This window comes from Chiloscyllium punctatum, chromosome 3, assembly GCF_047496795.1.
Source record: "Chiloscyllium punctatum isolate Juve2018m chromosome 3, sChiPun1.3, whole genome shotgun sequence".
Classification (NCBI taxonomy): domain Eukaryota; kingdom Metazoa; phylum Chordata; class Chondrichthyes; order Orectolobiformes; family Hemiscylliidae; genus Chiloscyllium; species Chiloscyllium punctatum.
In genome coordinates, this window is record NC_092741.1 from 148713949 (window position 1) to 148858127 (window position 144179).

The window sequence follows — 144179 nt, forward strand, 5'->3', positions numbered from 1 at the left end:
AAAAATTAACAACTTTATTTCTTAAAGTATAACAGTGAATAATTAACTAACAACTATTTACAACTCCTTCATTTAATCTATCTTTCACTTCCCCTTCTACAATATTAGCCCAATAAAACCCCCGATTAAGATTTACAAAACAAAACTTCTTATCACAAAACTTTCAATTTTCTCTGTATTCCTGTCTTCTCTTCTTCTTGGGAATTCTGCTTCACAGGTCACTGATCGATACAGGTACCTTTAAGAGAGCTATTTTTCTGGGCAGTGTGCAGATGTTGTTGGCTTGGCAGTTCTCCTCCCAACTGTTCAATTTTCCCCAGTCTTATACCCCCAAAGCATCAGATTGTGTCGTTGGCTTTTAAGATTGTCAATATACTCAATTTAAACTTGTTTGGAATTTGGTATTTTTGAGGTATAATTTAAACTGATTGGCCAAATTCGAATTTGCTTTTTTTTCCAGGCAACCAGCTACCCCAGTAACTGGAGCACATGTTACATTGTATCTTATTGAGAACACTTGGTGCTGTGACTGCTAGCTTTTAACTGTATTAAAGGTACAGTACACACACATCTTCATAACAATAAATAGTATCATTTTCTTTCATTTAGTTCTTTGTTACCTCTCACTCATAGGTGTACAACTCCCTCTAATTTGATCACTGCAAATGTATTTCACCAAGGGAAGTGGACTACAAGCCTCAACATTATATACATAAAGTATGCTCATGGGCTGAGTACCATGTGATCCTTTCAAGATAATAAACTTGCACTTCCTTTTCACTCATTAGGGATGCCCACGACATCGCCTGCTCATGCATTCTCAAAAAAATGTTCCTGCATCCATTTCTATTATATGCAAGCCATCTCTTTAACTCATTTCTGGAAACACTGGCCCACAATTGGGCCAAGAAGGCCAAGACCAGTGGGAAGATGCAGTGGACATCAGGAATAAATGGTCAAGCTGTCCACGAAAGACCGTAGCTGGTTTTGTGATGCTGATGAAACAGCTATAGGCCACTGACCCAATGAGCTATGTAGTACTCTGTTCTTCTTAAATGAGCACTACCACTTAATAGCCTTTCTTCACCTTCACAAACATAGGCATGAGCAGCACACAGAAGATCTCAGGTAGAACCCCTCATCATCAGAAGCCCCTCAGAGGACTCTTAGAGACCAGGCACCAACTCAGCCTCAGGTATAAGTCTTGCTGCTGCACCTAGCCATGTGATATGGTCAACCTACAGGAGAACATCAGGCAGATTAAATTGACACCTTCAGTATTATGGAATGAAAGATTGAGGGGCCTCTCCACAATCTCACAACGTTATGTGAAATACTTGGTTGCCTACAAGAAAAGGGTGGCAGCTGGTTCAGAGACCTAGATCCAACAGAATGCTCAATGGCTGTTGGATATGCACTCTGATCTCCAATCCATTTCTCTAGGCACAGGAGCTTTGACAAAGGGTCAGTTAGACTCGAAACGTCAGCTCTTTTCTCTCCTTACAGATGCTGCCAGACTTGCTGAGATTTTCCAGCATTTTCTCTTTTTTGGTCTCTAGGCGCACTTGTTCAGCATCAATGACAAAATGAAATGCAGACAAGGTGGGGGATCTCAGCCTCACTGCACCTTTTTCAGGTAGACAGGATGGTGCCAGGAGGTACCCACAATGTGGAGGAAAGGCTAACAAACACCCCAAAAATATCTTCTCAGAATGGTCCAAATGTGTGTGGTTCCTCCATCTCTTCCCTGCCTGTTTATTACAATTCATGCATTAGTTCATGTTGAGGGAGGTGAACATGCATCTAGACAGGAGACTCTCAGCAGGCCTGGCCCATTTAGGAGTCCCTTACCCTGCAAGTTCTCCACTCTCTTTTCCAGCTGAACAATAGAATCATAACTGGCTACTGTGGGTTGTCAGGATATGGCAGTTATAATGCGAGACACAAATCCTTAGTTTGTGTAACTTGGGTCTTGAGCTCTGAGTATCATTAACAGATCACAAGGTGGCAATCATTGGGGACAATGTAATCCTAATGAGTCATTATAAATGCATGTCTTAATTGGATTAGTGGAACAATATTGATTTACAGATTAACAGTGAATTGAAGGCATTTCGCAAGCAGTTTTATTCACTTGAATAATGATAAGTGAACAGTTCTTTAGGTGCAATGATAGTGTCCCTATTTCTGGGCCAAAGACCTGTGTTCAAATCCTATCTGTTCCAGAAATGTGTTCTAACATCTCTGAGCAGGTTGATTTAAACAAAAATATGAGTTATGTGGGCCCTTACATACTCCAGTGCTACATTCCAACCCCTTTGAAAAGAAACAGTATTTACAGCTCCCATTTTTTGCAAGTATTTCCTTCCAGTTTCAGATCAATGTGGTAAGGTTCCAAATTTGCACTTGCATGTGTGACTTACACACTTTGCTTGTGACCCACAATATCCCCCTATTCCTCTTGTCCCCGTTTCCAATGCCAAACATTTGACCCTTAACTCAGCCTCATTTTGTGATAAGTCATTTTGAGCTGCTTCCAGCCTCAATGACCCCATGGGCTGACCCCAGAAAAGTCCTGGATTATATGCTATCCACCCTGACTGACTGTGGCCTGGACTCGACTCTGAGGATCGAATTCAACATGTAGTGTTTAGTTCTCATGCTGAGTTTCGGCAGTCTCAAGTTTATCAACTGGGAAAAATGAATTAAGAAGCTGAAGTTAATAGGGTCAGTTGTGTAATTAATGAGATACAAAAATGCTAATCAGCTTCTCAGCACCTGAGAACAAGAATTTGCCTTTGGACAAATGAGCCATTTTCACAGCTAAATTGAATCAAAAATTGGCTCAGTAACAGGAAACAAAGGGCATGTTTCTTGCAAATGGTAAATTGTTTCCAGTCTAACTTAGCTTTGCTGTTTATATATAAATGATAAAGACTCAAATGATTGGGAAATCTGCAGAAACACAAAAATTGGCTGGATAGTTGAAAAAAAATGGTTGTTGACTATAAGGAGATATCAATGGTTGGTTGGAAACTAAAGGAAATTCATTTCAGAGAAGTAGTAAGCTATGCATTTGGGGAGGACAAACAATGCAGAAGAATACACAATAAACATGGGTGGCATTAGAACAAGAAAAGGAAATAAGACAAAATAAGAAATTGCTGGAAAAACTCAGCAGTCAGACAGTATCTGTGGAGAGAAACCAGAGTGAACATTTCAGGTCTGGTGACCCGTCTTTGCAACTGTTCTGCTCAGAACAACTCTTCAGCTGTTTTTGGTGCAAAGATGCTGCCTGAGCTGCTGAGTTCTTCCAGTAATTTCTGATTTCCAGTTTCTGCAGTTTTTTGTTTTGTTTTAATCTTGGAGTGCATGTCCACAGTCGATGAAAGTGACAGGACAGATAGATAATGTCAGAAAGAAGGCAGATAGATGCTTTCCTTCATTGGGAAAGATATTGAATACAATAATAGGGATATAATTATGTAACTACATAAAACATTAGTTAAGCCATAGATGGTGTTTTATGAATGGTAGATAGATTAGGGTGGACACTAGAAAAACCAAACATGTCTGAAATTTACTGCTTAGCTTGTAATTGAGATAGAAGCCGTCAACACATTTGAAAGGAACTTGGATCTGCATCTAAAGTGCCACAAGCTGAAAGATTTTAGACCAAGTGGGATTAGAACGGGCAGCTAGTTTGTTCAATTGGTGCAGAACAGAAGAGCTGAATGGCTTCTTTCTGTGTTGTAACTTTTGTCTGATTCAATGGAGTCGATGTGGTAAAGTGGCACTGGGTATACAATCAGCCATGGTCTAACTGGTTGGAGGAAGAAAGAAAATAGGAAAATAGGGAAAACAGGTGTGACTGGGGAAGCTATTGAGTGAAGTCCCAAAAGGCCAATGCTTGAGCCCATTCTATTTCAAATGTATATGCATAGCCTGGATATGAAACTAATGCTATTCTAGATTTGCAGATAACAAAACAGTGAAGACAAAAAGGGAACGAGTGTTATGCAATTCAGCAAGAGTAAAGGAGCTGAATATAATTCAAGTGGAGAAAGGCTGCAGAACAGAGATTTGGGAGTCCTCATCCACAAATCTCAAAAATCTATCATCCAAGTTCAGCAGATAATAGGGAAGATAAATTGAATGCTGGCCTTTATTTCAAAGGGTAATAAGAGCAGGGAGGTTTTGCTAAAACTTTGCAAAGCACTAGTCAGACCACAGCTGGGATGATGTGAGCAGTTTTGGGCCCTTAGCGATATGAAAGGTATACTGGCATTGAAGATACTCCAAACAGGATTCACTTGGCAGACACCAGGTACAGAGGAACTATCCTACGAGGAGAGGTTGAGAATGATAGGCAACTTTATTGAAACATCCGATTTGTTAAGGGACAGGTTAGACATGGATTCTAGGAGCAGAGAGCTTAATTCTCAGAATAAATAAAACAGAAATGAGGATTTTCTTTTCTTTCAGAGGTAGTGAATTAGTGCAATTCTTCGTGGCAGAGAGCTGTTAAGGCTGGGTTATTTCGTACATTAAAGACAGAGAGCGCGATTTTTAATCAGTAAGCGATTCAAGAGTTCTAGGGAATTGCAGGGAAGTGGACTTGAGAATGAATGGATCAGCCATGACCTCTTAAATGGCGCAGCCAACTCCATGGGCTGAATAACCTACTCTACTCCGAGGTCGTAGTATCCCAGTTAGATTTTTATTTAAAGTGTAGGTTAAACATTTACAAAATCATTACATCTGTAACAATCTTGACTAATTTAAGATTGGCCTCAAGTGATGTATTCATTACATAGTGCCTTAAACTCTGACATTGCACAAATAGTTGGTCTGATATAAGAGTAGGAAACTCTGATAGTCTTGGATTGATTGATTCAACTTTACACTGGGGCAATAAATGTGTGTGCTGTCTAACAAGTGATGGTACACCTGAACAGACTGATTTATTTTCACCACCACAGATTTACATTTCAGGCTGCATGTGTAGGAAGCAAATGCAAACCCATACCACTAAATGTAGATTAACTGATTTGTTATTTCATGGTTTATTGGCTCTTGTTAACTACTTTGTCAGCAAATCAAACCACCTTACCATGCTTAGAATAATCATGACAAAACTGGTAGTATATTCACCAAAAACAGTGACTGCAAACCAACTCAAAAGTTGAAATGCTTTTGAATGGCCTGACAACTATGATCGGATACTGTAAAAAGGAGAGTTCTTTCTCTGTATCTATCAATGAAGAATGTTTACCATATAGAGTCAAGATGACCTACCTATCAAGTAAGAGTAAATAAATAAAGATACTTTCTAATCTCATAGTTTAATTACAACTATGTTTAGAAATGGCTGTTAGTGTTTATAATTAATACCTTTACATAGCAGGCACAACAAATTTAATGGCTCTAATCATAAATAAGTAAACTAGAGTGTGACATAATAGGTGGGTTCACAGGCAGGTGGATGGAGCAACAGAGGTCAGGGGTAGTCAGGCCAGGATGCTATTCCAGGTAGTCAGGGTTAGTCAGTTGTGGTAGGGAATAGTTGGGGCGTGTGGTATTGGTTAGGGAATTGGTTTGAAAAGTGACTGGTGTTTTCAGTGGAGCAGTTTTGTGGTTGAAGCCTGTAGCCTGATGGCAGTCAGAACATCAGAATGATAAGTGGGAGATCAGTGTGAATTTAGGGTTACCAGTTTTGGAGTTACCAGGAGTTATTGGTTTTTTAAAAATAGAATTTCCTGAGTAACTATCCAGAAAAGTCCAACAGGCCTGTCCCAAATCCCTGACTTGGGCTCAGAGAATTTTGTGGAGGGTCAGAGAGTGCAAGGGACTTTCCCAACATGTTCTAACTTCCTGAGCAATTTGCACATAGGTCATCACATCAGTACTTCCAGAGGGCACTGACTTGTATCTCTGGTCCCATAACCAGTCTCCAAGAATCTGCAGACTAGAAAATTTGAGTTGATATTTTGGAGGATAATCTCAAATTGTTTGAAATGGTATTTGACATTCAATAGTTTGTGGTTTAGTACAGAGAACATTCTTTTGATATGTTAATAATGTTCTCTCTGACAATGAAATCCTTTGCAGTAATATGAATATTTCCATTGAGAACTTCAGAGTTGTTTGCATTGCAATTACAGGCTGTACAATTTTCGAGTTTTAACAATTATGAGGTAACAAAATTTTAAAAGTTGATTTGTATTGAATACATGTATTGAAAATGTCACCATAAATTATTAACTTAATCAAGTTGATCAAATAATTTTCTGCAGTAACAGTTAGCAACCTGCATTAGTTGAAGCATGGGATTCAAGCAACACTGATTCATCCACAAGGATTTCACAGTTTAATTGTCGAAAGAAAAGAATAGACTGTGCTAAGGACCCACAAGCAGTTTTAAAAAGCAACTCAGGATACCTCGCTCACTCAACCTTTCAACTAATCAACTCCTCTAGCTACCTCTGCAGACAAACTTCAAAACTGATCATAAGCTTAAAATCACAATATACTATGTCAAAAGTTTGTATCACCATGTGAAAGTAAACTGGCTTTAATATAATCTATTGTTCACGGACATAGTAAGATCACCAGCAACTTTTCTGCATCTGTTTTAATGAGTTCACCAAACAGTAGGGCTGCGTAAAATTAAAACCAAGTTACAAAGAGAGAAACAAAGTGTAAACAAAATAATTTAGCAGAAAATGCAAAACATAAAGATTTGGAAAGTAAGTCTCACTCTTAATGGTACATTTATTTCATTGTTTTGTGAATCAACTAATTAGAATAAAATTACAACAAAAATCTTCCCGTTTCTAAAACTGGAAAGTAAATAGTACATAATCAAATGATTTATAAAACCAAATGTCTACATGTTAAATATACAATTTCTGAAATATATTAAGCTTCTCAGAGGAAAAGAACCATCAAATAACCACTGATCACAGGCAACACTATCAGAACACAGGAACAGGCATTTTCAGTTATAACTATAAAATTTAAATTGAGTTTGTAAAAAAAAATAAAAAATTTCATCAGTAATTCAAACATTTTTCATTATTAATCTTCCAATCATAAAGAGTTTAAAAAACCAACAGAATACTTGAACAGTCAGTGATGACTCTAAAACAAATAAATTCGAGTTACATTGTATAAGGGATATGATTGCATAACAATATAGAGTACTGGAGTACCAACTGACATTGAAAAGCATACATGATGTTTCACACTACTAAGTGGTCAATCTAAGTACAGAAATCAGTACTTTTGGGATGTTAATTAAAATATCATGCTATGCAGCAACAGCTTGCATTGTTTCTGACAAGAATCACCATAACTTGCATAAGAGGGATATGAACTTGTGAATTGCAGATAATGAGTCAGTGTTAGCAAGGTTGTATTTTGAGAGATTGATGGGGATCTCACCCACCAGTGGGAGAAAAAATACAGTGGGAATCCCCTCTCAGTTCCATGATGGAAATCCAACAAAATCAATGGTCTTTTAGACAGTTAAGTGGCCACCTTTCGGCCCACCACAATTGAGGTACTTGATGGTAAATGTCTTGCCCACTGAGAGCTACTGGTCAATCAGAGGACAGGATACGGGTCACTGGCTGGAATTTTGGCAAGAGCAGGGGTTTAAATTTCATTGATGTATTCACACACCAAGGTAATAATTGGTACCACAACCAAGCAGAGAGCCTAAACACAAGCAATCTCTTAGGAGGGCAATCTCAACAATGTTAACACACGAAGATATGGATGCATAGATACATCTGAATAGGGATCCAAAAGATGACGGATGCACTAACTCAGTGGAATTTTTATCAAGTGTTGTGCAGGTTTCAAGAGGAAATTGTTTTCAAACATGAAGCCTGAAATTTCAGTTACATCAATATCAAGTGACTTTGGGCCACATTCTTGGATGTAAATAAATCTAATGAAGTGCATTATTTGACAAAAACCTAGAAAACATACACAAGTTAGGTTTTTTTGAGAGGTGGTAAAAGTAGGCAAATAAGTAGAGAACTTGGAATATCTTTGAAGTGGCAATCAATGAAGTATTGATGTTTCAATGTTAATGCACTGTAAATTTCCTCAAAACAACTGGTGCAATGTCATTCTTACTCCACAGTTATAGAAAGTTTTGTGCAATACAACAAACTAAAGGCAGATATACACCACACAATGATATTCCTATAACAAAACAGGTGCCTTTCTGCAGTGTGCAAAACTACATCGATCAAGTTTAGTTGGCTGCTTGTTCTGTACTCACACCAGAAGAAACTAGCGGTTTAAATGACCTTGGGTAATCCTGCTGAACTGGTCACTAGTTGTACTTGACCTGGAGCTAGATCTTACCTTTCCTTTTTTTTTCTACAAGCCCTATTAATATTTGATAACTTTCCTTTAGGAGTCGCTGTCTTAGGTCTCACTGTACAAGTGCAGCCTTTGTGCTTTTGTTGAACGCCAAATACATTGTTACACTTATTCTGGGAAGCTGCTCTCATTTCAGCCAGTTGTTCTTCTTTCTGGATTTCCCACTCTTCATCTGTGTCATCTAATACAATATCTGTCGTTTCAGCAACTCTCCTGTAATTGGAGCACTCTTGCTCAGCTCTGCAAATAAACAGAAATTAGTTTATGTGCTATAACACATTTCAGAATAACAAATGCTCTCAATTTTTCTAATTTTACAATTTATTTCAAAAATTGTTACTCTCAAGCTTAATTATGTTCACCATTTAAGTATTGTTTAAAAATCTTAGCCTCAAAATTTGACTTCCTTGTACTTTTTTTTAAGTCGAATCCCATCCTTGCCATCCCCACCCCAACCCCCACCTGTCTCGCTCCACTCCCAGTTACTACCAGTATAAATTCCAAGGTCCACGTTCATTCTAAATTTAGCTTATGTCATTAACGTGATTGGGAAATTTGATCACTGGATTCATATAGGTTAATCAAAATGTTTTATAAAATGTTTCCCAATCTTTCATCATTATCTATTTGAGTTCAAGAACGGTGTAATAACCATTATTACAGAAATAACAAACTATCGACAATATTTATATGCCACCACTTACACTTCAAGGAATTTAACGCAGTCTTTCTGCCCATATATATCTGCAATCCTTTTAGGGGTGTCCCCATAGAGATCTGCTTTGTCAATAGGAGCGTGTAGAGAATGCAGCATTCGAAGGACAGATAATTTTCCATATTCTGCAGCAAAATGAGCCGCAGTCCATCCAGTCTCAGTTCTTAAGCAAGATCGAGATCCATTTGTGATAAGAAGTTTAACCATGTCTGGTTTTCCTGTCCGTGAAACAAAATAAGATAGTCACATTAAAGGTTAAACATGATTTACATAAAACTTAGTTAAATTCTCCAGTTACATGCACAGCTCTGTTTGAAACTTTACAACTGAAAAAATAGCTCCATTTAATTGAATTGATCTAGGCAATTTAAGTTTTGACTATCCTTTCAGGTTCCTGGCAAAAATCATTCTTTGGAATATCAATAGATTTCTGCATTTTTTTTCCTTATTTAAAATGGCCATCTCTATTAAGTGCTTGCCCTTTTTTGCATAAACTGGGACAACTCTCCATGGGACTTATTCAAAATACTTTTAAATTAATAAGTTGGTCAGAATGACCAAAATGCTGGATTTTTGTGTGACCCTAAAAAATCATTTCAGGTACAGAAACAGTGTAGTATTACATGATGTGCAATTTGGCAAGTACACATGAATCAAAAGCAGAAGTGGAGAAACAAGGAAGGTGGTTAGAAAAAGATACAGAGATCAAAAAATACGTGACAAGAGGACAGTTTAGTGGCTAACTTTGTTACTACAATAATGTTATTTACATATTTTCTGATCAACCTGTTCAGAGATGTTATTACACCCCTCTGGAGCAGGTGGGACTTGAACAGGCTTCCTGACCTAGAGGTAAGAACACTACCATCGCACCACATATCTTAGCCTACAACAAATTTGTAACTTTAGTTGAAGTTGCAAGCAAGACATCTGACCCCTAAAAAAATTAAAGCCACACCATTAATAGCACATACTAATTTTGTTTCAGCTTTATCTTAAACAATAGCCTGGATGTTGGACTTTATTCAAAAGGAGTGAAGAGTTCATGTAGGAAAGCCATGCTACAACTTTACAGGGCACTGGTGAAGCCATATCCAGAGTATTGTGTTCAATGTAAGGAGTATACCTGCAGAGAGAAGGTTCACTAGGGGGATTCCTGGGCTGAGATTAGAAAAATGAATTTTTGAAACATAAGATTTTGAGGAGGCTTGAAGAATAAATGCAGAAAGGATGTTTCAACCTGTGGGGAAATATAGAATAGTTTAACCATAAAAGTTGAAGATAATGCCAATAACTAATCTTAGGAATTCTCTTGGAGAGCAATGGATGTTGGGTCATTGAATATATTCAAGATTGAGTTTGACATCACATCCTCCAACCTTGAAATTAGAAAAATATAGAGATAGAAAAATACATGTCTAGAGGATCAGCCGAGTGGCTAACTTTGCTAACACAATAATGGTATTTATATATTTTCTTTAACTTACAGGAAATCATGGGGTGGGGGCGGACTGACAGGAAAATGGAAGCACTTTCAAGAGAATTAAGGCCACAGTTAGATCCAACATAAAATTTATTAAATGGTGGAACAGTCTTGACAGACTGAATGGCCTACCCCTGCTCCTACTTTTTATGTCACCAGGTTATAGTCCAACAGGTTTATTTGAAATCACAAGCTTTTGGAGTGCTGCTCCTTCATTAGGTAAAGTGAAGAAAAACACAGAGGCACAGAATTTATAGACAGATTGATCAAAGGACTGTACAAATGGTGCGAGTGATGGGTCAACAAACTGACTAACAAGACTTTGCAGGTGATCAAAAGTGTCAGACAGTGTGAGTAACGTATCACCAGCTGAATAGCAAGTGATGTGATGACCGATGATCCAATTAATTGAAACAGAGAGGTAATTACAAAAAATAAAAAATGGTGCTAGAAACAAACTAAATGGCTGGAATAATATGATAGGTATGAGTTGCATGCCGAGGATCTAATCAAAGTAATAAACAATCAAAAACTGTACAAACTAATTAAGGTAGAGAGATCGTGACAAGTTACCAAGGTAATCATGTCAAAACAGGACAGGTAAGGAAGATTTTACAGATACAGAACAGTATGATGGGGTTACATGTAGTGTCACAACTCATAACATTTGTACATTAATTTGATTTCTTTGCCTGTGTGCTGTTCTTCACTTCACCTGAAATTTTCAAATAAACCTGTTGGACTATAACCTGGTATTTTGTGACTTCTGACCTTGTCCACCTTTCCAACACCAACACCTCCACATCGTGCCTTTTTTAAATGATTTTGGGATCTAATGAACTATCAGCATCCACTGTCATTACCCCTAATGTGAAAATTCAATATATTGGGTCTTCACAAATTAGAGTGGAGATCCTTGTACAATGTTAAAAAATTAAATTGAAATATCTCTCTGGACATTAATGTAATACTAAAGGGTTAAACTGCACTGAGTGAACATTCTGGAAGTGGGTGGAGATGCAGGAATGCGGATGACTCCTACCACATTTAGACAGTCATTTGTTACTATTCCCCCTACTATTATCAAATTAAATTATCATTCAATTTCTTCCATTCAGAAGTACTTTCACAGCCATCCTCCGAAGCTAGGTAAATCACACATACCATGTCTTGGGGAATCACTGAATCAGAAAACCGTCTGCATAATGATTCCCCAGAATTTGGGCAGTGACATTTACATTATCTCTGCGGATGACCTCATCCTGCCATTGTACCTGGGGCAACATGTGTTTGTGAGGGAGTGGCTGGGGGTTGTATTGAGTGGCGTGCGACTGAGAGAGAGTGCCCAGAGTATCTGTGAGGATGACCCACCAACCTGTATGAAGGGGATGGGCTTTCTTTGTCCAGGGCCTCACTTAGACTTGGCTTTGCCTGCCTGCCTGTGAAGAGGGTCACTTAGCTTTAATAAGCTTTAACTGTTTCCAGAAGTTGGTGTGTGCAAATTGCAACTCATGTATGAAACCTAGTGAAAAGAACCCAACACTTAAGTTGCAACTTTTCACTAAACGATCTAAATGATTGTGCTGTGACCACCCTCACCCTCATGATATCAGTGAGAACATCCATTTCTTCACCTTGTTCATTTCGGTGTATCTGGGTTTTTAATGGCAATGCAAAGTTTGATGAACTGAACTCAAACAAAAGTATAATTAATGTTTTTAATCATGGAGTGGGGGGGGGGGGGGAACAGGTGCAGGGTGAAGGGGTGAGAGAGATGTGAGGGGTGAGAGAGATGTGAGGTGCGGTCGGACCCCTGGCAGCCCCTCCCCCGCCCGGGCTGGGGCGCCCTGACCTTGCACCGCCGCCCAGTGCAGCGCCGTCCTCTGGCTCCAGTGAGGGTCCTTGCCGTTGGGGTCGCACGTGCCGCCGCGCAGAATCTCCTCCACCAGCTCCGTGTTCCCGGCCGCTGCCGCCGCGTGCAACTCGCTCATCGCCGCGTCTCCCCGGCAACCGGCCTGGTGCGCACGCGCGGCCCCATTCCCCCCCCCCGTCCGAGCCGGCGTACTGCGCACGCGCAGCCCCATGGCCCCCGTCCGAGCCGGCGCACTGCGCACGCGCGTCCCCATGCCCCCAACCGAGCCGGCGCACTGCGCACGCGCAGGGGCTGGAGCCGGCTTCGTGCGGTCCTGTAAGAGAGGTTCAGTGGCTCCAATGGAGTGTGTTTGAAGGCAAGTGCTTCCCCTCAATACCATCCCCTCCCCCTGTTCTGCACAAGTCACTTGGCCCGTTTATTCATATTAACTTTTCGACAGCTGTAAGTTAGCCTCTTGTCTGTAGTTCAATCTGTTTGGTCCTCCCTACACTGGGGAGACACAGCACAGACAGGGTTAAAAATCACACAACACCAGGTTATAGTCTAACAGGTTTATTTGGAAGCACTAACTTTCAGAGAGCTGCTCCTTTATCAGGTGGTTGTGGAGTATAAGATCGTAAGACATAGAATTTATAGCAAAAGTTTACAGTGTGATGTAACTGAAATTATATATTGAAAAAGACCTGGGTTGTTTGTTAAATCTCTCATCTTTTGGAATGACCATGTTGGTTTCAGTTCTTTCATATGTAAATCCCAGAACTTTTTTGAAGTTACATTTTCAAGTGAACTTTAACAATAGGTGCAATGTTGGCCCAGATAATGCGTCGAAGGTGTATGGTGCCATGTGTGAGGCTGTCTGTGCCCCAATGTTCAGACTGATTCTAATCTTAAAAAGGGATTTATAGAATCTCACATGGATTCGTGCAGTTTTTTGAGCAAACACAAATGTAATCCTGAAATTACAAATTCATCCCACAAATTTGTGTGTGTGTGTATGGGGGTGGGTGTGAGTGTCTGTGAGAGAATGTGTGTGAGTGTAAAGGGGTATACGTCTGTGAGAGGGTGCATGAGTGTGTGGGACTCATCACCTGCCAGTTCCGATGTGCCACAGCGAGAAATCGTAATGACCTCCTCAGGAGACAGACACGAGCGGCAACCAACCTTTGTTGTCCAGAACTTCAGAGGAACCGAAAAGCTATAGCATTTTCTTTGCAGCCTGCAACACATTGTTATGGGAAAAATCATCAGTCTCGGAGTCAGAGTTAGGGTTCAGAAACGGTTTATTGTACAAGGAAACACCGGAGCTCCAGGGAGAGAAAGACACCGACAGCACAGTGGTCAGCTGCAATTCTTCTCTCGACCCGGAGCACATGTCAAGATGCTTTTATACATCTTGTGATGCAATAGGTCAGTGATGAGATTATTGCCTTTGTAGCATGATTTATTTATAGTAATCATTGCAGAATCATTGATTGTTTCGATATAGTTCCAGCACAGCCTCTGTTAATTTCAGCATGGTGTTTTGTTAGTTTCAATGCAGACATTTGTCAGTTTCAATATCTACGTGGAAGTCCATTGGTGCAGTATTGGGCACTAATCACTCTTCCTGTGAAGGATAATTAGCAATTCGTATTGAGTCTGTATCAAGCTGTTAGCATTTCTATCAAAGGTGTTGGCTAAACCCAGACACTTCGGCGGACAGTGTAGGTTACTCATGTATTCTCTTACCCCACCCATCTTAAACTAATCAACCTAGTTGTGAGTGTATTGTGTTGGCATTCTGGTGGCCCAAGGCAATGTCTGTGTTTGCTCTGCTGTCTCTCTCCATATTGTGGTCTGGCAGCCATCTTATGTGTCAAGTGGCCAACTGATGGCTCAGCGGCCGTCTTATGTGTCCGTGTGCCTAGTGTCCCCCTGCCCAGTGCCATCTCCCACTTCACTCCCCCCTTTGTGGTCAAGGAGGTGACTTTGGAGATCTCCTGCAGACCATAGAGGTAGTCATCTCTAGGACTTCCTGCTCTTGAGGGGTATCATGGAGTGCCAGTTTCATTGGGGGGCTCTTCCTTGGTGACACTCACTGCTAGTACAGTTCTCGTCAGTAGCGCCTTACAGCAGAGTTTTAAACACCCAAGGCCCACACAGAATACCAGCATGAATGCAATGAGGAGAACTATCACGTGTGCCAAATAGTGTCTTTAAGATTTACCTATCAACCAATTTAACCAGCTGTCTGTAATTGTGGATCCCTGTTGAAAATTATCTTACTGGTCCCGGATATTCTCAATAGCTTCTGTAATGTTATAAGAGGCATCAATAACATGGGTGATACAATTGTCACCAATAATTGTACAAACTTCCCCCTTGCTGTGCTAATTGATAATCCACCGTGTAACATGTCTGCTGTGTGTAGAGTCTGAGTTCAGCCAGCTCTGTATTAATTGCCACCAGAGCTTTTGAGGTACTATTGCCTAAGATAGTCAGGCTACATACAAGATAATTTTGGTTTTTAGCGCTAACAACGTCTGCTGCGCACACACCCCAAAGATAGAGACCCCAGGAATCCATATCCCACTGATGACACCAAAGTGGTGGGGACCTGTCAGTCAGCACAGAACTCCTGACTAATGGAGCAGGTCACTATCCTTCTCTGAACATGTCTCCCACTGGGGCATGGTACAGTAAGGGGTGCAATTGTCCCAACTGCAAACAGGTTTGGGAGGTCTGGGGTGCCTGTCGTGTAAGTCCCCTTAAATAGGAAAACAAATCCCTTCGGTGCTCAGTAACATACATTGTCCTGTCCTTCTGTCTGTCTATCCACCCCTGTCGTCCCTGATCCCCTGGCTGGCCCTGTGAGCCTGTGAGTATCGAATGGGATGTCCATGTGGCAGAGCTGACATGGGTGCCATTGGCCATTGCACTGACCACATATGAGTTGTCTGCCCGTGGTCACATTCAAGCATGCTTGCTCACTGCAAGTGCAGGTAAACTGTCCCCTGGTGACTGTACAGCACTGATAAATGCATTGAGTCTGGACGCATGAGTCGTTATTGGCAACCAGAGTATAAATGCATCCCCATCCCTGTCCTGTGAAACAGAGTGGGTAATTACCGGGTTTTAGATGGGTCTTCCCTTCCCTAGGCTGGGGGGCCCAGCCCCATGGGCCGATGGTCCAATCAAGCTGTACCCATTTACCTGGAGCCCCCACTTGTATTTCCCTATCTGCTGTTTACACACTGCTCCTGAGGTGTCCACCATATACAGGTTGCGATGGGTCCACACCGGGGAGGCCACAAATAGGGATTTAACTGATCGCGCCAACGAGTAGCAGACAGTTCGGTTCCCATGTAAGCTTAGGTGGGTTTTATAGAAGAGGTTCTCCTCAAATCCTGACATGCTCCCGACAGACGTGACACCTAAACACAGTGAAATACATATAGATATATACATTTTGCAGTTAAAATAAAGTTGTCAGTCAAAGTCTTTGCTTGTGTCAGGAGGTGCAGTCATACTTCTATGTGGTTTGTTCTGTTGTGTTTTCAGTACTCCCCCCTGGATGACTGTCTTGTCCGGCATTCCTGTTTGCACCTGGGGAATGGTCAGTGACATTAGTTTGGTCACAGGAGTCTTTAAACAGTTTAAGTTGGGTCCAATGCTTCCATGTGCCTTTTCCTTTCATATCTATGCAGGCCCGGGTGTCCCCATTTATTACCACGTCGTATGGCCCATTCTATTTTGGGGCAAAGCCTGGTTTGTCAGGCAATGCTTGCACTAGGATGCAGCTTCCTGCTGCTGGGACCTCAGGAAAGGTTTTGAGTTCCCCTGCCTTGTCCTTTTTGTCTTGTTTATCAATTACAGATTTACGCATCCCTTTCAATTGGGCGCTTAATTCTATCACATACTGTTGAATTTTGTCTTTTAGTGGACCCACATCGGTGCCACCTGTGATTATTGTCTGTGGCAATTGCATTGCTCGCCCAGTCATTAATTCATTTGGTGTTGGCCCGGTTGCCTGATTTGTGGTGGCTCTTAATTTCATTAGTATGGCTGGCAGCACCTCAGCCCATGTTCAGCCTGAGGTTTGCATAGCCTTAGCTGAAGTATTTTTAAGTGTTCTGTTCATTCTCTCCACCATCCCTGAGTTCTGGGGATGATAGGGAATGAGAAATTTTTGTCTAATGTCGAGTAATTTGTAGACAGTCTTTGTGACTTTACCTGTAAAATGTGTCCCTTGGTTGGAGTTGATCTGGAGGGTATCCCCCACCTAGATATTACCTCCTCTGCTAATATTCTGGCCGCAGTGGTTGCAGTGCAGCTTTTGGCTGGGAATGCTTCTACCCACAGGGTGAATTGGTCTATGATGACCAGGCGATACGTTTTCCCACGGGAGGGTGGTAGTGGCCCTGCAAAATCCACCTGAAGGGTCCCCTAGATCTGGGCTGGTGTCCCATCATAACTCTTATGGGTCTCCCTGGGTTATGTTGTGCACAAACCATACATCAATGGCAGTACTTGGCCACGTCTCTTCCCATTCCCTTCCACCACCACTCTTTCTCTCTCTCTACCTGTATGGGAGAGCCTGTTCAAGTAGTTCAAGCAGTGTGTTCTGTATACATGCTGGTGCTACCACCTTGTCTATTTGCCTCAGACACCATCCTCCCCTTTGAATGCCTCCTGCAGTTTCCATTGTGCTCTTTCTTGCTGCGGGATGTCCTCCTGTAGCTGCTGAATTTGGATAGCGTCTTTTGCTCATTACAGTCTCATTAATGGCTTCTTGCTCTAGGGCTTTCTGAGCTGTTCGGTCTGCTACCTGGTTCCTTTGAATTTTAGCCAATTTGGGTTCTCTTTTGCTGGCTCCTTTTGATGGGCTTTTGCTTTTATTACAGCAGCCTCTTTTGGTTGTTCACTGGCTCGCAATAGTGCCTGAATGTTTAATTGGTGTCTGATAGGGGATCCACCCTCTTCTACTCCATGCCACCAGGTAGTCATGGACTGCAGCAAAGGCATATCCCTGTCTCACTAGTCCTTTCACTATCTCCACAACTGTTTTTCTTTTGCTTCGGGTTTTATTGGGTATTGCTGTTGGGGCTTATTCTCCGGTCCGGGAACCCTTATCGGGTCTATGTTAACTAAACCTGTATCTAACTTTGTTTCTGCCCATGCTCCGGGGACAGAGGCACAGATGGCTCTGAATCCCCCCTTTTCTAGGTTCCAGTCCCTACTGGGGACTGTAGCCACTTTAATAGTTTCAAGGTGACTTGTAAGTTTCCCAATCTCAGTCTTCCAACCATCCTGTCTGGGCTTAGATCAACTTCCCTTTTGTACAATTGATTAGAACATTATATTCTTTCATGAGATCATTACCTATTATGGTGCCCCCGTTAATTTGGTATACATAGAGTTTCATGGGGATATATATATATTGTTTATTTCTACGAGGGTAGTTTCGCTTAGGTAAGCTGGTGTTTTATCCCCTCCTGCCCCAGTTAAGTGAATCATTTTAATTGTGTGGGGTAAGTGTAAGTTTGTGATAGATACGGCCACTCCTGTGTCTACTAGCATTTCACATTTCCTCTCTCCTATTGCTGCGGGCACGGTGGCTCAATGGTTAGCACTGCTGCCTCACAGCACCAGGGTCCCAGGTTTGATTCCAGCCTCGGGCAACATTCTCCCCGTGTCTGCGTGGGTTTTCTCTGGGTGCTCCGGTTTCCTCCCACAATCCAAAGATGTGTAGGTTAAGTGAATTGGCTATACTAAATTGCCCATAATGCTAGGTGCTAGTCAGAAGGAAGTGGGTCTGGGTAGGTTACTCTTCGGAGGGTCGGTGTGGGCTGGTTGGGCCAAAGGGCTTGTTTCCGCACTGTAGGGAATCTAATCTAAATTCTCCCTCTCCCTTACCCTCACGAATGAGGGCAGCTGGTTGTCAGCTCTGCTAACCTTGGGACTCCTGTGATTCCATAGTGTTCTGGGTGGTATTTGAGGGTGTCTCATGCTTTTCCCAGCTTCTATGTGTCCTGTACTTTTGCAGTGGCTGCAGTATTTTACATTGTTCCCAGGTCCATCTCCTGCTCGTGGGAACCCTATATTCTCTAGCAAAGTGTCGCTGCCGGCCACAATTGTGGCAGGATTGTTTCATTCTATTCTCACCTCCATTCCAGTCGGCTGCTTTGTTAGGTCTTGCCTTTATTGCAGGAGCTTTTCACTCAACTGGGCCATCATAATCCTGGGACGTTATTACTCCCATTTTCAGGACGGCTTGGAGGACACTAGAGAGCTCATCTTTAAAAGCTTGGATGAATGCCCAGTCCCCTCCCCCAATCTGGGTTTGCTTGCCCTGAGCATTCCTGATAGATCCCAAATAATCGCCCCCCCATATTCAGAGGCTCCTTCTCCTTTAACTTGTGTAGTGGTCATGATCTTGCTGCAGTTCTTGGGAGCATTTCCTAGCACCATCTGGATTTCTTCATTAAAGTTGGTGAAGAGAGCCTGCTGGGCATCGATATCAGCTGTGAGGGCAACGGCACGTGTCCACCTTCCTCCCCAAAAGTCTCGGGCTGTTGTGGCGTCAGGTCCACCAGCTACCTGCCTCCACTTGTCCGCGGGGCAAGCTGCGCAGACCAGCTGGTGTATGTCCCTCAGGTGTAGTTGGTGCCCTACACTATCTACCTCTTCCCAGAGCCAGGTGTTTGCACTCTGGGGCTATAATTTGCCCAGGGAGGCCATAATTTGCTGCCTCTCCCCTGGGGCGAAGGGTTTATAATTTGCTTTGGGTTGTGATTCTGTCCCTCTTCTGGTAACGGGCTCTAAGTTATATTCTTGCACAGTTCATCCAACAGAGGGAGCAGTTGGTCCCTGTTGGACGGTTTCGTAGGAGGAGAGTGTGTCAATTTCTCTCTCCTCTTCTATTCTTTCTAAAGTTAATTCTAGATCCTTTATCCTACTCTCCAGCACCTTAACTTGTTCCTGGTCCTTTCTCCACCTACTTGTGGTGGCACTCACTTGTTCAATTAGGCTGGCTAATTGATATACTAACGTTACCCCTATCTTTTTAGTTTTATTCCGTTTCTGTTTATCTATCCAAACCTTCTGTTGTGCTAATGTCTGGGATGGGTGCCAACCACTTTTCTTCATTTGCTCTGTCAACCCTTGTCTGTCTGCCTTGTATTTCTCAATAATGGAACCTGCAGTATCCCCTTTAAAACCTTGATCTGCTATTTAGCAGATTGTGTACCCCTGGATACCACCAACAGTAAAGTGTTCCTAACCAGTGGGGGTGTCTCTACTCCCTGGCCAATAATACTGTCCCAGCACCGTCTGTACAGCCGGAGCAGCCTCCTAGCAAGGTGTGCTCTGTACTGGTGGGACTTCTTTACCCTCCCAGCCACCACTACTAGTCGGTACCTACCGGTCGGCTGGGAATGCCGGCTCAGTAGGGTGTGCTCTTTACCAGTGGGACTTCTCTACCCTCCCAGCCACCTTTACTGACCCAACTCCTCCCAACAGGGCCAGAAACCTACCTCTAGCCCAGTGTGCTCTCTACTGGTGGGATTCTTTGCCCTCCCGGCCACCGCCACTATTTAAGCTCAGTCATTCTACCATGGACTGACAGGGTATCATGGTTACTCACAGTGTCCACGCTTCCCACCTTGGTAACGTGCGCTCCACTGAGGTTTGGCTCTTGGTCAGAGTGATCACGTCCTCTTCCTCACCACATTGGAAATTACAAGTACAAACAGCACCCAACGTTTAACTTGAACTCTAACTGGACTCTCCGTTGTTCGCCCCTACAGAGTCCAATGTTACCCGACTTTGCCACTTGTGCTTCATAGCTTCTAGTGCCCTTGGCACCTCAATTCCCACTTCAAATCCCAATCTTCATGTGGGGAGCTATCCCTCTTAACAACCAGTTTAGGGCAGGGTTTTTGAGACAGGCACTACCTTGTCCTCTGGCTATTTCAGCACAACCAGCAGGTTTTTACAATAGTTAGTACAATTAAATAATTATTCTCCACAGACATGCACTTAAAATTGTTAATTCAGTACTGTAGCAAATCCGACATTACAATCAGTATACCAGTCTGACTCTTCCCGTTTGCAGGTACAAATTGGTTCTTATCCCGTTCCCCCGATTGTGGCCTTCAACCAGGGCACCAGTAATAAGTGCCCTCCTCGCTGCATCAATTGTTATGGGGAAAATCACCAGTCTCGGAGTTAGAGTCGGGGTTCAGCAACAGAGTTTACCATACAAGAAAATACAGGAGATCCGGGAAGAGAAAGACACCAACAGCACCGTGGTCAGCTGCGATTTTTCTCCTGACCCAGAGCATGTGTCAAGATACTTTTATACATCTTGTGATACAATAGGTTAGTGATGTGATTATTGTCTTTGTAACATGATTTGTTTATAGTAATCACTGCAGAATTGATGATAGTTTTGATACACTCATTGTCAGTTCCAGTGCAGCCTTTGTTAATTTCAGCACGATTTGTTGTTAGTTTCAATGCAGACATTGTCAGTTTCAGTGTCTGTGTGGAAGTCCATTGTTGCAGTAATGGGCGCTAATCGCTCTTCCTGAGAAGGTCGATTACTGCAGCCCTGGCTTTTAGCACTTTATATTGAGTCCATATCAAGCTGTTAACTTTTTTTTTATTTCAAAAATATACTTTATTCATAAATGATTTGATGGTCTGTACATTGGATCATGCCATACATATGTCCATATTTACAAACACAGATTCGACTTTATCCTTGTCCTTTACAATCCTGTGCATTTTTCAATCTTGTATATATACATATATTTGGCTGAGGCATCAGCAGAGCCCAAAAAAAAACGTCTGTATGGGCCCCCTGTTCTTCTTTAGGCAGGCCGATCTTACACGGTGGTCTTTCCCCACCGCACCTTGGCGGCAGCTGCCCCAAGCTTCAGCGCGTCCCTCAACACGTAGTCTTGGACCTTGGAATGTGCCAGTCTGCAGCACTCGGTCGGGGTCAACTCCTTCAGCTGGAAGATCAACAGGTTTCGGACCGCCCAGAGAGCGTTCTTCACCGAGTTGATGATCCTCCAGGCGCAGTTAATGTTCGTCTCGGTGTGAGTCCCGGGGAACAGGCCGTAGAGCACGGAGTCCCGCGTCACGGCGCTGCTCGGGACGAACCTCGACAAGCACCACTGCATTCCTCTCCAGACTTCCTCTGCATAGGCACATTCCAGAAGGAGGTGTGTGACAGTCTCGTCCCCCCCGCAGCTACTTCGAGGGCAGCGTGCGGTGCGGCAGAGAGTCCGGGCGTGCATAAAGGATCTCACAGGCAGAGCCCTTCTCACCACCAGCCAAGCCATGTCTTGGTGCTTGTTGGAAAGTTCTGGCGATGAGGCATTCTGCCAAATGGCTTTGACAGTCTGCTCAGGGAACCGCTCGACAGGATCCGCCCTCTCCTTTTCCCGAAGGGTCTCAAGGACGCTACGTGCTGACCACTTCCTGATGGACTTGTGGTCAAAGGTGTTTTTCCTCATAAATTTCTCCACGAAGGACAGGTGATACGGAACGGTCCAACTACTCGGAGCGTTCCGCGGCAGCGAGGCCAGGCCCATCCTTCGCAACACCGGGGACAGGTAGAACCTCAGTACGTAGTGACACTTGGTGTTTGCGTACCGGGGATCCACGCACAGCTTGATGCAGCCACACACAAAGGTGGCCATCAGGGTGAGGGTGGCATTGGGCGTGTTTTTTCCCCCATTGCACCGGTCTTTGTACATAGAGTCTCTTCGGACCCGGTCCATCTTTGATCTCCAAATGAATTGGAAGATGGCTCGGGTGACTGCGGCGGCACAGGTCCTGGGGATAGGCCAGACCTGTGCCACATATAGCAATACTGAGAGTACCTCACACCTGATGACCAGGTTTTTTCCCGCGATGGAGAGCGACCGTTGCCCCCATCTGCCTAGTTTCTGTCTCATCTTCCTGATCCGCTCCTCCCAGGTCTTGGCGCACGCCCCAGCCCCCCCGAACCAAATACCCAGCACCTTCAGGTGGTCAGTCCTGACGGTGAAGGGGATAGAGGATTGGTCGGCCCAGTTCCCGAAGAGCATGGCCTCGCTCTTGCCTCGGTTTACCTTGGCCCCCGAGGCCCGTTCGAACTGGTCACAGATGCACACGAGTCTGTGCACGGACAGCGGATCCGAGCAGAAAACAGCGACGTCATCCATGTACAGGGAGGCCTTAACCTGCAGGCCCCCGCTGCCAGGAATAGTCACCCCTCTCAGGCTCGCATCCTTCCTGATGGATTCGGCAAATGGCTCTATGCAACACACAAACAAGGCGGGTGAGAGGGGGCATCCCTGCCTGACTCCAGATCTTACAGGGAAGCTATCTGATTCCCACCCATTGATTGAGACTGCACTGACAATGTTGGTGTAGAGCAGTCTGATCCAATTTCCGATTCCCTCCCCAAAGCCCATTTTGGAGAGGACATCCCTCATATATGTATGCGATATCCTGTCAAAGGCTTTCTCCTGGTCCAGGCTGATGAGGCAGGTGTCCATCCCCCTGTCCTGCACGTAGGCGATCGTATCCCTGAGGAGTGCGAGACTCTCAGAGATCTTCCTGCCCGGTACCGCACAGGTTTGGTCCGGGTGGATCACCGATCCCAGAGCAGACCTGACCCGGTTGGCGATGACCTTTGACAAGATTTTGTAGTCTGCATTTAACAGTGAGATCGGTCTCCAATTTCTAATTTCCTCCCTCTCCCCCTTCCGCTTGTAGACGAGGGTGATGATGCCTTTCCTCATGGATTCACTCATGGTACCTGCCCGGAGCATACTGACATACACCTCCAGCAGGTCCTGGCCGATCAAGTCCCAAAGAGCGGAATAAACCTCGACCGGTAAGCCGTTGCTTCCGGGAGTTTTATTCTTTTCGAAGGACTCGAGGGCCTTGGTCAGTTCATCCAGAGATAGCGGCTGGTCCAGCCTCTCTCATGTTCCGTCATCTAGGACCTCCGTGATAGAGGACAGGAACGACTGGGAGGCCGCGCTGTCGGTTGGCTTCGAGTCATACAGGCTGGCGTAGAAGGATTTGCTGATCCTCATGACGTCAGCCTGAGATGACGTTACCGAGCCATCTTCTTCCTTCAGGCTGCTGAGCACGGAGCTCTCTTTGTGCACCTTCTGGAAGAAGAAACGTGAGCACGTCTCGTCCTGCTCCACCGAGCGGACCCTAGACCGGAAGATTATCCTGGAGGCCTCTGAGGCAAAGAGCGAGGCTTGCTGGCCCTTCACCTCCTTGAGGTCCTCCGTGACATCGACCCCCATCATCTGCAGCAGGAGCAGGTTCTGCATACTTTCCTGGAGCTGGGACAGTTTTCCCCGCCTCTCTCTCGCCTCCTGGACACCTTTGAGGATAAAGAACCTCTTGATGTTCCCTTTTACCGTTTCCCACCAGTCCGCTGGAGACTCAAAGAGGGGCTTCACGGTTCTCCAACCTGCGTAATCCCTCTTGAGCTCTTCGATGTTTCCCGGGGTCAACAGCTTAGTGTTCAGTTTCCACGTTCCCTTGCCCGCCCGCTGTTCGTCCTGTAGGTGACAGTCGGCCAGCAGGAGGCAGTGGTCAGAGAAGAACACCGGCTTGACGTCGGTGGATCTGACCGAGAGCGTTCGGGACACAAACAGGTAATCTATCCTTGAGCGGATAGACCCGTCTGCCCGTGACCAGGTGTATCTACGCTGCGCTCCATCTGCAGGGGCGCTGAAGACGTCGTGCAGCTTGGCGTCTTTGACAGTTTCCATCAGGGCCCTGGACGTAGCGTCCGGTTTACTGTCCCCCCCGCCGGATCGTCCATCAGCATCAATGATGCAGTTGAAGTCTCCGGCCAGAATGACCGGCCTGGACGTAGCCAGCAGCAGTGGAAGCTGTTGCAGGACGGCCAACCGTTCACTCTTACCCACTGGGGCGTACACGTTGATTAGTCTCACGGGAGCGTTTCTGTATTTGACGTCCACGACGAGGAGGCGCCCGCCCACCACCTCCTTAACCTCAGAGATGGTGAAGTTGCCTCCCCGCAACAGGATACCCAGGCCGGAGGCGCGGCTATCGTTGCCCCCCGACCACACTGACGGCCCGTGGGCCCACAAGCTCGACCATCTCCTGTAACTGCTGAGGTGCGGTATCCCACACTCCTGCAGAAACAGGATATCGGCTTTGACGTTGGCCAGGAAGGCCAGCGTTGAAACACATCGCGTAGCCGCTTTAATGCTACGCACATTTATGCTGGCAATTTTAAACCCCATTTTAACAGTTTACGGGGTTACCAGTGTCCATTTTCTTCTGGTCTTGCTCCAGTGGGGTAGCTGCGTGCATCCCCGTGGTGACGGCAAACTGCTGGACCTTCCCAGGGCTGAGGTAGTTGTCCGGCTCCACGCTGGAGTCATTTCCCCGCTCTGGTGTCATCGTGTCAGACCCAGGGTCCGCATCGCCCCGTTCTCCATCTGACAGCAGGGCTGTCACTGGGACGCTGCTCCCAGTTCCCTGGAGCTGTGGGCCGGTGGGTACCCCTTGGTTCTCACCGGGTAGGGGGAGGCCTTCACCCACCCCCTCAGAGGGATCGTCTTTCCCTTCTTGGGCGGTGCTGCCCTCCTTTCTCCCCACGGCGCTCTGCCTCTTCCTCCGGAGGCGACCCTTCTTGCGCCCGTCCTCACCCTCGGAGGAGCTGCCTGTATCCTCCTCTTGGAGGTGTCTCTTCCCCCTTCGCTTGGTGGCTTTGGGGCCCTCGAGAGGTTTCCACTGCTCTGCCTCCTTTGATCCCTCCTCTTCCATTTCCTCCGTCTGTCTTGCAGGAGCTTGGGTCGGCTGCTGTATCTCCCCGCTGTCTGCCGCCTGCTCCCTTACAACTTTCCCTTCCTTCTGGGTGCCTCCAGGCACCGTTCCTTTGCTGATTCGCGGTGCCTCGTTGGACTTTGTCGGTCCGCGGCTCGTGTTGCCACCTCCGGCCATCTGTGCGTAGGTGGCGGCTCCTCGTCTTGGGCAGGCCTTGTACATGTGGCCCGCCTCCCCGCACAGGTTGCAGCTCTTTTCCTCCCGACAGTCCTTAGTCAAGTGACCCTCCTGTTTCCAGTTCCTGCAGATGGTCTCTTTGCAATCCACCGCCACGTGTCCCGACTTCCCGCAGGTTCGGCACACTTTCGGCTGCCCTGCATATGTCAGGTAGCCTCTGCTCCCTCCGATTGCGAAGCTCGAGGGTGGGTGGAGGATGTTCCCACTGTCATCGGCCCTCAGAGTTACCTTGACCTGCCTCTTACTGGTCCAGATCCCAAAGGGGTCGATCACATCAGTGGCTTCTCCCTCAACTTGGACGTACCTTCCCAGGAAGGTCAGGACATCAGCCGCTGGAACGTAGGGGTTGTACATATGGATTGTAACAACCCGATTCCTCTGTGCAGGAAGCACACACAATGGGTCGCCGACAAGATGGAAAACAGCAGCTCCCCTTCCTTCTCCTTGAAGACCTTCAGGAGCTGTTCGCACTGCTTCACGCTTCTGAAGGTCACATCGAAGTAGCCTGCCCCAGGGAAATCCTGCAGGCAGTACACGTCTGCGGCTGCAAGGCCGCAACACTCCAGCAGAACTTTCTTCACAAACACCGTCCGATCCACTGGTGTGTGCTCCTCCACCTTCTTCACAGTCACCCTGACTGTGTTCCGAATGCCCTGGCCCGGGCGGCAAGTGGCTGCTGAGGCCATAGCTCAGAGGTTGGCTGGTCCCTGAATTGGCGTTAGGCCGAAGCCAGCATGAAGATCCACCAAGAGCAGGTCAGCACAACCAAACGATCCTCCAAGGTCCAATCACGATCCAGCGATGGTCTCCAGCAGCTCCGACGACTCGCAACACGACCCCCGCAGTACTTCCCCCGCCAGCACGCTTCTGCTGCGTCGAACCTCCAACACTCGAGCAGAATCACTTCCTCTGGTCCTCAGAAACTACACATATTCCGAGCCAAAAGGCCGAGAAGCATATCAAGCTGTTAACATTTCTATCAAAGGTGTTGGCTGGCCCCAGACACTTTGGCGGGCAATGTAGGTTACTCACGTGTATTCTCTCCCCCACCCACCTTAAACTAATCAAGTAGGTTGTGAGTGCATTGCGCTAGCATTCTGGTGGCCCCAGGCAGTGTCAGTGTTTGCTCTGCTGTCTCTCTCCATATTGTGGTCTGGTGGCCATCTTATGTGTCAAGTGGCCAACTGATGGCTCAGCAGCCATCTAGTGTCACCCTGCACCGTGCCATCTCCTACTTCAACATTATCAATGAGGATTAGCTCCTCTCCAATACCTTCCCCACGCTTCCACTTCTTGCCTTTAAACCAACGCCAAACCTCAAACAGATCATTGTTCGCAACAAACTGCTCGGCTTTCAGGATAACACCATACAGGCTTGTCATGGTAGACACTGCAAGTCATATCAGAGCATTGACATGGATACCACCATTACATGTGGGGATGCCTCCCACCATGTACGTGGCAAGTACTCATGTAACTCGGCCAACATTGTCTATCTCATAAGCTGCAGCCAAGGATGCCCTGAGGCATGGTACTTTGGCGAGACAGCGTAGAGGCAACGGATGAATGGACACCGCACAACAATCACCAGACAAGTGTTCTCTGTTTTATTTCTCTCTCTCTCTCTCTCTCTCTCCCTCCTTTACACACACACACACACACACACACACACACACACACACACACACGCCCTCTCACGCATGCTCATATCGCCCTACCCCTCCCCCGAGATTACGTTATTTTGCTCAAGAGCTGCATGAATCCATGTAAGATTCTGTAAATCCTTTTTGTTGAAATAGAATCAGTCAGAACATTGGGGCACAGACAATCTCAGGCCTTCAATGCATTATTTGAGGTGACATGGTACCTATTGCTAAAGTTCACTTGAGAATGTAACTGTAAGAAAGTTCTGGGATTTACATGTGAAAGAACATAGTCGTTCTAAAAGATGACAGACTTCACAAACAATCCAGGTCTTTTTCAATATATAATTTCAGTTGCATCACACTGTAAACTTTTGCTATAAATTCTGTGTCTTACGATCTTATACTCCACAACCACCTGATGAAGGAGCAGCGTTCCGAAAGCTAGTGCTTCTAAATAAGCCTGTTGGACTATAACCTGGTATTGTGATTTTTGACTTTTTGTGACCCCTTTTAGCCCTTCTCATTCCTTATTTAAGTTCTTTCTTACTTTCCTTATTTACTTAAAGAGCTTCATCAGTTCCCATCCTCTTATACCTTATGTATGCTTCCTTTTTAGAACATAGAACATAGAAAAATACAGCGCAGTACAGGCCCTTCAGCCCTCGATGTTGCGCCGACTGAAGCCTACCTAACCTACACTAGCCCAATAACCTCCATATGCTTGTCCAATGCCCGCTTAAATGACCATAAAGAGGGAGGGTCCACCACTGCTACTGGCAGGGCATTCCATGAACTCTCAACCCGCTGAGTAAAAAATCTACCCCTAACATCTGTCCTATACCTACCACCCCTTAATTTAAAGCTGTGTCCCCAAGTAACAGCTGACTCCATACGCGGAAAAAGGTTCTCACTGTCAACCCTATCTAAACCCCTAATCATCTTGTACACCTCTATCAAATCTCCCCTAAACCTTCTTTTCTCCAATGAGAAAAGTCCCAAGTGCCTCAGCCTTTCCTCATACGATCTTCCTACCATGCCAGGCAACATCCTGGTAAACCTCCTCTGCACTCTGACCAACATCATAACATCCCTGATCATCCAAGGTTCATGTAACTTGCCATACCTATCCTTCATTCTCGCAGGAATGTGCTGCTCCTGAATGCTTATCAACTGCAGTTTGAAATACTCCCACATATCTGATGTAGATTTATCCTCAAATAGCTGCCTCCAAACAGCATTCTGCAGTTTCTGCCTAATATTGTTGTAGTTTGCTTTCCCCCAATTTAACACCTTCACCCGAGGACTGCTGTTATCTCTATCCATGAGTATCTTAACGGTATTATGGTCACTACTCCCCCACTGAAACTTCACTCACTTGACCAGGCTCATTTCCTAAAACCAGGTCCAGTATAACCCCTTCCCTGGCTGGACTGTTTACATATTCAAGAAACCTTCCTAAATGATCCTTACAAATTCGGCCCCCTCCAAGCCCCTATCACGTAGCGAGTCCCAGTCAATTTGAGGAAGTTAATATTACCCATCACAACAACCCTGCTGTTTTTACGTCTTTCCAAAATCTGTCCACATATTCTTTCCTCTTTCTCCCATTGGCTGTTGGGAGGCCTGTAGTATACCCCCAGCATTGTGATTTCTCCTTTCCTTTCCCTGAGTTCTACCCATGTTGCCATGCTGCATGACTCCTCTGGTGTATCCTGCCTCAGTAAAACTGTGAGATACTCCTTTACCTGGAATACAACTCCCCACCCCTTTTACCTCCCTTTCTTTCACAACTGAAATATCTAAATCCTGGGACATTCAGTTACCAGTCCTGCTGTCTGTATTCGTAATAATATCATTGTTCCAAGTACTAACCAAAGCTCTAAGTTCATCTCCCTTGCCTTTTATACTTCTTGCATTGAAACATGCATTTCAGACCATCTCCCCTGTTATAGAGTCATAGAGATATACAGCATGGAAACAGACCCTTCGGTCCAACCCGTCCATGCCGACCAGATATCCAAAACCAATCTGGTCCCACCTGCCAACACCTGGCCCAAATCCCTCCAAACCCTTCCTATTCATGTACGCATCCAAATGCCTCTTAAATGTTGCAATTGTACCAGCTTCCACCACTTCCTCTGGTAGCTCATTCCATATCCATTCCACCCTCTGTGTGAAAAGGTTGTCCCATAGATCTCTCTTATATCTTTCCCCTCTCACCCTAAACCTATGCCCTCTAGTTCTGGACTCCCTGATCCCAGGGAAAAGACTTTGCCTATTTACCCTATCCATGCCCCTCATAATTTTGTAAACCTCTATGCGGTCACCCCTCAGCCTCCGACACTCCAGGGAAAACAGCAACAACCTGTTATGGGAGTTCCCCATAGTTCTCCCTGTATTCTGTGAGATCTAATCTTTCTAATCAGTCTCCCAGTGGGAACCTTGTCAAACGCCTTACTGAAGTCCATATAAGTCACATCTACCGCTCTGCCCTCATCAATCCTCTTTGTTACTTCCTCAAAAAATCAATCAAGTTTGTGAGACATGATTTCCCACGCACAAAGCCATGTGGACTATCCCTAATCAGTCCTTGCCTTTCCAAATACATGGAATCCTGAGGGACAGGATGTACCTCCAACAACTTGCCCACTAGCAACGTCAGGCTCACTGGTCTATAGTTCCCTGGCTTGTCCTTACCACCCTTCTTAAACAGTGGCACCATGTTAACCAACCTCCAGTCTTCCGGCACCTCACCTGTGACTATCGATGATACAACTATCTCAGCAAGAGGCCCAGCAATCACTTCTCTAGCTTCCTACAGAGTTCTAGGGTACACCAGATCAGGGGTCCTGGGGATTTATTCACCTTTACCTGTTTCAAGACATCCAGCACTTCCTCCTCTGTAATATGGACATTTTGCAAGATGTCACCATCTATTTTCAGTTGTGTTTCCTGCTCGTTCTTGGTAATGTTTGCCTTGGTTCCTACCTATCCCTCAATTTCTGCGTCTACTATCTTATTCCTCTGGTTCCCTTTCCCTGTCACACAAGTTTAAACCCTTCCCAACCATTCTACCAAGTATCCCCCCAAGGACATCAGTCTTGGTCCTACCCTAGTGTAACCCATCTGGTTTGTACAAGTCCCGTCTCCCCCAGAACTGGTCCCAATGCCCCACGAATCTGAAACTTGCCATCTCAGGTAATCTTCTCAGCTACACATTCATCCTATATATCCATTTTACGCTGACTAGCTTGTGGCACTGGTCATAATCCTAAGATTACCTTGGAGGTCCTACATTTCAACTTTCTTCCTAGTTCTCTATATTCTGCTTTTCGGATCTCATCCCTTTTTTACCTATATTGTTTGAACCAACGTGCACCATGACCACTGACTGTTCACTCTTCCCCTCCTTTTAGAATGTCCTACGACCGCTCCAAGACCATAGCATCAGGGAGGCAACATGTCATCCTGGACTCTCGTTTGCAGCCACGGAAATGCCTATCTATTCCCCTTACAATTTAATCCCCTATAACTAGAGCATTCCCATGCCTATCTCTCCTTCTTCTGCAGCAGAGCCAACCATGGTTGCCATGAATTTGGCTGTTGCTGTTATCTCCTGAGAGACCATTTCTCTCAGCAGTATCTAAAACAGATACCATGTGATTACCAAAGCCCATTAGGGAAGGAAATTGTCATCATTACCTGGTCATGTGTACACATGACTCCAAACATACAAAGTCAATAGTGTGGTGCTGGAAAAGCATAGCAGATCAGGCAGCATCCAAGGAGCAGGAGAATCAACATTTTGGGCATAAACCCTTCCTGATGAAGGGCTTGTACCTGAAACATCTATTCTCCTGCTCCTCGGATGCTGCCTGACCTGCTGTGCTTTTCTAGCACCCTACTCTCGACTCTGATCTCCAGCATCTGCAGTCCTCACTTTCTCCAAACGTACAAAGGAATGTGGTTGACACTTATTTGAGCAATTAGAGATGCTTAATAAATGTTGGCCCAGCCAGTGACACCCACATCTGCTGAAGGAATAAAACAAAAGCTATAAAATCTTTAAATTGATTTTTGTTAAATCAGTTAATGAGCTTGATTGTTTTCTTCTGGACCTAAGTCCATTTCAAAGAATTGAGGTTTGGAAACATTCATCAGATGATTATGGTTGAGTTATGTAAGATAGTAGTCAATACTTAGACTTTGATTTCATCATAACACGACTCCCCAGTATGCTTGACCTCATCATCAATGTATATATTGGGGAATGATTTTTATTATGAGTAAAAAGTGAATCAAAATAAGTTGTTTTTTGAAGTTAAAGAGAATTATTTTATCAATCCACTTACTGGAAAAATGTGGGAATTTGTCATGGAATTTAGATATGAAATATGAAAATCGTTTTACTGATCTTTAAACATTTGACCACCAAGTTACATCTGCAATTCAAAATGTTATTTCTCATTAAGTTAAAAATCACACAACACCAGTTAATAGTCCAACAGGTTTAATTGAAAGCACCAGCTTTCAGAGCGATGCTCCTTCATCCGGTGGTTGTGGAGCAGCGCTCCGAAAGCTAGTGCTTCCACTTAAACCTGTTGGACTATTAACTGGTGTTTTGTGATTTTTAACTTTATACACTCCAGTCCAACACCAGCATCTCCAAATCATTTCTCATTAAACTTTTTGCAGTTTGTTTACAAGTTTTGCTGTTTAACAAACTTAACTGAATTAAAGTGGGTGACGTGATCACTTACTGTATCACTGACCCCATCAGTGCACACACACCTTTGTTTAGAAAACTAAAAGTGACAAAAGCGAGTGGCCCTTAAACAATTACAGAGCTTACCACAAACAATGTATAATGCAGTGCTGACCTGCATACAAACCATTGACCTGTATATAAATAAGTAGTGTGTACAAATGTATGTGGAAGATCGCACATTGGACCCATGGGAGATTAGCTACTTTTTGTATTTGCTACTGGTAAAGGTCATTCATTCAAATTCCAAATGCATACAGAATTACATTGAATTTAGAACACAGGAACCAGTTCTTCTGTCCAACAGGTCTGTGCACCACATAAAATACATCACGTGTGGTAGCAAGTTCCAGATCCTAACCGCAGTCTGGATAAATGAACTTGTCTCTCCAATATCTTGTTAAATTGATCAACAATCTCTCATATTGAACTTTTCCTCAGAACAATGTCTTGGGAGATCAAAAGCTGCCTCAGAGTTTATGAATTGCCCTTCACTCCATCCAGAAACATAGGAACAGAAGTAGGCTATTCAGCCCCTCCAGCTGTTCTGCCAATTACAGTAATGAGATCATGGCTGATCTGTAGCCCAACTACATCTACCTGTCTTTGGCCCATACTCCTTAATGCGTTTGCTTAACAAAAAAAAATCTATCTCAGATTTAAAATTAACAACTGATTTAGATTCAGTTGCTGTTTGCAGAAGGAAGTTTCAAACTTTTATCACCCTTTGTGTGTAGAACTGCTACATCGCATCTCTCCTGAACTAAAACCCTTGCTCAGTCTTTAAGAAAGCTGCATTGTGTAAGTTATTTTTTCCAAAACCCCGGATAGGATACAAAGTAGAGTATACACAGGACAGGGACAATTCTATCGATGGTGTTATTGCTAATCACCCTGTAGAGATCCACCTCAGCTAGGACACGAACTCCGAGGACGGGTCTTGGGCACTGCACAGTTTTAAAAGTTTGCGGTTCCAAATAAACCTGTTGGACTAGAACCCGGTGTGGTGTGATTTTTGAGTTTGCCTACCCCACTCCAACACCGGCACCTCCACATCTTAAATTCCCATGTTTGGGCTTTATACTTATGGCTCACTCCTTGATTCGTTGTGCTCTTTTGTTCGGCTTCCTGGTCAACGTCACAAGGGCTTATCTGCTCCTTTCGGGTTGACTGGGAAAAGGCATGGCGTTTTGGTTTCAGTCTCGGGGCAGAGTCCCCGGGTTGAGCGCCGTGAGCTGGCATTCGGCTGAGCCCAGGGCGATTGGAATGGAGCAGGCGTGCCCTCTGAAGTATGAAAGAGTGTGTCAGTGAGAGGGGGGGGGATTTAATGAACCTTTGGAGGATTGGAGGTTGTGTTGACAAGTTCATTGGGAAGCTGTTCACGCCAGCAGCGAGACAGAGCGCCGCACTTATAGCGGTAAGAAACGTACATTGTGGTTCTGAATACATATTTACATGATCATGTCGAGTTGGAGGGCGCGTTAAGAAAATGCCCTCGGCACAATTACTTCTTTATCTCGAAAACGATATGAAAAGCACAGGGGAATGACATTTGCCCAGTGTTTTAAAATAGCGAATGAAAAGAATAGGCCAGAGGTGGGAAGTGATTGATTAAAGCAAGCCAGCAGAGTTAATACACTGGGGGGGAGCGTGAGAAGCTACCGACTGAGTTTGGGTTCCGGGAGAGAGTGTAGAGAAAAGGATTTCACCAGAGAATTTGCTTCATGTGTTCAGAACCCCCTTCTGGTTGTGATTCAGCAACACAAAGAGCGTAGGCAGCTGAGGCTAATTCTTAGAATGAGTATTAAGTATCTGGAATATGGATTTCTAGGCTGAAGGTTATGCTAGCGGCTCTCCCAGCCCCACCACTCCGAGCAATGATTTAAAGAGGAATGTGTTTCCCCTGAGATTTTTATCCGCGACAGCTTCTCCCCCCCCCCCCCCCGTATTTACAACCTGGTTTTAAATGTTCAATGAAAAATTGTTAAATTTGTGTAGGTTGCCAAATGATTAAGTGAGGAGGAGGCGGTGGTGACGGCAGCAACAATTGAAACTAGGATTTGTAAAACGAATCGCATAAAATCAGTGAGAACAGGCTTTGTTATTATTGACAGAATTCAACATCGGGTTAGTTCAATAACAAAATGGGCGAGAGGCCCTCTTTGAAGGTTGCCAAAATACGGGAAGGTGAATTTGAAAATGTATTGGAAGGTGAACTCAGCAGAATCAACAAAGCAAGCTTGGTTATCTTGCCAAATTGAAGTAAAAGTCAAAGTCTCGTTCTGTTCCGGCCTTGTCAGATTGCATCTCACATACTCCTCTCAGTTTGAACCTCGAGTGCTGGAGAGACACAAAAGAGACCCACAAAGCCTGCTGACTTAGTTTTCTGATGTTAGTCAGCATCAAACATAAGGTTTTTTTCGGGGCGGGAGGGGGAATCTAAAAGGCAGGTTGAGTGAGTAAAGAGAATAGAAAAACTTAAATTTAAATAGGGCATTAAAGTGGAACAGGTTTAAACTGATGAGACAAATTTGTAAATTGTGTTGGAACTTGTCAGCCTTAGTTTAGTTGGTAATATTTTCAGTTCTGAGTGAGAAGTTAGGTTTAAGTTTCATTCCAAGTTTAACAGATTAGGTTGATATTTTAGTGCTGCGTTTTGGATGGGTCATTTAAACTGAAGCCCCACCTACCCTGCCAACTGGATCGAAGAGAAAATATGAGTACAATGTTTCAAGATCACAAAAACATATCTCATTTGCTGCTGGAACAAGTGGGATTCTTTGAGGAAAAGTGGAATGCTATGATGGTGGAAGAGTTGGGACATGTCCTACCTTTTGAATAGAAGTACTGAACTTTTATTTCTATCTACCTTATTGTTAAGCCTTTTGGTGCATGTGATTTTTAGGCATGTGCAGTGTGTGTGTGTGTGTGTAAGTACATTTGGTTAGTTGACATTGTGGTGGACTGCCCGCCAATTTGTAGTTTATATTTGAGTTGAAAGCTTCCCATACAGTGAGCATTGGTATTCAAAATAATCTTTCTGAATGAGAATCTGATCAGTGAAAGGAACAGTTGTCATGTAATCTAACAGAAGAATTAACCTGCTCATCTGACCTTGAAGGTTTGAGTCTTTCTGAAGCTATTGCAAACAAAGTGACATAACTGAGCCAAAGATGTTCCTGCTTTTACATGACTGCTTAGAATGTGTAGGCCTGTGACCAGAATGTGCCACAAGGATTGGTGTCGGGTCTGCTGCTTTTTGGCATTTATATAAAATGATTTGAATGTGAACATAGGAGGTATAGTTAGTAGATTTGCAGGTGACAGTAAAATTGGTGGTGTAGTTTGTAGCGAAGAAGGTTACTTCAGATGGTTACTTGATCAGATGGAGTTTAAGTTAGATAAATGTGACATGCTGCATTTTGGTAGGGCAAATCAGGGCAGGACTTAATGGTAAGGTCCTAGGGAGTGTTGCCGAAGAGACCTTAGTGTGCCGATTCATAGTTCGTTGAAAGTTGCACATAGACAGGATAGTGAAGTGGTATGCTTGCCTTAATTGTCAGTGCTTTGATTATAGGAGTTGAGGTCATATTGCAGCTGTACAGGACATTGGTTAGGCTATTATTGAAATGCTGTGTTCAATTCTAGTCTCACTGCTAGAGCAAAGGTGTTGTGAAACTTGACAGGATTTAGAAAAGATTAATGAAGATGTTGCCAGGGTTTGAGGGTATGAGTTATAGGGATAGGCTGGGGCTATTTTCCCTGGCATGTCAGAGGCTGAGGGGTGACCTTATGAAAAATGCATAAAGTCATAAGGAACATGGATAGGGTGAATAGCTCATGTTTTTTTTCCCCCAGGGTAGTGGAGTCCAAAACTAAGGACATAGTTTAAGATGAAAGGATAAAGATGTTAAAAGGGGCAACTTTTAATGCAGAGGGAGGTTCATGTATGGAATAAACTGCCAGAGTAAGTGGAGATTGGTACAGTTATAACATTTTATATGGCATCTGAATGACTACATGAATAGGAATGGTTTTGTGGGATATGGGCCAAATGCTGGCAAACGGGACTAGATTAATTTAGAATATGCGGTCAACATGGACAAGTTGGACCGTACATTTCTATGACTCTATGTAACTTGATATTGTTTTAGCTTCAGTTATGCTTGTCAGTCAATATACAGTACAGAACTACATTAGACATTAAGGTTGTTAATATACTGGTTCCTGCATTCAAACTACACATTAGGAGGCCCTAGTGTCCATTCAGCACTAAATAGATTTGCAAACTTTGGCATAGATAAGATGTAAGATTGCAGGTGTTCACTTTTATCTGTTTGGTTACCCTTGTTATGGTTAGGGGTTTTGTGTTTATTCAACTTCAGTTGTCATCCTACTCGTTTTTTTTTGTAACATGGGCTAAGGCTCTGAATTGCAATGTTGTTATTCCAAAGAAAGAAAAAAAGACTTGCGTTCGACAAGCCCTTTTACTAATGGTGTCCCAAAATGATTTACATGCAATTAAGTTTTGTTTTTGAAAAAGTGGTATAATCTCTGCAGTAGGAAACACAGTTTAGGTACACGATCCTTTATCCAAAATCTGAAATTTTTTCATGGAGAGGTCCTAGGGAGTGTTGCTGAACAAAGAAACCATGGAGTACAGGTTCCTAGCTCCTTGAAAGTAGAGTTGCAGGTAGATAGGATAGTGAAGAAAGCATTTGGTATGTTTTTCCATTATTGGTCAGAGTACTGAGTACAGGTGCTGGGAGGTCATGTTGTGGCTGTACAAGACATTGGTTAGGCCACTTTTGGAATATTGCGTGCAATTCTGGTCTCCACCTATTGGAAGAATGTTGTGAAATTTTAAATGGTTCAGAAAAGATTTACAAGGATGTTGCCAGGGTTGGAGGATTTGAGCTATAGGGAGAAGTTGAATAGACTGGGGCTGTTTTCCCTGGAGCTCAGAGGCTGAGGAGTGATCTTTTTAGAGGTTTATAAAATCATAAGCGGCTTGGATCGGGTAAATAGACAAGGTTTTTTCTCCCCCTGGGATGGGGGGGGGGGGGGGGGGGGGAGTCCAGAACTAGAGGGCATAGGTTTAAAATGAGAGAGGAAAGGTATAAAAGAGACATAAGGGGCAACTTTTTCATGCAGAGGATGGTGTGTGTGTGAATTGGGCTGCCAGAGGAAGTGGTGGAGGCTGGTACAATTGCAACATTTAAAAGGCATCTGGATGGGTATATGAATAGGAAGTGTTTGGAGGGATATGGGCTGGGTGCTGGCAAGTGAGACTAGATTGGGTTGGGATATCTGATCAGCATGGGCTCTATGACTCTGAGTGTGGAAGCGTCATCTTGGCATGAAAACAGGTGACCCAACTCCATACCTACTCAAACCAGTTACTCAGACATGGCGTGGTGACACAGCCCAGCACTGGCAGACATCAACTGTGTCTCAGTGCTCGTACTATTCACACATGCGTCTGTTGTTAGGTAATATTTTTTATTTCATTGTGAAAATGTCATTTATTCCAAGATCTGAAAAATTCCAAATTCTGAAAAATAACTGGCCCCATGGAGTTTGGATAAAGGATTGCGTGCCTGTAGCCAGTTTGTGCACAGTATATTTCTATATGATCTGAGAAACAAATTGCTAGCTAACATGTTTTAAGTATTCGCTGAGGGACAAGGATTGGGGTAAGCTTCTTGCTCTTCTTTAGATTGTGTCATTGGATCTTTATTGTCCACATGAAATGGCAGGTCAGGTTTTGACTTAAAGTCTTATTTGAAAGATGAACGTTTATAGATTTTCTAAAAGTATATTCGTTGATTTATCTTTTGAGTTTTACCCACACCCATCAAAAAGTTTTTAAAAATGAGAGGTATTATTCTTTGAGTAAAAATGGAAAATACTCAAAATACTTTGCAGGTCTGTCAGCATTGTAAATATTTCAAGTCTGTGATTTTTTTTCATGGCTTTTCTCAGTTGACATGGAAATTATGTTTTTTCTGATCTCTTGATTTGCCTCTGCTAACAGATATTAAATTAATTTTAACTTGACTTAATATCAATAAGTACATTTTAGTAGCTTTAAGGATACGCACTGCTTAAATATTTCTCCGCCTTAGCAACAGAATAATAATCCACAGTGAAAGGTTACTTCCATGACCAGATCTGCTGAAGAGACTGATCACCACCAAGAAAATAAAGTTATTCAGTCCCCACTACACCTGTCTGGATCATAAATTCATCTGGATGGAAAATATATTATTGGAAGTATTTGGCCTGATCTCTCTTGATCAACTGTTTGAAACTGCTGACATTATTAATGATTAACAACTGGTGGAGGCAGTCAAAAAGTTTAATGTGAGATTGGGTCAGTCTCTACTATGAGGGACTCATTGTGGTAGTGTCCCTACCTCTGGACTAAGAGATACAGGTTCAAGTCCTCCTTACTCCAGAGGTGTATAATAGCACATCTTAACAGGTGAATTAGAAAAGTAGATTCAAAAAATGCTTCAACCTCTACCACAATGTTGATTCTTGCATCTGCCTTATTTATTTGCAAATGGAGACTTTGGATGTCGCAGTCAAAAAGTTGCAAAGTATTATTTGATCTTAGATTTATTTAAGAAACTTATTTGCATTTCCAACACTTATCATGATAGTAAGTGTAGAAGTAACCTAAGCATTTGACGTTGCCATCTAATTTTTAATGCTGTTATCATTTTAGAACCGACTTTCTTAAATCAATATTAATCAGTTGCCAATGTAACTTTTGGGGTGTATCATTGAATTTATATTTATAAAACTCTCATTGGAATAAAGTGTTCACAGTTAAAATTGCTTATTATGTTTGAAATAAAAATGTCAGGAGAAAAATTGGTGAAAGCATCACATCAATGATGCTACAATGAATGTGGGTGCTGCAGACATGAAGTCAGTGCACCCTGGCTCTGATTTTTGAACTGGAACTAAAATAAATATTTTTCAATTTGGAGTTTTCTGAAGTGGAGCTGTAGTGTCTTCTGTCTCTTCTTACTGTAACAAAAAATTTATAATGCACTAAATGTCAGGTCCCCCTTCCGTCGGGAGTTGAGGTGTCCTAGTTAACTTAGTTGGCCAGGTGGATGAGCATGTGGGTCAGATTAATAACAGCAGTGGGAATTTTGATAGTCATTCCAACTGAGGTAAAATTGGGATTGGCTGCTTATCCTACCTGTATTTAGGGGGTAGGAGGGGGGAATAAAGAATACTTTTATGGGAATCAATGAACAATCACTGGAGACAGGTGCACTATTGCAGTTACTGTAATAGTTCCTGATGAATGAAATCATCAAGGACTGATACTGGTAGCACACTGGACATCGAATCAGGTTTTCCTATAGTAAGTTTTCTAATGGTGTCTACTGTTATTTGGATTTACTCCAACCGCCCTTCAGCTCAAATATTATTGCCTTCTAATTAGCTGAATTTGCAGGTTGATAAGTGAAGTAAGGTAAACTGGGCATCTGGATCTTTATAAAGAGGGCAATCAATAAGCTGTCTCTTTAACCAAGAGATCATTATTGGCTAATTATGGGTGGCACGTTCTCCCCGTGTCTGTGTGGGTTTCCTCCCACAAAAATGTGCACGTTAGGTGAATTGGCCATGCTAAATTGCCCGTAGTGTTAGGGGCAGGGGTAAATGTAGGGGAATGGGTCTGAGTGGGTTGCGCTTCGGTGGGTTGGTGTGGACTTGTTGGGCCGAAGGGCCTGTTTCCACACTGTAAGTAATCTAGTAAGTAATCAAATCTAGTAATTTGAAGATTGAAACATAAGCATCTCAAAGACACAGAAACAAATGTAAATTATACTGGATGAATTTGACCAAAAACAAAACAAGTACAAACATAAAAAGAAACTTTGGATCCAGAGCAAGAGCAAAAAGATTCGGTGAAAATAATTTTGTAAAAACATTTGTAAAATTTCCAAAAATAGTTAATACCTGAAGAAATGAGATACTTGTCATTAATTTTCAGCCTGAGGCTGACTGGCAGTAATTGACTATTATCATTCTTCTTTCTTTAAAAAAAGTGCAAATGTTCATAATAATCTGACCATTTTTTCCAGCAGGTTTAACATCTATCTGTTGTGCAACTGAGCTTGTGTAAATCCAAACTACTTGAGTCAATGCGTAACACCGGTGTGAGATAAAAAGCAAAGTATTTTTTTCAGCTCAGTTTGAACAACAAATTTTGACCATTGGCGTTTGTTCCTCGCCTAAAGTTGTGATACAGATTATGCAGGAGCTGCATTAGCTTCACTGTTCATTTGACCGAATGTACAAATTAGAATCACTCGTAGCCATTTGGCCCCTCAAACCAGCTGTGCCATTCAATCAGATTGTGGCTGATCGGTTCATGTTTTTGAATTTCACATTCTCATTACCTTTGATTCCCTTTCCAAACAAGAATCTGTCTAACTCTGCCTTAAAAATATTCAGTAATCTTGCCTCTGCTGAATTCTAAGGCACAGTTCCAAAGCCCTGAGAAAATTCTTCATATCTCTGTCTTGAATTTTGAAACAGTGTTCCCTGGTTCTGGACTTACCCACAAGAGGAAACATCCTTTCCATATCCACCTTGTCAAGACTGTTCAGGATCTTATACACTTCAAGTATACCCCCATTGCTGTTGTAAACTCTGGCAGAAACTAGATAAAGCCTGCCCAACCTATTCTCATAAGACAGTCCACTCATTCCAGGAAGCATTGAGCAAATGTCTTTTGAGCCACCTCTAACATATGCAAACAATATGGCCCGTCATTCATTAGGATCATCCACTCCCTATGCATATTTGCCAAATGTCTTTAATATTTCACTGCTATAGTGGCAGGAAAATGAATGGAGTCTGAGAGCAAAGAGTCTGGGCCCCACTAAACTCCCAACTGCACCACAGAAGACTTGTAATCCAAAACCAATCAACCCAGCCCAGTGCAGTTATAACACCGGCATCTACTTGACAATGTGGAAAATTGTCCTGTCCACTAAAAGTAGGACAAGTCAAATCCAGATAGTTACTTTCCCATCAATGTTCTCAAAACCCACAGAAGCAACTGAATGTGCTTACTCAGCAACAAGTTGCTCACTGCTCAGTTAGATTCCACCAGGACCATAAAGTCTAAACAGGAACAAAAAAGCTGAATTACAGAGAAGTGAGAATGAGTTTCCCATATGTTAAGACGGTAGCTGACCACTGTAGCATCAAATAGACTTTTTAAATTGAAGTTAGTGGGAATAGGGGAGAAAAACTCTCTTTCCCTTGGTTAAAGTCATACCAAACAGAAAGGACAATAGTTGTGGTCATAGTCATGATTTGGTGATGCTGGTGTTGGACTGGGGTGTACAAAGTTAAAAATCACACAACACCAGGTAATAGTCCAACAGGTTTAATTGGAAGCACACTAGCTTCCGGAGCGACGCTCCTTCATCAGGTCCATCACCTGATGAAAGAGTGGACCTGATGAAGGAGCGTCGCTCCGAAAGCTAGTGTGCTTCCAATTAAACCTGTTGGACTATAACCTGGTGTGATTTTTAACTTTGTGGTTATAGTCACCTCTAAATCAGGTTATCACAGGATTTCTTCAGAGCAGTGTCTGACACTCAACAATCTTTATTATTTGTTCTTTTGATGTGAGAATCATTGGCAATGTGGGCAGAATTCCACATTCCGAATAGCCATAGTGATAAATTGTCGACCTAAGTGAGTGACCAGGCTGTTTGAAAGGGCATTGGAAAATCAACCATATTGATCTGTGTCTGGAGTCACATGTGTACCATTCTGACAGACTTCTTCCTGTGAAGGAGATATGGGTATTTATGAGAATATGTTAGTTTTGTAATCACCATTCGTGAGACAAGTCTGCTATTCCAAATTTATTAATTCTTTAAATTTAAATTTCTTCAGTCTGGTTTGAACTTCTGTCTCTGGAGCAGTGATCTTAACCTCAGGGTTGCTAGTTGAGCAATATTATAATTAGTACAGTCCATACCTTCAGCTGCTACGATAACTGCCTTCTCTCTACCATAAGGTGATAAATCTGTTGATGATTGCAAAGCTTCAGTTCTTCTCATAATGAAGCAGCACATACCTGCATGCAGCAAGGTGTGAATAACATTCAGGCTTGAGCTGAGCCGACAAATTGCAAGTAACATTCGCTCCAGACAAATGCTAGGCAATGACTGTCTCCAACAAAACAGTATGTAACCATTGTCCCTTGATGTTCAATAATATTACCAATGCTGAATTCCCCAATGTCAGCATCCCGAAACTAATCTGGGCTGGCCATGTTAAGTACGAGCAATTCTCACTTAACTCCTCATTGCCGTAAGGTGCAAGACAAGAATGAGCACTCTCCACTTGCCTGGATGAACTCTAAGGCACAGTTCCAAAGCCCTTTCAGTATTCAAAGCTTCACACCATTCATGACAGATTGCTCCCAGGTTTAAGCATTCACTTCTTCCACAGTCTATATCTATCACCCATAACATGCTCTCCAGTGTTTTTTAACTTGGAAATAAAAGTCAGCTTTAAGAATTACTCCTTTTTCTGTTTGGATCCTGCAGGTATAAATGTAGGTATAGATATAAAACCGTCAGTTAAAGGCAGCATTTGTTTCTATAAATATTATACTCAGCTGTTAAGCTAAAATTGTCAAGTAATTTTTGAACTATTTCTACCATGCTTAGTCTGTTGATTTCCTAAAGTCAAATTCTTTGGGAAGTTAGCATGCTATCTTAAATCAAATCTAACTTCACAAAAAGGAGCCATACCTTGTTTAAACAGATCCAACACAATTGCTACAAATATATTGTAGACCACTTTTTCACTTGAGTCTGATAGCTTAATGATCACCACGGATTGTGATCAAGAGCGTGCATTGTGTGATTCAGTTCAAATTGCAATTGCTATGCTGATTCACTTAATCACATATCTCTTCACATATTAAAGAAATTGTGTTTTAATTGGTGTCTCTGGTAGAGTTACTGATTTTTTGATTTTTGCCACTAGCAGTATGCCAACTTAACACCTGGTTAGGTTATCTGTCCTCAAGTGTGGTTTTGTGCCCATGTGAAGGGACTTCGAATGATTTTTTTAATTGCAGCAAATTTGCTACAGTAATGCAAGTTGATTTTATTTTAAAGAAATAAGTTGAAAAAGAATAGTTACCATGTGATATTTTAAGGCTATATATGTGAGCAAACTAAGTAAGAGTAGCAGCATATTTCCCATTCACTTGCAACCTGATCCAATTTCCTGAGTAGTGTATTCTGCGACATAAGATAGTAGAATCCACATATGCCAATTTCCTTTCGTTGTCTGTTTGGCAACATAGATGCATTTGGAATCAACTGGAGGAGTATCTTTATTCTTAATTTAAAGTTTTAAGAACAAAGCTGATACCCTTTAATGAGGATGAATTAAATTTAAAACAAATGTCGCCTTTTTTTAATATGGCTTTGGTTGCCATAGTGCTTTTTTAAAGAATTCTTTTACAAGAAGCTATCTATTTAACAGAATTAAGTGTGAACATATTTAAATGCTCTATATTGCATCTTTTGACTGATATATAACATTTGTGAACTGAGAGGTGTTGAACAGGAAGCAGTTTTGCTAACACAGCATAGTTGCAAAAGAGTGGTTAATACTGTATTTAAATTCTGTGGTTAGAAGTAGACCAGATTTCTGCTAAATTGTCTTGACATTTAAGAACAGAGTTACTCAGATGTCTTGATTACATATCTGCAAAGATTAATACGATGGAAATTCTCAATGAATCATATACATTTCATATCCCTGGTATTTTCAAGATGTTTTTAGGAAATACAGGTGGAAGTGGGAGTGGTTGTGCCAAGATTTGATTAGTGGTTGGGTTGGAGGGGTAGGGTCCAAAAAACATTTAAGTGCACTGAGACTGAAAATTTCTGGTTAAGTTAAAATTGAAAGAACTGTAAGAACAAGGAGCAAGAGAAGGCGATTTGGTCTTCCTAGCCTGTTCAGCCATTCAGTAAGATCATGACAGATCTGATTGTTAACTTTTGAATTTGCATTTCCGCCTACTCTGGTCTTTGCTTAACAAGATTTTGCCCACATCTGCCTTTAAAAATATGAAAGGGCACAACTCCTACCACCTTCACAGGATAAGAGTTCTAAATACTCCTGATCCTCTCGAGTAAGAGAAAGACTGCTGCATCCCAGTTATAACAGATTTTTAAATAGTAGCCCCTATTTCTTTCTTGATTCTCCTGCAAGAGGAAACATCATATCTTCATCCAACCTGACAAAATCCATGAGGACCAATCTTGTTTCAATCAAGTCACAGGCGGAAGTGGGTACTGCAGATGCTGGAGATTAGAGTCAAGATTAGAATGGTGCTGATGAAGGGCTTTTGCCCAAAATGTCGATTTTCCTGCTCCTCAGATGTTGCCTGACCTGCTGTGCTTTTCCAGCACTATTCTAATCTTGACCTCAATCAAGTCATAACTAACTTGTTTCAATTTCAGTAGATATAAACCTAGCCTGTCCAACATTTGGCATAAGACAACCTGTTCATACCAGCTATTGGTATGGTGAACTTTTAGATCCTTCCTTTAAATAAGGTAATCAATACTGTACGTAGTACACCAGATGGAGCTTTGCTATTCTGGCCACTATTTAGTCCAGCAAAATATGACATTAAATCCGTACAAGAAAGGTATTAAGACAACTGACCAAATGTTTGGTCAAAGTGGCTGATTTTAAGGAGAGTGTTACATGAGGAAACTGGTGGGAGATGACTAGATTGAAGGAGAGAATTCCAGGCCTAAACAGCTGAAATCTTGACTGCTACTGCTGGGTGGATTAAAATAGGCAACATAAAGAAAGGACATTGCAGGTCATTCATATTAAGTGTTGTATCCAGGGTGTGGGAGGTGGGGAGCAGGTGGGGGGGCAAGTGTTGAACCTTATTGGAAAGGCTTATATGTGGAGTTGTGGGGAAAAAAGGGATATATGATGTGACCACACATTCAAGGACTTTAGAGAGCATAGGGAGGCTGGTGATAGTAGTTTTCCAGGGCAGAGAATTCATATTTCCTTTTGAAGGATGTGTACAACTTTGAAAGAATTTGAAGTATAGTGCCGAAGGACAGAAGAGAGAACTGTTCACAACGTTGGGCATCATGGTGGTCCAGTAAAGGAGATTAACTACTTCATGGGAATAGCAGGGGATTGATTGGTCTAGTGTGACCTTGGAGAGACGATGGGGAGAGAGTCATACAACACGGAAACAGATCCTTTGGTCCGACTCATCCATGCCAACCAGGTATCCTAAACTAATCTAGTCTCATTTGCCAGCACGTGGCCCACATCACACTAAATTCTTCCTATTCATGCACCCATCCAGATACTTTAAATGTTGTAATTGTACCAGCCTCCACCACTTCCTTATACACACGCCACCCTTTGCATGAAAACGTTGCTCCTTAGGTTCCTTTTTAAATTTTTCCCCTCTCACCCTAAACCTATCCCCTCTAGTTCTGGACTCCCCCACCCCAGGGAAAAGGCCTTGCCTATTTACCCGATGTGTGCCCCTCATGATTTTATAAACCTCTATAAGGTCACCCCTCAGCCTCTGATGTTCCAGAGATAAGAAAAACTCGAGTAAGATACTGTTGCAGTGCGAGAGCTTTGACATATCTGAACATGGACTTTTAAAATTAGTTTCTCAGGTAACTTTTTAAACTTTATTAGTTGCTGTGTGGGAAAGCTACATTTCAATAATCTTATACTTAGAGAATAGTGTTTCAAAGTGGAAGGTATGAGATGTTGTGGGGAGGACTGACCTTTAATGATTGTACAGTATAATGATGAAACTAATGAATGCACGTTTATGCGCAAGGATTTAGTTGATGAAGTATTTCTTGACACTTGGCAGTGGAGCAGTTAAAACCAGGAAATTCAATTGATTGCTTGTGTTTTTTAGAAACAGGTACATAGCCAACCAGAAATGGGGAACTATGGCAGTCATTCTCTTGGGATTCCTGCTGGGAAAGGACCAAATCTTGTCGGATGTATTGATTTGATGGATGATCATACAATTCGGGTAAGGAGCTAGAAGTATACATAATAAACAACGTACGCAACTTAAGTAACACGGTAAGATTATACAGATTGCAAGAAATAGCAGCCAAAAGTATGCAAGCTTTCTCAGTTACTGAAGTGGCAGTCTAAATATTAGAAATGAACAAAATAAATGTGAGCAGTGTCAGATAAAGTATATGCATATGAAAGGTTTTTTACTTGAAACTACGTTAATAAAATATAATCTTTAAAAATGTGCCTTAATATACTCCATACTGTTTCAACAATTCAGTCACATCTGATGAAAAGGAGGTAGCTTTTGGATTCTATTTCAGTAGAACAATACTTATAATTGCGTCACTCCATAGGAGTCAGGAATGGGAGCCTTTTGGTTGACATTCTTTTCCTTTCATTTCTCTCAAGCAGAGCATAGTAACCAGTTTGACAGCTCTACTGTCATCCTGACTTATTAACTACCTTACCACAATATTGGAATAAAGCCCAGGAAAATTTCACTCCGTATACCTCAGATCAAGTACTATATTTGGGGAGTCTAAGTCTTAGTTACTTAAACCCGTTTCAACAAGAAACTACTGTTTGGCTGCTCGAGGGGCCTTGCACATTTAAGTCCACCACTCAATTTGTAATCTACATTTGTAAGAACATCTTCACATACCTCATCAAATGTTTGTGTTTCCCTAATATTCTAAATTATTCAGTACTGCTGAAAAATACACATTTTGTTGAAGTTTTAGATCTTGCACTCATCAGGGTAATTCATAAAAAGTACTAAAGTAAAGAAAAGCTTGTTTATGAAGTCATGACATGGGGAAATAAAGAAGGATTTACTCTACAGAAGAGGTCAACTATCCATACTGAGACTATATACGTGCTTTTGCATGAGACAAAATGCACTGTTCCCTTCAATTAGAGTCAGTATGGATGCTGTGGTGATCTTATTAACACATTAAAGATTTGAAGGGGCTTGGTGAAGTAGTTGCTGAAAGCTTATTTCTCCTGGGGATATCTAGAACTAAGGAACACAGTTTCAATATAAAGAGCTCTCCTCTAATAAAGAACTGAGGAGTTTTTTTTCCTGAGGGTTGTTAACTTTTGGAATTCACTACCCCAGAGTGCACTGGATTCTGGGCCTTTGGATATCTACAAGAATGAGTTAAAAATTTTTGATTGATGTGGGAGTCGAGGGATATGGAGATCATATTAAAGAGAGGAGTTAAGGCCACAATTGGATTGGATGATCTTATTAGACAGAAAGGCAGGCTTGAGAGACTGAATTGCCTACTCCACCTCCTATTTATTATGTCCTTATTATGCATTTATGAGCCTGCTATAATACCTACATTATCTGCACTGAAAATATTTAATTTGTGTTTTTAAGTAATTAGTTTACTTTCAGACTCCCTAGCTCATAGCTTTTTATATTTTACATATGCATTTTTCCAACAGGGGAATTTTTTACGCTTGTACTACCCATGTGAACCAAGTGGAAAGCAACAAGAACCACTGTGGATTCCTAATCATGAATATTACTATGGGCTTGCTGATTTTCTTAAACATAACAGAAAATTTGTTGACTATATTTTAAACCATTTATATGGTAAGAAAAGATCTCCTCTGCTTCTTGCTTTGACCTTTTTAAAACAACCATAAAATGATGTTGCATATAAAGCTTCAATATTTGTTCACTTTACATTTTGTTGAAGTTTGCAATGACTTTTCTCACCAAACTGCATTAGGAAAATATCAACATTTGTGTCTGAAAAATGATTGACTGATCACAGTTTTGAGCTATTTCACCAAACCATGAACTTTTCAAACATCTAGACTTGAAACCACAAATTGCACGTTGAATGTTAGTACAGCAAACTTTTTATTGAAACCAGCACTCTTGATAAACCGGCAAAATTATATACCTGAAAAACTACAATCTACTACAAAGTCTGAGTATTCCTTCTGGAAATAAAGTATAATATGATGTGCATAACCCCTGTATTATATTTCTATTACTGACTTTTTTTTTACATTTGACTTTAAGGGGGTGTGTTGATGTTTTTACATTTTATTTTGAAGCTTCACTTGGTCAGGTTTATTGTGGTTATGTGTACTCTTGATTATCCAGAATATTTGATCCATTGGCACACTCCTGGTCCCATAGATGTTGGTTCATAAAATGTTTGCTGTACTACTTTGAACTAATCTCTCACTGTTCAGAAAATAGAGTTCAGACCGCCAGTGAGGCTAGTAAAGATAGATTGATGTAGATTTAATCCACTATAAATGTTTCACAGTAGTGAACTGAAAACACCATCAAAAATCAAATGATTTGATATGGCTTGAAGGGAGATGATTAGTTTCTTTAAAAGTACTGTTCATCTTACCAATAGCACTTCTTCCTGTATTTTGATTCATTTGTCAAATTCTGAAGAGGAGTCACTGGACTTGAAATGTTAATTTCTCTCCACAGGTGTTGCCAGACCTGCTGAGTTTCTCCTGCACTTTGTACGATCATCCCTTTTGGAACAGCCTGTCTTTGTTTGTGAAGTAAAACAATGTACATTTCTGTTCAGAGTATGCAGTGTCAGTTCCTAATATTATCTCAGAAATCCAGTACATGCATCCTTAAAGGTTAAAACAACCTACAAAATTCTCATTGCTGAACCTAATGTCAAAATAATTACAGCGTATCCATGTCTGTATGTGGCCACAGGCTTGTTGCATTTTCAAAAAGTTTTCATAAAGTTTCAAAAAATGAGCGTTTTTAAAGCACAGCTATTTCTTTTAGTAAAAGCCATTTTTAGTTCAAGCATTTTCACGTGTAAGCTACGTTTTACATGAGCTTGAACCATAAAACCATAAACCTATGACCTTACTTGTGCCTAGAGTTGTGGAAAGCAAAGGAAGTGTTTACAACTAATCGCCCATGAACACAATATAATTTAATCCCCCATTTGCTTAATCAAGACAAAATTATTGAAAAATAACAGAATCCTACAATGAAGTAGAGCTGGGTGTTGTCAGCATGGATGTGAAGACAAATGCTGTACTTCCCAGATGCTGCTTGTCAAGGGACAATACTTGGATGAGAAATAGGAGGATTTAAAGATGAATCCGTTTTTTCATTTTTCCTATAAATTTGATCTCCATAGCATTGCTGTCATATGGTCAAATCTTGCACAATTTTTTTTGCAGGAAGTCTTGTGGCCTCTGAGCCAACTTCCCAAGATCAAGTCTCACTGCAGGATTTGATGGTAAAGGCAGGCCCACTCACTTACATGACCAAATGGGTCAAGTATTCAAATTACATTAATGGCAAATAGTAAGAAGCAATGTAATGCCATTGATAGTCAGCCATGAAAATTGACACCTCTATCATCACCATTCCTAGCTGCAGACTGTGACTTGTATGTAAAAGTGTTATAGTGCCATAGCAATGTGGACTCCTTAGCAGCCAGTTGGCTCAATTGCTGAAAGAGCAATAGCTGTTGGATTTCCCCACTCCAGTTGGAGTGGATTTAGGACCTAGGTAAAAACAATGACTGCAGATGCTGGAAACCAGATTCTGGATTAGTGGTGGTGAGATAAGCTAGGCCTCCTCTATCTTATCTCTCCACGCTTCAGGCTCTCTGCCTTTATTTCTGATGACGGGCTTTTGCCCGCAACGCCGATTTTGCTGCTCCTTGGATGCTGCCTGAACTGCTGTGGATTTAGGACCTGCCTTTTTGTGTTACCTCTGGTGGAGATCATTGTGCTGTTAGTCAGACCTGGCTCTGAGATGAGAACTGAAGAAGCCTTCTATGTAGTGTTGCAATAAGTGTTGATCTCCATTGAGGAAAACACTTTGAAATTTAATTGTGATTATTAACATTACATACTGCAATGTGACATATTCATTTGTTTTACTTCAGTGCTATGTGCAGAAAGTAGAATGTCAACTTCCTGCTTCAACTATGCCCCTACCCAAATGGAGGCTCTCTCCTGTTTTATTTTTCCCTTCAAAATATTTATAAATTCCTTTTCAGAAACCATGATTGTTGGAGCAGAAATTATAATGACAGATTGTTCTTGGAAAGGCTTCAGTGAATTTTCCTTTTCTGGCAATTGCTTTTGTGCTGCACTCCTTGATAAAAATGGTTTTTTTTGTCTGTCAAAAGCTGCTCTGCAACTCATTAAATAGTTATCTGACTGTAAGCACATCTGTGGCTTTAACTGAAATTCTGTCTCTAGTGTGTTATGGACTAGGCCAGACCATTCAAAACATTCTTAAGCAGGCAGCCCAGCCCATAACTTTGCAATTTGCTTTTGTAAGTGTACAGTGAAAATTACCTGGACTAAGTTAGATTGACTACCAGGTTTTAAAACAGACAAAATTTTATTCACAAAATTTCGGAATGAAACACAAAGAACAGAACAAAGAATGTCTACAGAACCCAGTCTATCCAAACTAGATTAATTATGATGTTCTGAAAATACACAACAATCCCAATACACAAACCCCTTAAACATAGAGTAAAACTGAAGCAGGGGCTTTACAGGTCGACGTTAAAAGGTCTGAAGAAAGAGTTTAGCAGTCTTTCTTCACACAGTCCACTGCTGAACTCCTAACTAAAGTTCTGACCTGAAGTGCTCAGCTGGAAAGCTGGCCACAGCCCCTTGACTTATATAGGCTATTTCTAAAACCATAAAAGCTTTGGCCTAAGGTCTCACCTGTTTACGTATAAACAAAAAGGGCTTTCGTCTCTGTGCCAACCCAGCCATTTTGGAGCCTGGAGTATTTTACGACCCCCTCTGAAAAGAATCAAGGACCCAGTATCCTTGAGGAAAGGAGTAGCTTTTAAAAAAAACAGGACCAGTTTTGTGACAAGGATAAATACAGAAACATTCATTACCTATGTCATCCTAGCTCTTATCAAGTGTCCACAGTGTGGAAACGGGCCATTTGACCCACTGAGTTCACACCAGCATCCAATTCAGACCCACCCTGTCCTGAAATTCTACTTTTCCCATACTTGATTCAACTAACTTGCACATCCCTGGACACTATGGCAATTTAGCATGACCAATCCATCTAACCTACACATCTTTGGACTGTGGCAGGATACTGGAGTACCTGGAGGAAACCCACGCGGACACTGGTCGATTGCACAAACTCCAGAGACAGTCGCTGAGGGTGAAATCGAGCCTGGATCCCTGGCACTGTGAGGAGTGCCAACTTAAATTTTTCAAAAGAGCTTTGATAAGATTGCCATACAAAATAAGAGTGCATGGTGTTCAAATATTTAGTCCAGTTAGCTAACAGTAGACCAAGAATCAGGATGTATGTTGTTTTGGGTCGGCAAGCTGTAACTTGTGTTGTACCTTTGGGTTCAGTGCAGCTCTTTGCAATCTATTATTAATGACTTGGATGAAGGGTAGCTAAATTTGTCAATAAAGCCAAGATAGGTAGGAAAGTATGTTAGGACAAGGAAGTAGAGTCTGTGAAGGGATATAAATAGGTCAGGTGAGTGCGGACAAATTGGCCCTTTGAAAGTAATGTGAGACAATATGAACTTCTTAACTTTGACAGGTGGAATAAAAAAAAGTAGCATTTAAATGGAGAGAGATTACAGAACTCTGCAATACTGCAGTACTTGGGTATCTTGTTAACGAATCACAAATTTTGCATGCAGGGTGGCAACTGGGATGTTGGCATTTATTGTGAGGGGAGTGGAATATAAAAGTAGGGACATCTTACTGAATGTAATTTTGCTCGCTAAGCTGGAAGGTTCATTTTCAGACATCTGAAAATGAACCTTCCAGCTTAGCGAGCAAACTTGCATCCAAAATCTCTACCTGAGCTACAAATCTTCTCCAAACTCACTAACATCTTACTGAAGTGATACAAGGCCTTGCTAAAACCACTTCCTGCATGCTGTTTACAACTTTCTGCCCATGATTTGGTAAAGGAGATAATGCTCACTCAATTCATTTTATTTTCCAATTAAGGTAGGTTGGATAGGTTGGGCCTTTCTGCTAAATGCCAGATGAGAAGTGAGCTTACTGAAATCTGTAAGGTCTTGGAAGAACTTGATAGGGTGGATACCAGGAAAATGCTACTTGTGGGCCAAGCTAGAACGACAGATTACACGTTAAAAATAATATTGCTATCTTTCTAAGACCGATCAGGATACTTTTTTTTTCCTGTGTAACTCTAAACCAGCTCTTCAGAAAACAGTGAGACTCAGTAATTTGGGCTTATTCAAGACTAAGTTGAATGATTTTTGATACAGAACGAAGTCCAGATGTATGGGCAGAGCAGACAAAAAGTGGATTGCAATCTCCAATCTAATCAGCTGTGATCTTATCAAATGGCCATTCTCCTTCCGTTCTTCTTCACTGTTTTCACTTTAAAACCAAAACTGAAGATTCTGTAGTTTGTTTCATCTTGTCTGCTCCAAGGACAAAATTAATAATCTGAATTGTTGACATTGATGCTCAAATATTTCTTATCTGTCACTGTTTTATACAACAATGTGCTTGGAGTTATCTATAGCATGTATACTGTATCACATAATACCAAATTTGTGAAGCTGTATTGAACCAGTCGGAAAATTTGAAAGTTAGTACGGGATTCAGTGGAAGCCCACAGTACAAGAAAGTGTTAAATTAGACTCAGTTAGATCAGGGAAGACAAAATTGGACTTAATTAGATCAGGGAAAACATATTGGGACTTGATTAGATCAGGATGAGTTCTTAGCAGTTTCTTACAGGGCAAGAATAGTAGTTTTGTGTTTCTAAAAGGGGAACTGGTTATAGAGGGAACATGTGACCTTTAAAATGGTTGAATCATTTAAGTGAACAGCAGTGGGTAACCACAGTATTGGTTCCATGTGATGTGCAGTGCTTCATTGAACAATCGCTGTTAACCACAGATCAGTTTCAAGTGCCATTGCCATTGAAATTAACAAATACAGTTATACCCAAACCGCACAAAACAAAGGTGTAAGAATGTGAGCCGTGATTGGGCAAGTGAAGCTGCTTTATAACATCTATGAATCTGTCTTATGCCATCTGTACAGATGCTGCTTTATGAAGCTGTCATGTCTTTGCAGTGGTACCATGCTTCTGCAATAAGGACTTAAAGAAGACTTTGTATACAGTAGTTCCCATGCCTGGTTATTCCTAATATTGGGAAAGATGAGTACCCAACACTTGGCAGTGAAAGAACAAGTTTCATTAAGGCGGCCTTTGTGTGCAGCCGCAGGAGATGGGGGAGAATCTAAATGAGTACTTTGCATCAGTATTTACTGTGGAGAAGGACATGGAAGATATAGAATGTGGGGAAATAGATGGTGACATCTTGAAAAATGTCCATATTACAGAGAAGGAAGTGCTGGATGTCTTGAAATGCATAAAAGTGGATAAATCCCCAGGACCTGATCAGGTGTACCCTAGGACTCTGGGAAGCTAGGGAAGTGATTGCTGGGCCCCTTGCTGAGAGATTTGTATCATCAATAGTCACAAGTGAGGCGCTGAAAGACTGGAGGTTGACTAACGTGGTGCCACTATTTAAGAAAAGTGGTAAGGGCAAGCCAGGGAACTATATAGACCAGTGAGCCTGATGTCAATGGTGGGCAAGTTGTTGGAGATGGTCCTGAGGGACAGGATGTACATGTATTTGAAAAAGCAAGGACTGATTAGCGATAGTCAACATGGCTTTGTGCATGGGATATCATGTCTCACAAACCTGATTTAGTTTTTTCTGAAGAAGTAATGAAGAGGATTGATGAGGGCAGAGTGGTAGATGTGATCTATATGGACTTCAGTAAGGCATTCGACAAGGTTGCCTATGGGAGACTGGTTAGCAAGGTTAGATCTTATGGAATACAGGGAGAACTAGCCATTTGGAAATGGAACTGGCTCACCGGTTGAAAACAGAGAGTGGTGATAAAGGGTTATTTTTTTCAGACTGGAAGGTCTGTGACCAGTGGAGTGCTATGAGGATCGGTGCTGAGTCCACTACTTTTTGTCATTTATATAAATTATTTGGATGTGAGCATAAGAATTACAGTTAGTAAGTTTGCAGATTACACCAAAATTGGAGGTGCAGTGGGCAGCGAAGAAGATTACCTCAGATTACAACATCTTGATCAGATGGGCCAATAGGCAGAAAAGTGGCAGATGGAGTTACATTTAGATTATTGCGAGGTGCTGCATTTTGGGAAAGCAAATCTTAGCAGGACTCATACACTTAATGGTAAGGTCCTCGGGAATGTTGCTGAACAGAGACCTTACAGTGCAGTTTCATAGCTCCTTGCAAGTAGAGTTGGGGTAGGTAGGCTAGTGAAGAAAGCGTTTGGTATGTTTTCCTTTATTAGTCAAGAGTATTGAGTACAGGAGTTGGGAGGTCATGTTGTGGCTGTACAGGGCATTGGTTAGGCTACTTTTGGAATATTGCATGCAATTCTGGTCTCCTTCCAATCGGAAGGATGTTGTGAAACTTGAAAGGATTCAGAAAAGATTTACAAGGATGTTGCCAGGGTTGGAGGATTTGAGCTATAGGGAGTGGTTGAACAGGCTGGGACTGTTTTCCCTGGACAATCTGAGGCTGAGGGGTGACCTTTTATAAGGTTTATAAAATCACGAGGGGCATGGATAGGATAAATAGACAAAGTCTTTTCCCTGGGGTGGGGGAGTCCAGAACTAGAGGGCATAAGTTTAGGGTGAGAGGGAAAGATATAAAAGAGACCTAAGGGGTAACTTTTTCACACACAGTGTGGTACATGTATGGAATGAGCTGCCAGAGGAAGTGGTGGAGGCTGGTAAAATTGCAACATTTTAAAAGGCATCTGGATGGGTATATGAATAGGAAGAGCTTAGAGGAATATGGGTCGGGTGCTGGCAGGTGGGGCTAGATTAGGTTGGGATATCTGGTCGGCATGGACGGGTTGGACTGAAGAGTTTGTTTCCGTGCTGTACATCTATGTAACTATATATAACATCACCAAGTTACTGGCATTATGTTATTGTTTTTTGGTGAGCTACTTTAACCAAGTCCATTGAGTTTGTTCATTGGAAATGAAGATTACAAAGTACCTGAGTCTAAGTTAAAGCAAGGGACTTTAAAACAAAAATAATTTGTCAAATTGAATGATTATGTTTTGCTCTGTTACATTAAACAACAAATACATGATCAAACATTTCTGCGTGAACAGTAAAGTTGAATTATTTGTTTTCTTGACAGGGTCTTACAGCATTCCTGCAGAATGGGATGCCCCATTTAAAACTGGAAGATATCCTTTAGTCATTTTCTCTCATGGCCTTGGAGCTTTCAGGTAAATCTATTGTATTATAAGATCATTAATAAATGCACCATTAATTTCCAAAAAGCTTCATCCATTCATGAATAGGGAGAAACATAATCTGGGCACACAACAGTTAGACCAGTAACTTCTGATAAAAATTCAAGGTCAAAATAATGAGGTCTCGTGGATGGAAGGACAGTTTGCCACCTTCCATCTAAGTACACGCTATTGTGAGAAATGCTTCATAATTTCTCCTGTCCTTGCCCCTCCCCATCCAGTCTCTATCTTGTTTCATTTGTATTCTGCAATTTCAATTATGAATGAGAGATCTTCTTCTAAATTGTATGACATTATTGAATGGCTGATTAAAGATGTACCCAAGCAACCTGGAGTGTCTAACCCACATCAATTTACAGTTCATCTTGCCACCGTACCCTCTCCATGTGACTGAAATAATGAACTGAGTGTGAGGATTATTGGAAGAAACACACTTATTATTACCCTAATTCATCAGGATGCGAAATCCTGATGGATTGGTGGGTATTACATAGAAATGTACAGCACAGAACAGGCCCTTTGGCCCACGATGTTGTGCTGAGGATTAATCCTAATGTAACATAAAATAACCTGCCCTATGAATCCCTCAATTCACTGCTATCCATGTGCATGTCCAGCAGTTGCTTAAAGGTCCCTAATGACTCTGCTTCCACCACCACCGCTGGCAACACATTCCGTGGATTCACAACTCTCTGCGTAAAGAACCATCCTCTGACGTCCCCTCTATACCTTTCTCCTAATGTCTTAAAACTATGACCCCCTTGTGCCAGTCAATCCTGCCCTGGGGAAAAGTCTCTGACTGACTCATCACTCTATCCATGTCTCTCATTACCTCGTATACCTCTATCAGATCACCTCTCTTTCACCTTCTATCCAGAGAGAAAAGTCTGAGCTTAGTCAACTTTTCTTCATAAGGCAAGCCCTCCAGTCCAGACAGCATCATGGTAAACCTTGTTTGCACCCTCTCCAAAGACCCTCTATCTTTCCTATCGTAGGGCGACCAGAACTGGACACAATATTCCAAGTGTGGTCTCACCAAGGTTTTGTAGAGCTGCAGCAAAACCTCGCGGCTCTTAAACTCGATCACCTTGTTAATTAAAGCCAAAACAACATATGCTTTCTTAACAACCCTATCCACTTGGGTGGCAACTTTGAGGGATCTATGTACTTGAACACCAAGATCCCTCTGTTCCTTCACACTGCCAAGAATCCTGTCTTTAGTTCTATATTCAGCATTCGAGTTCGACCTTCCAAAATGCATCACTTCGCATTTATCCAGATTGAACTCCATCTGCCATTTCTCAGCCCAGCTCTGCATCCTGTCTATGTCGCGCTGCAGCCTGCAATAGCCCTCGATACTATCGACGACATCTCCAACCTTTGTCTCCTTGTATGACAAGAAGAAATTCTTTTGACTGGCTGATCCTGTCCAAATCTGATATCTACCTGTGTACATCCCTTCAGAGGGAAGAGTATGTGACCCAAATGTCAGAAATTTTGGATTCGATAAAAAGGTTTTTTCTCAATTGGGAGGAGTTCTGAAGCATTCTATATTGATTTTAATAACTACTGAGTGGGTGAATTGATGCTATTCAAGAACTGAATTGCACTTGCTCAATGTAATTGATTAGATTTGCACCTTCTTTGTGATGCTTCTTGATGCATGGCAGGGTATGATTATTCATTTTGCTTCATGGCGGGGTATGATATTCATGCACCAGACCTTCTTTCTAGAAAACAGTGCTACATGCTGAGGTCCAACTACTAGTCTATCAATTGGCCTGACCTCTCAATTCAGAACCCAGTACTTGCATAATGAGAGAATGGGAGCTCTCAGGGGTATAGCGAAGTTACTTATTGAGATGTTAAATTCCTCTCCTTCTCGGAAGTTAAGGTCTGTTTCTCCCTTTGTAGGACTCTGTATTCAGCTATATGTATTGAACTGGCTTCACGGGGATTTGTAGTCGCTGCAGTGGAACACAGGTAAGAATTTTGAATTCTAAATCAATAAAATTCTTTGCATAAATGTCGTATGAATCATGAATCCTCGTTGTAGACTTAGAAACCTTGCTCAGAAACACAGTGTAGAATGTTCTCATTTATTCAGTCCAGTCATTCTACACGCGTGGATTCCAATGCCAGCTGTGACTGATGGTCCGATTTGCTTGCCAGCAATTTATTTTTCCACTCATTCAAAAGAATGCAGGCGTCGCTGGCTAGGCCAGTATTTATTCCCAATCTCTAAACATGCTGAAGAAGATGGTGGTGATGATCTGCCATCTTGAATTGTTGAAGTTCTTGGGTACAGAAAAGTGCTAAAACAGTGCTGTTTGGGAGGGAGTTCCATTTTGAGATGTGGCCAGATTTTGTAGCTGGAAAATTACAAATAGTTGGATTTGTGAAATGCACTGTACTTAAAACTTGTTTGACAGATAATACTTGTAGTCACCATATCTTAGAAAAGGGAGGATTTCAACATTGGATTTTGAAACACAACCATAATTGCTACACAGTTATTCACTTCCTGAGTTTTTAAAAATATATGTCAATTATCATTGCTTTCCCTTGTTAAGCAGGTAATGTCAATAACACGCATATGTTTCCACGTTTGTGATGCATAAAGAATCTGTTAATGGTCTATGGCTTATATCATCCTTCAACATCTGAACAGAGACCAAATAAAATTTTAATGTAAAAAGTATTGATGTAAATAATGTAAAAGCTTGGATTTCCATGGTTTATCCTCAAATACAGGAAGCATTTCACTGCACTGAGTTAAAGCATCCTAAACTAAGGAGGTAAGGATATATTACATAGAACATAGAACATAGAACAATACAGCGCAGTACAGGCCCTTCGGCCCTCGATGTTGCGCCGATCAAAGCCCACCTAACCTACACTAACCCACTATCCTCCATATACCTATCCAATGCCCGCTTAAATACCCATAAAGAGGGAGAGTCCACTACTGCTACTGGCAGGGCATTCCATGAACTTACGACTCGCTGAGTGAAGAACCTACCCCTAACATCAGTCCTATATCTACCCCCCCTTAATTTAAAGCTATGCCCCCTTGTAATAGCTGACTCCATACGTGGAAAAAGGTTCTCACTGTCAACCCTATCTAACCCCCTAATCATCTTGTACACCTCTATCAAATCACCCCTAAACCTTCTTTTCTCCAAAGAAAACAACCCCAAGTGCCTCAGCCTTTCCTCATAGGATCTTCCTACCATTACAGGCAACATCCTGGTAAACTTCCTCTGCACCCGTTCCAGTGCCTCCACATCCTTCCTATAGTATGGCGACCAAAACTGCACACAATATTCCAGATGCGGCCGCACCAGAGTCTTATACAACTGCAGCATGACCTCAGGACTCCGGAACTCAATTCCTCTACCAATAAAAGCCAGTACGCCATATGCCTTCTTCACTGCACTATTTACCTGGGTGGCAACTTTCAGAGATCTGTGTACATGGACACCAAGATCCCTCTGCTCTTCCACACTACCAAGTAGTCTACCATTAGCCCAGTAATCCATCTTTTTATTACTCTTACCAAAGTGAATCACTTCACACTTAGCTACATTGAACTCCATTTGCCACCTTTCTGCCCAGCTCTGCAGCTTCTCTATATCCCACTGTAACCTGCCATATCCTTCCTCACTGTCTACAACTCCTCCGACTTTCGTATCATCCGCAAACTTGCTCACCCAACCTTCTAACCCTTCCTCCAGGTCATTTATAAAAATGACAAACAGCAATGGTCCCAAAACAGATCCTTGCGGAACACCGCTAGTGACGGCACTCCAAGATGAACCTTTGCCATCAACTACTACCCTCTGTCTTCTTCCAGAGAGCCAATTCCTAATCCAAACCTCCAACTCACCCTCAATGCCATCTCTCTGTATTTTCTGCAGTAGCCTACCATGGGGGACCTTATCAAACGCCTTACTAAAATCCATATATACCACATCTACCGCTTTCCCCTCATCTACCTCCTTCGTCACCTTCTCAAAGAATTCAATAAGGTTTGTGAGGCACGACCTGCCCTTCACAAAACCATGCTGACTATCCTTGATCACATCATTCTTATCCAGATGTGCATAAATCCTATCCCTTACAATTCTCTCTAAGACTTTGCCCACAACAGAAGTGAGACTCACTGGCCTATAGTTACTAGGATTATCCCTACTCCCCTTCTTGAACAAGGGAACCACGTTTGCTAGCCTCCAGTCCTCTGGCACTACTCCTGTAGACAAAGAGGACACAAAAATTAAGGCCAATGGCTCTGCAATCTCCTCCCTTGCTTCCCAGAGAATCCTAGGATAAATGCAATCAGGCCCAGGGGACTTATCTATTTTCACCCTTGCCAGAATTTCCAACACCTCTTCTCTACATATCTCAAAGCCATCCATTCTACTTATTCGTGCCTCAGTATTCATATCGACAACAATGTCCTGTTCCTGAGTGAATACTGACGAAAAGTATTCATTCAGCGCCTCCCCAATCTCTTCAGCCTCCACACGCAACTTCCCATTACTATCCTTGATTGGACCTATTCCTTCCCTAGTCATTCTTTTATTCCTAACATACCTATAGAAAGCCTTAGGGTTTTCCCTAATCCTACCAACTAAGGACCTTTCATGTCCCCTCCTTGCTGCTCTTAGCTCTCTCTTCAGGTCCTTCCGGGCTACCTTATAACTCTCAATCGCCCCTATTGAACCTTCACGCCTCATCTTTACAAAGGCCGCCCTCTTCCATTTAACAAGGGATTCCAACTCCTTATTAAACCACGGCTCCCTCACACGACCCTTTCCTCCCTGCCTGATAGGTACGTACTTATCAAGGACACTCAATAGTTGCTCCTTGAACAAGTTCCACATATCAATTACGCTCTTGCCTTGGAATCTACTTTTCCAATCCACACATCCTAAGTCATGCCTCAACGCATCATAATTTCCCTGCCCCCAGCTATAACTCTTGCCCTGTAGTACACACTTATCCCTCTCCATCACTAGACTAAAATCACCGAATTGTGGTCACTGTCCCCAAAGTGCTCACCTACCTCTAGTTCTAATACCTGGCCTGGTTCGTTACCCAGAACCAAATCCAGTATGGCCTCACCTCTTGTTGGCTTATCTACATATTGTGTCAGGAAACTCTCCTGCACACATTGCACAAACACTGACCCATCTAACGAACTTGAGCTATAGCTTTCCCAATCAATATCAGGAAAGTTAAAGTCTCCCATAACAATCACCCTATTACTGTCACTCTTCTCCTGAATCATCTTCGCAATCCTTTCTTCAACGATTCTAGGACTATTAGGAGGCCTGTAAAAGACTCCTAACAGGGTGACCTCACCTCTCCTATTCCTAACCTCAACCCAAACTACCTCAGATGGCAAATCTTCATCCATCTTCCTTTCCACCGCTGTAATACTATCTTTGACAAGCAAAGCCACACCCCCCCCTCTTTTACCCCCACCTCTGACCCTACTAAAACCTGGAACCTGCAACAGCCAATCCTGTCCCTGATCTAGCCATGTCTCCGTAATAGCCACAACATCGAAGTCCCAGGTACCAACCCACGCTGCGAGTTCACCTACCTTATTTCGTATACTTCTGGCATTAAAGTATACACACTTCAAGCCACTCTTCTGTTTACAGGCACCATCCTTTAAGATTGATGCCATATTCCTACCCTCCCTACACTCCAGGTCCTGCACCCTAAAGCTACAGTCTGGGTTCCCATGCCCCTGCAGAGTAAGTTTAAACCCCCCCCAAGAGCACTAGCAAACCTCCCCCCAAGGATACTGGTGCCCCTCAGGTTCAGGTGCAGACCATCCTGTCTATAGAGGTCCCACCTTCCCCAGAAAGAACCCCAGTTATCCAAGTACCGAAATCCCTCCCTCCTGCACCATCCCTGTAGCCACGCATTTAACTCTTCTCTCTCCCTATTCCTCGACTCTCTATCACGTGGCACGGGTAACAAACCAGAGACAACAACTCTGTTCGTTCTAACTCTGAGCTTCCAACCTAGCTCCCTAAAAGCCTGTCTAACATCCTCAGCACTCCTACCTATGTCATTGGTGCCAATATGGACCACGACTTCAGGCTGCTCCCCCTCCCCCTTAAGGACCCGGAAAACACGATCAGAGACATCACGTACCCTTGCACCTGGGAGGCAACATACCAAACGTGAGTCTCTCTCGTTCCCACAAAACCGCCTATCTGTTGATCATCAAGAAAACAGTTTTAACCTTTTTCAACAATCCATCTCCCACATTTGACTTTCCACCAAATCCACATGGAAAGACATTCCAGGCCTATTTGTTTTAATATTCAGTCATGAGATGAGATCATCACTGGCAAGGCCAGCATTGTCATTGTGGATATAGTCAGCAGCACCAAAAGGAGCAGGAGAGAGAGGAAGATCCATAGACAGTCACAAGCACCAAAGAACATGAGACAGGGGGAGTAGAAACCAGGTAAAATAACGTGAAGAGAAGTGATAAAAGTCTGAGTGCCACAAAAAATTCGTGAATTGATAGTCTGTTGAGTAGTTACTCTTGGGAATAGATCAACTCCAGTAATTTTGGAAAAACATTAATTTCTAAACCAACATAGGGAAAGAGAAATAATTTGTAGACACAAGGAAGGACATTGAGGGTGAACAATTCCCACTTCCAAGTAATATTCAGTGGGCACTGCTGGCTGGGCAAGTACTTAGTGTTCATCCTACTTGTAAAGATGGTGGGGATCTGCCTTCTCGAGGCACAGCAGTCCATACGCTGTAGTGTGACCCATAATGCTGTTACGGAGAGTGTTACTGGATTTTAACCTAGCGACACTTCTGGTATGATTTATATTTCCATATATCTGCTGCCCTTGTCCTTCTAGATGGCAGTGGTCATGGGTTTGGAAGAAGCTGTCTGAAGAGCCATGGTGCATTTCTGTCATGATTGATAGTTGATAGTATACTGCTGCTATTGAGTATCAGGTAAGGTAGGGAGGGGAATGAATGTTAGTGGATGTGGAGTGAAGAAAGCAGATTGCTTTGTCATTGATGGTGTTACATTTCTTGAGTGTTGTTGGAGCTGCACCCATCCAGACAAGTGAGGAAAATTCTATCACAGACCTGACTTATGTCTTGAAGATGGTGGACAGGCTTTGGGAAGACAGAAAGTGAGTTACTTGCGACAAGATTCTTGGATTCTGACCTGCTTATGTAGCCATAGTATTTATATGGCTAGTCTAGTTCAGTTTCTCCTCAATGGTAACCCCCCGAGTACATTGATAGTGGGGAAATTCAGCAGTGTTAATGCCATTGAACATCAAGGAGTGATGGTTAGGGTCATTGATGTTACAGATGGTCATTGCCTAGCATTTGCGTGGCACAAATGTTATCTGTCAACTTGATGGCAAACCTAGATCTTGTCCAGATTTCTCTATTTAGGCATGGACTGCTTCATGATCTGGGGAGTCATGAATGGTTCTGATATTGTGTAATCTTCAGTATACATCCCCACTTCTGACCTGATGACAGAGGGAAGGTTATTGATCAAGCACCTGAACATGTTTGGGCATAGGACACTACACTGAAGATCTCATGCTGTGATATCCTAGAACTGAAATGACAGACCTCCAACAACCATCACTATCTTCCTATTGGCCAGGGATGACACTAACCTGTGTTTAGTTTTTCCCCTTTATTCCAGTTGACTCCAGTATTGCATGCACTCTCTCTCTCTCTCTCTCTCTCTTTTTCTCTTTCTGTCTCGCTGAACAAAGAGACCTTGGAGTACAGGTTCACAGCTCCTTGAACATCAAGTCCTGAAGCAGGTGTTTGGTATGCTTTCCCTGATTGGTTGGAGCATTGAGTATAGGTATTGGGTGGTCATGTTGCGGCAGTACAGGACATTAGTTAGGCCATTGTTGGAATATTGTGTGCAATTCTGGAAGGATGTTGTGAAACTTGAAAGGGTTCAGAAAAGACTTAAAAGAATGTTGCCAAGGTTGGTGGGTTTAAGCTATAGGGAGAGGCTGAATAGTCTGGGGCTGTTTTCCCCTGGAGTGTCGGAGAGAGACAGGTAACCTTACAGAGGTATATAAAATCATGAGGCACATGGATAGGGTAAATAGACAAAGTCTTTTCCCTGGGGGGGGGGGGGGGGGGGGGGAGTCCAGAACTAGAGGGCTTAGGATTAGCGTGAGAGGGGAAAGATTTAAAAGGGACCTAAGGGGCATGGAGAGGGTAGTGCGAGTATGGAATGAGCTGCCAAAGAAAGTGGTGGAGGCTGGTACAATTACAACATTTAGAATATAGAACATTACAGTGCAGTACAGGCCCTTCAGCCCTCCATGTGCACCACTCTGAAACCAATCTGAAGCCCATCTAGCCTACACTACTCCGTTTTCATCCATATATTTATCCAATGACCATTTAAATGCCCTTAAAGTTGGCAAGTCTACTACTGTTGAAGGCAGTGTATTCCATGCCCCTACTACTGAGTAAAGAAACTACCTCTCACATCTGTCCTTTATCTATCACCCCTCACTTTAAAGTTATGTCCCCTCATGGTAGCCATCGCCATCTGAGGAAAAAGGCTCTCACTGTTCACTCTATCTAACCCTCTGATTATCTTGTATGTCTCAATTGAATCTCCTCTCAACCTTCTTCTAACGAAAACAGCCTCAAGTACCGCAGCCTTTCCTCGTAAGACCTTCCCTCCATACCAGGCAACATCCTAGTAAATCTCCTCTAAGCCCTTTCCAAAGCTTCCACATCCTTCCTATAATGCCGTGACCAGAACTATATGCACTACTCCCAAGTATGGCCACATTAGAGTTTTGTACAGCTGCAGCATGATCTCATGGTTCCAAAACTCAATCCCTCTACCAATAAAAGCTTACACATCGAATGCCGCCTTAACAACCCTATCAACCTGGGTGGCAACTTTCAAGGATCTATGTACCTGGACACCGAAATCTCTCTGCTCATCTACACTAACAAGAATCTTACCATTAGCCCAGGACTCTGTATTCCTGTTACCCCTTCCAAAGTGAATCACCTCCCCCTTTTCTGCATTAAACTCCATTTTCCACCTCTCAGCCCAGCTCTGCAGCTTATCTATGTCTCTCTGTAACATACAACATCCTTTGTCACTATCCACAACTCTGCCGGCCTTAGTGTCATCTGCAAATTTACTAACCCATCCTTCTATGCCCTCATCTAGATCATTTATATAAATGACCAACAACAGTGGACCCCAAACAGATCCTTGCGGTACCCCACTAGTAACTGAAGTCCCAGAATGAATATTTCCCACCAACCACCACCCTCTGTCTTCTTTCAGCTAGCAAATTTCTGATCCAAACTGCTAAATCACCCTCAATCCCATGCCACCCTATTTTTGCAATAGCCTACAATGGGGAACCTTATCAAATGCCTTGCCAAAATCCATATATGCCACATCAACCACTTTACCCTCATCCACCTGGTTGGTCACCTTCTCAAAGAACCGAATAAGGATTGCAAGGCATGACCTACCCTTCACAAAACCGTGTTCAGTGTCCCTAATCAACTTATTCCTCTCTAGATGATTTATTAATCCTATCTCTTATAACCCTCTCCGACACTTTACCCACAACTGAAGTAAGGCTCACAGGTCTATAATTTCCAGGGTTGTCTCCACTCCCCTTCTTGAACAAGGGAACAACATTCGCTATCCTTCAGTCTTCTAGCACTATTTAAAAGGCATCTGGATGGGTGTATAAATAAGAAAGGTTCAGAGGAATATGGGCCAAGTGCTGGCAGATGAGACCAGATTAATTTAGGATATCTGGTCGGCATGGACGAGTTGGACCAAAGGGTCTGTTTCCATGCTGTGACTTTGCCTTTGCCAAGGGTGTGTTTCTGCTATGTTACTATATTGGAACAGCTGCTGTTTAGTCGTTAAATAATCTATTACTCTGATAAGCTTTCCATAGAGTTAAGTTATTCCAGTTTCTTTCTTCCTTTTGTATATATTTTATCTGGGGTAGAATAAAATATATTTTGCTTAAAGCCGAGTAGTGTGACCAATTGAATTGCATATGGAACACAGCCTGTTTCACTTGCCTTCAAATAAGATAAATGTTAGAATCGAGGCTATCTCCTTGATATATTTGTCAGGTGTTTGGTCTGGAACATAACACTGAGGCTCCTCAATGTCATATCTTAGTCAAATGTAGCATTAATGTCAAAGGCTGTCAGTCTTGTCTCCCCTCTGGAATTCAGTTTGTTTGTCCATCTTTAAACCGAAGGTGTAATGTAGTCAGGAGCTGAGTAGTCCTGGCAGAACTCAAACTGGTGTCAGTGAGCAGGTTATTGCTGAGCAAGTGCTCCTTTATTTGCGTTGTTGATGACCCCTTCCATCACTTCACTGAGTAGACTGATAGGGTGGCAATTGGGCAGGTTGGATTTGTCTTGCTCTTTGTGTACAGGACATGCCTGAGCAACTTTCCGTGTTGTCAGATTAAGGTTGTAGCTGCATTAAAACAGCTCGGCTAGAGCCCTGCTGATGGTATTGTGGTGGTATTGTCTGGAACATTTCTATGTGTGTGGTCTGGTCTGATTTATATGAGCATGATTATATCAGGCTATTGCTTGAATAATCTGAAAGACAGTTCTCCCAATTTTGGTGCTAGCCCCTAGATGTTGGTAAGGGGACTATGCAAAGTCAAGAGGGCAGAGTATGCCATTGTCATTTGTAACTAAGGCCACACATCCATCCAGTTTTGTTCCTTTTTTTCTTTTGACACTTGTTGATTTGATACAACTGAGTGGCTTGCCTGCCATTTCAGAGGATGGTTGAGGGACAACCAGATTGCTGTGGGTCTAGAGTCACATGTAGGTGAAACCAGGTAAGGACAGCAATTTTCCTTCAGTAAAGGATATTAGTGAATCAGATCAATTTTCACAACAATCTTCAATGTCATCATTTGAGTTTTAATTCCAAGTTTCTAAAATTGAAATTCAGTTCAAATTCTGCCATTTTCCATGGTAGGATTCAAACCTAGTTGTCCAAGACATTATCCAGTTCCCTGGATTAATCGTTCAATGACGCATACCACTACATCACAATCTCTATGATACAACTGTTATGACTGAACATAGAAGTACCGTGGAAGTGGATTGTTAGGAGGATTGGTCAGAGTTGGTGAAATACAGTCAGCCGCTATCACCAAGGAAATCACTTGTTATTTTAACAGCATAGTCTCGGCACTGGGGTAAGTTGGAACCTAGATTTGAGGATTAAATAGTTTTGAAGAGAAAGCTGTGCAAGAGAACTCTTCGTAAATATCTGAGCATATTATGAAATAACATTGTCCTGTGGTCAGACATGTGTGAGTATATGTTTGTGTGTAGTTTAACTGAGTTGGCTGAATGGCTGGTTTGGGATGCAGAGTGGGGCCAACAGAATGGCTTCAGTTCCCACACTGGCTGAGGTTCGTATGAAGGACGCTCTTTCTCCATCTCTCCCCTTGCCTGAGGTGTGGTGACCCTAAATCATTACCAGTCATCTCCTTCCGAGAGCAGCCACATGATCTGCTGAGACTATGATGTCTTTACCTTTTTACATGCGGATATGGGATTGGGTTTCTTGTAAGAGCAGAGAAATTTGGAATCTATTGTGAATGTTTATCAAAGCAGAAAACCTCATTCACAAATACAAATAGTTATTCTTCCTTATTCAATTTTCACAAATAGTCAAAAATCCTCAATCCCATTGGACGAAAGGTTGCTTACCAGTGATACTTTACTGAATATCTTGAATCTGTTTTATTTTGGGGTGGATTCTGTTTTGCCATTATCCCCGCGTTGACTCTCTCCTTCAGACAATAATTAACTTCTGTGAAGATTAGTTTAGAAGATGGAGTACTCTTGAACTTAACCCAATTCACCCTTTCATTCTCAAAAGTATCAAATTATCAAAAAATCTAACTATCAAAATATTCCCAAATACAAATAGTAAATAGTCAAAGGAAACCACACTAATCACCTTTCTGCTATCTCAATGCTGCACTTAAAATCAAAACACATTACCCAGGAATGCTTAGCTAGCCAGGCTTCACAGTTCTCTTGTTCATTGTTCACCTCTCACCTCTTGGCAAAGGGTTGCTCATGTGCTCTTGCTCTCTGGGAGTTAAGCTAGAGAGCTTTGACGACGCTTGGTTTTGTTCCTGAACTCTTATCAGCTTCAGTCCAATCAGACATCCACGTCGTGTTGCAAAGCACCAATCTTCCCAGTGAGGTACCAGAACTGCTTCCCTTCTCCTTGATTGGCCTGAGTCACCGCCATTGTGTTTGTGATTGTTAGCACATCCACTCATTCGACTTGAGCAACTTTGAGTCTTCATTCGAGCTTTATCCCTTTCCAGCCATGGCCAACAACCAGTTACCGGTGCCATCTACTTCTCACATCCTGAAGAAAAAAAGGATGCCAAATGACTAGATTGTCCCCTCCAGACAATATTCTTTTTTAATCATTGAGATATACAGATAACTCATTACTTTTTATCTAGACATCTGAGAGTTATTCGTCAATACTGTTATGAATCACGAAGCCTGACCATGCAGACTAATTTACGTTCAGTAGTTTGTCTTTGCAGCTGTTGTGAAATGCTGTCACCTGGCTTGTCCAGAATATCCAAGATTCTCCCTGGGGTAGATAGCTACAACTCTTGTCAATATCACTGATTCTCCAGAGATTAAGAACAGTACCAATTTCTTGAAGGAAATTTGTGTTGCACTATAAGTAGAACATTCATACATGTCGTAATCATGACTAAATGACATTGGCTCTTCCTCTGTTCCCAACACCTGAAACTCCCTCCTTCCCCACCCCACCTCTGGCTCAAAGAAAGACTACCTGGAAGGTTCATCAATGAAACTGAGTCACTGTCAGCAACAACTATTGTAATCGCTAGTTTTTTTTAACATTTAAAAAAAAAAGCCAATTCATTGGACGGGAGCTACAGGAGTCTTGAATTAACAGTTCAGCCTGTCATATTCATTTCTAACATGTATACACTACTGACTGAACATTGCTGCTATGTGAGATGCATTTCCAAAATGTTGCTATTTACCTAACCTCTGGTTAATTACAAAGTGGGTTCAAGGTTCCTTTTTCATTCCACACAAATCAAACAAGTAAGGAATGATGCTGTTGATGCCCCTCAGCAGGAATAATTTGCTGATGTGGACATGTTCTATTGTTAAGGAAAAAGGCAAATTTCATGGGTCACTGCTAAACCAGTTAGGTAAGGGCATTAAACCTCAACAGTGCTTAAGCTAGTTGCCTTATATGTGTTGTCAGTTCTGGTATAATGAATGGCATGTAGACATGGTCAATAGTAGAATTGCAGAATCATCAACGTGAAACTGGGGTCAAGTTGAAAACAACGGTTAAAATTCTGTCTGTTCCCTGGCTGATGTATGTAATATTTTGCAGCAAGCTGTAGCTTTCCATAGTCTGGTTTTAGTCATTGTCAATATGACTCTTAACTTAGTCATTTCAACATTTTACTTTCTGTAGTCTTTGCAATTCTATTATGAAATTGTGATCAACTGTGGTAACTGCCTCCTCCACTGATCAGCTAATTTAATTGTGGATGCAATAGATTTTTGATTACAAAATCCGACATTATATGATTTGCCTTGTATGGGAAACACTTTGCTTTTATTGCATGAAGCATCTTGTTTGCACAATATCCAGTGGATAGGTATGAATTGGGTTGCTCATGAGTTGTTAAAAATTTTGTCAAGTGGATGAAAGCTGTGTCTTGTGTTATTATTAAGAACTGTTGTTTCTAGCCTGAACTATGGATTACGTTCCTCAGCTACATTATGTCTTTGGCTATTTTCTGTTTGCAATAAAATCATGCAATACACTAATTGGATGATTATCTTTTAATCTCGATTTGCAAAGCACGATATGAATGTGTGCATTTGGTCATGGGTAACTTAGCAGATCATTTGTTTTAAAATAAGATTGAACTGTTTTCTTAATTAACATGTATACACAAAAAACATCTTAATGACCGTTTAAAGATTTTCACCACACCCAAGTAGTAGGAGCAGAAATGTGAAAATGTATTAGAGATACATAAAGTGTACAGGTAATAGTTTGTGCTTCCAACACCAAAGGAATAATGTTACAAACTTCATTTTCTCTAGATTAAGTAAATGCTGGGTTTATCAATGAATTATGCAATAAGGGTGGATAAAATATAATTCTCCTCTGGGTTTTAAAGTAGAGGATAAATAGACATTTGGCTTCAATTCTGTAAAGGCAACTTCTCTCTTTTTTTAAAAAAGTTAAGTCAGAAGTCACAGGACACCAGGTTATGGTCTAACGGGTTTATTTGAAATCTCAAGCTTTCAGAGCGACGCTGCTTCATCAGATGAAGTGAAGAGAAGCACACAGGCACGGAACTTATAGGCAGAGACTATAACCTGGTATCATGTGACTTCTGATCTTGTCCAACTCCGTCCAACACTGGCACCTCCACATCATGGCTTTCTTTGACACTTCAGCAAAAGAAAAGGATCAAATTAATTTGGTGGACTGAAGACCCACAATTTTTGAAAGAATGTATGAAATTAAGCTAAGAGCTTTACAAGATACCTGTACTGTTACTTGATGTGGTGTTTATAAAATTGAAGTTTAATGACATACATATAAACAAGGCTGGGAGCCACTAGTGGTTTGAGTTCAGTTCGAAATAACAGCTTCATATCATCGTGAGATTAGATTAGTTCATGAAGTTTCCAAGCAGAGACATCGTGTAATTTTTTTTCAAACTTTCAGAACTGAGAAGTAGTATCTAGGTCATCAAAACTGAACAGAATCTGTTAAATAAGAAATTAAAGAATTAAGATAGTACCACCTCACTGGGATTGAGTATCCATAAAGAATATTGCAGGGCGAAAATTAACTTTTGTGTAATAAATTTAGGTTCTTCTGTAAAAGAGCTTTGGCAGTTTTGTAAGAATATATTCAGTGACTAGCCACGGTAACTAACTTCAAAAAGTGAACTTGTGATCCATCAATTCAGTTTTACTCTGGGATCTGACTCATTCAGTATTCCCATCAGCTGTGATCATAACAATTGTCATCTTCAATGCTCATGACTGCCTGTTCACAATCTAAACACATGGTCTAAAAGCTTCTTACTGGAGGAAATATAAAGGATGTAGTTAATCCTGTATGTAAAAATAAAAATCTTCCAAACTAAGTGTTTGTTACTTTTCCACTCTGGGCCATTCTGAAGGGATGGGAATGTATATGTAGTCATTGCACATCACAAGTTGGACGTTCAAACTTCTTATCATAGTTTTCATGTCAGCTGATTTGTAAATTGTTCCCTATCCTAACTGTAAAATGTGATACCTAGGCGGTACCTATTTCATGTTTATTTTTACAAGTATGTAATTGTGGAAAAATTACTGTTATTACATCAAGTGATAAACACAGATTGGCCACTGGGCTATGCTACTATTGATGCTCTGGAAGATCTTCCCAACCTACGTTCTCCAATTGCAGCAGCATATTTGCCCGAGGGGTAGTTGACTAATTACTTCTTCAAGGAACCAAAAAATTTTTCCAGCAGTTTCTCTTTTTTTTTGTTTATAATTTGAGGTTTAGTAATAATGAGCTGTAGATAACTTTGACTTGAAATGAATTAGTAATTGCCGATTATGAATTACAGGAACATGCACATATTAATGCAAATTCAAAGTATTTAATTGTTTCTTCCATTTAGTTTATTTTGGTCATGTGTACCTAAATATGTTTAACTTTCTGTGCCTATTTATTCCCCAATAACCTGCATAGCTATGATTCCTCAGCCTTATTGCTGTGTACTGTCAATGATGCTACTTTTTTCCCCAGAGCTTGATGTCAGGTGCTGTTTATTTCTGTCACTGTTATAAGACTAATGTTTCCAAAATAAAAATAATGTTTGTTTTTCCGTGGGCCTTCTGAGCTTACTGTGAGTGAGACGGAGAATCTCCCGAAATGTCATTCAGTATGTTTTAATGTGGTAGCAGCTGACATGGGTCACATGGATTGGCAATGTTGTTTTACAGTCCTATGCTCCTGTGTGTATTCTTAAGAGCTATGAAACTGCAACTTCAGTTCAAACAAGAAGTTGCTGGAATGGCAAATCTTACAGCAAGCATCCTGTTCTGGATTGTTTTTAACCTCCCCTTTCAGATAACAAATTGCAAGGCCACAAGTTTATCATGGCAAGGTAATGTCAATATTTCATTTCACTAATCTAGCCAATAACTTATCTTAATCAAAAGATTTTAAAGATAGAAATTAGTGTGCCTAAGTTTTAATTAGTTGCAGAAAGAGAAATTGGAGGAGGAACGAGAAAAAGGTAAAAAACAAAATTGAAAAGTTCAAACAAAGAGGAGACTGTAATTAAGTTGTATTTGGGAATCATTGCAAAAGCAATGAGTGAAAAGTGTGTGAAATATACAAACATTTTTGCTCCGATCCCAAAATTACTGAGTGAAATCCAGATATTAAAATAGCATTTTCTTATTTGAATTAAAGTTGCAATTTCATAGCTCTTCAGAATACACATAGGAGCATAGGACTGTAAAATACCATTGCAATCCATCTGACCCATGTCAGTTCTGTCACATTAAAACCTACTGAATAAATGTAAGTTTCCTCACTGAGCTGGAAGGTTCATTCTCAGGCATTTCATCACCATACCAGGTAACATCATCAGTGAGCCTCTGGTGAAGCTTCTACCCAGTATGGTGATGTTACCTAATATGGTGACAAAACGTCTGAAAATGAACCTCCCAGCTCAGCGAGCAAATCTATATCCAGAACCTCAACCTGAGCTACAAATCTTCTCAAAACTCGCTATGCTGAATGAAATTTGTGAAGATTCTCCTGCTCAGTCTTACAGTAACATCAGAAGGCCCACAGACTTGCATCCTGAACTTCCAACATAAATGTGAAATATGGATGACAAGACCAGATCAAAAATAATAAAAAGATGCATAACAAGTTTTGAAAAACTCTAGGAATAATTTACTACCTCAGAAAGAGAGACTCATCGTTCCCTTTGAGCTTTAAAGTTGTTTAATCCAGGTCTCTATTCATTAACAAGATAGTTACAACATGAGCCAGCAGCAACTGAACTAAGTTCGATTTGCAACACAAGTCCAGCCAACACATATCATGCATTTCATTTTGATGGAGGGGCTCATGGTGAAGTTGGCATTTTTATTTTGTTTGGTTTTGTTGAAATTAACTGTGGAATAGCATGAATAATCCAGCACTTTATGGAAAATTGGAACTCGTGTTGTATCTGTGCTTCTGATGAGTGATTTATAAGAATTGTTAATAATGATAGATACTATAAATTTGGCAAAATTCTATCCAGTAATTTATGGGTCCATGTTTCTTGATGATCCACTATACAATAGCAGCAACTTGTATTTTTTTATACCGCCCGTGATGTAATCAAACCTCTCGAGGTGCTTTTTTATATTACGTGATTTGGTAATGAGCCACACAGAGATATCGGGGAGATGGTCAAGGAGTTGTGAGTCTTAAAGGGAAACTGAAAGGTACAGAGATTTGAGGAGGAATTCCCAGAACCAGAAAAGGTTAAAGCTGCAAGCTGGAGGAAGGAGGAGGAGGAAAAGTTCAAAAGGAAAGGACTGTGATAGGATAGAATACAGCTGAAATTGTATTATTTTGTCATAAGGAGAAAGTGAGGACTGCAAATGCTGGAGATCAGAGCTGAAAATGCGTTGATGGAAAAGCGCAGCAGGTCAGGCAGCATCCAAGGAGCAGGAGAATCGACGTTTCGGGCACGAGCCCTTCAGGCATTCCTGAAGAAGGGCTCATGCCCAAAACGTTGATTTTCCTGCTCCTTGGATGCTGCCTGACCTGCTGCGCTTTTCCAGCAACACACTTTCAGTGCTTATTTTGTCATAAGACAGAAGCAGATGTACTCATTCAAACCATTGAGTCTGCCAAGTCATTCAATGAGATCATGGCTAATCTAGTAATCCTCAACTCCACTTCCCTGCCTTTTCCCCAGACCCCTTGATTCTTTGGTGTAATGAAAGAAGGTATAGTAATGGTAAAGAAGAGGATTCAGCTAATAATTTTACCAGCTTCCCCAGATACTAACTTGTCGAGTCATAGAGTCATACAGCATGGAAACAGACCCTTCGGTCCAACACGTCCATGCCAACCAGATATCCCAACCCAATCCAGTCCCACCTGCCAGCACCCGGCCCATATCCCTCCAAACCTCTCCATATACCCATCCAAATGCCTCTTAAATGTTGCAATTGTACCAGCCTCCTCAACATCCTCTGGCAGCTCATTCCATACACGTACCTCCCTCTGCGTGCAAACGTTGCCCCTTAGGTCTCTTTTATATCTTTCCCCTCTCACCCTAAACTTATGCCCTCTAGTTTTGGACTCCCCGACCCCAAGGAAAAGACTTTGTCTATTTATCCTATCTATGCCCCTCATAATTTTGTAAACCTCTGTAAGGTCACCCTTCAGCCTCCGACGCTCCAGGGTAAACAGCCCGAGCCTGTTCAGCCTCTCCCTGTAGCTCAGATCCTCCAACCCTGGCAACATCCTTGTAAATCTTTTCTGAACCCTTTCAAGTTTCACAACATCTTTCCGATAGGAAGGAGACCAGAATTGCACGCAATATTCCAACAGTGGCCTAACCAATGTCCTGTACAGCCGCAACATGACCTCCCAACTCCTGTACTCAATACTCTGACCAATAAAGGAAAGCATACCAAACACCTCCTTCGCTACCCTATCTACCTGCGACTCCACTTTCAAGGAGCTATGAACTTGCACTCCAAGGTCTCTTTGTCTTATGATTAACCTCATATTAGCAAACCAACAGAAGATATTAGAGTTGAAGGAGCAATATAAATTTTATCTTCAATTCAGACTATTATATCTCTAGGCACAGAGTAGACTATGCAGTCCTTCACGTTTGCTCCATGCAAATGAAATTACAACTGAGCTTTTAACCAGTTCGTTGATTCTAAAATTAATCTTATTTTTACTTTCTAAGAAAATTGCTGAGGAAAAATCGACTTTGTCTGTTCATTTCTCAGGGATGGGTCAGCTTCAGCCACCTACTACTATGAAGAGAAAGCAAAAGCAGTCAATAAAGTAGGAGAATCAACCTCCACTAGCAGTTCAGCACTTCCTTTAGATCAGTTGCAGAGGAAATGGCTTTATTATAAGCCACTTAAAGAGGGAGAACAAGAATTTCCACTACGGAATGACCAGGTAAGACATTGGGAAACTATTCTTGCATGTTGTACAAGATTACCTCTGTTGTGGAGATAGTAAACACACATCATGGCGATCCAGAGCACAACTACCTTTTTCATTTGGAAAAAAAAAAGGTCACTACTTCATGGGTGTCTTGAAAGTCAAATTTCTCATTTGTGGTTTTCTGAATTAAACCTCTAACAGGTGGTTCTGGTATAACGTGCTTTTCAGCAGCACAATTTGGCTGTACTGTCACTGAAGAATTAGGGAGCAGTATTTTGGAGAACGCTTATTGCCTCCGTTGGCGATAGCGCGATTCTAGTGGGGATCGGTTCACACGCTCCTTCTACACATGCATCAATACGTGCACCAAAATCACTGTGCCGGTCTGCATGTGCGCCAGTGTCTGTGCAATTCTGCATATGCGCCAGTGTCTGTGCATGCTCGATATCGGTGCTAGTCTTCATGCTGTTCTGCACATACGCCGAAGTCTATGCACCATTCTGTGCATGCACGATGTCTTCTACCGACAGAGTAGCTTTCTGTGAGAAGTACATTAGAGAGCACCTTTCTTAGGTATTTTAAGTGTACGGTGTTAAATTTACTTTTGTTTTATTAATAAATATGTTTTCAACCTTCATTCAGACTGTGTTTTACCTAGCACTAGACTTTTGGATGATTTTTAAGCCATCGTGAGAGATTCTTTTTTGTTGGTCTGCCCCTAACCCCACTTTTTCCATAGGCCCCGTTATTTATATTAAGTGAGGTTTCGCTGGAACACAGCTATGGCATTATAGGAGAACTACCTGTAATTTGCATTAATCTGGCCTGTTTGTAATCTGCCTTTGAGAGAGAACTTGGTCCAGGTCTCTTAACTAGCATTAATATTCTGGGATTTGGAGATACTGGAGTTGGACTGGAGTGTACAAAATTAAAAATCAGACAACACCAGATTATAGTCCAACAGGTTTATTTGGAAGCACCAGCTTTCAGACAACCACCTGATGAAGGATCAGTGCTCCAAAAACTAGTGCTTCCAAATAAACCTGTTGGACTATAACCTGGTGTTGTGTGATTTTTAACTTAATATTCTGGGAGTTATGAATGATGAGGTATGATTCATCAGATGCTAAAACAATGCAAATCAAATCACACCAGTGCAAATTCAAATAACTAATTTGAAGCATATTTAATAATACAGTTACTGCGGAATTTCTTTTATTATTCACTTGTGGGATGTTAATGTCAGTAGCTAGGCTAGCAATGATTGCCCATCCTGCAGTGAAGAAATTAACCACATTGCTGTGGGTCTGGAGTCATATGTAAGCCAGACCAGGAAGGACAGGTTTCCTTCCCGAAGCGACATCAGTGAACCAGATAAATTTTTATGACCATCAAATTTCACCATCTCCACAGTAGTGGCATTCAAACCCCATGTCTTAGAACATTGACCTGGGGAGCTGGAATACTTGTCCACTATGTCACCGTCTCTCCATAATATTTAAAAGTCCATTTGACTCATTACTATTCTTCTTTTGGAAATAGACTTCCGTTAATATTCTTCAACTGTGCAGTTTCATCTACAGTATCAAAGCTGAATGTTGTCTATTCCTGAGGTGTTCACTGGTTACAAACAGTGTTTTCTGTGATCAGTTGATTAAAGCAATGGTGTTTAATTGGATACATTAAGGAAGCTACTACTGGTGACTTTTTTTTAAATTGGTGGAGATTAAATTTAAAGGGACACTGGCAGTTGAATTGTAGGGAAAAGCCATTTATGGGAGAGGATGTATAGTGGAAATTACAACAAATGTTCTTGCTCCTGTAGCTGTTCAAAAGACTAACCTGCTGGGAGAAGTGTGATTTTGAGAGCCAAAGCTTTCAGATTTGGATATGCCTGTCAAAATGCTACTAATTTAAACAGGCTAGGTCAGTAGTTAATCGCACCAGAACATGCTCTTTCATGCCATTTTACTGAACGTGTGACAGAAGGTGACTGGAGTATTTCTAGAAAACCATCCAGCAGTAGTTAGGTAATCATCCTTCTCATGTTTGTGAAATTGGGCCTGTCATTGTGATTGGCTGTTTGAACCTATTTGACAATTGAAGGTTTTGCATACACAATATCTTCCCATGACTGCATTGCCAAATACCAGACTAATGCCATTTACAAGATTGCTGATGACACCACCATAGTCGGTCGAATCTCAGAGGGCGACAAAACTGACTACAGATGGGAGGTGGAAGACCTGGAAAAATGGTGCACTGAGAACAACCTAGCTCTCAATGCCGGCAAAACCAAGGACCTCATTATTGACTTTCGGTGGGATGTTACTGATGCCCTGCTACACATTAACAGCACAGAGGTGGAAAGAGTGGAAAGTGTCAAACTCCTGGGAGTGGTCATCGACAACAAGCTTTCTTGGATTCTTCATGTGGACGCACTTGTTTCAAAGGCCCAACAACGTCTCTGCTTCCTCAGGCAGCTGAGGAAATTTGGCATGATGGCGAATACCCTTGCCAACTTTTATAGGTGTGCCATTGAGAGCATTTTGTCTGGATGTGTGACTACTTGGTATGGCAACTATACCATTCACGACCAGAGACAGTTACGGAGAGTGGTGAACTCGGCCTGGCCAATCACAAAGGCCAACCTCCCATCTATAGAATCCATCTAACAGGCCCGCTGTCAAGGAAAGGCCACCGGCATTCTCAAAGATCCATCCCACCCTGGTAATGCTTTTCTACAGCCTCTACCATCGGGGAGAAGATACAGAAACCTGAACAGCTGCATCAGTCGGTTTTGTAACAGTTTCTATCCTACTGTTGTTAGAATACTGAGTGGACTCACAAACATTTGCCTTTACCTGTGTTTTTGTTTTTGCTACTGTTTAACTATTATTTACTTATCTATGCTTCTTAACTACATGATCTGCCTGTATTGCTCACAAAACAAAGCTTTTCACTGTGCCTTGGTACACATGACAATCAATTCAAATCAATTATGCCAAAGCAAAGAGTTTGCAACCTGTTATTACTTCCAAAGGTATCATGGATCATACTGCTATGACAGATTTATTCTGTCTGGTGTCTTTTCTCTGGCTTTCTATATCTTTTGAGATGGGGAATTCATTTGTAGATCCATTAGTCTATTTAACCAGGAGAAATAATATGAAGCAGAAGAGCTGTTGTCACAAATACCCTACTCTTGATCTTGACACTTTCCTGATTGAAGTTCAACTTTCACAGCTACATATTCCACATTGAACCTGAGAATTGGTCTTCAGCCTTGAGTTGCTATTTTCTGGGGTTCCCAAACATTTCCAGCAAAAAGCACAGAATCTTTTCTGGCCGACCATATTAGGACGCTGAGCTAGACCGAAGAAGAAGGTACATTTTAATATTCTTACTTTTATTTTTGTATTTTTTTATTAGCTAAATTACAAATAGGGCCACTGAAATTAAAAAAATTGAAAACTAAACCCTAGACAGTACCAACTCTTATGCAGCCATTCACATTAAATCTTGTAGTTGCCCTGCATTAATAGTTTTAATGAACTCCTCATGTCATTAATTTTTCAGTGAATAATACTACTTTAGTAGGCGGCATGGTGGCTCAGTGGTTAGCACCGCTGCCTCACAGCACCAGTTTCCCACGTTCGATTCCAGCCTCGGGTGACTGTTTGCGTGGAGTTTGCACATTCTCCCCGTGTCTGCGTGGGTTTCCTCTGGATGCTCCAGTTTCCTCCTACAGTTCAAAGATGTGCAGGTCGGGTGAATTGGCCATGTTAAATTTCCCATAGTGTAAGGTACATTGGTCAGAGGGAAATGAGTCTGGGTGGGTTACTCTTTGGAGGGTTGGTGTGAACTTGTTGGGCCGAAGGGCCTGTTTCCACACTGAAGGTAATCTAATCTAATAATTGTGCTTTTTTTAATTTGCCAAGACATTTGTCTTGCTAAAAATTATTTCTTGATGTTGTTTAATTTCCTGAAACCATTTAAAATTAGTTAACATTCTCATTGATTAGTTTGTTGTTTTGTGATTTGCAGGTACATCAGAGAACAGAAGAGTGCACCAAGGCCTTAAATCTGCTTACTGATATAAACATGGGAAAGCCAGTCAATAATATATTTCCAGTGAATTTTGATTTCACTAAAATGAAGGTATGAACAAGTTGTGCTATAAAGGGGGGGGAGACGGGGAGACGCATGGTCGAAATTTGTGATTTGAACATTTCAAATGTTTTTAAAATACAGTTTTTCCTTCGGATCCACCAGGTCCACTAATACTCTTTTGGAAAGGTAACCTGTTATAGTCACACAGTCTGACCTACAGTTGTCTGATCCTATGTACGAGTAGGTTCCTATTCCATTACTTGGAGTAATGTCACTTCTGCTGAATTTCTTCCGGATTCATTAACTACTATGTTATTTATAGCTCCTAATATAGTCACCCTCACAAGTAGAAACACCTTCCCGACATCTGCTTTATCAAATACCTTCGTAATTTGAAGGCCCTCTATCAAGTGATCCCGTAATCTGCTATTTTCTTTTAAAAGAGAACTCTGCTCAGTGTTTCCTGATGAGCAGCTCTTTTTTGTGCTTTTATGTCATTTTTCTAATGCCTCCGGGCAACTGGAGATGGTGAATAACATCTGGCTTTTTCATGGTACCCACATGGAGATGATTAATTTCTAATATTCTATCTTGCTTTTGGTCAATATGAATGAGGGAGCATATGCCCATTTCCTTTGGCGAGAACCTTTTTTTGCATTCAGTGCTTGGCACTTTCAAATACTTAGTATAGACAGATTTTAGATTAGATTAGATTATTTACAGTGTGGAAACAAGCCCTTTGGCCCAACAAGTCCACACCGAAATAAAACCATTCTGATAATGATTTGTCCATAAAATGGTAAATGATCTATTGTCTTATGTACGCTTGAACTTGCAAATAATAATCTCTGTAGTGTCATACTGAACAATTGTATTGCAGCCTCCTATGTCCTAGAAAGCCACAAACATAGAGATCTCTGATTTCTGTCATTTTGTATTAGACATTCGATTGTTTTCATTAACTATTTTATATATATTTTGTTGCGCCTTCTTTCTTTGTACATATTTAATTTGCTAGATCTGTGATCTCCTTTGCTGCTTTATGCACACAATTTCTATCTTTTACTTTTAGGATTCACCTGTTTTGTAGCAAAACGTGCAGAGCCATTTTGGGACCAACTTTGGAATGGCCAGAAAGTGATTTCTTTTGAGGACCATTTTTTACGCTGCTCACCACTAAAATACATATATAAGGCTGGTCTAGAACAAACTCACTTGATATATCCCTTAAAATTGTTTACAAGATTTAAAGTATTTATTATGGAACTACAGTTTGTAAATCGATAGGCCTTTTGAAATAACTCCAGAGGCTGGTATCCCATTACCAAGCCACTCTTTGTTTACATGTGAAGAGTCCTTGACACTGATCCAGTTCCAAACAGAACTTCTGACACTCCGGTTTATATTTGTCAGCCGGAGCTCCCTGACTGGGGCTATTAATCTGGTCCAATCAAGGAGCTCCTTTCTATTATTAAAACAGAGAACTGAGATAAGTTCAAGTTAATCAAGCAGAAAGGGAAATCAGGTTTAACTAATTTATTGGAATCCTTTGAGAAAGTAACATGAGCTGTGCACAAAGGGGACCTGGTGGATGTATCGTACTTGGATTTCCAGAAGGCATTTCATAAGTGGTCACATCAAAGTTTATTGTGAAAGTAAAAGCTCATGGTGTAGGATGTAGCATATTGGCATGAATGGTAGATTGGCTGGCTAACCAGATGCAGAGAGTATTCACTAAATGGGCCTTTTTCAGGAGGTAAGGAGTGGCATACATGGGAATTAGTATCAGTTATAACTGTTCATAAGTTAGCTAACATGGAGGAAGGGACAGAAGGTATGGTTGCCAATTCTGATGAAGGGACAGAAGGTATGGTTGCCAATTCTGATGAAGGGACAGAAGGTATGGTTGCCAATTCTGATGAAGGGACAGAAGGTATGGTTGCCAATTCTGATGAAGGGACAGAAGGTATGGTTGCCAATTCTGCTAAAGAGACAAAGATAGATAGTAAACTTTAAAAATGGTTGATTTTACCAATGGAACATAATGTAAATGTGCAGTTGTTCACTTTAGAGCAATGACCAAAAAGGGTATTATGCAAATGGTTAGAGATTGGAGAGCTCTTAAGAGAGATTGGCTGTCCTGCTGCATGAAGTACAAGGTGTTGGTATACAGGTATAACAAGTTGTTATTCTTAAGAAAACAAATAGTGTTATCATTTTGGATACAAATCTTTGGCAGTTATGCTTCAGTTACACAGGACATTTGTGAAACCCCATTTTGAGTAGTGTGTGCAGTATTTGTTCCCTTATTTACAAACGGATAGAAATGTGGTGGGAAGGTTTACCTGACTAAAATCGGGATGGGGAGGATTTTTCTGAGGAAAGTTTGAACAGACTCGCTTGTATCTGCTAGAGTTTAGAGTAAGTTCCTAAGGAGACTTGCCAGGGTGAATGTGGAAAAGAGTTTTCCTGTCACGAGAGAATCTGAAACCAGGATTCACTGTTTAAAATAGTCACCCAATTAAAAGCAGATGAAATGAAGTGTTTCTTTTCTGTCTGAGGGTTGAGGGTCTTTGGAACTCCTGTCTTGAAAAGATGATGGAAGCAAAGCCTTTGGATATTTTTAAGGCAGAGGTGGATAAATCCTTGGTGAGCAAGGGGGTGAAAGGTTATCACAGTATGCAAGAATGTGGATTTCAGATTACAGTCAGATCAGCCATGACATTATTAAATGGCTTACTTCTTGTTTGCATATTCTGTTCAATAGTCTTATTGCTGGGACACATCTTCTCTCATGTGCTGTGTCCGGTCTTATACATGCTCATTCTTTTTTCTTTGCATTCATTCTCCCTGTTTGCCTGCGGTCATTCCATTTGACCCGTCTTTATCCTTTGACTATTCTTTCACACCATACCAATAAACATGAATAGTTTAAAAGCTAGTTCCCTATGTCCTTCCATACCTGCCCTCCATTGTATTTACCTTTCTCAAACTGGTTTTGTACACAGACGAAACATTCAAGAATCTGTATTGCATTGTAAAATAGATTATTTTTATAGAAGACAAACAGTCAGGATCTATGGATCACTGAATGATGTATTCTGTATTTGTCAGGCCGAGTAGCAGTTTACTTTGCAAGTCATCCATGTTTCACAATTTGTATGTGTGTTTACAGTAAATCGGGATCCCTGGTAAACCAGCTTTTCTCCAAAGCGTTTGTGTAAGTTTTCAAAACAATCAAACAGTGATTCATGTTGGCTTCAGAAAATATGTTCGACACACCGTTGTTCTGCCATTCTCACTTCAGATCACTTGGTATGCGCTATCAACATCATTTCTCCCCCAGTACTCCACCCCTCACTATTACATAAAGGATGCCCCTCCATACTTCAGTCAGCTTGGATGAAGAGTTGTCTAGATTCGAAACGTTAGCTTGCTGTCTGTCCATGGATGTGGCCTGACCTGCTGTGATTTGCAGCATTTTTTGTTTTCAGTACAGAAAATATGAATGCTGCTGAAATAGCTGCATATGCAATTGTTTAGTACTATAACATTAACTATATATTCAGCAGTTAGCTAACTGGAAGTGCTTGAAAGGGTTAGAAGCAAGAGAGAAACCCTTTTTGTTCAGAAGTACTTCCTTCTTGATCAGAAACTGATACAGAAATCTAGCTTGAATTGCTTGGGCTGCATAAAATTTTGTCAGATTCCAGAGTCCCCTCTGCTTGACCATTCCATGATGATGTCTAAAGTGGGTGAATCCATGGTTTCGTTGAAAATAACATTGGTCATAACCTTGAGCTGGCTGGAAAACCAGTTTCTGTGGAGTGTTGTGTAACTACGGTAGTTCATGTTTTGCATTTGGAAACAACTTGGAAATTTGGATTAAACAATCTGATTCAAAGTAAGACATTTTCAAAAAAAATCTATTCTAAAATAGTAACATAATAATATTGCTTAAACTTTTAAAAAATGTTCACCTTTTTTTTGTAGGATTCTCTGGATCTGCACAAAGTAGCTATCATGGGCCATTCATTTGGTGCAGCCACAGTTATTGATTCACTCAGCAAAGATGTTCGGTTTGGGTAAGTCCTAATAAATCTGGTACAATATATGGTGAATGTTGATAGAAAATGTCTTGGGTATTCCAAAGTGATATGAACATCCTACTACATGCTGCATGCTAATAGACAGTTGCTACTTTAATTCAAGTTTCATTGCCAAATGTGTCTCACATGTCATTTATGGACTTGTAAAATTGCTTGTAAATGAAAACTATCAGTGATATTGTGATTTAAACATCTGTATGTCAAACTGACCAAACAGCTCAAGAGATAAAAGCAAAATCATTCAGATACTGAAAGTCTGAAATGAAAGTGGGAACTGAAAATGCTAGAAATACGTAGTAAGTCAGATAGCAGCTGTCTGGAGAGTAACACAGCTCTAACACTTTTAGGTCAATGACTTTCCACTGGAACTTAGCAACATTTTCCAATTTTAGTTCAAAAATACTAGCAAATGCTTATAATAGATATGTAAAATAAAAACAAAATGCTGGAAAGACGTAGCAGGTCAGATAACATCTGAAGGGAGAAGAAAGTTGTGTAAATGTTAACCATCCATCAGAAATGTCCCAATTGTTCATTCCATTTGAAAATTGTACTTTGGTTAGTCAGTATACTAAATTATCCATTCCCGCAGCCACTTGTCAAAAACTAAGAACTCTAATGGAAGTAAAGGAGAACCGCAGCCATAGATTACTTTCAAAGGAGTTATTCTTAGTTATCCCTAAATTGGCATCAACTAAAGATCTTACTAAACAGCCATTGTTGTAAATTGCAGTCTGAGGTTGAATTAGGTCTATTTTGCTCTTTCTATATTCAATTAACTTGGAAATATTCTTTATCAAGCACCCAAGCTCTGTCTTGTTTGTCCTAAAATTTTGCTTTCCTTTTAGTCATGGGTTACTGGAGGGAATGATACAAATTTTCAATCTAATGTGTGACATTAGTCAGTACAGAAATGTTTCGTAAATATTTCCACAAATATTGGATTGGATCATCCCATCACGTGTACCGAGGCACAGAGATGTTAATGTTTGCCCTGTTTTATTCCAAAGTCCATTGTCACTTCAATCTGTTCAGAATTAAGAGCTTCTTAGAGGTGAAACTTGCCCTGCCATCCTATACAATCATGGCTAATCAGCCCAGATTAAGATGGCTAAACTCCCCTGTCACGTCAGCCCTCATCTCCTCTAATTCACAGTCTCTCTACCTTCTCTCTTAAATAGTTAGTTATCCAGCATCAGATTTATAATTGTATCTATCATCATGTTTTCAATATTTCCTGATCTCCCAAGATGTGTGGGAAGTTGACACCAAGGTGCACTGTTTGGGTTGAGCACCATTGAGAAAGTGGATGAGAATTGGACCCAGATGGAAGAAGCAGTGGAAGAGTAAAGAGGGGAGAAGGGCGCAGGATTTTATAAGAGGAGTGGGATCACCTTCAGGAGCACTATGCTTGAAGGTGCTCCCACAAAAATACCATGAACATCAAAAAAAAAGGGTTTTAGAATAAGAGCAAAATTTTAAGGGAGAGAATTTGGAAGTAAATCCAACAGGATGAGATTGCCAAGGGAGAAAACAGGGAAGAATCACAGTAAATTCAGCTTACTTTCATTGCAAACAGCCATTTTATAAGGTAAAAACAATGACTGCAGATGCTGGAAACCAGATTCTGGATTAGTGGTGCTGGAAGAGCACAGCAGTTCAGGCAGCATCCGAGGTGCAGTAAAATCAACGTTTCGGGCAAAAGCCCTTCATCAGGAATACAGGCAGAGAGCCTGACGCGTGGAGAGATAAGCTAGAGGAGGGTGGGGGTGGGGAGAAAGTAGTATAGAGTACAATAGGTGAGTGGGGGAGGGGATGTAGGTGATAGGGCGGGGGGAGGGTAGAGTGGATAGGTGGAAAAGAAGATAGGCAGGTAGGACAAGTCATGGGGACAGTGCTGAGCTGGAAGTTTGGAACTAAGGTGAGGTGGGGGAAGGGGAAATGAGGAAACTGGTGAAGTCCACATTGATGCCCTGGGGTTGAAGTGTTCCGAGGCGGAAGATGAGATGTTCTTCCTCCAGGCGTCTGGTGGTGAGGGAGCAGCAGTGAAGGAGGCTCAGGACCTCTATGTCCTCGGCAGAGTGGGAGAGGGAGTTGAAATGTTGGGCCACAGGGCGGTGTGGTTGATTGGTGCGGGTGTCCCGGATATGTTCCCTAAAGCGCTCTGCTAGGAGGCGTCCAGTCTCCCCAATGTAGAGGAGACCGCCTCGGGAGCAACGGATACAATAAATGATATTAGTGGATGTGCAAGTAAAACTTTGATGGATGTGGAAGGCTCCTTTAGGGCCTTGGATAGAGGTGAGGGAGGAGGTGTGGGCGCAGGTTTTGCAGTTCCTGCGGTGGCAGGGGAAGGTGCCAGGATGGGAGGGTAGGTTGTAGGGGGGCGTGGACCTGACCATGTAGTCACGGAGGGAACGGTCTTTGCGGAAGGCGGAAAGGGGTGGGGAGAGAAATATATTCCTGGTGGTGGGGTCTTTTTGGAGGTGACGGAAATGTTGGCAGATGATTTGATTTATGCGAAGGTTGGTAGGGTGGAAGGTGAGCACCAGGGACGTTCTGTCTTGTTACGGTTGGAGGGGTGGGGTCTGAGGGCGGAGGTGCGGGATGTAGGCGAGATGCATTGGAGAGCATCTTTAACCACGTGGGAAGGGAAATTGCGTCTCTAAAGAAGGAGGCCATCTGGTGTGTTCTGTGGTGGAACTGATCCTCCTGGGAGTAGATACGGCGGAGGAATTGGGAATAGGGGATAGCATTTTTGCAAGAGATAGGGTGGGAAGAGGTGTAATCCAGATAGCTGTGGGAGTCGGTGATTTTGTAAAAAAAAATGTCAGTGTCAAGTCGATCGTCATTAATGGAGATGGAGACGTCCAGGAAGGGGAGGGAGGTGTCAGAGATGGTCCAGGTAAATTTAAGGTCAGGGTGGAATGTATTGGTAAAGTTGATGAATTGCTCAACCTCCTCGCGGGAGCACGAGGTGGCGCCAATGCAGTCATCAATGTAGCGGAGGAAGAGGTGGGGAGTGGTGCTGGTGTAATTACGAAGATCGACTGTTCTACGTAGCCAACAAAGAGACAGGCATAGCTGGGGCCCATATGTGTGCCCATGGCTACCCCTTTGGTCTGGAGGAAGTGGGATGATTCGAAGGAGAAATTGTTAAGGGTGAGGACCAGTTCGGCCAAACAAATGAGTGTGTCACTGGAAGGGTACTGTTGGGGATGTCGGGACAGGAAAAAACGGAGGGCTTGGAGGCCCTGGTCATGGCGGATGGGGGTGTAGAGGGATTGGATATCCATGGTGAAGATGAGGTGTTAGGGGCCGGGGAAACGGAAGTCTTGGATGAGGTGGAGGGCGTGGGTGGTGTCTTGAATGTATGTGGGGAGTTCCTGGACTAGGGGGGATAGGACAGTGTCGAGGTAGGTAGAAATGAGTTCAGTGGGGCAGGAGCATGCTGAGACAATGGGTCGGCCAGGGTGGTCAGGCTTACGGATCTTGGGAAGGAAGTAGAACCGGGTAGTGCGGGGTTCCCAGACTATGAGGTTGGAAGCTGTTGGTGGGAGATCTCCTGAGGTGATGACATTCTGTATGGTCTGGGAGATGATGGTTTGGTGATGGAGGGTTGGGTCATGGTCAAGGGGGCAGTAGGAAGAGGTGTCCTCGAGTTGGCGTTTGGCTTCAGCAGTGTAGAGGTCAGTGCGCCAGACTACCACTGCGCCCCCTTTATCCGCTGGCTTGATGGTGAGGTTGGGATTGGAGCAGAGGGATTGGAGGGCTGCGCGTTCTGAGGGTGAGAGGTTGGAGTGGGGGAGGGAGGTAGACAGGTTGAGGCAGTTAATGTCCCGGCGGCAGTTGGAAATGAAGAGGTCGAGGGCAGGTAATAGGCTAGTGCGGGGTGTCCAGGTGGATGCAGTGTGTTGGAGGTGGGCGAAGGTGTCCTCGGAAGATGGGCGGGAGTCCTGATTGTGAAAGTAAGCTCGGAGGCGGCGGAAGAAGTGTTCGACATCACGGCGTGTATCAAATTCATTGATGTGTGGACGGAGGGGAATGAAGGTGAGTCCTTTGCTGAGGACTGATTGTTCGTCCTCAGTGAGGGGAAGGTCTGGAGGGATGGTGAAAACTCGGCAGGGCCGGGAGCTGGGATCTGGTGTGGGTGTGGAGCTGGGAGTGGGGGCGGAGCCAGTAACTGGAGTGGGTGTGATGGTGGGGGGAATGGGGGTGGAGTCATGAGCAGGGGTGGTGTTCCCCTCAGGGTTCTGGGGGCCGGGATGGTGACAGTGGGATATGTGGGGGGGCGTGTCAGCAGAATGCCGATGAGTGGCGTTGGTGGGGGCGGAAGTGGTGGCGGATGTCACTGAGCGTGTGACATCAGCGATGATGTGAGGAGCGGAAGTGATGTCACGTGTGATGCATGAAGAATTGTGAGGGGCGGAAGTGGATGTGAGAGTGGCCATGATGGGGGCAGAAGTGACATCATCAATCAGCGTGGGGGTGCAGCTGCACCAGCCGCATGGCTAATGGTATCCAAGCAGTTCCAGAGGCCGGTGGAATCTTCTGCAATGTTTGAGGAGCGCTGGCTATCTTCTTTTCCATCTATCCACTCCACCCTCCCCCCGCCCCCGACCTGTCACCTTCATCCCCTCCCCCACTCACCTACTGTACTCTCTGTTACTTTCTCCCCACCCCCACTCTTCTCGAGCTTATCTCTCCACGCTTCAGGCTCTCTGTCTGTATTCCTGATGAAGGGCTTTTGCCCGAAACATCGATTTTACTGCTCCTCGGATGCTGCCTGAACTGCTGTGCTCTTCCAGCACCACTAATCCAGCCTTTTTATAAGCCTAATAAAGAGACATCTGGTGGCAAAAGTTTGGAAATTCAGGATAATTCAGTATATTCAGTAAATGAATTAAACACTATAGAATCTGTGGAAGCAGGCCCATTGAGTCCACACCAACTCCCTGAAGAGCATCCCACCCAAACCCACCTAATCCTGTAACCCTGTATTCCCCATGGCCAATCCACCTAACCTGCACATCTTTGGACTGTGGGAAGAAACCCATACAGACATGGGGAGAATGTGCAAACTCCACAGAGACTATGTCAAGGGTGGAGTCGAACCCACGTCCCTGGCGCTATGAGGCAGCAGTGCTAGCCACTGTGCCGATGCAACTTTTCAAGCTGAGATATCTGGTTTGATTTGTTATTGTAACATGTACCGACAAAGAAAAGTTTTGTGTTTTTTTCTTGTGCAGTACAGGCAGATCATAACATTTAAACTGCATAGAACAGAGCAAGGAATACAATGTAACAGCTGCAGAGGAGGTGCATAAAGAGTGAGATCAACATTAAATTTAAAATTAGGTCCATTCAGAAGTCTGGTAACAGCAGGGCAGAATCGCAATAGCAAATGCTTAATCAACAGAGCTACTATAACACCACTCGATGCATAACTGGTAAAATATTTAAATGTCTCTTTCTGAAATGCACAAGAACCAGTGCACTTTTAAACACAATGTTGTCTTCTAGTATGTTTTATACTGCTAACTAGATAATAAAGCTGTTAAATGATAGTTGTGTTTTTTTCCAGAAACTCTTTGCATTGCTGTCTCATTTTTCAATCTCTGGCAACTGACTCAACATGGAAATGTTTTTCAAACCCAGTGACTCCCACAGCTATCTGGACTAACCTCCCACTCCCCCCTCCTGTAAAAATGCGATCCCTTACTCCCAATGCCTCTGCCATATCTGCTCCCAGCAGGAGCAATTCCACTCCATGACATCCCAGATGGCCTCCTATTTCAGGGACCACAATTCCCCTCCCGTGTGGTCAGCAATGCCCTCCAGCGCATCTCCACTTCCCACACCTCCATCCTTGAACCCCACCTCTCCAACCGCAACAAGGATAGAATTCCCCGGTCCTCAGCTTCCACTCCACTAATCTCTGGATACAGTGCATTATCCTCCACTATTTCAGCCACCTACGATCAGACCCCACCACCAGAGCTATATTTCCCACCCCACCCCTATCTGCATTCTGCAGAGACTATCCCCTCTTGTGACTCCCTCATTAGGTCCACATTCCCCCACGAACACACCCTCCACTCCCAGCACCTACTCTTGCCACCTCCAGAGGTATAAAATCTGTGTCCTCACCTCTGTCAAAGGCCCCAAAGGATCCTTCCACATCCAGCAGAGATTTTCCTGCACATCCAGACACCTCATCCATTACTCTCTGTGGCCTCCTCTACACTGGGGAGACAGGACCCCAACTTGCAGAATATTTCAGGGAACATCTCTGGGGGACACGCACCAAATAAGCCCACTGCTCTGTGGCTGACCACTTCAATTCCCCTTCCAACTCCACCAAGGACATAGAATTCCTGGGCCAATTCCGCTGCCAAATCCAAGCTGCCCAAAAACTGGAGGAAGAACACCTCATCTTCTGACTTGGGACCCCTTAACGGCATCAACATTGATTTCACCAGTTTCCTCATCTCCCCTCAACCCACCTCATCACAGATCCAACCCTCCAACTCGGCACACCCCTCTCTAGAACTGTCCAATCTGGCTCTTCATCTTCCTTCCCACCTAGCCACTTCACCCTCCCCTCCGAGTTATCACAATCTGCATCTACCTATCGCCTTCCCAGTCACCTACCCTACACCCCCCCCATTTATCTCTCAACTCCTTTCTCCACCCCCCACCACTTCCTGATGAAGGGCTTGTACCTGGAAATGTTGATTCTCCTGCTCCTCAGATGCTGCCTGACCTGCTGTGCTTTTCTAGCACCACACCTTCGACTCAGATCTCCAGTATCTGCAGTCCTCACTTTCTCCTGTATCATTTTCAACCAGTTTAAACTTCCCTGTTCCTGACTTGTCTACTTCCTTTTTCCTGTAGTATTTCATGCTATTAATTGCTTACCTTCCTGTACAATTGTACATCATGATTATCGCAAGGAGAGTGCTTGAGGCAAGAGTAATGTCAGAATGTTCAGTGAATCTTAAGAGCCAGTGCCTGGTCTCCTGTTTGTCATCCTTCTGAATTATTTAGACAGCAATATAGACTGTAATTTGGTCATATTCCTGAGCACAGAAATAGAATTATAAAAATTAGATGCAACGGCGCAGAGGCTAAACTAGTTTTGCAGTTAAGCAGGCATAAATTAAATACTATTGAATATAATTTGTCACATTAGTTAAATCAATGCCTCACATAAATATATACAGGAACATGGAAATTGGGAACAGGAGGTGGACTACTTGGCCTGCCCAGCCTGGATCACCTTTCAATAAGGTCACAGCTGATCTGGTTGTGTCTGAGCTCCACTTTCTTGTCTGCTTCTCATTCCCTTCATCTTCTATTTCTCATCAGAAATATAACTCTGCCTTGAAGAAAGTCACTCTAACAACTCTCCTGGGAAATCTCCCCCACTCTTGTGCCCACCCACTCCTTGTTGTTAAAACAATGTCCCCTAGTTTTCCCCACAAGAGGAAACATCCTTCCAGTATTCACTTATAGTCCCTTACGATCTTACACATATCAGGAAGATGACTTCTTATTCTTGTAAATTCCAATACATATTGGCCTAACCTGTTCAACCATCCTTCATAAGATGAATCCTCTTATCCCACGAATACATTGAGTAAGCCCTCTTTGAACTGTTTCTGAAGCAATTGTATCTTTTTTGAAATAAGACCAAACTGCACCCAGTGCTCCAGATGTGATTTCACCAAGGCTCTGTTCAGATGCTGGAAACCTTCTGTATGTTTACATCTCATTTTCTCTCAAAAAACAATGACTGTGTAGTGATTGGAACAAGGTTGGCCTGGTGAATCTGAGTATGAGTACCCTGGTTGAGGCAGTTAAACTGGGCCAATCAGGGAGTCCTGTATCACTCTAGCAACCGACTTGAGCTAGCTGGTCAGAGCCCATGTATTGTGCATGTATAAATAAAGGGTGACTTGGTGATGGGATGCCACCCTCTATGGAGTTATTTGAATGACCAACTACGGTTTAATTAATTTGAATAAACTGGGGCTTAGGAAGGTACCTGTGAGTAAAATGATCTGTCACTTTCAATGTCCAGTTTGTGGGTAAACTATATTTTGAAGAAAAATTAACATATTAGGATTTATAGATCTTTAAAATACAAATAAGGTAGGCACATTATGGTAAAATAATAGTGTGTTGATTGGACAACTTGAAGCTGGGTCACTGATTTTTTTTTTTGTTTAAAAATCAATCCAGAAATTTGTTTTTGAGGGGCAATATTCTGGTTTAAATGTAATTTGGCTAAAACTGATGGCATGAGCTGCTGAATATGTTTATGATAAATGTGAGATAATTAACAACTCTACACTACTTTACATAGATGTGGAGTGGCATTAGATGCTTGGATGTTCCCACTGGAGGATGAGGTATATACCAAGGTACAGAAGCCAATACTGTTCATCAACTCCGAAAAATTCCAGTGGGTTATTAATGTCCTGAAAATGAAAAAACTTGATTCAAATGAAATACAGCGAAAAATGATTACAATCATGTGAGTAAATGTGGTGGTACTTTTTCACCATATCCATTCAATTCTGTGGCCATTTTAGGAGCTGGAGGTGAGGCACTTGCCAAGGGTTAGCCGTGTGCTAGAGTGTAAGTAATTATTTTATGGGGACTATGGTATTGAAGGTAAACATGGACATAAATGATCTCTTGACACTATATTCAGAGGAAAGCAGGGGAATCGTTCCAGTGTCCTAACCAAAACGTAGCTGTTAGCCAACACTTCAATAATAGGTGAACGTTTCTAATGAGCATTGGACTTCTGTTTGTGTCCCAGTTAACCACCTCAAAAGCCATTAATAGTTGCAGTACTAAGCCAAAGGAGAGGGCCAAAGGCTTGATGAAAGATATGGTTGGTCTTAACAGATTGGTTTGGGCAGAGAATTGATAGCTGGGGCTAAGGTGGGCATAAGACAGAGCTGCTAATGATGGGACAGGCACAAATCTAGAAAAGAATTAGAAGTTTGCAGGGATAGAGACAGATGGTCATTGTATGAAATCAGAGAGAGAGATGAGAATTAGGCTGTTTGAAGGATTTTAATTACATTATAAATCTGAGAAAATGAACTGACTTTCATCGGTTAGGATAAGTATGATGTGCATACAAGCACTCTGTTGGTATATTACAACAGTTTCTTTTAATTCGGCTATTTGTTAAGAAATCTCACAGACAGTCAAACACTGAAGCAATAACTTGAACTTTATTGCATACAATATCCAAATAAGATCCCTCAAGTAAGCAAGTTAAGCTTCATAAACCCAACCTACCTGTTATCCAATTAATGGTGGAGTTTAGCTACGATTCCAACCAGCACTGTCGATCTCTGAATGTCTCTAGGGTTCGATCCTAGTGCAGCATTGTTCTTTGAAGTTCTGATGCTGAAGAGACCTGGAGGTGAATTTTTATACCATTTTCTGTCCTCCAGGTTTATGGTGTGACATTATTTGTAATCCTTTGGATTTTTTCATCCAGAATATTGACTACTACTCCTGGAGCTGTCAAGTCTGCAGCTTGCCACCTTCTCAGAAGTAGCTTCCCTATTCCTTGTTATATTTGGCACTCAGTGTCTGTTTGAAGCACAGCCTGTCCTTTCATTAACTCCTTAAGGTCTTCAGGAGGGCACTCCCTTGTCCTTGTGGCATAAGGCAGCTCATTATCAATCAGATGTTAAAACAGTTTTGTTTTAACTCCTCCTTTTCCCAGACATGGCTGATTGCTTTCGATCCCTGTATAACAGTTTGTCCTTGTCCCTTAACAGTTCGTTCCAGACAGAGGTATTAATGCTGCTTTCAATCTATGAACAGATATTAAAAGTTCTGAAGTTTACACTATCATAGTGCAGACATACGATTTAGTTGTATGAGTTGGCTATTCAGTCCTTAAAGCCTGATCCCCTATTTGCTTTGATCACATTGACCGGTTTGTGTGCACCAGATTCCGCCTATCTCCATTAACCTTAGCTGCTTGTTAAGATTAGATTTTTTTTAGATTACCCACAGTGTGGAAACAGGCCCTTCAGCCCAACAAAGAGTAATCCACCCAGACCCATTTCTCTCTGACTAATTGACCTAACACTATGGGGCAATTTAGCATAGCCAATTCACCTAACCTGCACATCATTGGATTGTGGGAGGAAACCGGAGCACCTGGAGGAAACCCACGCAGACACAAGGAGAATGTGCAAACTCCACACACACAGTCACCCAAGGCTGGAATCGAACCTGGGACCCTGGTGATGTGAGGCAGCAGTGCTAACCACTGAGCCACCATGTCACCCAAGGGACTCCATCTTCCTCCACCTTTTAAAAATAGTTGATAACCCCAACCCTTTCTTAGGCAAAAAGTTCCAAAAAGGCTCAACTCTGAAAGAAAATCACCTCATCAAGTTCTGGACTCTTCCACTAAATGTTCTTTCTAAATCCACCTTGGCAAGACCAATCAGGATCTCCTAAACTTCAATCAAATCACTCTTGTTGTTTTCTAATGGAAAATAAGCCCAACCTGTCCAATCTTCTCAACAGGGAGAAAGTGAGAACTGCAGATGCTGGAGATCAGAGCTGAAAATGTGTTGCTGGAAAAGCGCAGCAGGTCAGGCAGCATCCAAGGAGCAGGAGAATCGATGTTTCGGGCATGAGCTCTTCTTCAGGAAGGCATGAGCCCTTCTTCATAAGCCCTCCTGAAGAAGGGCTCATGCCCGAAACGTCGATTCTCCTGCTCCTTGGATGCTGCCTGACCAGCTGCGCTTTTCCAATCTTCTCAACAGTCATTCATTTGAAATATTAATTTTCCTCCAAACCAGGAGACTGAAACTAACACCGTATTCGAGATGTGCTCTCACCAATGCCTTGAAGCATAAATCCTTCCTTTATATGTTCATCTTCACTCATTATAAAGAATAACTTACCATTCATTACCTGCTGTAATCACTTGCTATACCTGCTTTCAATTTTTTGGGACTTGAGCACTAGAATACTTAGATCTCTCTGCACCTCGGAATTCTCCAGTCATTCACCATTTAAATAATACTGTTTTTTTATTCCTCTTCCCAAAGAGAGCAACTTCACGTTTTCCTGCGAAATACTGCATCTGCCAGGCTTTTGACCACTCGTATAACCTATATCTTTTTTTCAATCTTGTTTACGTCTTCACAACACATTTTTCTAGTTTTTTTTGTCATCAACAAATTTTGAAACCCAAACTTTTGGCACCTCATCTAAGTCATTGATAAAAAGTGTAAAAAGTTGAGGGTTATGTACAGACCTCAACAGGACCCTGGTCAGCACATCTTGACAAATTGAAAATGTCCCTTTTAGATATATTCTGTTTTCTGCCAGCCAATTTTCCATCCAGGCTAGTATGTTAACCGTCTCATGAACTCCTAAAATACTCAAAACCTTTTATGTGTAACTTTGACAAATGTATGCTGGAAATCCAGGAACAGTACATAAACAGGTTCCTCTTTATCTAAAGAGCATTATAACTTCAAAAAATTTCAATAAATTGGTTCAACGCAATTTCTCTTTCACAAAAACAAGCTGACTATATCCAGTGCTAGACTGCATTGGTTCAAGAAAGCAGCTCGCCATCTTTTTCTCCAGCGTATTTAGTTGGTGGTGGCATTGCCTGTGACACACTCATCCCTAGAATGAATAGAGAAAAATGTGGCTATTTCTTAAAAGTACTTGGTTTTGTATTTGGATTGCAGATGGAATTTAATTTTTCTTTCTTTGTTTCTTTATAGGGGAACAGTACATCAGAGCTTCCCTGATTTCACATTTTTGACCGGCACTTTCCTTGGAAAGATATTTCAATTAAAAGGAACAATAGACCCCCTAATAGCTATTGATATTAGCAACAAAGCTTCTTTAGCATTCATGCAAAGACACTTGGGTGAGTAAATAAACTGACTTGCTTACATATTTCAATAATAAGCACTTTTCTAATTTCAAGAATCGGAACAATTAGAGTGGTAATTTTTTAATACTGAGGCAACACAATACTAAAGGGGAGACTGATGCAATCCTAGAAGACTATAGAAATATGCCTCTTTCTTTGAGTATCTGATGTGTAGTCATCCTGAGTCAGTCTGAATCATTTTTTGATGAAACTGTGATTTCAATATTAATCAAATACTTCCCATTGGAACTAATGTTTTGAAGAAAATTGCAAAATATTTAATGACAATGTACATTTTTAAAACAGTAGTCAGTTCTGCTATAACACATTAGTTTGATTCTCATGCACTCTCGTATTATAAGAAAATCATGTAATAGCAGCACCATTTAAACTGTTAGGACCAGTATCACATTATAACCAATACATAGGAACCTCGATTATCCGAATAGTACGGGAGGGAGTATTTTGTTCAGATAATCAAATGTTCGGATAATTGAGTGCCAGATAAGACAGTTTAACCAAGCTTGCAATCTGGTTCAGATAATCTGAAATTCAGATAATAGAGGTTCCTCTGTACATGCCTTAAAACTTGCTTTAGAAACGCATTAGTGTTAATGAAATGCACATTATAGCAGAACGACCTGTACCATAAAGTTCTGTCCTATTTAATGTATAGTGTGTATAGTAAAGGTTGTATATCAGAAATTAGGTGAAATGGCTCTGGAAAGAACAGTTTCCTATTCTAAAGTTAATACTGATGTCCAGACATGAATGCATCGTTCTATATGTGGATCAAACATTTCCTGTGTGACAGGAAGAAAATTTCCTTCTTATTCCATTCTTTCAGGATTTAATTGAATATCAAAATTCACTTTGCAGGTCTTGAGAAAGACTTTGATCAATGGGATCCCCTAATTGATGGGCAAGGAGAACACGTTATACCAGGCACAAATATTCATTTGCCTTCTGAGCCCAAGCAATGACTCATGAGTTCTGAATCCAAGCTATGAATGTTGAGTGTACTGTGGTAAAATAAAAATAACTATCAGTGTGAATGGATTTATCTGCACTGAACACTCACATTGTGCAAAACATCTGCCTTATGAGATCTTTAAAATTAGAGTTTAAGGAATGTGTCCTCAGCCATAAAATACAATTTACCTCCAGAATTATTTCTGTAATTTTGTGTGTAAATCCATGCATCTTTTGGATGAATAATATAACATTCATGTACAGGTCTAATATTCTTCCAGGGCTCTAAAACAGTGGGGCTCCAAGTTGGAGTAACTCTTATTGATTGTCTCAATTTTAAAATTGAATTGTATTATACTGAGTTTTTAAGGGTTTCAATTATTGCATTCAGTATTTTGAAATTACATTGAACTATTTACAGGTATGATGCACATTAATTTAATCTGTATGTTTTCCTAAAACTATTGTAGTGATGAAGCTAAACATTCACCTGTGATTAGAACTCATTAAGAAAACAAATTCTTAAAACCAGAATTAAAACCAGTATAACATAAGTTTTTTGGAAACATAAATTATTATTTCATTCAGATTTTCCTTGGCTCGGTTGTATGCTAAAATTCATTTACAATGATTGTTTACATGTTTTGTGTCCTTTTTGCTGCTCTTAAAATTTTTGATCAAGATCAGCTCCTTCCAAACACATCAGTGGCACTTTGTAATTGCTATTGACTGTCGAACACCAACCAATTTTCTCTTCATAACAAAAAAACCTAAAAGAACTAAGGATGCTGGAAATCCAAAATGGCTGCCAAATGTCAGCATGTCTGCCAGTACCTGTGGAGAGAAAGCAGTTAACATTTGGGTCCCGTTCTGAAGGGTGACTGGATATGAAACATTAGCCCCATCTCCAGGAAATAGCAATGTTTCCTGTCCAGTGACTTTTCAGAACTGGACACAAAATATAAAGTCTACTTTCTCTCCACAGATGCTGCTGAGTTTTCCTAGCTATTTATTTTTATAACCTTTTCTTCATTCTGTTGTAAAACGCGTGCTTGACAACCTATACAGTATCGAAACATGTGGCGCTGGATAAAGTGCACTAGGTCAGGTAGCGTCCAAAGAGCAGAAGAGTCGACGTTTCGGGCATAAGTTCTTCAGGAATGTGTACATTCCTCTGCAGTGGCAACATTGTCTCTGATGTGCAAAATTATATAGATTATAAATATTCCATGACAGTTGAATAGAAACAAAAAATTTTTTTTCCAGGGAATTTCTAACTGCATACACAACAATCTAATTCCAGATACCAGTCTTTCACCTACAGAATGAAGATATTACTTTGGCTGCAGATAATGTACTCAGAATAACGTGCATAATTTGCACATTTTTTAAAAAAACGCTAGTGTATGGAAGGGAGGAAACCTGGGTTTCAATTCCTGAAGAGATCAAATAGCTTCTTTGGCCTAATAATACAAAGATTCTACCTTCACTGCCACTTATAACCAATTACCCATGAAGTGTCAATCCATTGATTGGAACAGAATGAAAATCAGATGAGAATGGTAGCTCAATGCACACCACCAGCTTAACAGCCCAGGTAGCATAAAGTATTAATGAGTTCATTCTGGAGTTAATGATTTAATGAGTTCAATTTGGTAGCAGTCTCCTTTTTCACTTTGTATTGGTCCCCAAAATATTCGTCAGTCACCACTTATCTAGTAATTTCCTGTTTACTAATGATGTAATTATACTGTGTGCTGCCCTGTTGGTAAATAGAAGTCAATACTTACAAAAGTATGAAGATGAACAGACCTTTCTAAGCATATTTACTACCATTCAGCTAGCAGTGTTTATAATGATAAAGGTTATCCAAATTGTTGACCTTGATCTTAACTAAGTTATAGGGAGTATTTGAAATACCTGACAATAAAAGTTAACTTTAAGCCTTAATCTTAAACTTCTTCAAGTCATGCCAGTCTGTATACTACACTGCTTGTCTAGGAATTTTCCTAGATCCTCTGCTGAAGGAAACGATGGGATTTTCATAGGGATTTTCCTGAAATCTACTACAATCTCAGTCAAAGGAACTCCAGGGAAAATAGTGCTCTCTTTACATTCTCAAAGACGGTACTGAGGCAACAGACATTATCTCTCTAAGATATAATTTGAACAGGTGAGGCACAAAATTGATTATCAAGGGATGAGACCATCTGATCAATTAATTGACAGCTCTCCTTTCTCCTACTCTGTCATCAAGCTTCCTCTCTAAGGCTCTTCTTATCATAATCCTGGATTTCTGGGGGTTTTTTTTCTTCCCTATTGCCCTTTCTGAGCTCACCTTTATATATAAAATCTACTGTCTCTTTCTCTCTCTTCCCAAGAGACCTCTGACCACCCAACTTTCTTAGCTGTCCAGTTACCTGATATTATCTCAAGTAATGTTCCTCTCTCATTCATAACTGCTATTAACCTTTTTCCCTCAAATTTACCATCCCATTTCCAACCCCTCATTTCCTTTATTGTTGTTTTCACATCCTCTATCTGTCCCATTTTTTATTGACTTGCATGTTAAATCTCTCCAGTCAGGATTTTTCTCCCTGAGCACAGTACCAAGCATCTCTAAGACACAGAAACAGACCCTTCGGTCCAACTCATCCATGCAGATGAAATATCCTAAATCTAGGCCCATTAAAGCATCTCCGGTTTACTGTGAAAGAGACAAAATCCATTATTGTTCTGTCCGGTAGCTTTTCACACAGTTGGTTGTACAGTCATTTAACACTTCTTCACTGAATAAACTGCATTCAACTGATTTTCTTATTTAGCTGCAACCAAAGAATTTTCCTAAAATTGGTTTGCCCTTCCTGCAGTAATCTCCAGTCTACTATGGTGATCAATTTGCCTCTTTGATATCACCCTCTTCAGAAAGTTTCTGAATGTACAAAAGAGCTCTGCCGTGCCACCATCTCTAGTCCGTTGCACTTATAAATTGGCAGACTCCAGTACTGGATTTCCAAATGTTTTCATCAAATACTGATTTACCATTGTCTTTGGTCCATTCTACAAACTCTGAACCCTCACAGCTGTCAGAAATGGAACCAGCCTTGGTGTCACATTTTACATGGGGATGAGCTTTTAACACGGAAACATTGCTTGGCTTCCTTGGATGCTGCCTGAACTGCTGTGCTCTTCCAGCACCACTAATCCAGAATCTGGTTTCCAACATCTGCAGTCATTGTTTTTACCTTACTTGGCCTTGGCGCATCTTCAGCTGAAACCCTAATCAGTGCCTTTGTTACCTCCAAATATTCTGTTGTACTGTTCACCAGCCTTCCACATTCTACCCTGTGAAAACTTATTATCCAAAACTCTACTCTAACTTGTAGTCAGTACCTTTAACCTATCACATTATGCTTGCTATTGTACACTGGCTCATAGTTAAGCAGCACTGATTTTAAAACTCTTGACCTTGTTTAGTCTTTGCCTGGTCTTGCCCGTATTTCTAATCTACAACCCCACATCACATACCTGTTCTCCAATATTCCTGATCTCCTAAGTACCCAGTTTTAATTACTGTGCTATTGATGCCTGTGTTTCAAACTGGAATTGCCTCTTCTAAACTTCTCCACTTGCCCCTTCTTTGACTAACCTTTTGTTTATCTGTCCTAGTATCCCCCTTACGAGAGTTAGAGCTCGTAAAAAAAATTACACTGTGAATTTTTGATATCTGAAAGATGTTGTGCAAGATGTAAATTCCTCTTAGGCCAAGAATATTAGTTATAAAATTATTGTTTTGACACGAATTTGAGTTTCAATGTACTAGTCTAGGTTCTTCAATTAGTGTTTCATTAATATTATCTTTGACAAAATTAGGATATATTTAAAATCTTTAACATTTGTCAGTGAAATGTGGTCTTGGTATGTCCCAAGCACAAAATGCTACATAATATGTCATTCTCTCTTAAGATTCTAAAATGCAGTCGTTTTTCTCTTGTTGAATTAAACTTCTATTTTTTCAAGGTTTTGTGTTTTCTTTGTCATGGATTGCAAATTTAAATAATTTTACAAAGTACAGTTAACAAGGATGAATGTGACCAAAAGCAAAAGGGGCTGAAAATTGTATGACAAGGGCACATGGTGAAAAGTGGCAGAGCCATCATAGTGTGAGCATCTGGAAAGGTTTAGCGCACTTATGATCTGTAGTGAAATACAAATGCTTGTAGGCCACATCAGTTTTCCCTTCATTTACGTTTTATGGGAGTGAAGGATATGCTATGGAGAAGAAACACAAAGACAGCACATGGATAGCCAGTGTCTGGCTCAAAATAGCAGAGAAATCTACCTGTGTTTAAAATGGAAACCACAGCATGAAGTATCTTCATGCAATGATCCTGTGTGTCATTTACCTGGAAGTGTGCTCTTGGCTGCATTTTGCAAAGAATGACTGAACATTGATCTACAACAGACATGACAGTCCTCTAATGATTTAAATAACTGGATGAAAATGGGAATAAAAAGATGACAATCAATGCTCTGAGTGTTGAGTTTCAGACTTTGGACTGTGCCAATTCAACACAGATGAGGAGTGGAAAGGTTGAAAGGCAGGGTGGCAATAGTCGGAGCCTGAGTGCTGTTTTCCCTTACGTAGCAGATTCTTGCACCCTGGAGCTGCTCCCATTGGGTGGCATTCCTGCAATTTGTCAGTGGGTAGATAGTTCAACTCTTAGTGCTGAAAGAGACATGCAGGTTCTTCTGATAGTTACAGTAGTTTGGATCTGCACAGCAACAAGATATGCGGGTATTAAAATGAGCACTGATTGTATGACCAAAATTCAAACTTACTGCAGTACTCAGCCATTGAGCAGCAGCTGTCTGGAAGCTGAGTTGTTGGCTACTGAGGCTGCTTCCAAGCTACATTCACAAGTACTTTATGGAGTTGCCCACCATTTTCACACTGTAAATACATGATTGGAAGGTCAACACAGAATCCTGTGCCACACTGGCGCTGGACAAATCCCACACTCCTTGACTGCAACAGATTCTGCGGAAGGTTCAATGCAACAAGCATCTCAGTGATGAAGGGGTTATGCCCAAAATGTCGATTCTCCTGCTCCTCGGATGCTGCCTGACCTGCTTTTCCAGCACCACATTTTAATTTCTGATCTGCAGTCCTCACTTTCTCATCTCAATTTTCATCCCTATTATACTGTCATGTACCCATGAGAGTCCTATTTTTAGAACTCAACCCCTTGGAGCAGGCACGCACACCATACTTTCCACGTTACACATTCACAGTGAGAGCCAATAGAATAGTACAGCAACAGGACGCTCTTCACACCCACTGTATCTGAAAAGGGAGGAATTGCTGAGTGACCAAATTTCTTTTACCATTCCACTTGACGTTATTCCTATGGTGGGAGAGGAGTATGTAAGCTGACATTGTTTAACCAGCTGGGTCAAGTTTTATGGGTAAGATGATATTTGTTTGCCCATTTTCTCATACATTTATAATGTGCAGATTGGATTCTGCCCGGTCTGTGGCTCTTTAAAAGTTCACCCGGTGTGTTGCTGAATCCAGTGACAATCTTCAGTTTACTCACCCATTGTTAAACTCATCTCTTCCTTTTCCCCTTCTTGTTCCTTCCAGCAATCAGTTAATTTTGATTAGATTAGATTACTAATCTAATTTTCCTCACTTTTTTTTTCAGATGTTAAACTTACTATTTTATTCATTGAACCCTATGACTCTATAGCTTTTTTTCTGTCAATGCTTTTGTTTGGTTTCAGCCAACATCCACTATGGTGACATACAGATCATATTATATTTGATCTAATGTAGAGAAAACAGGTAAAGAGCCCAGGCCAATTTGACAGAAATTGTTTCTTCATTTCCTCCCTTGCTTAGGTGATTTAAACTAGTGCAATATATCATGCTCATCTTTTTAAGACCATGAATTATGAGCTGAATGATGTTCCATCACTACTTTATATCCACTGGCTGACCACAGGACCTTGGGATCTTGGCTTCCATTAATCTCCAATCCAGCTTAGTACCAACAGCCACTTAGTTGATTACTTGAAACTGTTGAAGGGTTTTCCAGATTTCCTATCTCTGTGTTGTTAGCTTGAATAAAAACTCTTCTAATTAGTTTTCAAGGCCGGTTATAACATCCTTTAATGAACTGTGATCTAACACCATTACTTTAAAGTCTGCTGTGGTGGTATATTGTAATATTACTGGATGTATAATCCAGATGACTGATCACGGAAGGATGGTGGAGGCATTTGTATGGGAATGAAGGTTCCAGTTAATTGAAACAGTATTACCAAATAATAGCAGTCTGATTAAGGCAAATCCCTGGAGATAGGAGCATGACTCCATGTTGCAAGTGTATTTAGGACACACAGTGTTCATTATGACTTATCACAATGTTATTATACAACAATCTGCTGTGCAGCCTGCCTAAACAACTAAACTGTCAATCAGGAATTAGTAGTATACTAATGAAGAGCTTATGCTCGAAACATCGATGCTCCTGCTCCTTGGATGCTGCCTGACCGGCTGTGCTTTTGCAGCACCACACTTTTTGACAGTATAACTTGTAACACCTTAGTAATAGTTGCGTTTTGGAAAAAATAAATGATCTCTTCTGAAAATAAAAGGGTGGTCCTCTTTACTCTTCAGACTTAGTAATATTCAGATACGTTAGATCAGCCTTGAGCAGCAGCGACCTTGGTGCCTGACAAGTGCCTATTGTAAGGCCAATAAACCAATATCCTGCAACGTGAACAACCCCAATGTGGATCAGCCAGTGCTCAGGGTGAAGTAAAATGAAGCTGATTGTCCAGATGTCATGGCTCAAGAATCAGCCAGAAGCAATGGGTGGAGTCATATTCTAATGGATCTTCAAGTATTAGGGTCACCTGTAGGGTGTTAGTAACCCATTTGAGTCAGGAGCAAATTTAGCTATAGCTATTAAATGTAGCCACAAAACTTGCATCTTGCATCTGCATTTGACTGCCATTCAGTGAGAGTAGACTGATCAAAGGAAAGATTTCTCAGGGGGCTGCAGGTTTCATTACAGATCATTGCCGACATGCAGAGCATCAGAACAATACGTGAGATGGGCAGTCGTTGGGTGGACTGAACTGTAGGTTCTGGATTAGTGGTGCTGGAAGAGCACAACAGTTCAGGCAGCATCCAAGTAGTTGTCTGCTGCAACGAATGGAATAGTGTTCTGTAATAATCTTAATAAGTCACAACAATAATTTCCTAGAAGATAAAACATGATGCTAGCTAACCTTTTAAGCACCTTCATGTTTTCTAATCTGATTGTTGGAGGGTCAACTTTTGAATTTTAAACTTCTAATTTATTCTTAAATTGTTCTTTTTTTTCCCCCTTCAACAAAGGAGCATTGGCCAATCTCCAGTCCTCTGGAAGCTTACCTGCGGCCAAAGAGAATGTATAAGTATCTGTTAAGACCCCAGCTACTTCCTCCTTTGCCTCCCACACTATCCTGGGATAGGTCCCATCTGGCCCTGGGGACTTGTATATATTTTTTAAAAACCCCAACATTTCCTCATTATGTTGAACTGCCTAAGAGTATTCACATACTTTTTCCTAATGTCAACATCCCTTTGGTGAATATGGACATAAAGTTCTCATTAAGGATGTCCCCACCATCCCACCCCCTATTTCCTCCACATACAACCTCCCTTCTTTTCCTCGAGAGGGTTTGCACTTTCTCTAGCTATCCTCTTGCTCCTAAAATAGGTACAAAATGCCTTGTGATTCTCCTTAACCTCACTGGACAAGGACATTTCATAGCCACTTTTAGCCCTTCTGACTCAGTTTTAACTCCTTCCAACTTTCTCTATGTTCTTCAATGACTTTTATTTTTAAATTCCTATTGACATTAGATATGCCTCCTTTTTTTGACTAAGCTGATGATTTCCCTTGTAATCCAAGTTTGCCAAATCCGGTCATTCCTCTCCTTCATTTTCACAGGAACATACTTGTCTGGCACTCTAATAGACTGATCTTTAAAGGACTCCAACATGTCAGATATGGATTTACCCTCAAACAGCAGCTCTCAATCCACATTTCCAATTCTTGCCTCATTCATTTATAATTGACCTTCTGCTAATCTAACACTCTCATCAGAAGTCTACTTCTTTGTAGCAAGTGTGGTACGTATACAGGAAAATCAAGTATTTTTGTACGTGAGTTTTTGAATTTGAACAAGTGGTATCTAAGTTTTGTGTGTCTGAAGGAATTTAATTATTTATCTCAACTATTTTTGTGGAAGTGGAGATTTCTTTAAAACAGTGAGAGGCATTTCCTAGAGGGTTATGGGTTTATTTTTACATTGTTGGCTTGTAAAATTGTGCATTAGGCTCCAATTTAGAAGGTCAGAATTGATTTATTTTTCTTTGGATTATGGGAACTACCCATAAGACAAAAATATATAGTTTTTAAGTTTGTTTGGACAAATTGCTAGTATTCTTCAGTGAAGCTGGATGGGTAAAGCAGTTGCAAAAGGGAGATTATTTACAATTACTTAGAAAAAGGAATCTTAATAGTGGAAGGCATTTAGCAGAAGTTCCAGACGAGAAGTGTTTGATTAAAATTCTATATGGGGTTACTGGAATCTGAGAAAGTTTATGTTTAGTCACATGATGAATGAAGAAAGAGGCGGTCAAATTTTCATGAACAGAAACTGAAGCATAGGTCAAACCTATGTGGAGTAGAGAAATTACTTCTGAGGATTGTAATGGGATGATGGTATTAATGCAATTGCATTTTTAAAAATTTTTCAAAAGCTGTAACTGTGTTATGTAATGTAGTTTATTTTATTTCCTCTTTCTTTCTTTTGTGGAAGTTGTTTTATTGTTAAAACCAAATTTGCAACTTTGTGTTTCAGTGGAAGACCACCTTACTAAAACTGAAAACAAAATTATCTATTAAGCCAGATATATCAGTTTGACTCTGACCTGTCCATTAATAACACCAAATGGGATCATAACACAGTTCAAGAACCAACTTGGAAGCAATGCTTGGAAACATCTTAAAGGACCTGCAACCATCACATAGTTGGTAGCATTTCCTGAAACACTTGATACAAGAGCAGACTTTTGACATCACTACAGAACACCATCACAGTATTAGAATGCTACATCTGCACTTTATTGTCATTCAGAAAAGGGTGTGGTATGATGCATTAATTTGTCAAATGAAGGAGCATTTTCAGGAGGCTCAGGCTTTAACAGCAGGCCGTTGCTAATATCAGTAGCACTAGGACATCTGACCAAGCTGTTAAGATTGGCTAAACTATACACTGATTTCGAAGGCTTGAGAAACCAAAAGGAATAGAGATGAGGACTGCAAAGGCTGCTCCCTTGGTCTTGGGATACTGGCTTAAGCATTGAGGGGCTGTAAGGAGGTTGGTATTAAGAAGCCAGCCTAATAATGCAAGTAGACGTGGACAAAAACAGCCAAAAAAAAACAAGCAATAGCAGTGTTTTTTGGCAAACCTAGTGATAGTGGCCTACAAAATTCAAAAATTTACAGGAAGGCAGGATATGTGAATACATAACTTGTTCACATGACCCTACAACCCCACACTGTATAATAACATTCTCCATCCCTCCTCTCCCAATAGCCTGCTTCTCACTCACGTCAGACAAGAGTGCAGAGCTGTAAGGAGACAAGTCAAAACAGTGACTGGCACTTTAGTAACACTGGTAGGATGGGCATCAAACAATGATTTATGATTACTTGGAAAACAATAGTTGGATTAGAGATAGCAAGGCTTTGAGGGGAGCAGGTTATGCCTCACAAAACTTGCTGAATTCTTTGAGGATGTGAGAAAATACACTGAGATGAAGATAGAACAGTGGATGTGTTGTGCATAGATTGAGCAATGCGTTTGGTAAGATTCCCCATGGTACGCTCATTCAAAAAGTGAGGCAGCATAGGATACAGGGAAATTTAGCTGTCTGGATTACAGAATTGGCTGGCTCATACAAGACAGAGGATGGTAGAAGAAGGAAAGTATTCAGCTTCAAGCTTGGTGACCAGTGGTATTCCGCAAGGATCAGTTCTGGGATTTCTGCACTTTGTGATTTTTATAAATGACTTTGACGAGGATATGGAAGTATGGGCTGATAAGTTCGCCAATGACACAAAGGTCGGTGTACTTGTGGATAGTGTGGAGGGCTGTTGTAGGTTGCAATGGGACGTTGACAGGATGTAGAACTGAACTGGTAAGTGACAGATGGAGTTCAACCTGGAAAAGTATCAAGTGATTCACTGTGGAAGGTTGAATTTGAATGCAGAATAGTTTTAAAAGGCAGGATACTTGGTAGTGTGGAGGAACAGAGGGACCTTGTGGTCCATATGCACGGATCCCTCAAAGTTGCCAGCCACGTTGATAGGGTTGTCAAGAAGACATATGGGGTGTTTGCTTTCATTAGCAGGGAGAATTGAGTTTAAGAGCCACAATGTTATGCTGCAGCTCTTTAGAGTGTGGTTAGACCACACTTGGAATATTGTATTCAGCTCTGGTTGCCTCATTATAGGACGGATATAGTAGCTTTACGAGGGTGCTGCCTGGACTGGAGGGCATGTCTTATGACAGAAGGTTGAGGAAGCTGTGGCTTTTCTCATTGGAGTGAAGAAGGATGAGAGATGACTTGATAGAGGTGTACAAGTTGATGAGAGGCATAGATAAGAGTGGATAGCCAGAGACTTTCCCATGGTGGACATGTCTATCATGAGGGGGCATAATTTCAAGGTGATTTTGGAGCAATGTTTAGGGGAGATGTCAGTGCCAGCAGGAATAGTAAAGCCAGATATATTAGGGACAGTTAAGCGACTCTTGGAGTAGGATAAAAGGCCTGCACAACAGAGAGCCAAAGGACCTGTACTGTGCTTTGTTCTAACCAAACTCTGATGGTTGATAATTAAATTCAAGTGACTTTAAAAGACTGTGCAACTTATCAAATAAATAAAGAATTTTACAAGAGATCATCTTACAGGAGTGCTAAACTCAAAGCTTCGATTTGGCTGAGGATGCTTTTTAATATGGTCAACATAGTCTCTTGGTGTATTCACTACACTCCCTCAGTTTTAAGCACACAATATTAATGGAGTTAATTAACTGAACTTGATGACCTTTAGCTAATGGACACAATTAATAAGACTAATTTTTAATTCCAGAATTAAGTGAATCAAATTGTCCAAGTTTGTTATGATTCATGTTGTCACAGCATTAGCCTGGGCCATTCGCTTGGTAAATTCAAAAGGTAACTCATAAGGTAGCTTACACAAGTCCATACGTGCTTAATTGTATTTTATCACTTCACCTTACACCATGATATCTTACTACGCAACGAGTGCACCTACTGTTAAACTAAACGAGAGGTGAAAGATAGCTGTGTTTAATGAAACTTGTGTTACTACTGTCATGACTTCACTACCTACAAATAGTGCATCTGAAGGAGAAATACATGAGGGTGGAAGGGCCACTGGGCAGTTAATGCACTTCAAAGTCATCGAACTACTGTTTCAGTATAGTGCAGTAATCACCTTTCATTCTGGATACTTCTTACCAAGAGACCATTAAACACCAAGGAAATCAACATTATTGCTACTGACTAGGACATTGTACTCTTAAAAGAAAACTTGCTCCCTCCAGCAAGATTTCTTTTTAGCCAACCAAATGCTCAAAACCAGTGATGCTACACAATAGACTAAACAAACATTTTAACCACAAAACTGAAGAATCATTTGGATTTGTCAATAACTTTCATACACATCACAATCATGTTTTCTCATTACGTGCTTAATTCATAATCAGGTCTGGCATTCCAAGTCATGTAATTGGGAAAATGGAGAATAATAATCTGATGACTTTTCCATAAGCTGTTGTGCAATAAAATGGATGGACAACATAAAGCAACATCTAAACGTCAACATGTTAAAATTTCAAGGTGCAAAAAAAATGTCTGCGTAAACAAGCTTTTATTTGTCACTTCAGCTGAACACATTTTCAACAGTTTGCAGTGTACATTAAAAGTATTTTGATGACTACTATTGGAAAAATCCTGTTTGTTTCTGGTAGTAACAGTTGACTTGTATTATAATCCATAATTCAGAGTTTGTGAAAGGACGTTTTCTAGAACCAGGGGTGATTATACTTTTGGCTGTGACGTACATATAGAAATAATTTTAAGACATTGACAGACTTGCATACTGATCAGATTTCAGCAAGATTCTTTACAATTTTTGCTTAATAGATTTATCATATTTTACAACTTCAAGTATCTATGCTCACCATTACAGATGAAATATGGTAAATTTCAACTGACTGGTACCAGCAGTAATCTAAATTCAAAATCTATCCAACAGGCCATACACCTGTTATTAACATAACCTCTACCACACCATTCCCTCCCTCCCTCCCTCCCTCTCCAACCCTCACCAACAGCATCCCTCAGAAATTTAGACAACTTCATGGCAAGAAAGAGAAAACCTTGGGTTTTGCTGTGAATTGTATGCAAGCTTCAACCCTAAATTTAAAACATTGACTGAAGTACTGTAACATCCCAAAACAAAGATCACCTATTACTCTTTTAGGTACCTGATCAATCATAAACATAGTATAGAGTGGTTTCAGTTTTAAGGACTGGGGATTGATTCCAGAGTCTACAGTATTCTTCTCCAAAGAATCTTTAAAATCAGTTGGGCAGGTAGGGGCTAAATGAAAAGCTAATTTCACTATTTGTAGCCATGGTGTTTTTTAATAAGGAATAATCAGATAGTTCTTTACAAATCCTCTCTAAAGGCCTCTGATGACATTATTTAAGACAAGTCACAGATTCTCCTTTAGATGTGCCATGTACGATGAAGCAGCTATCAGTTTCTACATTTGTGTTTGACAAATTTTCCACGTCCACTTCATTTTTCTGATGCTGAAAGTGCAGCAATAGGCATCAATTGGTGTTTTTGGTTTTGATCAGTGTTTGATCAGTGTTTGAGCGATGCAATTTCTGATTCAGTAGAAAGTAGCACAGTATCAGTGACCTTGATACTGGCACCAATCAATTGTTCTTTATCTGAGTCAACACTATCAGCAGTTGTTGCCACATGTGAACATTGCATTTGACCATCTTCTTTTTCACAGTGAGCCTCAAAACCAACCATTTCCTTTTGGGAGACATCAGTACAGGGATTTGAATAGCTTGACCCACTGCTCTGGTTTTCTTTCTCACTTTGAGCATCCACACAAATATCATGATCAGCTTGAAGTATCAATGATGGTGATTCTAATAAAAGAAACAAAAATGAACAAGGAAAAGTCAAAACTTTGCTTTTGAACTCAGGAAGCTTTGGGACAGCATTAACAACTACATGGTGGCAATCTTCAAGCTATGACCGCAATAAGGGTCACAAGTGGATAACAGTTATGTTGCAAAAGGACACTGGTCAAAAACCAGTTTTAACAGTTCATCTTTCTGGCCCCAAATATCTTCAACTGGATAAACCAAAAACCTGCTGGTCAAAATACACTTGTTACAAATTTAGCAACCAGCCACATGTATAATACCCTGCAATTACCAATAAAAGAATGATAAAGAATGCTTTAAAATAGCCTAGCTACAGCCCCTAGGTTGGTTGTGGAAAGAAATGTCCTAATTATTAACAGACCTAATTTCCATACAGCAATCAACTCAAAACTCTTGACACATTTGCTTTATGTATTCATTTGAAGCCCAATTGAAATCCTCTAAATATTTGTGGTCTACCATACTGCATCACATCAAGGTCGAGGAGATGATTTACACCCTGCGTTTATCAGAAAAATTGTGCCTACTGAGAAAGGGACGTTTGAGAGAACAGGCAAGAGTTTTTTGAAAGATAAACTAAGAAAACAAAGAACCAGAGACCCAAATATTGAATACATTATGCAACAGTAGTCAACGCTTGCAATTGAAGCAGATGTAACAGATTAAAATCAAATTTCAAAATAGAACTTTAGCTTTGATTAACAGACCTGGAAATTATGAGACCAGATGAAGGACAGCATGAACATAAACGCTTCTTGATTGCTGCTACACACTCAAAATGCAAGACTAAGGTGGAAGGAAATTAAAGCTACTGTCTGAGGTCCAGCTAGTCTCAATCCAAGAGTAGAGGTCAAAATAGGGCAGGAGAGCACTTAAAAAAAACAAAAAATTGTACGTATTGGGATTAATTTATTTTACATATTTGCTATTTCATACAAGCATAAAAGGACAGCCATCTAGTAGGGAAGTATTTTTCAATATAGGTACTTCTTTTTTAAACTATCTTTGCCCAGGCAAAACCAAGATGGCTCAAATAGCCATGTAGTATACAAGGTCATTCATGTTTTATGCCTTAATGTATTGACCTACCTAAGAGAATGTTGGAGCATCTAAAGTTAGTATGGCTGTGTGTAACGGCTCCTAAATTGATTCATTCATTATAAGTTAGATCAATTTTAAAACAAGTGACTTTGATGATTCATCAAACTGCAGTTAGGTTGTTGCAATAATCAATAAATGTCTTTGTTAATTACTGTGTAGTGTGTCTAGACTGAAGATAAAGAAACAAAGCATGAACTCTAGCATGGACAATCTAGCGTTTGAAAGCCAAGACAAGCACAGAAATTGACCCTTCAGTCACTCGCCCATGGGCCAGCAGCTGGCCCATAACCCTCTAAACCCTTCTCATTCATATACTCATCCAGTCTCCTCCATTTGCAACTCATTCCATGCGGGTACCACCCAATGCATGAAAAGGTTGCTTCTTAGGTCTCTTTCACATCTTTCTCCTCTCACCCTAAACCTATGTCCTCTAGTTCTGGATTGCCCCACCCCAGGGAAAAGACTTTTGTCTATTTATCCTATCATGTCCCTCATGATTTTATAAACCTCTATAAAAGGTCACCCACCAGCCTCCTACGCTCCAGAGAAAACAGCCCCAGCCTATTCAACCTCTCCCTATAGCTAAAATCCTCGAACCCTAGCAATATCCTTGTAAATCTTTTCTGAACCCTTTCAGGTTTTACAACATCCTTCTGAAGGAGACCAGAATGGCATGCAATATTCCAAAAGTGGCCTAACCAATGCCCTGTACAGTGGCAACATGACCTTCCCAACCCCTTTACTCAATGGTCTGGCCAATAAAAGAAAGCATACCAAATGCCTTCTTCACTATCCTATCTACCCGCAACTCTATTTTCAAGAAACAATGAACCTGCATTCCAAGGTTTCTTTGTTCAGCAACACCCCCAGAACCTTACCACTAAATGTATAAGTCCTGCTCTGATTTGACTTTCCAAAATGCAGCACGTCACATTTATCGAAATTAAACTCCATTTGCCACCTCTTTTGAAATATTTTCATTTAGCTTGACTATATGTACCAGACAGGCGTTAGGAAACCAGTTTAAATTGAAACTCCATTCTGACCCAAATTGAATAGCATGAATTGAAATTATCATCAAAGTCTTGACAGGAAATAACTTAATCTTAACTGTTCCAGTATACCCACCTGATATGAATCACTATATTGCTTTATTTCCTTTCAAACCTCGACTCACCAAGAGTTTGTTCAAGTGTGCCTTTGGAAAAATTGAAGAAATACATGTGCAAAAGACACAAATATCTGGTCCAAACCACAAACAGTGCTACTGATTTTATTTCATTAGAGTAACCACTGAAAAAGCAAACAAACAATTCATCCATAAGGGTTATTTCTTCAAATGCACCTTTACATCTTCAATAGTTATTTCAAACAGAGAAGTTCCTCCAGCAATAAAAAAAATCCAGTTATCACCAAGTTCACTTTATTTATAGCACTTTTACCACAGTCACACCAAAATTGCAACTCATTTTTTAATTCAATGTACACCCTTATAATCCCACAACCTTCAACATTCCCTAAATGAGTCAAAAATCTTACAAAGCAAAAACAATAGAAAGTTAGAAATCAAATACCATTTCCTTTGTAAGAGGGACTTTCTGATTAGAATCTAACTAACTAGTAACTGGTGGTCAAATAATTGCAACCCCTTAGCAATAATCCATTAGACAGACACCAGAAATGAAACATCAGCAGAAGGATCAGATACAACCATCTTCCATTTCCTTCCCATCAAATGAAATTCATTCTCCTAACAGTTAAACTAAGATGAAGACAAACCATTACTCACCTTTTGCTAAACTGACAGATTTTAAAGTGTTTTCTTGAAACAATAGTAAAATGCAAAGATATTTACCAGATAGGACTTTAGCATCCTAGTTTTATACAAAATCAAAGACATCACTATGAATTCCAAGCTACCACTGATACAGATGATATCAGTCACTAACAGTCCAGATATCTGCCTTTATGTGGTCGACTCCCAATTCTCACAGTTACTTCGATGGTAGATTTGCAATTAAAATGACACATCCCTTGTTACAGAGGTAAAAACAATGACTGCAGATGCTGGAAACCAGATTCTGGATTAGTGGTGCTGGAAGGGCTTTTGCCCGAAACGGCGATTTCAAAGTTACTTGGATGCTGCCTGAACTCCTGTGCTCTTCCAGCACCACTAATCCACATCCCTTGTTACATTTTGCATTTGTTTCTATATCTTCAAAAGACGATAGATTTCAAAATGGAGAGAATTGTGTGTTGCTTTACTCACCAACAATACGAACATTCAAATCAAAGTAAAGTTTAGACTGGTAAAATTTAGCAAGGATGGTCAAAAAAGATCCAAGCCAGATTTCCTGCCATGTCATGTACAGGATTAAAACACAAGATCATAAAAGGGTAAAAGAAGCTTAAAAAGGTAGCAAATTATGTAGAACAGATTTTCTAATGTGGATACTGAAACAACATCCCATTTTCAAGAAAGAACTACATTTTTCTATTAATTAGATACATGACAGAAGATATCCAAAACACAGGTTTGAGAAAGAACGGCACAGCACAAGAACAGGTCCTTCAGCCCACCATATCTGCACCCTGATGTCGTTCTAAACTAATCTTATCCCACCTAGAATGACTGCTGATTCATAATTCCACATGGGGCGTATCTAATTAATAGATTAGATTTAAACTCTCAAATAAGCCATAAGGTGTCAAATGGGAGCTACACCTGGATGATTTAATGAAATTTTGCCTCTCTCCAAACATCTAATAGAGACATGCAAGTTCAGTGAATTTCAACATCCATTTTAGCATGGATGATTCATAGGAAAACAAAAAGAAAAGGGTAATTTCTTCAATCCTTGCCTAAGAATATTAGGAGAGCTTTCATTCAGTCAGAAAACAAGAACAGTTTAACTCACGACTGAAAATCTTGAGATAAGAAAGAAATTATTACTCTCCTGTAGAAGGGTTGGTTATGATCAGAAAAATCACTGGTCAAAGTTACATGTGATTTACTAAGATAGTTGTTAGTGTCCATGGACTGTATACAATTTCAACCAATAGGTAGAATTACTTAGCCTAGTTACCATATTGATTAATAATTAATTAGTGCCCTTTCTGGGAGGCTGAAGGAGAACACATGGTGGCAACATAGAAGATTGCTATCCAGTTCAGATAATGCTTTTCAACACTTAGTAATAGTAGGGCTCAATAACATCAATCACAAAATCAGGATACAGGATTTGTTTATTGCATATTTACATAGCACAGAATTACTAACAAATACTTTCCAACTGTAATACAAAATGTGACCTGGAAATAGTAGATAAGTCAATGACAATTGCTGATGAATGAAAGCTAGGAATATTTTAATGCAGCCAAGTCAGAGAGAATATCTAGGGCAGACTTGAAATTTGTAATAATCAGCCAGTCAACCAGTGGTCCACAGTGAAACAAAATTTCCAATATACAAAACCCATTTTGGTCACTTGGAGGCATGAGTGACAACTTGGCCACAAACTGGGAAAAAAAAATGTTATGTCACACTGGCATGTTGTAAATTGTGGAATGCCGCAAGGTTGAATGCATCACCAAAGCAGTATCACTGACTTAGACAAAAAGAAAGAGACTAGATGTAGCATGTGCAAGCTTGCTGACAACAATATTGAGGAGGAGGAACTGCAAAAAGGTACATTGGCAGTTTAACTGCATGGGCAAATTGAAATATAAATGTAGGAAACTGTACAATGGTCTACTTCTTTGGACTAGAAATTCAAAATACTGTACAGTGTAAAAGGTGGCTTTTTGATACCAACTTTTTCTTCAATCAGAAGTCACTGGGTTAACATTTACACTCACGTGTGAGGGATTAATATACATGATTGATTTGGACCTAACTGAAGTCCCAACAGATTGTAATGAATGGTAATAAAATGAACCTTCGTAATTTACAAATAATAATAATATTAGTGTTATTCATAATGGTTTATCATTAATTAAAATCAAAAACATACTAAAAACATTTATTTATTGGCACGCTTAATATATTAGGCAATGTTACAATATCAAGATCCTGTGAATAACCAAGAGTTTACAACGAAACAAAAATCAATACTGTCTCCAGGGTTATATTTTGAGTTACCTTTACACATACGATATGAAATGTTATGGGTTTTTTCAGTCAAGGATAGTAAATAGATTTTTACACAAATATGCATGGTATTTTTATAAAGTGAAACTATCATGCTGATTGATATTCAGAGGATGATAAAGATTTGGTGACTATGTAAACAAATCACAAAGTAGACAGCAAGCATTTAGGAAGGCAATTTGTATGTTTGCTTCTATTGCAAAAGTAAACAGTAAAGAACTCTTATATCAATTAAAATTTACTTTAGTGAAACCGCATGCAGAAGGTTGTGCAGTTTTGATCTCCTTAAGCAAATACTGCTGCTTAGGAAGTAATGCAAGAAATTCACTTAGAACAATGATTATCCTATGAGGTGAGATAGTGGAAAATAATTTTAAATTTTCTGTAGTTGAGAAGAATTTGGTGATCTGTAATTTGAGAGCTTGACAGAGCAAACATCAATCAGCTGTTTCCCCCTTGCTAGTGAGTTTCAAACAGTGGATCATAGTCACAGAATAAAGGAATTGGACAATTATAATTGGAATAAGGAGGAACGTCATTTCTCAGATTTTGAATTTTTTTTCTGCATCAAGGGTAAGGATACTCAGTCATCATGCACACTCAAGAGGAGAACAATAGATTGAAGCTGGGAATCTCAACTGTGAAGGACCTCAAAATGTTAAGTCAAAAACCTAGTTTCTACCTTGACTATTTCAAGTTATCCCCCCATCACCATATAAGCAAATTTAACTCCAAAAAAAAAAAGCCAAAGCAATACCTATGATCAACCAAATACACAATGAAAACTGATGAAAGCTGTGACATGTCAATGTCAACCAATGACTGCCATTTAGAGTGAAGTGTAAGGCTGTTAAGAGCAGGAACAATGGATGAATAAAGATAGAGATTCTGGGCAAAAAAAGAAAGTCATATTAGATATAAGCAACTGGAGAATCTCTTGGAAAAAAAAGTATAAGGATGTAGGGGCAGTCTTAAGAGGGAAATCAGAAGGACAAAAAAGGGGATATGAGATAGCCTTGGTAGGTAAGGTTCTACAAGTAAATAAGAGCAAAACAGTAACTAGGGAGAGAATAGGGTCATGTCGATGCAGAGCCGGAGTTGGGAGAGATACTAAACAAATATTTTGTATCAGTTTTTACTGCAGGGAAAGAAATGGAGGCTTCAGAACTCAGAGAAACCGACACTGATGTTTTGAATACAGTTCATACATACAGAAGTGAAGTATTAGAGGTCTTAGATAACAAAAATGGATAAATGTCCCGTAACTAATTAAGTGTATTCCAGGACATTATGGAAGATTAGGAAAGAAATTGCAGGGTCCCAGCAGAGACTTTTTTTTAAACTTATAACCACAGGTTAAGTGGAAGAGGACTGGAGGATAGCTACTATTGTGCTTTCACTGAAGAAGGGCTGTAAGGAGAAGCCTGGAAACTACAAACCTGAGTCTAATATCATGGATGGCAAAGTTGTTGAAGATGATTCTGAAAAATGAGACACGTATTTGGAGAGGTGAGGACAGATTTAGGATAGTCAGCATGGTTGGGTGCGAGGAAAATTGTGTCTCACAAACTTGATTTAATTTTTTTTTCAGCAAGTATCCAAAGGATTAATGAAGACAGTGGTAGGCATTGTTTACATGGATTTTAGTAAAGCTTTTGAGAAGGTTCTTCATGGTGGACTGATTAGTAAAGTTAAATCACGTGGAATTCAGGGACAGCTTGCCAAGTGGATACAAAATTGGCTTGACAGGAAGAAAGAGGGTGGTGGTGGACGGTTTTTCTGGGACTGGAGGCCTGTGACCAGGTGTTCCACAGGGATCAGTACTGGATCCTTCAACAGATGGATAACCATCTAATGAAGGAGCAGCGCTCCAAAAGCTAGTGTTTCCAAATAAACCTGTTGGGCTATAACCTGGTGGTTTTTTTTAAACTTTGTACACCACAGTCCAACATCAGCTCTTCCAGATCAGGTCGGTCAAACAAAGTTGGATAGGAATATAGGAGCTGAAAATGTGTTGCTGGAAAAGCGCAGGTCAGGCAGCACACAAGGAGTAGGAGAATCGACGTTTCGGGCATGAGCCCTTCTTCATGCCCAAAATGTCGATTCTCCTGCTCCTTGGATGCTGCCTGACCTGCTGCGCTTTTCCAGCAACACATTTTTAAGCTCTAATCTCCAGCATCTGCAGTCCTCACTTTCTCCCAGGAATATAGGAGGCAGGTTAGTAAATCTGTGGATGACACCAAAATTGGTGATATAGAGGACAGTGAACACACTTAAATGAGATTACAAAGAGATCTGACCAATTGGGTCAATTGATGGAGGATTGTAGATGGAATTTAATTTGGATAAGTGAGTTTTTGCATTTTGGTAAAGCGAACAAGGCAGGACTTATACAATTTATGGTATGCTCTTGTTGGTATTGTAGAATAAAGACCTAGGGGTCAGGTAAAAATTCTTTGAAATTTGCATATGTAGACAGGTGGTTAAAGTAGCATTTAGCACATGTGCCTTAATTGCACAGACCATTGAGTATAGGAGCTGGGATGTCATGTTGAGGTTGTACAAAACATTGGTGAGGCCAGTTCTGGGGTAATGTGTACAGTTCTGGTCACCCTTGCTACAGGAAAGATATCATTAAATAAGAGGAGCTTCAGAATGTCGTCACGAATGGAGGGTTTGAGTTGTAAAGATAGGCTGGGGCTTATTTCCCAGTGTAGTGTAGGAGGTTGAGGGGTGACCTTATAGAAGTTTATAAAATCATGAGGGGCATAGATAAGGTGAATAGCAAAAGTCTTTTCCCTAGGATGGGAAAGTTCAAAACTAGGGTACATATTTTTAAGGTGTAAAGAGAAAGATTTAAAAAGAATGTGAGGGGCAAACTACTTTTTTTGCACAGAGTAGTTCACGCGTGGAATGAACTACTAGAGGTGGTGAGTGCAGATACAGTTACAGTTACAACATTTAAGAGACATCTGGTTAAGTATTGAATAGGAGGGAGGGATGTGGGCCAAACGCAGGCAACAGGGACTAGTTGGTTTGGGAACATGGTCAGTGCAAACTAATTGGACTGAAGGGTCACACAGACTAAGATTGGATACAGACTAAGATTCTATTCTTGAACATTTAGCTGAAATCAATAGCAAATCAAAGGCCAACATAATGAGACCAAAACTGCCTTGTCACAAGTAGAAGAATGAAGGTATCAAACAATTATCAACTTAAATCCTTTGGAGTTAATGCATTTGAAGGTTTTTTAATTTGCATTCAGCAACTTATCTTCTAGGTTAAGGTCAGGTTTGGACCAATGCAAATAGGAATTCTGACATCAAATTATCAAGGAACACAAAGTCAAATAGTCAAGTGTTTTACAGGTACATCAATAAATAAGATTGTGATAGGAAAAAGGCAATTAAGGGATAGACAGAATAATAGCTCAGTAACAAAGATGGTAGGAATATTAATAATTTGATTTAGTTACTTACCTATAGATTCGAACAAATCAATGGGATTGCAAATGGATGAAGTGAGTATGGAGACAAAGGCAGTTAAAATAAAAAAGCGCAATGAAACAAATAAACAAACTCAAAAGAAAGCTTATGGGCTAGTTGAATTCCACTTACATATTTTTAAAGAATCCTGGAAAGAGTTCACAAGGCAGAAATACATATTTAATCATTTTTAGATTAACGTGTATGCCAAAGGACTAATTGATAGCTCACGGAATCCCTATGTCTAAAGGGGGAGTGAGCATGTCCAAGGAATTAGAGTTTAGTTAACCTAACACCGGTAGCAAGGAAATTAATGGGATTACTATTAAAGGAGAAAACAAAAGCACAGAAATGAGAAATACTGAAAAGTTAAAATGGATTTTAAAAATGAAAAATCACAATCACTATCCTGATTGAACTTTTGGTATAAGTGTACAAGGAGGCTGGGGGTGGGGGGTGGTGCAGGGAGATGGTGAGATGGGGAGATGGGACAGGCAGGCAGATATATACAGCACAGAAACAGACCCTTCAGTCCAACTTGTCCATACCATCCAGATATCCTACATAAATTAACAAGTAATAAAATACACCAACTAATACAGATTCAAGTACGTAAAGGAAATTTCAGATTTTACATCATACAATCTACAAAAACAATTAGTGCTTTGAAAAATTACACGTTGTTCACTGATAAGTACATTTAAATGCAGAAACATAAGTAAATACCATCAGGAATTTTTTGAAAACTTTACATACCTTTCTCCATGCCAGTAAATGGATCTTTCAAAGGAATGTCTTTCTCTTTTACAGCACCTTCTTCAGTTATTGCTATCTGTAATCCTAAGGGAAAAACATTGAAAGTACCAATCATTATATTTTACCAAAACTAATAAGTTTTCAAAATCATAGGTGCAATGTTTGCAAAAATCTTTTTATCAAATAGTTTATACCCTAGCAGCAGCTAGGCAAAACAGACCATCTGTCCTACTAAACCTTGTAGCCCCATTAATGTCTCAGTGTGACTTCAATTCAGCAAAAGATTAGTACAAAAAAAAAAGGAATATTTATTTCACTAGGAAGCTCATCGTCCCGTTAAGTAAACCTGAACCAGGACATCAGTCAAACTCTCTGCATTTAAACTATTTTGCATTTAAGGCATAGCAGTTTTGCTCACTTTATGATGAGCAAGGTGTGTTAACAGTAATGGTAAGCCTGAGATTCTGGGAATTGACCTTGTGAACTTACTTACCTTGCACTCCCTCAATAGCCAGAATGTCCTTCCTCAAATTTGGAGACCAGAACTGCACAAAGTAGTCCAGGTGCAGTCTCACCAGCACCCTATACAGCTGCAGAAGGACCTCTTTGCTCCTATACTCTTGGCATGCTGGCCTTCATAACATTAGCTTTCTTCACTGCCTGCAGTATCTGCATACCTAACTTGACTCCATTTAGATAGTATTCTGCCTTCCTGCTCTTGCCACCAAAGTGGATAACCACTCATTTATCCACATTAAACTGCATCTGCCATGCATCCGTGCACTCACTTAGTCTGTCCAAGTCACCCTGTATTCTCATAACATCCTCTTCACATTTCACCATGCCACCCAGCCTTGTATCAGCAGCAAATCTGTTAATGTATATTGTAAACAGCTACGTTCCCAGCACCGAACATTGTGGTACCCCACTGGTCACCGCATGCCATTCTGAAAGGGACCTGTTTATCACTACTCTTTGCTTCGTGTCAGCCAGCCAATTTTCAATCCAAGTCAGTATTTTGGAACCAATACCATGTCCCCTAATTTTGTTCACCAATCTCCTATGTGGGACTTTAAAGGCTTTCTGAAAATCCAGGTACACTCCATCCACTGGCTCTCTCTTATCCAGCTTCATAGTTACATCCTCAAAAAAAAAATTCCAGAAGATTAATCAAGCATGATTCCCCCTTCGTAAAGCCATGCTGACACTGACCTATCCTGTTACTGCTATCCAAATTTTAGATTAGATTACTTAGTGTGGCAACAGGCCCTTCGGCCCAACAAGTCCACACCAACCCGAAGCGCAACCCACCCAGACCCATTTCCCCTACATTTACCCCTTCACCTAACACCATGGGCAATTTAGCATGGCCAATTCACCTAACCTGCACATTTTTGGACTATGGGAGGAAACCCACGCAGACTCCACACTGTCAGTCGCCTGAGGCGGGAATTGAACCCGGGTCTCTGGCGCTGAGGCAGCAGTGCTAACCACCGTGCCACCGTGCTGCCCACAGTGTAAATGAGTCGTTATTTCATCTTTTATAATTGACTCCAGCATCTTTCTAAATATCACAAAAAAACACGGACTTTGTGTGGATCCGCAGAAAATGGGGGAGATTCTAAATGAGTATTTTGCATCAGCATTTACTGCGGAAAAGGATATGGAAGATATAGACTGTAGGGAAATAGATAATGATATCTTGCAAAACGTCCATATTACAGAGTAGGAAGTACTGGATGTCTTGAAATGCATAAAGGTGGATAAATCCCCAGAACCTGATCAGGTGTACCCTAGAACTCTCTGGGAAGATAGAGAAATGATTGCTGGACCTCTTGCTGAGATATTTGTATCATCGATAGTCATAGGTGAGGTGCCAGATGACTGTAGATGGGCTAACGTGGTGCCACTGTTTAAGAAATGTGGTAAGGACAAGCCAGGGAACTATAGACCAGTGTGCCTGACATCGGTGGTGGACAAGTTGTTGGAGGAAATCCGGAGGGACAGGTGTGTGTATTCGGAAAGGCAGGGACTGATTAGGGATAGTCAACATGGCTTTGTGCATGGGAAAATGTCTCTCAAATTTGACTGAGTTTTTTGAAGAAGTAACAAAGAGGATTGATGAGGGCAGAGCGGTAGATGTGATCTATATTGACTTCAGTAAGGCGTACGACAAGGTTCCCCATGGGAGACTGATTAGCAAGGTTAGGTCTCACAGAATACAGGGAGAACTAGCCATTTGGATACAGAACTGGCTCAAAGGTAGATGACAGAGGGTGGTGGTGGAGGTGGAGGGTTGTTTTTCAGACTGGAGGCCCGTGACCAGTGGACCACAAGGATCGGTGCTGGGTCCTCTACTTTTTGTCATTTATATAAATAATTTCAATGCAAGCATAAGGAAGTACAGTTAATCAAAAGTGTGCAGACAACAAAGAGGGTTACCTCAGATTGCGACGGGATCTTGACCAGATGGACCAATGGGCTGAGAAGTGACAGATGGAGTTTTTAATTCAGATAAATGCGAGGTGCTGCATTTTGGGAAAGCAAATCTTAGAAGGACTTGTATACTTAATGGTAAGGTCCTAGGGAGTATTGCTGAACAAAGAGACCTTGGAGTGCAAGTTCATAGCTCCTTGAAGGTGGAATTGCAAGTAAATAGGATAGTGAAGGCGGCATTTGGTATGCTTTCCTTTATTGGTCAGAGTATTGAGTACAGGAGTTGGGAGGTCATGTTGCGGCTGGACAGGACATTGGTTAGGCCACTGTTGGAATATTGCACGCAATTCTGGTCTCCTTCCTATCGGAAGGATGTTGTGAAACTTAAAAGGGTCCAGAAAGGATTTACAAGGATACTGCCAGGGTTGGAGAATTCGAGCTATAGGGAAAGGCTGAACAGGCTGGGGCTGTTTTCTCTGGAGCGGAGGCCAAGGTTTACAAAATTATGAGGGGCATGGATAGGGCAAGTAGACAAAGGCTTTTCCCTGGGGTCGGGGAGTCCAGAACTAGAGGGTATAGGTTTAAGGTGAGAGGGGAAAGATATGAAAGAGACCTACGGGGCAACTTTTTCACACAGAGGGTGGTACGAGTATGGAATGAGCTGCTAGAGGATGTGGTGGAGGCTGACACAATTGCAAAATTTAAGAGGCATTTGGATGGGTATATGAATAGGAAGGGTTTAGAGGGATATGGGTCGGGTGCTGGCAGGTGGGACTAGGTTGGGTTGGAATATCTGGTCGGCATGGACGGGTTGGACCGAAGATTCGGTTTCCATGTTGTACATCTGACTATCTTTCCCACCACTGACATCAGGCTAACAGGTCTATAATTCCCCGTTTTCTCTCCATCCATTCTTGAAAAGTGGGACATTAGCAATCGTCTAATCCGCAGGAACTAACCCTGAATCTATAGAACATTGGATGATGATTACCAACGCGTCCATGATTTCTAGAGCCACCTCAAGTACCTAGGGATACAGACCATCAGGTCCCAGGGACTTAGCCTTCAGATTTAACAGTCTATCCAACACCATTTCCTGCCCAATATAAATTCCCTTCAGTTCATCCATTACCAGAGGTTCTTCTGCCACTATTACATCTGGGAGTGTAGATCGGTCTTCACCGGGGAAGACACAAGCAAAGTACCTACTCAATCCGGAGGAGAAAGTGAGGACTGCAGATGCTGGAGATCAGAGCTGAAAGTATTATTGCTGGAAAAGCGCAGCAGGTCATGCAGCATCCAAGGAGTAGGAGAGAATCGACGTTTCGGGCATAAGCCCTTCTTCAGGAATGAGGAATACCTATTCAATCCATCTGCCATTTCCTTGTTCCTCATAATAAATTCATCCATTTCTGTCTTCAAGAGCCCAATTTTAGTCTTAACCTTTGTTTTCTTTTCATATACCTAAAACTGTTTTTGCTATCCTCCTTTATATTTTTGGCCAGTTTGCCTTCGTATCTCATTTTCTCTCCGCGTATTGCCTTTTTAAGTCATTGTCTGTTGCTCTGTGAAAGTTTCCCAGTTCTCTGGCTTCCCGCTCAGCTTTGCTAGGTTATACTTCTTTTATCTTTATATAGTCCTTAACTTCCCTAGTCAGCCACAGCCACCCCTACCTCCCCTTAGGATCTTTCTTCCTCTTTGGACCGAACCAATCCACCCCACCTTCTGCATTAGATCCAGATATACCTGCCATTGTTGTCCCACTGCCATCCCTGCTAGAGTATAGAACCATTAAACTTTGGCCAGCTCTTCCCTCAAAGCTCCATAGTCCCTTTGTTCAACTACAATATTGATACACCCGATTCTCCTCCTCAAATTGAAGATTAAAACTTATTATGGTCACTACCTCCTAAAGATTCCTTTACTTCGAATCCAGTTTGTTGCACAACACCGGATCCAGAATTGCCTTCTCGCTGGTAGGCTCCAGTACAAGCTGTTTTAAGAATCCATCTAGGAGGCACTCCACAAACTTCCATTCTTGGGGTCCACTACCATCCTGATTCTCCCAGTCTACCTGCATGTTGAAATCCCCTATAACTGTAGCATTACCTTTGCGACATGCCAATTTCAATTCCTTACTCAACTTACACCCTACATCCTGGCTACTGTTTGGGGGCCCGTAGATAACTCCCATTAGGGTCTTTTTACCCTTTGAAATTCTCAGGGCTATCCATACTGACTCGACACCTCCGACCACAATACAGGCAAAAACTCAACCAAGAGACCCTCTTGTGGGTGGAGGTGCAGTGCTGATCGGAGGAGGCAGAGGATCAAGTCCGATGCTGTCTGGAATTGGCTGATTTGGCCTTATTCAAACAGTCCACATGTACCTTGAACGAGCACGTACCACAGTCACAGACTTTACTAGCAAGTGTGTGGAGGACCGCATACCAAGCAAGTCGATCCAGGTGTTCCCCAACAGGAAACCCTGGATGAATCAGGACATACAGAACCTGCTAAAAACCAGGTGTGAGGCCTTCAGATCAGGAGACCCACTCAAATATAAGGAATCCAAATATGACCTTCACAGGGCCATTAGGACTGAATGATATCACAGGTTCTAAAAAGAGACAGTGCAAGATAGCAGCACACATCTCTCCCAGATCGTCTCAATACCTTCTACGCTCGCTTTAAGCAGAATTTCAGTGGAGAGGTAACACCTATTCTGACAAGTACTGATGAACCGATCTCAACAGTCACTGTAAGGGTCAGATCAGGTTTTCCTTCGTGTGAATCTAAGGAAAACAACAGGTCCAGACAGAGTACCAGGCTGTGCACTCGGAGCATGCGCAGGTCAACTGGCAGAGGTCTTTTCAGACATCTTCCACCTCTCCCTGCAGCAGGCCACTGCCCCTGCCTGTTGCAAGGGGGCCAACATCATCCCTGTGCCTAAAGCAACTCATGCAACATGTCTCAATGACTACCACCCAGTGGCCTTAATGTTGATGGTCATTATGTGTTTTGAAAGGCTGGTCGTGGCATTAAATCAACTCCAGTCTCCCCACTACTCTTGACCCACTCCAACTTGCCTATCAGACCAACAAATCCACATCAGATGCCATATCATTTGCCATTCACTCCTACAGAGAACATCTCAACACCAAGAACAGCAACGTAAGAGTCCTACTCATTGAAGCCTGAACTATAATCAACACCATTATCCCATCAAGACTGATTACTAAACTTAATGATCTCGGACTAAGCCCCACTCTCTGCAACTGGATCTTCAGTTTCCTGACCGACAGGCCACAATCAGTGAAGATTGGGGACAATATTACATCCTCACTAACACTCAACACTGGAACCCCCCCCAGGGATGCATACTCAGCCACCTACTGTACTCGCTGTATACCCATGAGCGTGTCGCCAAATACCAGACAATGCCATTTACAAGTTTGCTGATGATACCACCATAGTCAATCGAATCTCAGATGGCGATGAAACAGACTACAGACGGGAAGTGGAAGACCTGGAAAAATGTTGCACTGAGAACAACCTAGCTCTCAATGCCGGCAAAACAAAGGAATGCATTATTGACTTTCAGCAGGATGTTACTCATGCTCCACTACACATTAACAGCACAGAGGGGAACGAGAGGAGTGCCAAACTCCTGGGAGTGGTCATCAACAATCTTTCTTTTACTCCTCACTTGGACAGACTTGCTACAAACGCCCAACGTCTTTCTCAGGCAGCTGAGGAAATCTGGCATGACGGCAAATAAGCTCACCAACTTCTATGGGCGCGCCAGAGAGCATTCTATCTGGATGTATCACTACCTATTACGGCCATTGAAGATCAGAGATGGCTACAGAGTGGTGAACGCGGCACAGACAATCACAAAGACCAACCTCCCATCTATGGAATGCATCTACCACCGCTGTCAAGGAAAGGCCACCGGCATTCTCAAATATCCATCCCACCCTGGCAATGCTTTTCTACAACCTCTACCATCGGGGAGAAGGTACAGAAGCCTGAGCACACGCACCAGCCAGTTTCTATCAGACTGTTGTTAGAATACTGAATGGACTCAAACTCTTAACGTTCGCTGTACCAGAGTTTTGGTTTTTGCCACTGTTTAACCTATCATTTCCTTATCTATGGTATTTAACTATGTGATCTGACTGTATTTCTCACAAGACAAAGCTTTTCATTGTGCCTCGGTACACATGACAATAAGTTAAATTCAAGAGTTTTATTTTTATCGTCTTCTGGGTCGATATTCAATGTAGCAGTTTTAACTATGGAGTAAGTGAAAAAAAAATTAGGTATGCGGTATAAGAATGAATATGGAGTACAGAATGCCACAAATCTGTAGTAATCAGGATTAAACTGAAGGTTCTTTCAACTTAATTAATTGGTCAGAATTTGACTTTAAAAAAAAAGTTACCAATGGCTGCAAGAGAAAACTGCAAAGGAAACAATAACTACTGATCTTTAGGCTGGGATGGACATTTCTATTTAATTACAACATGGTTGCCAGAAAGTGCAAGAAACAGTAATGTGCTACAAGGCACAAAACATGTAAAAAGACGCAGGTTTAAAGTGCTTCCAAAAGTAATTGCACTGCATGTAGACAGATTTGGACAACGTAATTATAACTGAACACAATAAATGAAATAGGATTTTAAAGATTACAGTTTTAAAACTACAGCTAGCAACCAATCACAAATAATAATTTTCACTTTCAACAGTTTACCATATTACAGATTTTGCATCCAGCTGGTCAAAGCCCCCTTTAAAAGTTTCTATGTTGCACATGAAAATATACAACATGAACAGGTCAATAATCCCCTTTTAGGTGGCTGAGCCTCTTAAGACATGAATGGTTTGCAGATATTCATCACACTCATCATTAAAACATCCCAAAGTATCTCACTTAAAAATCTATTATCTGACCAGTTCTGATATAAAGTAGCAACTGTATTATGCACAAGTTTTTAGAAAATACAGTAGAAGCATTGCAAATTGCAGTTAATATATTTGAAAATTCTGAATTATAAAGTAACATTTAACTAACCAAGCAAAATACTGAAGACAAAGACTACATTATATATGCTCAATTACGAAAGGGAAGCCATTAGACTAGTGATTTCGTTAATTGTTATATCAATGTAGGCAGTACGGAATGTTTATAATATGGCAAAAAAGGACTAGGTAATTAACATGGTCTCCCTCTCCAATAGTGAATTTGGAGAATATTACAACAGTTTTCTGAATATGAAGTTTTGTTTTTTTAAAAAAAACAAGTAAGATCAACTGTTCAATTACTAAAGGTATGTGCGGTTAAAGACCTGAGCTCAGCAGTAGTTAAGTCTAGTAATAGTTACAGGGAGTCAAGTGTAGAGGTCATGGGGTGGGGAACCCTAACGGTATTGATAATCCAACCAGCCTCACTACCTGCTGCATTAACATAGGACTAGGAGTCTCCGTGAACGTGAATTATAATAGAAATACAGCGGTTTTTGAACCGATCTGCACATTAAAGGCAGATTTCCTGGACTACTGGACATAGGCTTGATCCCCTTATCTAAAGATGAACGTATGTGTCACTGACTATGTAACGGAGGTGCACCAGATTATCCAGATTGAATTAAAAAGAAGGGCGGGCATGACAGGGAGGATGTGGATAAGACTTTTCCATCATCTGGAGCATCCAAACAATAGGACCTAAACTCAGGATGAGGCAGGCCAATTATGAGGGGAGATGGAATTTATTCACTCAAAAGGTGGTGAAACTTTGGAATTTTTTTCCCCCCCAGAGTGCTGCGGAAACTATCACTGAATTCCATTTGAACACACTCAATACAAGTCGGAAAACTAACAGCATCAAGGAATGTAGAGCTACAGCAGGAAAAAAAAGCACTGTGATTAATGATCAGCTATGATCTAAGTGTACATTAGATCAGACTTGATAACATTAGTAAGCCATCCAACCCCATGCTCCTACTTCAAAAGGTTTAAGCTTTCCACTTGGCCAAAAGCTACCAGTGAGAGAGAGTAACATCACACCAATATCCATGTCAAAACAGGTAACATTTGAAGCGTAACGAGACTTAGGACTCCAAGTTTAGGATTTTCTTAAGATTAACCGGACGGTTCAGTTGGCAGCTTGGGAGGCAAACGTAATGTTGGTGTTCTTTTCAAGAGGTCCAGAAAAATACAGCAGGGATGCCTTGCTGAGGCTCCATAAGGCGCTGGTCAGACCGCATTTCAAATATTATGAGCAGTTTTGCGTCCAGTATGTAAGGAAAGATATGCTGGCTTTGGAGATTGTCCAGAGGTGGTTTTACAGGAATGAAGAACTTGTCATTTGAAGAGTTGAGGGCTCAGTCTGTATCTGGAGTTTAGAGGCTTTTCTTTTGGGGGGGGGGGGTATGTGTGTGTGTGTGTGTGTGTGTGTGTGTGTGTGCGCGTGTGTGTACATACTCTGACAAACTTACAGAATACTGAGAGGCCTGGATAGAGTGGCCACGGAGATGACGTTCCCACCAGTATACACAGCCTCAGTGAAAGCACGATACCGTACAAGTGACATAAGGAAGAATCTTTTCAGCTAGAGGATAGTGAATCTGTAGAACTTATTGCCAAAGAATGCCAAGTCATTGAGTCTATTTAAGACCATGACTAGGAAGGAGATCATGGATTACAGAGTGAATGGGGTTGAGAAACATATCAAATATTATCAAAGAGTGGAGCAGATTAGATGGGTTGAATAGCCAAATTCTACTTCTCTCTCTTATGGTTGATGTCTACCATTCACAAATATCACCTGCTAGTAACACCACTGATCAAGGCTTACACTCTTGATAGCCAGAAGGTAGAAGTAGGAGAGCGACTGGAAATAGAGGATGACAAAACAACGGTTTAAAATACAAACGAATTAAGCAAAGTGATAAAGCACTTAAATCCAAGCTGATTTTGGAAAACAACTTTCAGTTTTATGATTTACGTAATTTAAAATTTCCCAAAAGTAATTCACAAAAATAGTTGAATAGATTTTTCACGATTAGAAATGGAAGGGGACGAGCACTTAAAAGGGAGAAGGGGGAATTTGCTGATGAAAATTCTATTAATCATAATGACTAAAGTCAAGTCCAATCTGGACCCTTGCAAGCTTCTCAAAAGGGACTTAAAAACAAATACAAGATTTTAAATCAAATGGTTATAATGAATAACCTAGAAGACATGATAAACTAACCATTCAATACAGCCAACCCATACCAGAAATAGTTTAGAACACTTTATTCATTAACATGAAGCAGATGTTACCAGATAGGCCAATATTTTTGCACATCTCCAGCTATGAGAAGTTGGTGAGTTGCCTTCTTGAACCAATGTAATCCATGAGGTGTTGGGAGACTCCGATGTTTGGAAGGGTGTTCCAGGTTTTTGGCTTGGATGGTCTGGAGGAAAACTTCCAGGCAGTGATATTCCCATATATCCATTCTAAATGGCTGTTATCTTTAATTTGGAATGTACAGTCAGAGCAGCCTACAGCCATACATCTTGCATAAAACAAACAAACACTGTTGTCACTGTATCAGTGAAGTAAGAGTGTGATTGTCAAAGGCTGTGGAAGATGTGCCAATAAGCAGGCTGCTTGGTCTAGGATGGTTCCCAGCTAAGTGATATTGGCGCTGCACTTAACCAGACAAGTGGACAACATTCCATTACAATTCAAACCTTGTGCCTTTAGATGACTGACAAGTTTGAATAAGATGAGTGGTGAGTTATCACTGCAGAATTCTTAGCCTCTGACTTGCTCTCCTCGCCATATTTATATTTGGAAATTTGAATCAGTTTAAAACTAAAAACTTTCCTGCTATCTACAGTGTAATATTAGAAGAGGAGGAGATTTCATTTAACTGCTGTTATAGTTCTAATTAGTTTTCCAAATTTCAAGCATATGAAACAAGGACTAGTCACAAGAATTAGAGATCAAATGTTCTACTGAATTAGCATCAACTTATTTGTTGCCAAATTATTATCAATGCACTATTTGGAAAAATACAAAGTTTTGTTCTTACCAAAACAAGATAAACCACTCCTCAGCTGAAGGCAGGCAAGGGGAACACGAGTCGTTCTGGTGTCACAACTATGATCATTGGCCAAACTGGGTTCAGTCAGGTGATCGACAGAATTCCAGGACTCTAAGCCAGCAACACTGAAGGAATGGCAGTTCAGCCCATTTCAACAAGATCATAGTTGATCAGATATAGTAAACTCCACTTTCCTATCCTTTTCCATGATCCTTGATTCACACTCAGCCTTGAATATAGTGACTTAGCATCAGTCTTCTGTAGTAATTACAGAAATTCATTACCTTCAGAAGAAATCTCTCATCGGTCTTATGAATGACCCCTTTTCTGAGATGGTCTTCTGGTCCTAGACACTACCACAAAAGGAAAACTGTTTCACACCTATCCTGTCAAGTCCCCCAAGAATCTCGCATGGTTCAAGAAAGATTGCCATGTTCTATATTCCGACAAGTACAGGCACAACCTACTCAATCTCTCTTCATAACACAACATTTCTATACTGGGCATCAGCTTAGTGAACATTTTCTGGACTACCTCCAATGTCTTAGATAAGTACCCTGACAGTGTTTCAGCGCATTCTGGCTATAGTTGACTCATGGTTGTCTAGTCTTAACACAAACATCCCTACTTTCCTACCTCTATTCCCTTTGAAATACAGGCCAACATTCCAATTTGCCTTCCCTGTCAAGTGCTAAAACTGATGCCAGCTTTTCATGATTCAAGGACAAGGACTCCCAAATCCTCCATTCGGTAGCTTTCTGCAATGTCTCTCTAACTAACCACTACTCGGCTTCTCTATTCTCTCTGGCAAAGTGCATAACCTCACAAACCCCCACATTATATTGCACCGGTCAAGTTTTTGTCCACTCAATTAAATGCTCTGTAAATTCCTTTGAAGATTGTCATCCTCACCACTTGCCTTCCTACCTGCCTCATCTGTAAACTTGGCTCTTAAACATTCATTTTCCTCACCTGTCATCTTTGTAGTAAAATTTTAGCTATAGCACTGATCCATGTGGCATTCCAATAGTTACACAGATTGCTATCTTGAGAATACCACGCCTTTAGCCAAACTGTTATCTATTAGTCAATCCTTTATCCAAGCTAATATTACTACTTTCAACATTAAAGACTCTTATTTAGTAGGTGAACATATGCTAACTTAACAATGCCTTCTAAAAATCCAAACATATCCATTTTGTCCCCTGTATCGACCTTAAAGAATTCTAATCAATTTGTTCGGCATGATTTCCTCTTCACAAAGCTAGCTGACTCCGCTTGATCAAGCTAACCGCATGCTTTTCTGCATTCTTCCTCTCTGAAATTTTGTTCCAGAATGCAAGGATTCTGGAAGATTACTATGATCACATTCACTACTGTCTCCATAGGTGCCTATTTACATGTCCTAGTCTACATCCCATCAGGTCCAGAAAACTTTATCTTTAGCCAAAAGGAAAATGCTCCATCTCCTGGTGTTCACTGGCATGGGGTGTATGTTTTAAGTATACACGTTACATCACTCAAATGCGACACAAGAAGTTAAAATTTTTAAAAACAGTTCGCAGAAAGTACATCAAAATCGAATCTGATTCAGGTATTTAAAGCTTACTTCCAAAATGTTTGTTAAAATTCTGACCACTTCTAGGTTTAAAAAGAGTTCTTACCCACCTGTCTCAAATTGGTCCTCCATTTCACTGGTATTCACCTGGAGCTCTGATACATTTTGATCATAGTAGTCATCATCATCATCATCATGTGAGATGAGAATACGGGTCATGGAATCATCACCAATCTCCTCTGTGAAGGGTTGATTCTGTTGGCAGTTAAAAATTTCTTCATACAAATCAATACTCTGCACAGAGGTCTGCAGATGTTCACTTGCTTCAAATGGTCCTTGTGCTTTAAGATCTGCATCTTCAATCTGGTTGCTTAAAGAGTATTGATCCATACAAGGCTGTGTTGAAAGCATTCCTTCATCTGGACCCGAAGAGACAGAATCTTCAAAACTGCCAACCACAACTGTCTCAATAGTATCTTCAGTGGGAATTGACGACAATACAGCAGGTTCATGAGTGTTTGAAGTATTTTGTCCGAGTCCTTCATTACCTATACCATCCACTATTGAAGATGCCGGAATATTTGGAATATTAATTAGGAATTCATTATTCCCTTCTGGTATATTTACAGGCTGATTAAGACATTTTTCTTCGTCATTGTGTAAACTGCTAAAATTACCAAAGTTTCCTGAATTTGGTACTTCAGAACATGCTCCATTTGAAGTTATAGCCTGCATAAGTTTATCTTCTCGATTCAAACCACCAGGGCTAGACAGCAGAGGAGTTAACTGACCAGTACAAAAAGATTCATCATCATCTACCTGGCAGTTTTTGCCATATTTTTCAACATGTGGATTCCACAAGGGTCTTACTATATCATTGATTACACCACCAACATACTGAATTTGGACAAATAATAAAGACGGTAAACTGGTGTCTTCACATTCATTTGCTACCACAGTAATTTTTAACAGCTGATCTGAAAGACGAAGGAGAGCATCTACAGCACCATCTTTCCAAGAACCTTTAGATAAATCATATCCAGAAAGGCAACATGGAAAAGACTGCGTGGGAATCTTTAGTAACTCTTTGGGCATTTTTTTCATTTGTTCTATTCCAACATCATCTTCATTCCCATAATCAACATATTGTAGAGATACGATGTTTCCTTTTACTTTTTTTACTTCAGCTCTGTACCACTGCCCATCTTCACAATATTTACAAAAACAGCTGTCGTCAACTGAAATGTCAGAGAGTAATTCCCTATTGGTAGCACCAAGTACTCCAACTTCTTGCATTTTTCTAGATAACATTTGAACTTCAGGGGATGAATACTGACACCAGAAATAACTAGGACTTTCTGCGGCAGTTATATATCCTTCAATGGTCTGACCCACTAAAGGAAGTTTCTTGATGTATCGTCCATAACTGGTTCTGTCAGATACACACACATTTGGCTTTTCAACACCCAATCCTGAGGATATCAGTGTGCTGCTCACAATTTTATCCAAGTGATCGTACAATGTCACGTCCAATACATTATCTTCAGAAATACTAATCACTTTAACAGTCACAGTTTTGTGCAAAACCAAAGCTTTTAAGAATTCAGTGGCTTCTTTAGACCAGCTATTTCCATCAACTGGAAACAAGCCATGCAATTTACATTCATAAGTTAGTGTAAATGCAGGAGTTACTTCCTTTGTGTCTTCATTGTTTACTTCTTCCCTTACGCCTTCTTTCAGAAAGAGTACTTCAACACCTGTATTACAAACTTGCACAATTTCACAAGTAGCCCAGTTATTACTTGCTTTACTTTTCACCATACACAGAACACCACCCTTGGGAGCTGAATCATCCTTGGATATTAAATTATGGCAGTTATCTTTCATTTTCTCAATTGCTTCAGTAAATATGCCATCACTTGTTGTTTTAAACTGACACCAAAACTGCTGAGGAGAGTTTACTGCAGAGACATGTGCAAGAAGCTTTGAAGCAGATCTTACATCACTTATGGTGCATTCAGTGGGATCAGAACACTGTGTACCATTTCTAAATGCAAAGTTATTCAACGAATCAACTACTGATCCCTGGTCATCATGAAGATTAACCTCCCACAGTTGCCCACACTGTTGTATAAATTCACACATTATTCCAGTTTTATTTGTTCTTTTTATGAATTCAGAGACAGCTTCCTCTTTATTTTCCCTTAAACTTGAATCCTGAAATCCTGCAAGAAAGCATGGTACACTAAGCCGGTGGACTTCCAAGCAGTCTTTAGGAAGAGGAAAAACTTTTGATGCATCCACCATTGCAGTGTTACCATAATCTATATACTCAACAGACACAGTATCACCACGAACTTGAGTTACAACAGCTCTGTATTGAGACCCATCTTCAGGAAATTCTGCACATACTACATTACCAATCTGAAAGCTTCCCACTTTGCTGTCATTCATATTGCTTGCATTCAACTTTTCTTCCATTGCAGTTACCTTGTTTTCATTTTGGAGAAGCTGAACAAAGAAGTGTGATGGGCTGATAACATGCGAGACAGATACCTCACTTTTAAATCCACTACTTAATGTCATCAGTGGGAGGTCTGTCAACTTAGGCCAAGTTATATCCAAGTCAGAGTTCTTTTTGATGGAGTTTTCAACCAAAATGCTATCTAATTTGTGATCGATAATTTCCATAGCAGATTTTACATCCAAATATTCTTTTGTATTCTTGGTATACATTTTGTTGTGAACGCCTTTCTTTATCCCAGTGTCCTCAGTCTGTGTAATAACTTCTGTTCTGTTTTTCCATCTGTCCTGCTTGCAAGTGATAGTCACCTTCTCAGTTTCTCGATTATCACCTTGGTCCTCAACTGCACGTCTTTTAAGAGGGGACTGGTCATGGTCACTCTTCAAGTATGGGGAGCAAGACTTTTCATTTTTGTTTTTTTGCCTACCAGCATTTCCATTTATTTTGATTTCACTGATATTCTGCAGGCATAACTGTTCTTTAATCTTCGCATTAATTTGTATGTTCCCATCATATAATTCAACAATCAGTTTTCCATCAGTTTCTTTTGCTACAACTACAGCTTTTAAAGGCTTATCCATCACAGCCTTTTTAAACCAGATAATAATGTCAAGTGATAGGTCCACTGGTATATCAGACAAACCACATTTAATTGCTTGCATGGGTAAAAACTTAACATCTTTTGCACTGTTGGGTATTGGAAGCAATTCATCTTTATCAATATCTAATTTATTGCCATAGTCTACAAAAGAGACCCGAATTCTATCTTGCATAGGCCATGCCAAAGCACGATACCACCGATTATCAGTATATTTTGCAAGACAGATAGGATCAATCCCCTGTGTAAAAGTATACCCCTGCATCTTAGAAGACAGTTTATTAACCTTATCTGCAAGTTTATCTAGTATGCCGAGGTTTCTACCAAGTAAACAGTAGAATTTTGTTGGGCTTGCAACATGGCTCACATACATTTCTTCTTCACTACCAATTTTCACGTCATGAGTTGAATAGTAATAGGTATAAAGGCTTACTGATGGGGCAAGAATACTAGGTGATCCTACAAACTTGGCTAAGCCTCGCTCAATAAGTAACTGGCAAGCACTCTGAAAAGGGGTATTCAAATCTACAACATTGCACAGCCCTTTGCCTTCTACAACAGTCAATGCATATACTGTGCATTTGAGCTCCATGTACAAGCTTAAGGCATTATCAATAAATTCCTGAAATGCAGCAATTGAATCTTCATTCCACATGAATGGATCAGGGCCCATGGGCTGAATGATGTTATAAAGACTGCACCTAAATGCCTGACCTTTGAAAAGGAGGAATTCTGGTTTTATTAGACGCAATTCACTTATGGACACTCTCTCTCTATTTCCAAAATCAATGTACAGTACATCCACTTCTATCGCAGTCACTTTCCCAAGGATTAGTGCTCTGTACCACTTTCCATCTTCAGAGTACCGTACAATACAAGCAGATTGACCAGGCTGAAAACTATCTTCATGTGTATTATAATATTCCTGTATTTTACTCATTAGTATTTTCAACTCATGTGAATTTTTAGTCATTTGACACCAAAAGTCACCAGGTTCATCAATGTAAGATACTTGTACATCCACAGTGCTTCCCACTTTAAGATATTCTTGTTTATAGGGAGACTCCATAATTACAGATTCCAAGTGGGTTGCTGTGCCATTTTCAAATTCACTTTGACTGGAAAATAATGTGGTTACAGAATCACTTAAGGCAGCTGTCAATGCCCCACAGTACTCTGTAAATGGTTTAATTTTTTCAGGAGTCATTGGTCTTTGTTCCAATTTCTCTTTGTTACTTCTGCCATGTGTATGCACAATTTCTTCAGATGAATGAGAAACATATAAATGGCCCAACAAATCCAAGTTCTTTGAAGTGAAATTTGAAATTTTAAGTTCTTTGCGATCAGCATAACCAGCCAGCAAGATTAACTTATTCACACTGGGTTCTCCTTCATCTTCTACATCTAAAAGTTCAATCAAGTACTTGTCCATTTCCTTCTCTAAAACGTGAACCACCAGATGCTTTTCAAACACTGCCTTTTCAAAATAGGCAATAGCTTCTCTACTCCAGCTCCCATCTTTTGGTGTGAGATCAGCAAGGCAACACTTCACTGCCAAGGCAGGTAATTTTCTATACTCTGGAAGCAAGACCTTAACATCATGCCAGTCAACGACTTCCATATTCCCATAATCAATGAAGAATACCCTGAAGTGGCCATCAAGAATCTCAGTAATAACAGCTCTATAAAATAAGTTGTCAGCCTTGAACTTAGCGCAACATAACAAACCAGGTTCGGGTTTTTTCACTAATCCTTCATTGCGACCCACGTTTGCATATTTCTTGGCAATGCTGTTCATGAGCTTTTCAAATTCGCTGGCTGTTTCCATGGTTCGTATCCAAAACTCTGAAGGATCTTTCACAAATTCAACGAGAACATCATAAAACGCGTTGAGCTTGAGATTGGCGTTCTTCAGCAGAGAGACGCGATCCTTGGTCTTGGAGGAGATTCCCTCAGTCCTCCGGTCCCCTGTGAGATAGTCGCCGCCGCACTGGAGCGCGCTGGGCTTCGGAGTGTCGGGCCAGGCCCTGACCTGTTCGCAGTAGCCGGTCAGCAGGCTCTCGGCCTGGGCGTTGAAAGCCGCGTTGACAGAGGAGCCGTCCTCCTGGCGCAGGGTGACGAAGTAGACGTTCTCCACCGCGCTGTAGTACTCCACCTTCGCCTGCAGCACCCGGCGCAGGATCAGCGACTTGAGCAGCTCGATGTGGCGCGGCGACCAGCCACGGCCGTAGTCGGAGGCGTCGCGCAGCGCGAACGGGTAGGTGACCACCGGCATCTTGAAGTAGCCGGGGCTGAGCTTGCGGACGGCGCGGGCCGGCACCACCTCGCGGTCGCCGTAGTCGACGTAGAAGACCTCGAGCACGCCGTCGGCCAGCGTCTGCTGCACGAGCGCGCGGTACCAGCGGCCGTCGGCGCTCTTGGCGGCGCAGGGCGAGCCGAGGCGGCGCGGGGCGTCCAGAGCTGCCCCTGCTGCTGGCGCCGCGGCCACCGCGCGGCTGTTGTCATAGTAACGGTGCATGCTGTCGTGCAGCCGCTCGAGTTCCGGGCAGTGGCAGCGCAGTTGGCAGAAGAAGCGGTCCGGGTAGCGCACGTGGGTCACCCGCACCGTCACCGTCTCGTCCACCTGCAGCAGCGGGTAGAAGTAGTTGAGGCTGTAGCCCGCCTCGCTGGGCAGGTGACCCGCCGGGCCGGAGGCGGGGGGCGCTTCGCTCATGGAACCAGCACCGCCTCCGAGCGGCACCGGGACGCGCTCTTTCCTGAAGAGCAGCGGCGACGACGACGACGGTGGTGGTGGCGGCGGCGGCTGCGGGACGGCGGTCCCGCCCGCTCCGCAAGGCCGCGAGGTGGACATCTCCACCATCAGGCGGAAGGCGGCCGGGCCGATGGGCCGGGCCAGGCCCAGCTCGCACAGCTGCCTCGACACCCGCGCCACCTCGATCAGCACCAGGCGGTTAGGCAGCACGGCCTCCACCTGCGCCTCCAGGGTGCGGCCTTGCAGGGCCCGGAAGAAGGAGAGCGCCCCCGGCGACCAGGTGGTCGCGCCGCCGCCGCCGCCATCCTCGCTGCCGCCCTCCGGGATCCTCTGATGTTCCGCTTCCTCCGGCTCCTCTTGGTCGTCCTCGGCGGCGGAGGACGAGGAGGAAGCGGCGGCGAGCTGGTGGTGGCGGCGGCTGCTGCTGCTGCTGTTGGTGGTGGTGGTGGTGGTGCCGCCGTCTCCGGCCCCGGCCGCCGGCACCAGGTTGGCCAGGATGCAGCAGACCACCTCGGGCGGCAGCTGGAAGAACTCCTTCTTACCTCGGTCCAGGCTCCGGGCTCGCACCGGCAGCGCCCGGCCTTCGTCCAGGGTGAAGACGGTGTAATCGTCGCCCACGCGGCTCAGCACGCGGGCCCGGTGCCACTCGCCGCCCGTGTCCACCAGGCATCGCTCGTTGGTCTCCAGCGGAGGGGCCGGCTGGGCGCCCCGCCCGCTGCCGACGCCCAGCCGGGCCGCCTTGGCCCAGCTCTGTATGTCGCTGTGCAGCCTCTGGTACTCGGGTTGTCTCTCCCGCTGCTGGAAGCGGCCCCACAGCTTGACCAGCACCGAGCCGGGCCGGGGCGTGTCCACCCGGGTCACCCGGAAAGCGAGGCAGGCGCCCGCCGGCGGCAGCCCGGCGGTCGAGCACATCGTGTTGCGACCGCGATGCACGGCTCCTTGTGCCGTCTCGTCCCGGTCCCTGTCCTGTTCAATTGTTTTTCTTCGCCAACGGGCAGAGCCCCATTCACGAGCCCGGGGCCGTTAGTCTTTGAATTCGATTGGAACCCGCCATCATGGCGCCCACAATCGAGCGGCTTTTTCAAAAGTGGCGGCGGAACGTGCTTCGGTTGACACTCCTGCGCCGTCCACGCCGCACATGCGCCAACCTGGTTCCGCTCACTTGATGCCTGCGAGGGAACGAGTAGAGATAGAGAGGAATGATAGTGTTGACTCTTGACATTTTTTTTAACAAAACCAAGTATTTTATTATTTATGATTTCTAGCATTATTCTATTGGAAAGAACGGATTCATGTTTCGGGAGTTTCCGGTGAATTACTTAGATCCGACAGTTAATTCCCCCCCTTTCATGAGATGGACTGCACCGTGTTGGCGAATCACGTGTTCTATGATCGCACATGCGCAATTTGGCGTGAGTGCCCGCGTGATCCTTTGTGACGTCATCGCTTCCGGGATCGCTTTGGACTGGGAACATGTTGCAATAAAAACTTCACTATGACTCTGTATCTGATCGGAGAGCTAGCTTTTTGAGTCTTTGTTCATGTTTTATTGTCGGTGTTTCATGTTTATTTTAATTTTAAAACTGGTCTCACTGCTGTAGTTGTGTGCAAATGCGGACCATCAGCATTTTTTATCAGACTGGGAACAGTACTTGGGCTAAGATATCATAGCCAATATCCCAAGAGATGTGATCTTGCCTATTCGCCTGGTAATGTCTGGTCCCACGAAGCAGGCGACTGACTTAGCCTTTTCTTACATTTCCAACTGGAAAGCATCAGACCTTTTAATGGCAAATGTATTCTGCAAGAGTAGACAGTTTAGCCAATAAACATGTAGGTAATCATAGCAGACAGGAACAGGAAAGCATGCCATTCTACAAGTGTTCTCCAGATAGAGTTGTTAGCTCGGCGCACCCTAATACTTTCGTGTTTGTGATACTTCAATTGTTTAAGGATTGTGAAGATTTAGTGACTGTACATTCACGATTGATCATTATATTTGCAAGTTTCCACACAATCAGATTAAAACAAACAAAAGAACCCTGCCTGTCCATGCTCCCTTTTGGTGATCGTAGTAATATAATATAATACAAGGGTATGACTTCTGGAAGAATATGGCAGTTGGACAGGGAAACAACATTGCTAATAGGTTCAAAAACATACGTTGCTTGAAAACTCAGCAGGTCCAGCAGCAACTGTGGAGAGAAATCAGAGTTAAAGTTTTGGGCCCAGTGACCCTTCCTCGGAAATGATGGTAGCAAGGAAAACGTGTTTATAATCAGAACATAGAGCGGGGTTAAGGAGTAAACAATAGTTGGGAGAGGGGGAATAGAGCCGAAAGAGAGAGAAGATAACAATCTGGCTAGGAGGGTGAATAGCTATTAATGGGGACTTTTAATGGCTAACATTGGGTTGTAATAGCAGACTATGTGATAACAAGGTAAAAACAATGACTGCAGATGCTGAAAACCAAATACTGGATTAGTGGTGCTGGAAGAGCACAGCAGTTCAGGCAGCATCCAACGAGCAGCGAAATCGACGTTTCGGGCAAAAGCCCTTCATCAGGAATAAAGGCAGTGAGCCTGAAGCGTGGAGAGATAAGCTAGAGGAGGGTGGGGTTGGGGAGAGAGTAGCATAGAGTACAATGGATGAGTGGGGGAGGAGATAAAGGTGATAGGTCAAGGAGGAGAGGGTGGAGTGGATAGGTGGAAAAGAAGATAGGCAGGTCGGACAAGTCAAGGAGACAGTGCTGAGCTGGAAGTTTGAAACTAGGATGAGGTGGGGAAGGGGAAATGAGGAAGCTGTTGAAGTCCACATTGATGCCCTGGGGTTGAAGTGTTCCGAGGCGGACGATGAGGCGTTCTTCCTCCAGGCGTCTGGTGGTGAGGGAGTGGCGGTGAAGGAGGCCCAGGATCTCCATGTCCTCGGCAGAGTGGGAGGGGGAGTTGAAATGTTGGGCCACGGGGCGGTTAGGTTGATTGGTAGTCACGGAGGGAACGGTCTTTGCGGAAGGTGGAAAGGGGTGGGCTGGGAAATATATCCATGGTGGTGGGGTCTTTTTGGAGGTGGCGGAAATGTCGGCGGATGATTTGGTTTATGCGAAGGTTTGTAGGGTGGAAGGTGAGCACCAGGGGCATTCTGTCCTTGTTACGGTTGGAGGGGTGGGGTCTGAGGGCGGAGGTGCGGGATGTGGACGAGATGCATTGGAGGGCATCTTTAACCACGTGCCCCACCAACAGGGATATATTTCCCTCCCCACCCCTTTCCGCCTTCCGCAAAGACCGTTCCCTCCGTGACTACCTGGTCAGGTCCACACCCCCCTATGACCCACCCTCCCATTCCGGCACTTTCCCCTGCCACCACAGAAACTGTAAAACCTGTGCCCACACCTCCTCCCTCACCTCTATCCAAGGCCCTAAAGGAGCCTTCCACATCCATCAAAGTTTCACCTGCACATCCACTAATATCATTTATTGTATCCGTTGCTCCTGAAGTGGTCTCCTCTACATTGGGGAGACTGGGCGCCTCCTAGCAGAGCGCTTTAGGGAACATCTCCGAGACACCCGCACCAATCAACCTAACCGCCCCGTGGCCCAACATTTCAACTCCCCCTCCCACTCTGCCGAGGACATGGAGATCCTGGGCCTCCTTCACCGCCACTCCCTCACCACCAGACGCCTGGAGGCAGAACGCCTCATCTTCCGCCTCGGAACACTTCAACCCCAGGGCATCAATGTGGACTTCAACAGCTTCCTCATTTCCCCTTCCCCACCTCATCCTAGTTTCAAACTTCCAGCTCAGCACTGTCTCCTTGACTTGTCCGGACTTGTCCGACCTGCCTATCTTCTTTTCCACCTATCCACTCCACCCTCTCCTCCTTGACCTACCACCTTCATCTCCTCCCCCACTCATCCATTGTACTCTATGCTACTCTCTCCCCACCCCCACCCTCCTCTAGCTTCAGGCTCACTGCCTTTATTCCTGATGAAGGGCTTTTGCCCGAAACGTCGTTTTCGCTGCTCGTTGGATGCTGCCTGAACTGCTGTGTTCTTCCAGCACCACTAATCCAGTATGTGATAACAAGGCTTGGTGTGTGTGGGGGTAGGAGCAAAGACATGGGAGAATTCAAGCCCTACAGTTAATGAACTTGCTATTGAGTCCAAAAGGCTACTCACCCTCCTCAAGTGGGCATTGGATGATTATTTCGTTGGAAATGGTGTATAGGGATAAGGGGAAAAGCAGGAGATTGGCTCTACAAAATAGAGCCATTGCAGGCACCATAACAATTCTGTGACTGTACCCATATAAAGCACAATACTGTGGATTCTGGAAATCTGAAGCAAACACGGAACATGCTGCAGAAACTCAAAAGGTCTGAAGAAGAGTCATACCAGACTCGAAAAATAAAGTCTGCTTCTCTCTCTACAGGTGCTGAATTATTCCAGCATTTTCTATGTTTGTTTCTTATACTCATGTCTTATGCTTCCTCTAATGCTATTGTTTATGCTGGTGTTTCGGATAAAAAATGGATTTGACACAGTCTGCAATGAAGTGTGTGCAGATCAATTGGTGGTGTAAGCTTGCCTCTGTTCGTTTGAGAAAACCTTGAAGGAATCAAAGAAGTGTAAGATCTGCAGAGTATGTCGAAAGAATGGCTGCAGGAATAGCTAACATGAGATGCCATTATAAATGTCATGAAGTTTTGAAACTGTAGATCAATCTGTTACAGCATCAAAGTTAGAACTATCTTTCATCACATATTGGACCGGCACTGGCACCAAAATCTTTTTCCAACATTGACAGTACAAATGTTGCTGCTGTTGGAGGTGGATGCAAGGCGTACTATCCTATTTGTAATTCCTATGAACCCTCACCAGAGTGTGGAGGTGCCAGTGGGGGACTGGAGTGGACAAGGTCAGAAGTCACACAACACCAGGCTACAATCCAACAGATTTATTTGAAATAACAAGCTTTTGGTGCGCTACTCCTTCAGGTGATGTCTGACCACTCTTTCATATGCCACATGTTCTTCATTCCTGAAGAAGGGCTTATGCCCGCAATGTCGATTCTCCTACTTCTTGGATGCTGCCTGACCTGCTGTGCTTTTCCAGCACATTTTTCAGCATATGTTGGAATAGTCTTTGTAAGGCAGTGGAAGAGTGGCTTGAGCACTTGGGGGTATGTGTTGCCTTGCAATCTGTGCTTTTGATTGAGGCGAAAGTGGGTACTGCAGATGCTGGAGATTAGAGTTAAGATTAGAGTAGTGCTGGAAAAGCACAGCAGGTCAGGCAGCATCTGAGAAGCAGGAAAATCGATGAATTGGGCCAAAGCCCTTCATCAGGACTTTGATGAAGCCGTAATGAAGGGCTTTGGCTAGAAATGTCAATTTACCTGCTCCTCGGATGCTGCCTGACCTGCTATGCATTTCCAGCACCACTGTATCTGTGCTTTTGATTGAATCAGTCATGGTGTGTGTATGTTGTTGGGTTAACTCCAAGGGATGCTAGCCACAATAATCTGCAACTGCTTTAACCCTTTCTCTCCCTTCACTCAACCAAGTGTGACAATACTCCCGCAGTCTGCCAACACTATTTAAATGCACTTGATGTTAGTTAAATTACTCAGTTCTTATAGGGGACAATGCAAAGCTACACTAAAATTAATCCTGTCAGATTCCTAGCAGTTTAGTAAATCCAGATTTATAGGATGTATTAAATTCAAAGTCAAAATGTGTGCCACTGGAAAAGCACAGCTGGTCAGGCAGCTTCTGAGGAGCAGGAGAGTCGACGTTTCAAACATAAGCTCTTCATCATATAACTAATTAAATAAAGTAATGCAAAGCAAAATTTAGCAAACTATTTGTGTTTGATAGAAATATGTAGGAAAACCCTGATTGAACATTCCCTAGAAAAATAAAATCTTATGTAACATGTTCATCAATGCTTTTAGTTTTTGACATTGACTCCAAGAGCACAAGTGCCTGTGTCTGCCATCTACTTTTTGGTATCAGTTAGCTCAGTTGGCTAGTTTGTGATGCAGTGACACAAATGGTGTAGATTCAAATCTCACGTTGGCTAAGATTAGCATAAAGGAATCCCTTCTCAATGTCTCCCCTCCCCACCTCAGGTGTAGTAATCCTCAGATTAAATTGCCACTAGTTGTCTCTCTAATGTGAGCAGCCTAATGGTCTGGTACACTATGGTGACTTTACCTTGTTGCGGGTTTGCTTAGCTCAGTTGGTTGGATAGCTGGCTTGCAATGCAAAGTGATGCCAACAATTCAAGTCCCACACCGGCTAAGGTTACCATGAAGTCCATCATCTTTCTCAACCTCTCCCTTCCCTTGAGGCATAATGAGCCTCAGGTTAAACCACCGCCAGTCATCTCTTTCTCAGACATATGTGCCAACATCAACTGATCCTGAAAGACTAGGAAAAACATACTCTGCTCTGCCTGAAACTTGTAGATCTTCAAGTGCGAAGAGTTGTCCTTGACTGAGTATTGCAGACTGACACATTCCAAGGTCCAGAACTGTGGGTCAAGGGACGCACTAAAAGTTGGGACAACTGCTGCCATAGGGAAAGGCCACCATCTAAGGTCTTTCTGCCATAATGTAACAGGGGACTGTTGGCTTACAGAATGTTGAGCAAATACATGGATCGGTAGAATGATGATGACATTATCTTTATGGGAATTATGCTTGTATGGAGATGTATAAGTTTCTTGTCATATTTAGTGAATGTTCCAATTTTCCATTTGGATTGAGGCACCCAAAGGTGCAATGTGCTCAACTGAAAAATGTTGAGCAACTACATGTATCGGTAGAACGATGGTGACATTATCTTTTGTATTGGTCAGTAAACATGGGTGGTAAGGGCGTGGAATGCCCTACCTGCCAATGTAGTCAACTCAGCCACATTTAAACAATCCTTGGATAAGCGCATGGATGGTGATGGGATAGCGTAGGGGGATGAGCTGAGAATAGTTCACAGGTCAGTGCAACATCAAGGGCTGAAGGGCCTATTGTGCGCTGTATTGTTCTATATTCTATGTAAAAGGGGGCAGTGTACCTCAATCTAGAAAATACAAAACTCAGTACTATTATATATTGAAAACTTGAAGAGTTGTACTTAAATATAAATATTTTGATATAATTTTCCTCAACTATATCACAAAAGAAAATTGTAGAATAGACCATATTCCTCAATTGGCAACATATCATTATCCAGCATGAAACCCACCTTGCCAATCAACAGATGCATGAAAGAAGCAGTGAGTTGACCAAACTGGACTTCTCACATGATTCTACCACAAATTTCGTGTCAGCCCACATCATTCAGGCACTTATAAGATTCCGCTCTAAGTAATTTTCTCAATATAAAATATGACGAAAGCATATTGTTAAACATAAAGAAATTAACAAGAATTCCAAAGTAAGAGTGTGAATAGTTCTCAATACAACCAGCATGGAAATCATTATAATCACATTTTT

General features: G+C 41.8%; 3 protein-coding genes across 9 annotated transcripts; 1 reads left to right on the forward strand and 2 right to left on the reverse strand.

Annotated features, from left to right (window-relative positions):
• Nucleotides 1-6756: 6756 nt before the first annotated feature.
• On the reverse strand, nt 6757-12598 carry LOC140466592 (ankyrin repeat domain-containing protein 66). The gene is made up of 3 exons (XM_072562047.1): nt 12451-12598; nt 9105-9333; nt 6757-8640 (listed from the first exon to the last, which is right to left on the reverse strand). The coding sequence occupies exons 1-3, from the start codon at nt 12587-12589 to the stop codon at nt 8379-8381; spliced, it is 630 nt and encodes a 209-aa protein (XP_072418148.1). The 5' UTR covers nt 12590-12598; the 3' UTR covers nt 6757-8378.
• A 154-nt stretch (nt 12599-12752) lies between these two features.
• Nucleotides 12753-102537, forward strand: pla2g7 (phospholipase A2, group VII (platelet-activating factor acetylhydrolase, plasma)). Of its 6 annotated transcripts, XM_072562031.1 has the most exons (12): nt 12753-12826; nt 20567-20832; nt 45926-46045; nt 47491-47641; nt 55266-55356; nt 57298-57366; nt 74566-74743; nt 78779-78892; nt 82838-82929; nt 91322-91492; nt 94749-94897; nt 95783-102537. In XM_072562031.1, the coding sequence occupies exons 3-12, from the start codon at nt 45950-45952 to the stop codon at nt 95884-95886; spliced, it is 1215 nt and encodes a 404-aa protein (XP_072418132.1). In that variant the 5' UTR covers nt 12753-12826; nt 20567-20832; nt 45926-45949; the 3' UTR covers nt 95887-102537. The 6 variants fall into 6 exon arrangements, with proteins under 6 accessions (XP_072418132.1, XP_072418138.1, XP_072418140.1 ...); XM_072562037.1 differs by lacking the exon at nt 20567-20832; XM_072562039.1 differs by lacking the exon at nt 20567-20832 and having other exon boundaries at nt 12789-12826; nt 45932-46045.
• A 5824-nt stretch (nt 102538-108361) lies between these two features.
• LOC140466602 (tudor domain-containing protein 6-like) lies at nt 108362-137890 on the reverse strand. 2 transcript variants are annotated; one of them, XM_072562054.1, is made up of 3 exons: nt 130925-137887; nt 118722-118805; nt 108362-109205 (listed from the first exon to the last, which is right to left on the reverse strand). In XM_072562054.1, the coding sequence occupies exons 1-3, from the start codon at nt 137598-137600 to the stop codon at nt 108907-108909; spliced, it is 7059 nt and encodes a 2352-aa protein (XP_072418155.1). In that variant the 5' UTR covers nt 137601-137887; the 3' UTR covers nt 108362-108906. The 2 variants fall into 2 exon arrangements, with proteins under 2 accessions (XP_072418155.1, XP_072418161.1); XM_072562060.1 differs by lacking the exon at nt 108362-109205 and adding an exon at nt 109236-111525 and having other exon boundaries at nt 130925-137890.
• Between the last annotated feature and the right edge of the window lie 6289 nt (nt 137891-144179).

Excerpts from the sequence above, each read along its gene's own strand:
- LOC140466592 (XM_072562047.1), bottom strand. The coding sequence starts at position 12,589 with ATGAGCGAGTTGCACGCGGCGGCAGCGGCCGGGAACACGGAGCTGGTG. Across the intron at positions 9,334-12,450 it reads GCACTGGGCGGCGGTGCAAG|GAAAACCAGACATGGTTAAA; the intron begins GTCAGGGCGCCC and ends TTTCACGGACAG. Across the intron at positions 8,641-9,104 it reads TGCGTTAAATTCCTTGAAGT|AGCTGAGCAAGAGTGCTCCA; the intron begins GTAAGTGGTGGC and ends GTTTATTTGCAG.
- pla2g7 (XM_072562021.1), top strand. The coding sequence starts at position 33,215 with ATGAAAGAGTGTGTCAGTGAGAGGGGGGGGGATTTAATGAACCTTTGG. Across the intron at positions 47,642-55,265 it reads TATTTTAAACCATTTATATG|GGTCTTACAGCATTCCTGCA; the intron begins GTAAGAAAAGAT and ends TTTTCTTGACAG. Across the intron at positions 78,893-82,837 it reads TTGATTTCACTAAAATGAAG|GATTCTCTGGATCTGCACAA; the intron begins GTATGAACAAGT and ends TTTTTTTTGTAG.
- LOC140466602 (XM_072562054.1), bottom strand. The coding sequence starts at position 137,600 with ATGTGCTCGACCGCCGGGCTGCCGCCGGCGGGCGCCTGCCTCGCTTTC. Across the intron at positions 118,806-130,924 it reads GGAGGACCAATTTGAGACAG|GATTACAGATAGCAATAACT; the intron begins GTGGGTAAGAAC and ends TTTTTCCCTTAG. Across the intron at positions 109,206-118,721 it reads ATTTACTGGCATGGAGAAAG|AATCACCATCATTGATACTT; the intron begins GTATGTAAAGTT and ends TTCTTTTATTAG.